Raw genomic sequence first — 144,179 nt, forward strand, 5'->3', positions numbered from 1 at the left:
TAACTTCACTCTTCATGTTTTATTGACAAAATAACTCGTCTTTCCTCAGCCTCAATACCTGCATTCAGTCTTGTTGTTTAACTTCACTCTTCATGTTTTATGGAGAAAATAATTCCTCTTTCCTCCACCCCAATACCTGCATTCAGTATTGTTGTTTAACTCCACTTTTAATGTGTTAAGGACAAAATAATTCCTACTACCTCCTCACCAATTCCTCCATTCAGTCTTGTTGTTTAACTTCACTCTTCATGTTTTATGGACAAAATAATTCCTCTTTCCTCCTCCCCAATACCTGCATTCAGTCTTGTTGTTTAACTTCACTCGTCATGTTTTATTGACAAAATAATTCCTCTTTCCTCCGCCCCAATACCTTCATCCAGTGTAATTGTTTACATTTACTCTTCATGTTTTATGGACAAAATAATTCCTCATACCCCTACCCCAAAACCTCCGTTGAGTCTTTTTGTTTAACTTCACTCTTCATGTTTTATGGACAAAATAATTCCTCCTACCTCCACCCCAATACCTGCATTCAGTCTTGTTGTTCAACTTCATTCTTCATGTTTTATGGACAAAATAATTCCTCCTACCTCCACCCCAATACCTCCATTCAGTCTTGTTGTTTACCTTCACTCTTCATGTTTTATTGACAAAATAATTCCTCCTACCTCCACCCCAATACCTGCATTCAGTCTTGTTGTTTAACTTCAGTCTTCATGTTTGAGGGACAAAATAATTCCTCCTACCTCCACCCCAATACCTCCATTCAGTCTTGTTATTTAACTTCACTCTTCATGTTTTATGTACTAAATTCATTCCTCCTACCCCCACCGCAATACCTCCATCCAGTATTGTTGTTTAACTTCACTCTCCATGTGTTATGGACAAAATAATTCCTCCTACCCCCACCCCAATACCTCCTTCCAGTGTTGTTGTTTAACTTCACTCTTCATGTTTTATTGACAAAATAATTCCTCCTACTTCCACCCCAATACCTCCATCCAGTCTTATTGTTTAACTTCACTCTTCATGTTTTATGGACAAACACTTAATGCCATTTGTCTCTTGGTGAAACAAAATATTTACAATATGAGCTGAAAAGGGAGAATACCAAATTTTAAAAGCATCCAAACAGAAATATTAAGTTACTACCAAGGAGGTAAATTCATTGCCTTTACAAACAACAATCAGTCCAATTTTTTGTACATTTTGGTCCTCTTTCCACACGTTATTTTTAGCCTTATAGCTTAATATTTAATTGCAAACCTTAAAGAGTACACTTTATTGTTACAATGATTTGCCTTGCAGGTGATTAGAAACAGTCAAACATGCAGTAGACGTTTTCATACACTGTACTTTGTACACTTATGTATAGGTAAACATATGTTGAGAAATAATGGGTATTGTTAAACGACTTATACCTTGCATGTTACCAGAGGTAGTCAAACATACACAAGTTGTAATTCATATACAATATGAAACAACATTATGTACCGATGCCTACTTATGTATTATGTAGTTATGCCCACTTATCTATATGAAATATCTGCAAAGAAAGAATGGTCAATATAACACCGACTAAAGCCCTATGCCAAACCTGAAAATATTACCTATTTATATATGTCTTTTATACTAGGCACATAAAGAAACTGTGCATACAAAAATTTTAAATCTAAATTTATCAAACCTGTGTAGACACATACGGATTTAAACTTAGAGATTAGTGACATGTATCCAACATGCATGCACGTGCCACGTTTCGTGACGTCAGTGGGTTCGTCCTTGAGACGTGCAATACGTTGTTGCAAGTGCATTCCGGGAAAGAGAAACAGAGCAAATGACTGCCACACAATACTGTCACTTTGGAAAGCTCAACCCCTGCCCTTGCGATTGTTCAAAAATTAAACGGCTATTGAAACGCATAGCATGAGGCCATTGAGATGGTCCGTGGGGGAATGTCTCAACGACAAGTGGCTGCACATTTCCACTGCCACCGGAACACCATTTCTGCACTGGCGAGACGCTACCAGAACACAAATGACGTCATCGATCGGCCACGTTCTGGACGTCCACATGTTACAACGCCAAGACAGGACAGATGGATAAGGGTGACCCATCTTTGCCACAGGTTTCAGACTGCAGTGATGACTGCCCGAACCATCCCAGGACTTCGCCGTATCCACCCCAACACAGTTCGACAACGTTTACGTCATCACGGGATCAGACCACGACGTCCCGCCATACGGCCTATCCTGACACAACGTCATCGACAAGCTCGCCGAATGTAGTGCCGAAATCATGTCCGCAGACCCTTGTTTTGGTGGAGAAATGTTGTTTTTACAGATGAGTCCAGGTTTAAAATTTCCCATAGTGATGGACGTCAACGTGCCTATAGACGCGTGGGAGAACGTTATGCACAGGCCTGTGTCTTGGAGAGGAATCGCTTTAGTGGTGGTTCCGTGATGCTTTGGGGTGGAATAACAGCACGCCAAAGAACTCCTTTTGTGATTGTTCAGGGCAACTTAACTTGTGTGGGCTACAGGGATCAGATTCTTCGACCTGTGGCAATTCCTTTCCTGCAACGTCATGGCCCTGGGTGAACATTCCAACAGGACAATGCCCGCCCTCATACGGCAAGGGTTGCTATGGATTTCTTGCAACACCACAACGTTGACTTACTGCCTTGGCCTGCCAATTCGCCGGATCTCTCCCCGATAGAGCAAGTTTGGGACGAGATGGATCGACGTCTACGCCGTCTTCCTCATCCACCAGATAACGTCCTTGACCTTGCAACAGAACTTGAGAGAATCTGGCGTGACATCCCACAAGCCTTCCTTGCACGTTTGATAGGCTCTATGCGTCGTCGATGCACTGCTGTTCTCACTGCCGATGGTGGACATTCCCATTATTGAGCTTGTGACATGATCGTTTGACCCCTGTCCCGCGTGTGGACTCGTGACGTCATTGTGATTGACTTTTCAATTGAAATTCTCTCGACTTGTTATGGTCTCATGATCCCTCCATTAAAGTTTATATGTACCTTTGACATTGTTATCGTACTTATCAACTGGGATAATATTTTGACAATGCACAGTTTCTTTATGTGGCTAGTATATATGTGAATATCTACTCATAATTATAATGTCATGTAAACATGTTTTGGGAAATACAAATGTGAAAATAAAACAACAACAAAAAACCTCACTGTTTGACTGATTTTAAATTAACAATAATGATTAGCGCAATATAGTTGTCAAATAGTAACGATGTAAAGAGTCCGCGGAAAGGTGAGCAGATCCTCCTCCACCCGTAGCAAATATACTGAGAGAAACAAATAAAGGAACAGAGGAAAATTCAAGCGTTCCTTTAATATTTTCCCGTTTTCATCACTAACTTTGAATAGCGCTGTGGGAGGAAATCTGAGAATAAATGAAGAAACGCTGCCATGAACTGGTGTTCCCTTATTTGTTTCCCTCAGTATAAGTATCAAACGTCATTGCAATACACAGAAAGGTCTTGATCAACCCACCACTTAGATCCCATTTGTTGTAACGAGGGTTGCAGCCCACCAGCAGAAACATCGACACAGTTTAAGTAAATATATAACGTCGGGGTAAAAGAGTGCCCTGTATGGACTATTCTCAGAAATAGATTTCATTTGGTGTAGACGGCATGTGAATGGACCATTAAGTGTTAGTGATGACACCAGGTGTTTGTGGAAAGAGTCAGCATGTCCTGTTCTAGCAGTACCACCAACAGGTTGTCCAAAAGTGTGCATTGCCTGAAACATCTGAACGCTGTCCTCCCATTACGTAGACAGGCAGTTCGCAGACGCCTTAAAACAACAACATTTACGGTTCAATGAACAGATTAGCTACTACCTGTTACCTACACATTACAATGGAATAGTCCAAATAAATACACAAGAAAAAACTGGAGCTATATTATTTACTTTGACAGATAGCCGAAAAGACATTGATTTGAATTTTGATTGTTGCAATATGAAAACGGTTGATTTTCATATACTGTATGTGGGTTTAACCTTCTAGTCTAGTGGGAGTTGGCGGCATCATATTGTAAACATTGTCAAAAAGACATAAAACATGATTAGAGCATTTCGGAAATTAAAGTTTCTACTAAAAAGAACAACAGCAGTTTTTCTTCAGGATTTACTCCCACCTGTAGTAGGCAAATAAATTTAATCTTATATCCACGTGAAAGAAAAATGTCCACATTAAAATTATTCATATTGAATAAGGTAGTTACATGTTTTGTACACACGATTCAGATGTATGATGAGTACACTTAATTATGATTTATTTAGAAATCATATATTTGGTAAAGCTGTTATTTGTCTACACAAACGACGGTGGTTTATAGGCATAACACTTGTCTAGGTTTGTGCCTGAGTGAGTGAATTACAATGAGTATGGATTTACGCTGCTTTTAGCAATATTCTAGCAATGACACGGCGCGGACACCATGGGCTCTACACACTGTTACAGTGTACCCATGTAAGAAATCAAACCGTATAAGCTGACGAGAGAGTAATTTAACCACCAGACAAACTCCACTGCCCCCTTATCGCTACAGCTACAGTGGTTCACATAGGCTGGGAATACGACAGCTTACATGAGCGTATTAAGTCGGTCAGCCCCATACATTGTGATGTCATCGCCTCACGTCTTAAACGACCCAGCGTTTACTATGTAAACAGTATAAACAGAACGCATGCTGCACTACACACGTTCGTATCCCCCACGTATCTGATAAAGAAGATACTATTATATTTTCGGGTTTGGGGGATGGATATGGATGGATGGGATTGGGTCTGTGTGGGGTTTGTTTAGTGAGGGTTTTCTGTAACATAGTAATCAAGCCTCTGTATCTATTTTACTGACAAATAATTACATGTGCCTCGCATTATATCAAACATATTGTGTCCTTATCTGAGCCTATGTAAAGCGTCCAAGGACTGCAGTATTTTTAATTTATTTGTTTAAAGTATAAATATTTGACGATCTGTTTGTGCTGTTAAACTGAGTTCCTAAGCGTTAAAAACATACGCTTAACCCAAATCTGAAATCAGATGGAAGCTCCCTAAAATGTAAGTTTTCAGCCACAAGTTTTGTCCAAACCTATGGATATAGCTCGCTGAACATGCTGAAAATACATGTGTTGCTGCTCCCAAAACAACTGAATGGAGTCTTTCAGAAAATTGTATTTTGACCAAATCAAATATTGTTCCATGTAGAATAATCCTGGACAAGTTAGCACAAATACAATGTAGTGAAGTTGGCAATACCAATGTTCCCAATCAAGTAACAAGACATGGTGTCTGAAACTAACACACGCCTTGACTATGTCCCAAAATATGTCAGAATCACACCAATGGTGATATTTGTCAATGACCTCAATTACAACGAGACCCAAGTGGATATAAGCCCAAATATGTCACAAATGATGCCTTTACTCACTTACCGTGATTCAACTGGAACTCTTTCCAAAGCGGCGTTAAGTCCAATTAAAGAGAACAATGTACGTGAATAACTCCAAGAGGCGTCCTTGGTATGTGAACAAGGATGTTCAAGGTCTTTAGATACAAGTGTCACCTGCTTTCACTGCAGAGATGGTTTCGTCGCTTTAGAAATACCGACCAATACATATGCTTTATAGTACATTCCCCTTCAGGACTCAATGAGTGTGACAAACACCCATCCATTATACATATGTTCTTGAGGAGTTGTATGTGTGGCCCGTTGCTCTTCGTTGCATTTTGGCCTTCCCAGTGACAAGACACGACAGAAGAAAAGCATCTTTAATTATCAAACACAGCTACGACATGAATGACATCTACTCTATTCATCAACTTTGAAAGTGCGTCATAATATTTGATAAGAGAAGCTGGTGCATTGAACTTTTCCTTTGCACTGGAAAGACATCAAATTATGATGTTGGTGATGAGCATCTAATAGTTTGCTAAGTGATAGGTGAATGCTTCTGAACGTTCGTCGTATTATGTGTGTGTGTATCCCTTTCCTTTGTTTGATCTTAACCTGCCACTGTACCTATTTATTATGTATCTCACTGTTATTAACTCCTGTCAAACAGAAGTTTTTACTTCCATGACTCAGAGACAGTGAGATGATAGATGAAACCTACGTTTATCAAGAAAAATATGAGCTTGTAAAACATTATTGCTATCACATGTCATTCACCATTTGGAAGGTCTAATCCTACTGCTAATACATTTTAAAGCTATATTTAACATATTATTTAAATAATACAACTTGAATATGTTTATTGTTAATGAAAATGCAATCTTACACATTCATAATGTTCAGACAAACCATAGAGAAAGCTAAAACTGAGGCGATGTTTGCCAATTGTAGGATTCGTAATATCCCCTTACCCCTTTCTTTAATATTTTCACGTTTACTTAATCGGATGGTCACTTAATTTTTTCAGAAATATTTTTTAATGATATGTATGGTAGCCTATTTTCCGATAACAGTGGCTTTGCCGCTCGATATCATGAGACAACACCGGGAAATACCCCCGCTTTTGAAGTGTTGTGTGAAGATTCGTTTGGATTCGGGTATCTTTCGAAAACTCTGAACATCAACAATATTACCGCAACGTTGCCAGGAGTATTTGTGCAGTCGTCGCGAGCAATTGTATTGGATAAGACCTGGGCCTAGATTTTCGAAGCTCTCTTAGCGCTAAGACAGTCGTAAGTTGATGTCAATGTATGGCACTTACGACTATCTTAGCGCTAAGACAGCTTCGAAAATCTAGGCCCTGAGGTTTGGTTTCTAATGCCGCAATCTGCGATATGATCGTGATTTGTCCAAATAAAGCACTTTTTGGTTTTGTTGTTGTTTTAACGCCGCACTCAGCAATATTCCAGATATATGGCGGCGGTCTGGACCAGACAATCCAGTTATCAACAGCATGAGCATTGATCTTCGCAACTGGAATACGATGAGCCTTTGAGCCTAACCACCCGATCCCGTAAGTCGCCTCTTTCGACAAGCATGGGTTAGGTTGTAGAAGATCAATTCTAAGCCTAATTCTGATATAAGGGAGACAATCACGTTACAGTACCACATACCGTCCTCGTGTGCGATCACTTTCAGATTGAGATTAAATTTCTGTTGTAAAACCGTGTTATTCTGAACGTTTTAGATAGGAAGTGCGATATCATGGACGTATTGTACCAGGCTGCCGAGATGTCATTTGACCCATATTACACGATGAAAATAGGAACTGATTAAAAAAAAAAAAAAATAGATTTATTCGAAACATCTGTATTTTGCTGTTTCACAATTCCGATATGAACAAGTTGCCGAAACGTGTGTACGGGACCTTTTTCAGTTACATTAAGGATAATCCTTGATAATTAAATTTGGAATTGAAATGTAATACACGTTTTCTGACATTGTGAAGAGTGATAGATTTAATAAATGAGTCTTATGACAGGTAGGTTTCTAAAAATATATATTATCATTTTGATGTGTCAACGGCCTGGGCGGTTATCCGGCCTCAGGTGTCTGGGGACTTATGACGTCTAGGCCGGTTTTAATGCCTGCGGTGTTGAAAGGGTTAAATTACAAACACGTCTTCACCCGAGCATGGGGAAAGTGGGCCATTGTCTGTGCTGGTTGCAAGTATAGGTTCCTGAAAAAAGTTCTTACCCGGATCTTCAGGGGTTTAGTTTGGTTCTCTGCTTTCTTCCTTCGACTAGAGGGCGGTGGGGCAGCCTAGTGGATGAAGCGTTCGCTCGTCACGCCGAAGGCTAGCGTTCGATTCCTCACATGGGTACAATTTGTGAAGCCTATTTCTGGTGTCGCCTGCCCTGATATTGCTGGGATAGTGCTAAAGGCTGCGTAAAACCATACTCACTCACTCACTCCTTCGACTAGCTTTGTATGAAATATAGTTAATAGTGCTATTGAGCGCAAATTAAAAGATATCTATTTATTTACTGATCTATCCATCCATCCATCGATCCATCCATCGTTCGTTCGTTCGTTCGTTTATGTCTGGTCCCTTGCAACCCACAGGCTTGTCTTACGAAGCAGTTTCACGGACAGAGTGCTCGGCTCAGTGACTCGGTTGACAGGATGTCAACATGTTCTGTTGGTGTGAATCGTTGCTCGTCATATCAACCCCTGGATTTTCGGACAAGATTTACTTACATACCGCCGTCATAAAGCAACATATTGCCGAATGTGGCATCGCCTCTAACGTCAGTCAGCGAGCAAAAAATAAAAGCACAACAGGATAGTACATCAGTACATGTGTGAGTGTGTGGTCCTGTTCATAGAACTCAAATCACAAATCAGTTGAAGTTAAACAGCGCTGGTCGCGGAGAGTCCTTGGATGGGTGACAGTGTTTGGCAGCTGGATTCCTGAGATTTTCTAGGACTTCAGTCCTGCCCCACAACGAAGCACATGTGATACATGTGGCCACACCTTAGGCAGGTGAGTTTGTTCAAAATTGCCTCTATTCACGCAGTAGTAAATGGGTACCCGGTGGGATAAGTCATTTGACTATTAACCTTCTAGCGCCTCACAGGCAGCATGGGTTTAAGAATATGTCTGCGCTATGAGCATGCTGTCGGTGTGAGTTTAGCGCAATATAAATGGTCTAAGTAATTACATACGTACAACATGCACTATTGTAGTCGCTGATATTTGTTGTATATATAAAATCAGAGTGACCTTAGAAACGCGTCACTCTTATCTCCACGTTCCAACGACATAAATACAGATCGCTAATCTGGACAGAAATATTCCAGTTGTTATGAAAAGGTCATCCTGCATACGTAGACCCACGATTCACATACATGTCTGCCCTGGGGATCCTCCGAGCCCTTGCTGTACTGGGCGTGTTCACGTCCCTACACGCTTCTCAGCGCCCAAACATCGTGTTCATTCTAACCGATGACCAGGATGTTGAACTCAATGGACAGGTACAGTGAGTGAGTGAGTGAGTTTTGTTTAACGCCGCTTTTAGCAATATTCCAGCAATATCACGGCGAGGGACACTAGAAATGGGCTTCAACAGGTACAGTGAACTATGGTTGTTACGAACTCAAAGAGCCCATGAAATCTAAATCGTTTAGACCGAACGTAGTTTGTCTAAAGTACACAAGTGTCCATGACAATCCCCTACAATTCAGTTCGTAATACCCGTCAGCTCGGTATAAGCGTGTTTGTTTTAAACGCAGTTTACTGTGATGTTGTAGTTAATGACCCTGACAGTGTCTGATCTTTGTTTGCTATTTTTTCATCTTGATTTAATTATTATAATAAACCCTGTAAAGATCCGGGTTAGAATTGATCTTCAGTAAACCATGCTTGTCGTAAGAGGCGACTGACGGGATCGGGTGGTCAGGCTCACTGACACATGCCAGCATATCCCAATTGCGTTGATCGATGTTCATGCTGTTGATCACTGAATTGTCTGGTCCAGACTCGATCATATACAGACCGCCGCCATATGGCTGGAATATTGCTGAGTGCGGCGTTAAACAACAAACAAAAGAAACATATAATAATAGATAAATAAAAATATATCTAAATTATAAAGGTTCATGAATAGAACTGACACCTCCTGAAGAAGTTAATTATTAGAATTAATTTTCCGCAACTTAGTTTATGTAAGTTCATATAACATCGCATATTTACCATTCTGTCTGCTGGACACGAGGTCTACAGCAACCCATGCTTGTCGTAAGCGGCGACTAACGAGATCGGGTGTTCAGGCGTGCTGACTTGGTTGACACATGTCATCGTATCCCAACTGCGTAGAAGGATGCTCATGCTGTTAATCACTGGATCGTCTGGCCCAGACTCGATAATTTAATATCTAAATTGCAAATACCGATGCTCATGATGTCAGAAACTGAATTACCTGGTCCAAACTCGATCACTTACAGAACTTTGTGAACAACAAAGAAAGGACCGAAGAGGGAGTGTCACCTTGAGGAATGCCCAACATGAAGCAGACAGTAGTCAAAACCAAGAACTCGGTTATCTCACTAGACAGACCTTAGACGAATTGCGGCATAAAAATCGTGAATATTTTTTTCAGGATCCTATCCTCAAAACACGGGAACTGATCGGTGCCAGTGGTATGACATTCACAAACATGGTAAGAAACCTTGCTAACATATTGGCAATTGTGAAACCTCTTTATTCTGGAATATTATTCATTATGGACACCTTCACCAACGGGGTAGCCTAGTAGCTAAAGGGTTCGCTCGTCATGCCGAAGACCCGGGTTCGATTCCCCACATGGGTACAATGTGTGAAGCCCATTTCTGGTGTCCCCCGTCGTGATGTTACTGGAATGTTGCTAAAAGCGGCGTAAAACAAACCTCACTCACTAAAACGGACACTGTCATTAGCGTATTGTATTGTCACTGTTGCCTCGATTCATTACTTGACTTAACTACTGATTAAAATGCCGTCAACCTCACACATTTATAAGAGAAGCCTCACAACACCGCTCGCATGTTTTTATGTTGTGATTACTTCGTTTAATTCTTTTCTGGCGGATCATATTTATGTGTATCGAAAGCATAAAGTTATGCAAGTGTTGCACGTTTAGCTAAACCCATAATGAAGGGTATGATCCAGAAAAATAATCAGGTCGAACGGGGATTCGGACCGACAGCCAAAGGGTCCCGGCATGTCTCTGGTACCCAACTTTAGGGAGGGTATTCCAGAATCTCCTGGACAACTGTGTCACTCGTATCAGCGTTCTAGGTGAATTTGCATCACAGTGAAGACACAATGTTATTATTTTATGTAAAGTTTATCGCCTGGAATTGAACATCAGGCTTCTGACATTACGACTGAGGCACTCCGGTTAACTATACTGGACAAAATAAGTTAGGATATTGGTATTTTTATTATTGACATTTTATCAGTGTGTCAATGAATAAATAGATCGGTATTCATAATTTCAAAAATAACATACATCCCTAACTATTTTTGTCGAGTATATTTAGAAATTGAGTATTGTGTTCACCAAAGGGGACCAAAACGACTGTAAACTCATAATTTGGGGCTGTTGTCGTTGGATGAAGCTCGACTGAAAATTCTGAAACTGGTTAATTGAAGCGCGACTAGAAAAGTCGAAGAATGTAAGGAGTGAGTGTTGTCGAGGGTGTGAAGGTGCAACTAGATGCAGCTAGATGGTGTTTGTCGTCAAGCGGACGCTGGTTTAAACTTGACCAAACTTTGTCGTCTAAGATCTGCCTCGCCTGTCATTACGATCTTAAATGTTTTATATATATTTAAATTGTGACTTAAAGTATTACACAAACATTGATTTTTTTTACATGTTGGGCTATTTGGATATCAAGATTGTACACTCTTCATATTATATATAATTCATACAACGATGAAATTTTGCATGATCATATTCACATGTTTTGTATATATTGTGATATAAGACATTAGTCACTATACAGTTCCGTCTACAAGTGGTATGGATCAGTACCCGGTGTGCTGTTATCATTGCTCTAATCAGTCTACGGTTTCTGTCCTGTGAAAGTGTCCACATAATCTTATTTACAACGAATTGGCCATTGAAGCAAGTATACAAGTCTCTTGAGTACGGATGCGCTGTTATAACAGCTCTGATCATCCTTGGCACAGACTGAAAAAGGTCTTCGGTTTCTGTCCTGTGAAAGGGTCCAGCCAATCTTATCTATATCGAATTGGCCAGAGATGCAAGTATAGCTTATGAGTGTTTTTGCGAGATACAAATTGTTCAACGAACACCGTATCACGGAAACACTGTAAACATTCTTGCCGTTGGTTTTACAAAGGTATATTGTTGATGTTTATCATTGAATTACATCCTGTTTCAAAGACCACACACAGGTGCTTTTATATCAAACTCAACATAGAACATTTTTACTAACTTTTTTTCGGGTGTGGTTCAAGGCTTCCTGAGCACCTGGCTGTGAGTCACGCAATGAACTCTGCTTTTAGCTGGTGTATCTCTTGACTGTGAATAGCTATAGGTTGTCTGCAGAGTGAAGTAGTGCTGTAACAATGCATCGAACTATCGATGCATTGCAATTGTTGAGTCTCCGATAGCAATTAATCGATGGTAGAAACGAAAAACTATCCATGCATCGATAGTATGTGTGGCTATCGATAGTTTAGTGATTGACTTTAGTTGATCAATGCGCAGCGCAAAAACAGGATGTTTGGGTGCAGACTTGCAGCATCATTGAGTTTATGTTTTAACTGTTTACTTCATCTGGGTTTCAAGTTTCTTGTGACTCATTAAAAGAGTCTGAAACTATTTCAACTTGTTTTTATTTCATATAAACTATACATTCATTTGGGAAATGACTTCAAAGGCCACAATTCAGGAGAAAAAAACCTTTTGCAATAGTATTGCAATAGTGGGTCGCAATAGACTATCGCTATCGCAATAGTTGTTTCCCCCTCAATAGTCACCCCAAGAGTGAAATGACCAATACAAAGATTGATAAATCTGGTTAGAGCATGCCCTTACTTGCTCTAACAGGTGTCCTGTATACAACCTCAATGCCATAAACTCTGCTTTCAGAGGATTTCTATGGGGGTTTGTTCCCTTTGTTGTCCAGGAATAAGACATAAGCTATCTGCATAGTGAAATGAACAATACGAAGATTGATAAATGCGGTTAGCGCATGCCGTTACATGCTCTAACGTGTTGGCATTCTGTTTAAAACTTCACAATGAGTTAATAGAAAAATGCCATAATTGTCGTCGACAAGGAAGTAAGTCATGTTTGTGACATAAGGGACCGTTCATAATTTATGGCAAGGGGGGTTGAAGATGATTTTTATTCAGAAGCAAGTACAATGTCCCTAAGCAAATATATACTCTCCCAAAAAAGAAACGCATCATGAAACTAGCAATTTCATGTAGCAATGAATTAAAACGTGATTCATTTTACAAAAGGTTTTGCTCTGTTTATGAGTCCTTTGATGTTTATGTTTTGAAACATCACAAAAAAACGCACCATCCGTAAAATACCCTTATTTAACAGCATGATTTTCAATTTCGGCGTGTAGTGTCACAGAATACACAATTCACATGCAATGCACGTGAAAGTTGGGGATCAGATAGTCTCAATGATGGGCATAAAAGGTTGATCGCTGTCTGTCGATTCTTCACTGTATTTGGAATATTGTTTACGAACGCAAAATGCCACGTCTAAGTGAAGCCAAACGTAATATCGCCATTGGTTTGCTCGAAGCTGGCCAGTCTCAACGTGCAGTTGCCCGACGCATGAATGTTCACTAAAGCACCATTTCATGAATCTGGAAGAGATATCGCCGGCAGAATGCGGTAGCAGATGCCCATCGTAGTGGGCGACCTCGAGCGACCACTACGGCGCAGGATCGCTACATCCGGGTACATCACCTGCGTCATCGAACAGCTACGGCGACCAGTACCGCTCGACAAATACCCGGATTGAGGAGGCTTTCTGCACAGACCGTCAGAAACAGGTTGAGAGAGGCTGGTTTACGTGCCAGAAGACCTTATTTTGGCCCTGTGTTTTGACAACAACATCGTTGACATCGAGTTCAATGGTGCACCAACGTTCAGGCCTGGAACCTACCGAATTGGCGTAGAATCTGGTTCAGTGATGAATCACGATTTCTATTGGAACGACGCGATGGAAGAATGCGGGTGTACAGACGTCGACGTGAACGTGTCGCCTACACGCTTGCGTTCCCCAGGTGGACAGATTCGGTCGGGGAGTGTTATGATGTGGGGAGAGATCACCTGCCGTAGGAGAAGTGATTTGGTGATGATCCAGGGCAATCTGACAGCTCAACGGTACTGTGACGAAATCCTACGCCCACACCTCCTTCCAAACATTGATCGCCAGAGGGAGTTGTTTCAACAGGACAATGCCAGGCCCCACACAGCACGTCACACTAGAGACTTCCTCCAGAACCACAACATCAATGTGCTCCCCTGGCCCTCAAGATCACCGGACTTAAACCCGATCGAACATCTGTGGGATGCCCTGGACAGACGGGTGCGACGCCGTAACCCTCAGCCCCAGACACTTCAGCAACTCGCACAGGAACTACAGGCAGAGTGGGCTGCGATTGGGCAACATGGGATTCTGAGACTTATTCGTACGATGCCGAGGCGATGCCGTGCAGTTCTGGATGCCCACGATGGTCACACGAGGTATTGACTTCAGCGCCACCACACGTCTCCATGTGCCACTCAAACTGACTTTCCTCGAGTTGGTGCCAAAGACGGATGAGTCTGCATTCCCAGTGTGCAATTTCGCTATATTTCATTGACTCATAAAAGCCTACAAGATGTTTCAAAATAAACATAAAAATACAGTTGAAATTCCAAAATGCGTTTCTTTTTGGGAGAGTATATATAGTTCTTGTAACAGCATAGTACACGTACTTCAACTAGACATATCAAAGGACATGGTTCCAACAGCTCCAGCCTTTGGTGTTTACTTTCACAACTTTTACAGTATAATCTAGCGTGCTCAGGATTTTAAAGAGTGTCATACCGCTCTTGCTCAGAAGTTGTTTAATCAAGGTTACAACATCCAAGTCCTCAGTAAAGCTTCCAAGAAGTTTTATGGTAGACATGTCGAGGACATATTTGCATCAGTGACAAGCATGTTGTCCGATGCAGTTCTCTATTTTGACTTATACCAAACGTTCCCGAATTATTTCAGGCGCACAGTTGTCTAAACACATGCTGTGTAATCGCATGACGCGATTTGTTTACAAACAACATCATACAATTGTAATACTGATGAAACAAATATATACTCATGATATAATCACGCTTGTACAATCGACTCTGCATTAAGCAGAAATTTCTTATGGATGTGGAAAAGGTTTTGTCGCTTCCATTACGAAATTAGCAAAACGTTTTAGAAAGTATCCAAATTGTCTGATTTCGTAATATGAATTAAAACTTTATTAATTTGAACCCATACATTAATTGACTTAATACAAGTGTGAGTTTTGGTATCGCCCTTAAAATCTTTCGAAACCGTTTCTCAGGATTCTGTTTTCATACTTTCAAGTCAAGTGCCAAGTGTGTTTATTCGTAAGACGGCCATAGGTCTATACGGCATTGATTTACACTGATTTCTGTGGATTGCCATTCCAAGTTAAAACCTTTGATGCACAAAACAAGTATTGGCATAAAATATATTTTGAAATCTTAAGCGTTATAAATTTGTACATATTTTGGTTGTTACAGTAGACACGGGGAAATATAACATGACCTGATATCACGATATGAAGAGCAAAATGGCACTCGTCTTCTATACACCAATTCTCCTACATAACACTGTTACACTCAGTAACAACAAAACACATTCATGATCAACATTGGGACACGCTGCTAGGTGTGCACGGCCGAATTTATTTCCATGTCACATTCAAATTCAGTTTACACTGACAAATATTTCACCCAGACTAGGTACAATACATGTTAAACTTAGCAGTCCGTTGCTGAAGCCCGACACGTAAAACCAGAGATAAACCTTCATGAAGAAAAACTCTGGAACCGTGTTCCCTCAACGTATGCAACAGCAACCTGTACTGGAGGGTCTACAGCAGACTATGTTCACCTTAGATATAAGGTACCTTACATGTGTTGGAATAAACCTTAGAAAACATTCATATTTTGATAATGTAAATAAACAGGACAATGTGATAACATCACCATTACTTATATATAGAGTCCGTGTTTAATAAATACTTCACTCTGTTACAGCAGTTTAATGACTCTTCAACCAACAGTAAAACACCAATCCTTAAAGTAACTGTATTATAATGGCTCTTCAGCCTCAAAGGGATATACAAATAGAGATGAATATATCGGTCATTATATCTGACGTCAGTTATTATAAAGGCTCTTCAGCCAGCAACATATACAAAACACCATACGCTTAGATGCATGAATAGAAGTATTATAACGGCTCTTCAGCCTAACAGTATATACAAACATTGTATTTGCTTCATCTCAATATATGAATAGAAGTATTATAACGGCTCTTCAGCCTAACATATATACAAATATATTGTAACTCCGTCATTTCAAATTATGAATAGATGTATTATAACGGCTCTTCAGCCCAACAATTCTACACTACATCAATGTACAAATCAGTTCATTCCAGTATACAAACTTGGAGTATTATCATGGCTCTCCAGCCGGGATGCAGCCATATAACCTGCACACCTAATATGTCTCCTGACAGTAACCAACACCTGCAACATATGAACATAGTTTCATTATGAATACATAACTATTGGGAATTAAAGAAAATCTATATATATATATATATATCTTTACAGTAAAGCAATACGTTAGAGTCCATCATAAAGCGGCCGTGGTGTACTTTCAGCGAGAATGACCAATTCAAATTAAGTAACCCTTATATATCCTTAACAGCGCCACCCCACGGGCAAGTAACTCTCGTTACACACCGCTAGGAGAAAACAATTTCCTACTAATTCATCCTTCAAACGTAGGAAATATAATTGTATTTGAGTATCGCAGATTATAAAGAAACAGAAATGTCTATCAAATCAATCTTAGTTAGACTTGTGAATATTTCCATGACTGCCCTTTTACCTTTGAGTTGTTAATCACTGATGCATTTGGCGAGTTAACCTTATTGCCAAAAAAATATCCCAAATATGTATATGAGCTAACCGTCGTAAACTGATAATATGTCACAACAACACTCTCCATCATGATAATAACTGACGACAATACATCCATCATGATAATATCTGACGACAACACTATCCATTATGAAAATATCTGACAACAAAAAATCACATCATGATATTATCTGATGACAAAAATTTCCGTCATGATATCTCACGACAAAACTTTCCATCATGATAATACTTCACGACAACACTTTCCATCATGATAATATCTCACGATAAAAGATTCCATCATGATGATATCTCACGACAAAAGATTCATCATGATAATACCTCACGTCAATACTTTCCATCGTGATAATATCTCACTTCAACTCTTTCCATCATGATAATATCTCACGTCAATACTTTCCACCATGGACCGCCGCCATATAGCTGGAATATTGCTGAGTGCGGCGTAAAACTAAACTCACTCACTCACTCACTCACTTTCCACCATGATAATATCTCACCTCACGACTTTCCATCATGATAAAATCCTACGGCAATACTTTCCATCATGATAATATCTCACGGCAATACTTTCCTTCATGATAATATCTCACGGCAATACTTTCCAGCATGATAATATCTCACGGCAATACTTTCCATCATGATAATATCTCACGGCAATACTTTCCATCATGATAATATCTCACGGCAATACTTTCCAGCATGATAATATCTCACTTCACGACTTTCCAGCATGATAATATCTCACGGCAATACTTTCCATCATGATAATATCTCACTTCACGACTTTCCAGCATGATAATATCTCACGGCAATACTTTCCAGCATGATAATATCTCACGGCAATACTTTCCATCATGATAATATCTCACGGCAATACTTTCCATCATGATAATATCTCACGGCAATACTTTCCTTCATGATAATATCTCACGGCAATACTTTCCCATCATGATATGATAATATCTCACGGCAATACTTTCCAGCATGATAATATCTCACGGCAATACTTTCCAGCATGATAATATCTCACGGCAATACTTTCCAGCATGATAATATCTCACGGCAATACTTTCCAGCATGATAATATCTCACGGCAATACTTTCCATCATGATAATATCTCACGGCAATACTTTCCATCATGATAATATCTCACGGCAATACTTTCCATCATGATAATATCTCACGGCAATACTTTCCATCATGATAATATCTCACTTCACGACTTTCCATCATGATAATATCTCACTTCACGACTTTCCATCATGATAATATCTCACGGCAATACTTTCCAGCATGATAATATCTCACGGCAATACTTTCCATCATGATAATATCTCACGGCAATACTTTCCATCATGATAATATCTCACGGCAATACTTTCCATCATGATAATATCTCACGGCAATACTTTCCAGCATGATAATATCTCACGGCAATACTTTCCAGCATGATAATATCTCACGGCAATACTTTCCATCATGATAATATCTCACGGCAATACTTTCCAGCATGATAATATCTCACTTCACGACTTTCCATCATGATAATATCTCACGACAATACTTTCCATCATGATAATATCTCACGGCAATACTTTCCATCATGATAATATCTCACGGCAATACTTTCCTTCATGATAATATCTCACGGCAATACTTTCCAGCATGATAATATCTCACGGCAATACTTTCCATCATGATAATATCTCACGGCAATACTTTCCAGCATGATAATATCTCACGGCACGACTTTCCATCATGATAATATCTCACGGCAATACTTTCCAGCATGATAATATCTCACGGCAATACTTTCCTTCATGATAATATCTCACGGCAATACTTTCCATCATGATAATATCTCACGGCAATACTTTCCAGCATGATAATATAATATCTCCACCGCAATACTTTCCAGCATGATAATATCTCACGGCAATACTTTCCATCATGATAATATCTCACTTCACGACTTTCCAGCATGATAATATCTCACGGCAATACTTTCCATCGTTGTAATTTTTCAAGACACCTGGTGAATAAATAGCTGCACAACCAAAGAAATCAGTGCGGGAACTATTACATTTCACGCAAGCCTTTACAGATGCATAAATATTCTTTGGGGCTCTTAACATTTTACCATGAAAACCTACTGATATCAAGCATTTCCACCCATAGAAGCGCATAGACCAAACATAGGAAAATGTATTAAACGTACTTATAAGTGTACAATAAACAACAACCTTGACATAATTAACGGGATTCAATCATAGGAATTGTCTAAATGACGATTGCTGTCAAAATATTTCGAAATGAACTGATGTAAACGCCTATGCGTTTTTTGAAGACTGTATTGTTCGTAGTTCTTGCTCTTGATGAATTATCAACTTCTGTTTAAGGGTTTTGCAGTTTTTGCTTGCATGTATATTTAAATTTTGATTATGTAAACAGTGCTATAAATACTTCTCATTTTACGGTACATGAGTGTCCTGGATTGACCTGTTCCGCCTAACCTGCTTTAAATGACGTCGAGCAGCGTCGTGCCAGGTACGGTCATTGTTATAAAAAACCTAATGGGGTCTTATTAAGGTGTCGTCTCAGGACGCCAGCCTGCGGTTTCCTTTGGAGGTTAGGTTCTGATTAGGCGTAATTAGGGTTGCGGATAATCTACTCTAGATGTTTTGATAAGGTGGACTCGTCGCACTAGGTGAACATATCACAGCTCACATGTCCCTTACAATTGATTGAAAAGTTTACAATAACAATTACATGTAGTAGGATGCTAATATTGGACACTGTTCATATCTTTGGTATAAATATGGCCAACGGATTCACATTCGATTTCGAAATGGCAAATGCACAGTTAGATCAGAGATTCATCCCTACAGCTCACGGCATCGTTACTTGGTTGTTGGCAGGTTCATGTACAGAGTCAACAAGAGAAAACAAGACTGGATATCTTGGATATGTACTGTTAAATATTGCAAATCCACTGCATCAACAACGAATGACAACGAATGTGTGCTATATGTATCATGAATAGGCATCGGGTATGCGATGTATGTATTGAAAATGTCATATATTTACTTATGTGAATCATTAAAATCTGTCTAACTGAGTTTCTTGATGGGTGCTTCAAGTAAACTGATAAGCGGATAAAATATGAACTGTTGTCGTCTTCTCATTAGGTGTGCTCTCATCCGCATAATTCGGATTATTCTCTTCTAACAACTCGTTGATCCTTCATGTAACCGGGTTTTCTTGGCTTTATCTATTATTTTATACAGATGACACCAAGACAGCTACGGGGTGTGAGGCTTACGTTTATTATATACGATAGTCACCCTGTAATAAGAAACAACAGATAATATAGTATATGCATATTAAACATAATATAATATTATATATCATATCATCATCAAAGCAATACAATCATTTCTGTTACATTACTTACAACTATGTATTATTAGATGATACGATAGAAATGCTTACAGTACATATTAAGTAAAATGGTTACACATACCCCATGTGTGGCACAAGGGTGAAAAACGTGATACCCTTGAAATGTCACCATTCATGATATGTCCTGCAGAAGAAAGAGCAGGAATAAATACTTAGAGTGACTAAATACACCGAATAACAAAATGCACAGCTTATGCAATTCCATTAATGTAGATATACTAGTAACTTAGCATGTATACAAGATAATATTAAAATACAGTATTGCTTTTAGGTTTAAAGTTCAGCCTCTAAACCACATTCATTTCAAAACATTAATAGAAATATATAATTCAATGTAAATATAATTACTTCTTAGATGCTTATTTATAATGCATAATCTTTGATTACTATTTAATCCTATTTAGAAATAAAGATGAATTATAAACTAACCTTTTGTGGTGATCTGTGAATACTCCCAGTGCAGTGCATAGTGAAATGGCAATATGGAGTTAGTCAGAGCAAGAAGGTAAAGTTTAAATTTGGCCAATCACAGGATCGCTTGGGGTGTGATTGATCAGCAGAGGGCTGGACAAAGAATGTAGTGGAGCTTGGGTTGTGATTGATCACTGAGGCCTGGGCTTAGAATGACAAAAACACACACCTCTGTTGAATAAAGTTCAACAGAAACAAAACTTGAAATATATTTATTTACAAAAATAAGACTAAAATACAAATATATACACCTGCTACACACTTCCCCCCGGGATGAAAATGATGTCCTCATCATTTGCCTAAAACAAGGGAGAGAAATGCATTCTGTACATCAGTACTGTCGTTGGCGAGCATTCCAGCGTTGATAAGAGAACTGAGATACTCAGCTCTGATCTTCCAGTCGGGATGTGGAACTGCAGACATTACATACTCACCGCTAGACATCCACCGTGGCTGTGTCCGAGTCCTCCCTGATCTTCTGGGTTGCTGTGCGGCACATCTTCAACTGACTCAGGATCATCTTCCACATTGGCAGGTTCTTCTGGGGCTGCACCAGGATCTGCGTCAGTGGTCTCCACATCTGATGTCTCTCTGCAGCAGGATCAGCCTCAGCTGAAATATCTTCAGGCTGATCTGGCTGGCTCCCCAACTGCGTCTCCAACTAAATCGTCTTCGTCCAATGCAAAGTCTTCAACTTCTGCTCTAGCCTCAGTTGGCCTATCAGCTATATCCGCAGCTGACACTGACGGCTCAGACGATGGGAAATATATGTCTGACTCGTCATCCTCTGGTTCCTCGACTGGAACAGCAAGTCTCTTTGATCTTCTTGGTTTCGGGATAGGTCTCGGTGGCTCTGGTGCTAGTGAATCCGGTACAGGGGAGTGCACCAATGGGAAGTAGAAGATTCCGGTGTAAAACCCTCTTCCTACCTTCACCATTCTCCTTTCCGACCACATAGACAGGGATGGAGGGGTTCGGTTGACGAAGAACTGTATAAATGTCACCTTCCCATCTGTCTGCTAGTTTGTGTCTTCCCTCAAAGGCGACGGTTTTAACCAGAACTCGGTCACCAGTCTCTATAATTGCTGCTCTTGCCTTCTTATCAAAGTAGGTCTTCTGATCCTGCTGTGCCTCCTTGCTGTTCTGTGAAGCTAGATGATATGCCTCTTGGAGTCGATCTCTTAATGACTTTGTGTACTGCTGCAGTGACTTGGGCTTGCTTGGCTGGATGTCAAGTCCAAATGCTAGATCCACTGGAAGTCTTGGGTGACGCCCAAACATAAGGAAGAAGGGGGAATGTCCGGTAGACTCATGCCGAATGCAATTGTATGCATGGACTAAGGGTCCAACATGAGCCTTCCAGTCCCTCTTGGCGTCTGGTTCCAGAGTCCCCAACATATCACATAGGGTCCGGTTGAAGCGTTCACACATCCCATTACCCATGGGATGGTAGGGTGTTGTGGACGACCTATTGATCCCAAGAAGCAGGCACAGCTCTGACATCAGCTTACCAACAAAATTGGCTCCTTTGTCGGAATGAATCCTCTTGGGCAGACCGTAATGGATGATAAAGTTGTTGAAAAAACAAGTCTGCTGTCGTCTTGGCTGATGTATTCCGACAAGGATAGGCTTGAGCGTACCGGGTGAAATGGTCAGTAATGACCAACACATACTGTTGACCACCCTTGGACGGCTCCAGAGTCAAGAAGTCCATGCAGACCAGTTCCATAGGCTGCAACGTCTGGATGCTCACCAAAGGGGCTCTGATGGATGTGTTTCCCTTCCTTTTCAGACACCTCTCACATATCTTCAGGTAGTCATCTACATCCTTGGTCATACCAGGCCAGTAGAAACGTTCCTTGAGTAGGGATAAGGTCCGATCTCTGCCCCTGATGTCCTACACGATCATGCAAGCTTCTGAGTGCTGAAATCCTACATCTGGAAGGTAGCACTAGCTGTTCTTGATCACATCCATCCATGCTGGTGACTCTATATAACACACCTTCCCTCAAAGTCAAATGTGCAAATGTCTTCAATAAAGTAGTCATCTCTGGGTCTCCTTGGAACTGAGTTCTGTCAGGTCTCGTGGCATTCTCCAGATGCTCCATGATAACAGCAAGGGATGTGTCCTTCAGCTGAGCACGGCGCCAATCCTTTGCGTTGGCAGCACACACATGGTCACTTACATCTGCTTCAATTCCTGGAACCACTTCTGTAGACAAGCACAAACTCTCAACAAGATTAGGTGCACAAATTTTGTTACAAATAGCACTCACCACATCACGAGACAGGTCTTCCATCTGGACTGGGTCTTTGCTGGGCAAACGAGACAACACATCAGCATCAACGTTGTTCTTCCCTGGTCGGTACTTGATGGTAAAGTTGTAACTTGCTAGAGCAGCTAACCACCGATGTCCTGTAGCGTCCAGACGTGCTGTAGTAAGTACATACGTCAGGGGATTATTGTCGGTCATTACTACGAAATCATTGCCATACAAATAGTCGTGAAATTTCTCTCTGAAACGGCCCATTTCAGACACAAAAACTCGAGTTTATGCGCTGAATAGTTCCGTTCAGATCGATTCAAACCCCTACTTGCATAGGCAATAACTCGTAGGTGACCATCATACTCCTGGTATAAGACTGCTCCTAGGCCATGGGTACTAGCATCAGTGTGCAGCTCGAAAGGTCTTGAAAAGTCAGCAAACCCAAGGACTGGAGGTGATGAAAGTCTGTTCTTCAACTCCTGGAAAGCTTCTTCTTGAGCAGGACCCCAGTTCCAAGCAGTTTGGGATGTCTTAGACCTCGACTTCTTGGTGGCACACTTCGGCATAAGTTCTGAAAGGGGTCTGGCGATCTTAGAGAAGTCCTGGACGAATTTCCGATAGTATCCAGCAAATCCCAAGAATTTCCGGATGTCTTCTGGAGTAGATGGTGTTGGCCAGTGCTGAATCTTGTCTATCTTCTCTGGATCAGCTTCAACCCTCAGCAGACACAATATATCCAACATTACCTCACCTTTCTCTTAAAGAACTTGCATTTCTGTGGGGCGAGCTTCAATCCACATTCTTGTAATCTTCTAAAGACGAGCTCCAGCCTCTCCACATGCTCCTCGTATGTCCGGGAAAATATGATGAGGTCATCTATGTATATAAGGCAGATCTTCAAGTTGAGTCCCTCTAGGCACTTCTCCATAAGGCGCTGATAGGTCGCTGGGGCGTTTGACAAGCCGAACGGCATCCTGTTGTACTCGAAAAATCCGGAGTGGACCTACAGTAAAGCCGTTCCTCTCCTTGTGGTCATCATCTATCTCAACTTGGTAATAGCCGCTCTTCATATCCAGCACTGAGTAGAACTTGTTCCCTCCGAGACAATCTAAAAGTTCTTCAATTCCGGGAGAGCATAACTGTCCTTAATTGTCCGGTTGTTCAGCTGGCGAAAATCTATACATAGACGTTAACGGCCATCTTTGCGCTTGGCTAACACAACGTTGGAAGCCCATGGACTATGAGAGAGTGTCTAATCACACCAGAGGACAACAGTTCTTGAAGATGACTCGAACCTGATCATAAATTGCTGGTGGTATACGCCGATGTCTCTGCTTGAAGGGCACGTCATCATAGAGTTCTATCCGATGCTTGACCATGTTGGAATGTCCAAGATCTTTATCATGTTTAGAGAAGATGTCACCATATCTCCTAATAACCTCCAGTCCCTGTGCAGCTTCATCATGTGTAAGTCCATCTTCCTCCAACTCAATGTCGTCAATCCACTTCTCAGAGTCTGAACATCTCATGTCTGGTAGGTCTTCTATTGTCACAGGTTGAAGTTCACACAGCAGAGCCTTAGTTGGAACAATCATGGTCTGGGTAGTAACATTAGACACATGAACTTGTATCTCATCTGGTCTGTCATGGCAGTATCTCACAACGACTGGTATGATGTCTAAGTCCTTAGAAATAGTAGAGTCTACAGTTGGCTGTATAAGGGCACACACTTGTGGATATGGAATCCCTTTGCACAGTTGTCCACGGATGATGGCAAAACCATTAGCAGGTATGATTACAGGCTTATATTCAATGGATCTAACAAAGCCCAACTTCCCACCATTCTTCTCTAACTCCTTCTCTCGAAGCATCATACATCTAAAGGCCAGGTACCAAGGTGTGTAGAGGTTGGCCGTCTGAAGGAATCGGATTCCATTAACCTTTCTGCAGGCATCCAAAAGCACTCCAAGAACATTAGTCCCAAGAAGAGCAGGAACTTTGGCATTATAGCTGGTGTCAGGCACAACAAGTAACAAACAAGTGATGTCATCTTGGTCATCACAACCATCACCAATACCCTTGACCTTAACCTCAATGTAACCAGAGTAAGGTAATGAGTTTCCGCCTGCACATTCAATATTAAGAAGGCTATCTACTGAATGTATGGGAATATGAGTGAGATACCTATCATAAAAAGAGCTAGACACAATAGACACTGTGGCACCTGTGTCCACTAACGCCCTAACCGGAATATTCTCAATAAGTATATCTACCTCATTTGAATTCCCAACTAAGTCAGTGTGTGCGAATACACGAGGGCTAGATGTAGCACCTACGGGCGCCCCCGGGCCATAGGCGTGGCCGAGTTTAAAGGCCTCTTAAGATGGTCAAGACGTACACGACAACCATAATACAAATGTCCGGGATAGCCACACCTGAAACACACAGGCTCATGATCCGATGCTTGTCCTGGTGTGAGAGATCTGTTGTCGTTAGCTCCAGCCCCAGGTTGATAGAAATAGGAAGGGGGCAGCGGCATTCCTTCCCTCGGGAGATGGAGCAGGATACTTGCTGGATCGAGGATCATACATAGCTGGCTGATATCCTCGTCCTCCCCGTCCGCGACCTCTTGTTCTCGATGGCTCTCTCCCATACTGCTGTCCGTGGGTGGTAGAACCAAAGGGAGATTGTTGCTGGTACACTTGGGCTGACAGCTGCTGATGTTGGTCACGTAGGTCGCATACACTCGTGGTCAGATCCTTGATCATCCCCTTCAGCTCAGCGATGTCATCAGGCTTAGAGACGGGCTGGTTACTGGCCATGTTGACGGATGCGGGCTTCGACTTAGACTTCTGGATATCTGATCTGGCTCGGTTCTGTTCAAATTCTACCTCACGGAGGCACAGTCTAAGCTCATCAAAGTTGGAGATACTCTCATATTTATGAGCAGCAAGACTCTTCAGTGAAGTCTTCAATCCATCCCAAAGTCTGGACCTCAACATCTCATCCTGCTCTGCTAAAGAAATCTGCTTCTGTTCCGCTAACTGGTATAACAGTCTCTCAAGTCGACAGCTCCAGGCAGTTACGTCTTCGTCATTTTGCTGGTAGGAGCTGTAGAACTCCGAAAATAAGGAAGAACTTCGGCGGAGAGTACCAAAAGCACTCTTCAACTTCAACAGAACATCCACAATGGAAGCATGATGACCAAGTTTCATCACAATAAGAGCCGCCTCACCCTTCAGTGACTGACGAATAGCCTGAAGGATAACAGAGTTGTCATGGGCCTTGGACTCCATCAGACAATTCACCTCATACCGCCAAACATCATAGTCAGCATCCTTGCCGGCCGTTCCACTAAACAAAGGAAGTTTAGGGAAGTGACGATAAGCAACCTTAGAACTAAGTGGCACCTGTTCTGGCTGAGAACCATCTAAAGTGGAGGCTTCTTCCTTCTTCACAACTGGACCACCCTGCGTGGCATACTGCTTCAACCAAGACTTAAAGTCATCGGGGTTATCGGCCTTAGGATGCAACCCCATCTTAGCAAAACTATCAACAAGACTAGCATATTCTTCTTCAGAGAAATTCATCTTCAAAGGCACAAGACTCCAAGTAAAGAATAAACAAAATCAGACATGGATCCAAGGCATGGATACAATGACTTGATGCAGTAGATGGTGGTTTGTGAATGTGTCAATAGCTACAAAGACGATGTGTTAATCCCATACAAAAGTAGCACATACAGTGAGGGTACAATAATTGTATTTTCAGCGGCAAACAAACAAATTAAAGGACATCAGTTGGGTTTATGTGGCAAATGCAAGTATTACCCACATGGGTAATTAACAAGATTTGACCCTAAGATTAGATTATGCCATGGTTGGCAGATGCAGAATAATGAAATATGTGGACTACAATAACTATGAAGACCACAGTGTGTCGGAACGCGTGACAATATGTACAAAACGGGTCGCGACTCAAGGCAACGCCATCATGATGTAGACATTTCACGACAAACGCAAACGGAGCAAAATCATCGCAAACGCAAAATAATCACGAACGGCAAACGGATACTAAAGCAAAGGATGATAATTACAAATGGACCCTACATAATGAATGAATATAGACCACAGGCAAAGAGGGAGACAAAGAAAGCGAATGAGCTGGTTAGATATTTGAACTAAGTGTAGTGCAGTGCAGTTAACTATGACATTTATATTCTAAGATAAAACTGAAGTTTAATGCTAAGTTTATTTAAAACTAAAGTTTATTTGGATAAGTTTATTGATTTAAGTATATTCACACAATCATACTCACACGTCACACCTAAAACAATGTAAATGATTAAAGAGACTACAATATGGAAATAAGCGAGAACACAAGTGAAGCTTGTACAAGCACAACAAAATGCTAACTAACTAAGCTGCAGCTAAGTATAAAGAAACGCAAATTGATATGGATATGTGTACACCAAATGAAAATAAATGCAGTTGACACTACATCTTATTGAGGGTAAATAACCTGCAGGTAATATGTAAACAAAAGCAATGCTACAAACCGTAAAGGTATTTAAGAAACAACAAGGAGTTATGCCAGGCAAATATTTACAAGTTCATAATGGACAGAAAATTCGAAGATGAATGTTTACAGACATGTCAAATGTAAACAAAGTCAAAGCAATATTGCAAAAAAAATGTAGAAACAGTACTTACAGTTCAAGATGAACAATATAAATATATCCAATTAAAGACGAGAAACAAAATAGTCCGGAAAATGAGTCACAATTCACAATCACCAAACCAAGTACAGCAAATTGTCAACTTGACCTGCCTTGGAGTCTCTGGGTCAAGGTCGCTGTCAAAGTTCAGTAAGTCCTAGGGTCACAAGACCCAACAACATGGACCTGACAGTCACTCGTGTGATGGCCAAATCGACCATAATTACAGTTCTTTCACAAACTTGCATTCCATGCGGGTATCCAGGCATCACATAAGTTCCTCACTGGGGGCTCCAAACATGTAACCGGGTTTTCTTGGCTTTATCTATTATTTTATACAGATGACACCAAGACAGCTACGGGGTGTGAGGCTTACGTTTATTATATACGATAGTCACCCTGTAATAAGAAACAACAGATAATATAGTATATGCATATTAAACATAATATAATATTATATATCATATCATCATCAAAGCAATACAATCATTTCTGTTACATTACTTACAACTATGTATTATTAGATGATACGATAGAAAATGCTTACAGTACATATTAAGTAAAATGGTTACACATACCCCATGTGTGGCACAAGGGTGAAAAACGTGATACCCTTGAAATGTCACCATTCATGATATGTCCTGCAGAAGAAAGAGCAGGAATAAATACTTAGAGTGACTAAATACACCGAATAACAAAATGCACAGCTTATGCAATTCCATTAATGTAGATATACTAGTAACTTAGCATGTATACAAGATAATATTAAAATACAGTATTGCTTAGGTTTAAAGTTCAGCCTCTAAACCACATTCATTCAAAACATTAATAGAAATATATAATTCAATGTAAATATAATTACTTCTTAGATGCTTATTTATAATGCATAATCTTTAATTACTATTTAATCCTATTTAGAAATAAAGATGAATTATAAACTACCTTTTGTGGTGATCTGTGAATACTCCCAGTGCAGTGCATAGTGAAATGGCAATATGGAGTTAGTCAGAGCAAGAAGATAAAGTTTAAATTTGGCCAATCACAGGATCGCTTGGGGTGTGATTGATCAGCAGAGGGCTGGACAAAGAATGTAGTGGAGCTTGGGTTGTGATTGATCACTGAGGCCTGGGCTTAGAATGACAAACACACACCTCTGTTGAATAAAGTTCAACAGAAACAAAACTTGAAATATATTTATTTACAAAAATAAGACTAAAATACAAATATATACACCTGCTACATTCATTGTCCTCGTAATCCTTTATTAATTGGCAAAATGAAACTAGTCTCAGGACGCCGATATTTTTTTTTACACACAACCGTAAAATTTGGTCGAAAGGTCGGCGTTATGAGCCTGAACCCTTATTTTCACACATCTAATGCGTTTAACACAGTTTGAACACGTCTGTCTAATGCAGTGTTGAGGTCTACATGTATCATGTCTGATACTTCATCTATGTTTGGACCCGTGAAGATCATGGTTAGAATTGATCTTCAGCAACCCATGCTTGTCGCAAGAGGCGACTAACGGGAATCGGGTTGTCAGACTCGCTGACTTGGTTGACAGATGTCATCGTATCTCCATTGTTCATGCTGTTGATCACTAGATTGTGTGGTCCAGACTCGATTATTTACAGACCGCCGCCATATAGCTGGAATGTTGCTGAGTGCATCGTAAAACTAAATTCACTCACTCATCTGTGTTGGAGCGTTATTCAATATTTCTTAGAAACCATTCCGCAGAAAATGGGCATAGATTTTAGAAAGAGCAAGTTTTTGATCGAAACTGATTTTCTTGAATATATTTAAAGACAGTGAAACACATGGTAATCATCAAGGATATTACACTTACCCTTAGATACTGCAGCTGGAAGTATGAAAACTGAACCCCTTTCGCTCATTTTGTTATTATTGTGTACTTCAGCATGAATATACACACAGATACAAGTGTAACATTGGAGAAAGGTTACTCGTCAATCCTTGGAACGTATCTGATGCAGTAATTACAAAGCTTTCTGATTCTTAAAAACGTGACCTGAATATACAGCCTTCGTCCAACCTCATCTACTAAACAAACCATTTTAACGGAAGGAACTGCTGCAATATCAGAAAAGAAATCAAAACTAAACTCTTTTCGCTCATTTTGATATTGTGTACTTCAGCATGAAAATTCATACAAACGCAAGGGTAAGATTGAAACAAGGTTGAAACAAGGGTACTCGTCAATCATTGGAACATGTCTAATGATAAGTTTGATGCCGTAATTACAAACCATTCTAACGGTAAGAAAAGTAAGACCAGAAAAGAAACAGCAGAACACATTTCAGTTTGATGTTCAACTTTCATCAAACACATTAAAATGACAGAAACAGCAACTCAGACTTTATGAAAATCAATTATCATTTTTTTAAAAACACGGACTAGAACAAAGGGGTAATTCATCTTGCAATTTTTATACCAGTGAAATGTAGTGATTTGTGGTGACTGTAGGAAGCTAAAATATTGAAGATTGTTTGAAATGATCGATCATGTGTGCCATATATGGAACAAATTTAGATAATGCTTTGTGTGAATTGGTTATTTCATTGTACCATAAGAAAAAAATTGCATCCATTTATGTATCCTTGAATTCAATGCTAAAACATTGTTCCTGTAACATAAAGTTTAAAATTTTATAATACTTATTATACTAAAATCCATAGGAGTGGTAGGTTTTGTTTTTTAACTGACAAGAGAAGTCCTATTCATTTCATGTTTGATGCTTAAGACGGTGGCTTCAGACAATTCAGCGAGGATAAGTGAGTGAGTTTGCTTTTATGTACTAAGAATGCCCGCTTTAACCACTAGGCCATCCCACCGCTGATAAGAAAATCCATTTACTTTTGCAATGGTATAAAAAGTGTCTGGTATTCAGTGCTTTATATAATCTGGCACTCTCCACACTTTTCAAAGTCATACCCTACAGTGACTTGAATTTGTAAGGTTGTGCACTCAGTCTGTTTGATCATCGGTGAGTGTACATGGAATGACAAACCTCTACCGCATCCTGGTCTGACTCATGGATCAAATATATGCAACGTTTTTCATTGACGACATCAACAAATAGTCACGTTTGAACAGTTAGGAATAATGTATTAATGCTGATATCATACATAAAGATACACCGTCATTGTAAAACAGATTTATACACGGAACAATTTGATGGATTGACGTCACCGGAGGGGAAAGCAGGGCGGAGTCTCATTGAAATATGATCTTTATGTAGATGTTATTACATACACAGGTAATTGTAATGTCCTGAGAACTATGCACATTTATGAGACACAGGAATGTAATGCGCAATAATTTCAGAGGCGGAAGAGCGAAATTTCTCAGATTAATCCGTCCATGCGCGAATTTAACAAATCTATTTTTATAGATTTGAACACCTGATAAACTTTCATCTGGCATTAGTAATGGTGTGATCAGGGTGTAGAAATTCACTTAAAGCAGTAAAAAGGCAAACATGTGTTCTGATTCAACGTACATGTATGTCTCTTTCAAGACATTCAGGATTCTCACCATTTTACAGTGATTCGTGCTACATTCTGAGAATGATTAATTCCAGTGAATATCTGTTCTGGAAACACCTTAACAGAGATTCATTCTTCATAAATACTTTTAAAAATCATTCCAACAAAAAGCATTCTTCATAAATGCTTGAAAGAGTCTTGCTAACAAAGTTAATTCTTCATGCACACTTATCATTCGAAAAAGGTTAATTCTTATGTAACACATGTTATATTTGGGATTTCACTCACAGTTCAGATTCGAGTACTTTTGTTGGGTTGAGTCCCATCCGGGATTAAAACAAGACCCTCAGAATCAGGCATCTAATCGCCAGCACACAAAGTCATGACTCTAAATGGCACTGTGTATTCAAAGATTCATTCTCCATAAATACTTAAAAGGAGCCACTTTAACAAAGATTCATTCTTCATACCTACTTTAAAGGAACCACTCTTAATGATGGACTTGTGTATGTGTGTAAATCAGCGACAATATGCATGTGATTGTAGCAAAATTTTGGGGCAAATATAAATATGTATATTCAATACTATTTATGTGTTCGGTAATCGATATTGAGATGGAAAATAATTTCCTCCTGATACAGAATGCCCTGAGGAACTTTCACATTGACGTGTGTACAACAACGCGACCTGCTATTTCCTTGTGATACAAAATTACCGATAATTTCGAGATCGTTGGCAGACGGGTTTTGTTTTAAACATATTCTATTCATTCAAGAAAAGGATTGGGCACACGTTATCCAACTTAGAAAAGCCCTCTCCGGATAAATACATAATTCATCTTACAACAAAGTACACAAGTGACAGACATAGGCTTGGGTATGTACACCAGATGTTAACTGAGAAAGCGTTTTGTTTGAGAGATATAAAACATTCTGGTTTTCAGAGATCTGCATTGACAAGTAAGTTAAGATTAATATCAATTAATGTTCTATTTTTGACAATATGTTCGGAAGATTTTAACAGTTTATGTCTTTGAATAGTATACAATGGACATTCAAGGAAGTAATGAAAAACATTCTCACATCTATGGCCACATTGACATGATGCGTCATTTTTCACATTTATTCTGTATAAATTATAATTAAGTGTACTCGTCATATATCTTAATCTAGTGTGCCTAACATTGAACTTCCTTATTCCATATGAATAATATATATGAGCGCATTTTTCCTTCACGTGGATATAATATTTAAACGATGCAACAGGGTCGCAATTTCTAGTAGCTAAGGGAATATTATTCCACACTTTAACTGTTGATGGAATAAAAGATGACGTTGAGTACCTCAGACATATAAGTGCCGCAGACGGGTTTTAACATCAGTTCGGGGTATAACTCATGAAAATGTAAATTGGCAATATATTGCAGTTAAACTACGCGTTAAAGTGTGGCAATATCTTGCAACACTACATCCAGGTTACTTAAGTGGTTGGCATTTCAAGGTGATATCATTCACGTCATGTCAACCTGATATGTACGACTTTGTCAGGTTTAGTAAGAGAGAGCAGTCCAAGAGAGATGGACATCAACGTGAGCCTGTACGGCCCGAAAGTATGTCACCGCACTTTGCGAGACCTTAGTACTTCCGGTGACAAACAACGTTTCATACCTTTTCGAATGGTCAGTTGGCAGTACGGAACCGATAATCCTTGAAGGAATAACAAATTTCCGATCTAACCATCGCCAAATTAGCCAACTTTTACGATTGTCAACGGCTGTGACAGATAAGCATGGCTGTACACTTGGTCCGGTCTTGTATAGTCATATTTGGCGGTCGCGCAATTTGGAACCAAAACTGCTTCTTGAATATTCGCTTGTCACCGGAAATGTGGTACCGGAAGTAAGTTGGGCTCTGTATCGCATATCGCAAGTTGGCCCGCGCAAAGGGAGCCGGGAACAAGCTTAGGACCGGAAGTAGCGGATCGCGAGATTTACAGGCCCTATGCAACTGAAGACATCAGACTGACACGAGCGGAACTTCGTCCCTGACAGTCATGGAATGATGGACTATACTGGCCTTATGTCTCATCAGCCTGGTAATTGAGAAGACACTGATTCATGACGACCGAAACTCAAGTTATGAATGGAAATCACACATGGATGTGCCAACTACGGAAAAGAGTGGTCTGCGAGATATAAAACACAGAAAAACCTAAAACGTATTCGTGATAAATTGATAAACGTTATGATAAATGATGTATCCAGGGGATGAGAAATATATCAGCTATATTTCATGCGTCCATTTCATACAATAAACGTTAAAAGAACGTATATAATATTACCCAGCATGGCACTCGGCACTGTGAGTGAGTGAGTTTGGTTTTACCCCACTTTTCAGCAATATCACGGCGGTGGACACCAGAAATGGGCTTCACACATTGTATCCATGTGGGGGATCGAGCCCGGTTCTTCGGCGTGACGAGCCAACGCTTTAACCACTAGCCTACCCTACCGCCCCTTAATCAAAAGAGGGGCGGTGGGTTAGCCTAATGGTCCCTCGTCGCGCCGAAGACCCGGGTTCGATTCCCCACATGGGTACAATGTGTGAAGCCCATTTCTGGTGTTCCCCGCCGTGATATTGCTGGAATATTGCTAGAAGCGGCGTAAAACTAAACTCACTCACTCACTTAATCAAAAGAACACTAAAACTAAAAACAGTGAGATGTTTCTTTCTCGTGACCTTGACATTTTATCAAGTTCAGAAGCATTTCCAAGTTCATTTGAAAACATATACATTGAAGAAAAGTATTTGATGCCAATTGTGTTTTTGTAGGGGCGTTCCAACGAAGGCGAAACCAGTCCAGTGTTACGAAGTTGCTTATTATATGGAAAACGATACCACGTGCCATGATATAGTCCTTGCTGTACTACTAGATCATCCACACACTTAAATATATCGCTGTGTCTAGACTGTTGTGAACTCACGGTGTTTTTTGCAATAGATCCAAAAAGCGCCAAACAATAATCTCGCTGCGCCCTCTAGACTGCGAAAGCCTATGCGAATAGTGACACAACATATTAATTTCTTGACTAATTAGTCTGATGGACGATGGCACCCACATGATGATTGCCCGTTTGTTTCTTATATATAGTGACATATTATGTTTGGACATCAAGTTTTCTTTCATATGGGTCAAGCAGATTAATTAGTCTGATGGACTATGACACGCATATGCTGATTGTCTGCTTGTTCTTTATCCCCAATAACGTATCATATGTTTGGACATCAGGTTTTCTTTTACATGGGTCAAGCAGATTAATTAGTCTAATGGACTATGACACTCATATGCTGATTGCATGTTTGTTCTTTATCCCCAATAACGTATCATATGTTTGGACATCAGGTTTTCTTTTACATGGGTCAAGCAGATTAATTAGTCTAATGGACTATGACACGCATATGCTGATTGTCTGCTTGTTCTTTATCCCCAATAACGTATCATATGTTTAGACATCAAGTTTTCTTTCATATGGGTCAAGCAGACTAATTTGTATAAAGGACTATGACACGCATATGCTGACGTCAATATCAAATTTCCGCTGACTGTTAGATGTCAAACTTATCAGATACTTACTAAGATGTTATTTGATAAAGATGCTAGAAAAATAGCAAATAAGTAAACAAAGTAAATCTTACCTCGTAAACAAAGATGCGTGTTGTGAAGATGAGGATAGATCTTGCAGAATTTACGTAGGTGGGTATTTATTCTTTAGTAGTTGCGTTCTTCTAATGTTGTTGGATAATCACCCCTCACTTCGAAGACTCGTGTTTTTATACGACCTATTTTGGTTCCCAGCTAAATGATTATCATTAGTCGACACTGTTATGATATATCCACTAGAAACACATTCACTGAACGGTTTAGATTCGCTTCAGTTTTCCCCTTCAGGACATAAGTGAAATCCGTATTTCTTTCAAAATATCAATTAACGTTTACAAAATGTATTCACGGGCGATCGACAAGATGCCGATCAAATTCAGTGAACGTTTCAGGTTGGGATTCGCTCTGACTGTTCCTTTTAGACCGTAACTAAAAGCCGTCATACGTTCTGTCATCGATGTGCTTTCAAGCAAATGCATTTTCGTTTTTATTGGGAAGCCGATTCCGGATTCGCTCTGACTGTTCCTTTTAGACCCTAACTAAAATCCGCAATACGTTCTGTCATCGATGTGCTTTCAAGCAAATGCATTTTCATTTTTATTGGGAAGCCGATTCCGAATTCCTCTCTTCGTTTCCTTCGGTGTGTGGAAAGATGCAACATATTTGTATCCTGTCATAATAAACTTGAATTATAATTAACATGCTCTGTTCTCCACTGGTTGTATAAATAGAGATTACTGTACTCGTGTCTGTCAGATACCATTTATCTTACAACGAGTTGTTTCAAAACGTATTTAACGAGCGAAAGCGAGTTAAATACGTTTTGAAACAACGAGTTGTAAGATAAATGGTATCTGACAGACACGAGTACAGTAATCTGTTTCTTACACACCATAAAATCGTATTATTTTATGGTCGAATAGATTCAAATTTCATGTTTTCTAATCGTAGGTGCGCAATAATACACAACACAACGTTTATGAATGAGTGACGTCACTTGGCTTCCTAATCACTACTCATCCCCATTGTGTCCCTCCACAAAAAGGTTTCTGCCACCTCTTCGCATCATCAAGGCAATGGTGATAATGATAACTAGATAAGATCACTGAAAATTTATTAAACCCTCTAAAAAGATGATGTTACCATGCAAATGTGGATGATTTTAATTCTTGCAAGCGTAAAATATTTGAGCGTGTGACGTCATCGTTATCGCTTGGTGGTTGTCATCATCGGAAGATTGTTTTGGATATCTCTGCACATTGGGGATCTGTACTTGTGTACCAGTTTACGTTCAATGTTCTACCATCGACCGGAGCCAAAAGTTTTGAGTGTGTGTAATTAGGTGCACCCAGTGTGCTTGAATGTGACATTGCTGAGGTTACGTTCACTGTCAATGGGGGACTACTCTTCTTCGCCACATCCTTCTCGTTTTCCCGAGCCAGAAACTGCCACTTGGAATGTAATGGAATTTACGGAGTTTTCAGTATGAAATGTGAGTTGATTACATCCTGTAAGTTATCAAGACATAAACTTTTCATTATCATGCGTCGGAGGAATATCTTTAGCAATGCCTTATGTGTAGATCAACCGTTCCTGTACATGTTCGATTGAACAGAAAGGACGTGTGCCGCCATTTGCACTCATGAAGCCTTGCAAAACGTACCATGTTGTACATTGTTTCAACGAGTGTGTTTTCGTTCAGATTGTCATGAGTGAATTTGATAACATTGGAATCACATAGTATCTTGGAATTGGAAGTGGGTCTCCATCATGTGTATCAGTGAAAAATGTCATCTTCATCAATGCATCAAAGAAACAACAAAGCAAATTGATCTCTCGACAGGCACTGACGTTATCGTGTCAGGTATTTTTGCAAGACGACACATGACACTTGTCGCATCTCTCCAGTAGAAGTACCAGTGTTGTACATTTTGAATGTTCGAAGGGAATCAAGGGCTTTATCTCTAACGGTGATTTTCACATAATTGTTTACACAGGTATCACAGATTGTTGGAGCCATTTTGAATTCATGACTAGAAATCAAAAGTTTTAATAAAAGGAATTAGAAAATAAATAGATTTGTGTTATATTTATTCTACTTGTTACTCATTGTATAAATACCTGTTTATGTTGCAATCGCGAAAATAACAGGTAGGTGTAAAGGGGTATTTTTTGCACGAGTAACAGGTTTCTGTTCGATTGAAGCACGAGTAACTTATCAATGAATTTTAATCAGGAAAGTAGTCCGTCATAACCTGACCCTAGGTCATCACCATGGAGTAGCCAATCACGGGATTAGAAATCGATCTCACACATATGTGTGATACCAGTTTTCTCACATGGGTTTCTCACCCACGGGTGTGTAAGAAACATTCAGCCTATTCTGGCGTTGTTCAAATTATGTGCAGATCCCGGTTAAAACTGACCGTCAGCAACACATGATGCTTAAATCGTAAAAGGCGGCTAACGAGATCGGGTGGTCAGAATCGTTGACTTGGTTTAAGCATGTTGTCGTATCCCAAATACATGACAATACTCCTGCTGTCAATAACAAGATTGTCTTGTCCAGACGTGATAATTTAGAGTCCGCCGTCATACAGCTGGAATATTGTTGAGAACGGCCATTAACAACAAAGAACCATAATCTAACTTTAGCTCGATGGATTTCTGTTAAAGATTAAAAATATTATTTTAAAAGATCTCACAAAGCTATCATGCAGGGGTTGTTTCTTGACAGTTTCGCGACACTTCCTTATGTCTTGTGGGTTAGGAACTATGTAATGACCACTCGTTATTGACCTGTCAATATTTTGATCATAAAACAAAATCTTTCTGGATGAGCGATATTATGGGAACCTGTAATTGGTTATTCCATGACAAATGGGCTTAAATAAATGAAAAATACGTACTAGGTGCTGTTTCGGGTATGTTAGGTGGGCTTTTTCAATACTGGTAACCCATTACTGAATCAGAACATTATTTCTGTATGGAATGCACTCTGTACAAAGATCTCAGGAAAACCCTGTTACCAAAATATTTCTATCATTATCCAACGTTTCACAAGTTCCATGCTCTACTCTCCACGGACAATATAGCACTATTGACTGTAGTCGGGAAATATATATTCCGCGCGTTAAAGAAAAAACAAAAAAATTCTTGCACTGAAAAGCACGTCCTGAAGACTGTCACTTATATTCATTTTAATGTTGAGTGTTTGACTGGCGCTCCCGTCAGAAAAGCTGTTCTATATATAGAGCCTTATTGTATAATTTGCCGGTGACCCTATTAACGACTACAGTCATTCATTCCCAGGTATCCCAATACGATAGTCAGGGGCGGCGGGGTAGCCTAGTGGTTAAAGCATTCGCTGGTCACGCCGAAGGCCCGAGTTCGATTCCCTATGTGGGTACAGTCTGTGAAGCCCATTTCTGGTGTTCCCCGTCGTGATAATGCTGGAATATTTCTAAAAGCCGTGTAAAACCATACTCACTCAATACGATAGTCACTATGTTTTAATTCTGTTTCTTCTATGTGAAGCATTGTGAGTAACACTGGTCCTGAATGATTGAAATGCGATTATAATAATAGTATAATAATTATAACAATTTATGAATACTTGCTACGCATGGGAAATAGAACCACTTGTGCAAGAGTTACCAAACTAAAGTAGCCATCCCACCTTGACCTGATTTGGTCTAATCATGACTACTGTTTTTATAAGGCAAGGTCCCTTGCAAGAGATGATAAATTATCATGTTTTATTAGAACGTCATTAACACCCTTCGTGATAGTTTAACCACGAACGTAAGGATGAGATTTTCCTATATCCTGACCTTGACCTTTTACCTATTCGTGCCATGTGCCATTAGAAATCCCCAAGGTAATTTGGAAGTAATGGAAGATTAGTGTCCGATGTTAATAATGTCTGTTTGGTGGTCATAGGAAAAGGTCTATGGCTAAGGCTGTAAAATTCCATCAAAGTAAAAAAACAGTCCTGTTTTACGAGGTTGCAATTTATATCGACGTGAAAACAGCACTGTGGACTATGGTACCGTCATTGCTGTACTACCGTCACCCTCTAAAGATATCACTTTTTGTAGACTATAACACACTGTCGATGTTTCGGCAACAGACTACACATTCTTAAGTGACCATCAAGATGACCTCACTGTGGCCTTGTTTCAGTTTCCTTTTCGTCTACATAGTATTAATTCAAAGTTTACTCAAACGGAGATGGGAATTTTCGAATTTGCGAGAAGTTTATAAGTCCATATGCGTAACCCATTTGGATGAGACTGCGAAAGCTTTTGCAATTACTGTGACCGAACATGGCCCATTTGAAAACAAAAAGAGAAATGGGTCTCACACATTCTACCCATGTGGAGAATCCAACCAGGGTCTTCGGCGTGACGAGCGAACGCTTTAACCACTAGGCTAATTGCCCCCAGATTGCATGGAAAATATCATCGCCGTCTATGTAGCTCATCAACAAAAATACTTCCAGTCTCATACCTAGTTTCTTTGATTGTGATACATGACCGAAGCCCTGGGAATCTAACACGGTCACCCATATTCTTGGTGACCAAGAGCTGCCGAACTGTTTTTCCTAAGCGTTGGACATAGGACCACATGTCTACATGTCCCTACTTCTGTGAAGTAACAAACTCTACCTTTCGAAGTCCAGCCATATTGCCATACTGACCTAATCTGGGGCAGGGCTTTTTACATCTGACATTAATGTAATGAGATTTACACATACTTTACAGTTTCAATTGTTCTTAAGGTATCAGAACAGTTGACCCCTTTCATCTTGTGAGGAGATATTCAAATGAAAACATAGCATGGATCTTTAAACTTAATCCCGCTTGTACAGTTCATATCACTTACTTCTGAATACAAGCTATGTCTACTCAGCAGGGAACACTAATTAGGACTGTTCCATTTCAGCCATGGGTGTTGTCTTAGTTAATCCCCTTCATTATATATAATTAGTGTCTAAGTTATGGCTGTCTAAGATATGGGGGGCGGTAGGGTATAGTAGCCTAATGGTTAAAGCGTTGGCTCGTCACGCCGAAGACCCGGGTTCGATTCCCCACATGGGTACAATGTGTGAAGCCCATTTCTGGTGTCCCCTGCCGTGATGTTGCTGAAATATTGCTAAAAGCGGCGTAAAACCAAACTCAGTCAGTCAGTCAGTCTAAGATATGGCGGTCTAAGTTTTGGGAGATAACCTGTGTATTCAGCATATTAAACCGAGGAAATGGAAATAAGTGTTTGCTCGCTCTAAGTAGGTGTTATTGGCCTGTTATTCCCCATACGTTCCTTGTGTTGGGCCAACATTCCTCCATTTCTGAGGTAGCTGGAGTATTCATGGATATACATTCATCGCCAGCACGTTTCAACTATTATCATTCAACTGGAAAATGAAACTTAACCGTGGAGTGACTCGCGTTATGAACTGAGGTCGTTTTAGGACATGCACAGCTGCCTGATACTGACTACTGTCAATGGAACATTTTGCACAGATGGTGTGCCATAATGTCTGAATCTTTCGGTTGGATCACTCACTGGTATTCACCTCTTTTAACCAAATGGCTTGGTTCGTTTGTTAATAATAGCCGCTTCAGGGCTCGCGAGTATTCACGGGTGACGGAGGACCATAGTGTTAACTTAACCTTCAAGTACCGAAAATGAAAACGTCCTAATACATAGGTGTGACTAACGTATACCCTGTGACTGCCCCCCAACACTACAACCACTAAAACATCGTTGTTTCTTATACGACCATTTAGCTAAAAGTCACTCGAAAATTCACATAATTCCCAGTTAAAAAATGCTGCTCATTGTTGATACGCCATTACCAAATTGAATGTTCAATTACATAGAAATTCATAACATTTTTCAGAATACATATAAAATGTGAAGTTAATTCTCAGTTAAAGTGCTGCTTATTGTTAAAACGCTTTGATACGCCATTACAGAATTAAATGTTCAACCACATCAACATTCATAACAATTTTCAGAATATATAAAAAGCTGAAGTTAAGGCTGAGGTAAAGTGGTGAGGATTGTTATAACGCTTTGATACGCCATAACAGAATTAAATGTTCAACCACATCAACATTCAAAAGAATTTTCAGAATACATATAAAAACTGAAGTTAAGGCTGAGTTAAACTGGTAAGGATTGTTATAACGCTTTGATACGCCTTAACAGAATTGAATGTTCAATCACATGATCATTCATAAACAAGTTTAGAATGCAAATAAAAACTGAAGACAAACCTCAGTTGTAATGCTGCTTATTATTATAACGGTTTGCTACTCCTTTACAGAACTGAATGTTCAATCACATCTCCAACATACAATATAGCCCCTGTTAAGTTTTCATACGGGAGAAACCTAGCCCAAAAATTATGCTCTGTCTGAATGGGCTAATCAGTTTTGCAAACATCAGGTATGTCGCACCCATTTGCGATGTTGCAATTGCCTGCGCGTCACGCACCTCGCCCAACGTAGACGATTCAGCCTGGGTTAACGACGTCCGCTGAAAGGGCTGCAGACAGCAGCAGTAATCTGTTCATAGTACACACGTCATGGAGAGTTCAACTAAGAACGTGTTTCTTTTCACCGTTCAGGTGCAAAAGAAGAAAAACACTAACGCAGGGAAAGTAGCCGTGTCTACCCCCACTCCAACTGCCCGGGGTTGGAAAAAGAACGAGTCGCTAATTCAGGCTCCTGACGCCACATAGGTTTTGCTGCCCTCTAGTCAGGATTCGGTCACCAGTGGCCGAGGTCGAGAGGCAGCCAAACTCTCGGGCCTGAAGACAGTAGCATATGTTATATTTGGATTACACTTTCTCAGTAAATTACAGATTCTAATACTTTTGTTGGGTTGAGTCCGGGATTCGAATCCACATCCTCAGAGTCAGGCACCTAATCGCCAGCACACAAAGTCAGCCGCCTAACCCGCTCAGCCACCGCGACTTCAGGTAGATGTCTCTAAAAGGACAACAACTAAGGAAACTGAGTATGGTTTTGCGCCGTTTTAGCAATATTCCAGCAATATCACGGAGGGGGACACCAGAAATGGGCTTCACAAGTTGTACCCATGTGGGGAATCGAACCCGGGCCTTAGGCGTGACGAGCGAACGCTTTAACCACTAGGCTACCCCACCGCCCCACTACTAAGGAAAGCTCATCACAGCAAAAGGAAGTCAGCTGCCTGTGCAGCACAGGCAGCTGAAGTAGACATGGACTTCGAGTGCATAGAGGGAATACCCAGCCCTCAGATCAGTAACAGCTCCTTAGATCATTTGCCCAACTCTAACAGAGAATTGTACACCCTCCGGTCCGGGAAGACCAAACAGGCTTTTAGTCTGAGCCCAGAAATCCCCAAAATGGAAAATAGCTGTGGCCAAGAGAAAATCCTGCCCCTATGCGGCAGCAGCCATGCCTCTACCACAAGAGGATGGGAGGTTTCAGTTTACTCGAAACAGTCAGCCCGAGGCATGATATATGAGCTGTGGACTAAGAAGTCCACTGACAAGGAGGTAAAGACCAAGATCGATGACAAGGAGTTGGAAACCCGGCAATCATCAACTCTTACCGTATAAAGAGTCAGAGCAAAAACACGAGAGTAATCATACTCGCAGTGTTAGGGAAAACTGTTCCCAAGACAGTCAAGGTAGGAGAAAAGGGAGCAGCTACACTTCCATATTTTAAACGCCCGAAGCGGTGTGTGCAGTGTCACAGCTATGGGAACGTCAAAGAAAATTGCCTCGGCGAGGTAAGATGCCAAACATGTTCTAAGCCATTAGCAAATTGCACAGATGACTGCTCACCATTCTGCAAAAACTGCAGGGTACTGGGACATTCGTCCTTATCCAGCTTTTGCAGGAGCAGGCAGAACAGAAAAAAGAGTATAAACATGGAGACTCTAGGCATCATATACACAGCGCACTCTACCAAGGGCAAAAACAAGGCAGTGATCAAGGGCAAGGTCAATGCCAAACAGGGCAAGTCCGCAACAGCAGACAAACCCGCAGTCATCAGTGCTAAGCGACCAGCTCTGGCAAGGGTGACAAAGGTAGCAACACTGTTGTTGCCATGTTTAGTAATACTAATGCGACAAGCATTGGCAAACCCAAGGGCAAGGGCGCCAAATACGTGGAAAACCACACTGACAATGTTGCTACCACAAACAAATTGGGAAATGGCAAACGGCATGCAGGGATATCTTTGTCAGATCATGACAGTGAGAATAATGCCAACAACCAGAGATTCCCGGAAAAGCTAACTGAATTTCTTAGTGCCTCCCTAATCAAACTAGGCATAGAGAAAGGCAACAATACCGGGTCCAACCTCATTGAATTATGGGAATTGGCATCCGATATGTTGTCACTTTAAAAACCAGGTTCTCAAGCTTGAATAAAACTATTTAGCTGTCAACAGTAGGCTAATATCTGTCATCATGAACCTACAAATTCTGCAATGGAATGGCACATGGCCAAGAACTTCCAGCCCTAGTCAGACAACAGGTACTGAAACCCCACATTATCCTCATTCGGGGAAGTTTCAGCTACAAGGTTACACACAATACCGCAAAGACAGACAGGATTAGGTAGAGTCACAAGGACTCGTAATTCTGAATGACGGCTCTCCCACTAGACATTGTCCGGTGGGTGGATTGGTCTGGACCTTGCTCTTGCCACACAAAAAAACAACAACAAAACTAGCAGGTTCACGATGATAGCTGAGCGAGTGATCACAGTCCGTGTTTCACTCTACTTGGTACCCCACCATTTTAAGATGAGGAAGAAACCCACAAAGAGCTTTGAACTTCTCCAAAGCAGACTGGTCAAAATTCAGAATGGAATGCAATAAAATCCTTTTTCTCTCTAACCTAACGTCAGCAATATATCAAGCAGCACAGACTTCAATTCCTCTCAAACGGACAGAGTGCGGCAAGCGAGCCGTCCCATGGTGGAATGGGGAAATAACCAAAGTCTTAGGAAGAAAGCATTAGATAGACTGAAACGTGACAAGTCTGCTGTAGATGAAGTTCGTCTTGCTACGCAGAATCAAAGATCTAATAGATTAGTCTAGATCTGACTCTTGGCAGAAGTTCTGTGGCTCTCTCAACGATAAAACACATTCGAGAGGTGCCTGGCAAAAGATACACTCTATTCGTGGGGTAGACAGACAGACAGTTTATATTCAGCATACAAGACCATGACCCACATTACAGAATATTTTTACATTCTATTTGATGCTGGTAAACCAGTAAGAGTCATACATTATTGCCTTTGAAAACTATGAAAACATTGTTGCACAATGTACAGGCATAATACACCCTTCTAAAAATAACATGTGAATCTTACGTAAGCCTTTATCAGAAAACTTACCAACACTTATCAAAATATCATCCTTACATGACACAAGTCTAACAAAACTATCCGTGGGTAGACCGCTTGTATAAGCCAGTATCTGGTAGTAGCAACAACATTTTTTCTGAAGAGTTCAAGAAGTCAGATAAATTGTCATCGCCACCAAAACAGCCCCCGGAGAAAAACCTCACGTACAACCACTGCTTCAGTATAGAGCAATTCAGAACACAACAGAAGGTTCTTTACCAGTGTGCACACTTATCTCATGACCAGCGAGGGTACAGGCGAAATAGCCCATGTCTAGACCACATTTTTCGGCTATAAAATGACATAAGCTTAACTCCCCCACCCCCCCACATACACACTTTATAATATGCAAAGGTTCATCATACAAATGCGGCGACATGATCGAAAACCAGACGATGCGCACACATCAAGGAACATACCGATGTATGTAGGAAGCATATACACATGCTTTCCGCATTTGTTGTTTTTTAAATCGTCAAAGACTGAGTTGCTGTGTCGGAAGTGTACTAAACTATGTGTAAAACCTACTGAAAACAAAAAATCAGACTTACTAAATTCTTATTTAACAATGACATAACAATGAAATTAACAAATAACTTTAAAAATTACACGTCGTATGTTTAAACATCAGGTGTTCTTGTACATGGGCCAAGCAGACTATTGAGTCTAATGGACTATGACACTCATATGCTGATTTCCTGTTTTTATCCTCAATGACGTATCAAATGTTTCGAGATCAGGTTTTCTTGTACATGGACTATGGCACTCATATGCTGATTTCCTGTTTCTTATCCTCAATGACGTATCAAATGTTTAAACATCAGGTTTTCTTGTTCATGCATCAAGCAGACTATTTAGTCTAATGGACTATGACACTCATATGCTGATTTCCTGTTTCTTTCCTATCCTCAATAAGATATCATATGTTCAGACGTCAAGTAAACATTTCCTGCTGACCATTAGATGTCAAACTGTAGATACTTACAAGGATATCATAAACTTGCTATGATAATAACAAATAAGTAACAAAAACAAGTAAATCTTACCTCGTAATCGAAGGAGAATGTTAAGAAGGCGAGGATATTGGCGTGGGTGGTTTGCTATCGACTGGTAACAGACGAACCCCCAACGTGCGCGTTCACGTTCCTGTCCCTTTTAAAGCTTTTTTGATTACCCTCTTACTTTGGAGATTTGTAAGAGTATTTTGTAAACTGCAACCAATGATAATTACGTATACGTGTAGGATGCATTCCTGGGTTCATTCAAACCTGGATTTTATAACCTCACACAACACTTAAAAAATGTATTCTCCAGAAACACATTCACTGTACTTTTAGATTTTGGATCCGCTTCAGTCTTTCCTTTCAGGTCATAACTGAAAGCTGTTATTCCCTCCGCCATGAATATGTTTTCCTGCAGTGCATTTTAATTTCAATGGGACGTCATTTCCAATTTCCTTTCTTCGTTCCCTCCGGTTTCTGCAAAAAACGAAAACCTCAAATTATCCAGTCTCAATACCCTTGAACTAGAATTACCATGATCACACATTCGGGTCGTGAGAACTTGTCTATGTGATCCACGAGTTGTATAACAGTGTGGTGGTTTTTTACGACAGCAGTAGAGACTCACCCATATCTTTGACACATGTCAAATCTCTACATGACAGAACTATGCGATTAGACAGCTAGCAAATAAAATTTACACGCCACCAATTCTCCAGGAATGAATGTCCAAATACTCGAAATAGCACACTGAAGGACGCGGCAATTCAAATGGCATAGTTTGGGAAGCTTTGTTATTTTGTATGGTGATCCTTTATAAGAATAACGTCTCGTACACGTTTCGGCAGTGTCCAATACAAGTCTCTACAATATCATATTCCCCAGGGTGTTTTCCCCATATACGTTAATTCCATGTAAGGTTCCTTAGTTGCAACGTAGGTTATATTTGGGATTACGGTTTCTCAGTCCAGGGTGTCGTTGTACAAAGCGATCTTAGCGCTAAGGTGATCGTAACTCCCATACCATAACATAGACTTACGACTGGCGTAGCGCTAAAGTTGTTTTGTACAACCTCACCCAGATTGGATTACCTTTGTCATGTTGAATCCAGTCCGGTAGTCGAACCCTCACTCTCACGGTCAGACACCTAATCGCCAGCAAAGTCAGCGATCTAACCTGCTTAGCCGCCGTGGCTTTCGTAGGTGTGTTGATGCAATGAGCCAGGGCTTGAAACTATCTCGTAATATTTAACGTGAGATTTCCTATGATATTGAGACAAGGAGACTGGGGCCCATTCTGCGCCAATAAGTGCATTTTCCTTCTATTTAGCAATTTTGGCCCAATGTAAGGGAGTATTTGTGAAATGACGACCCCAGACATACTAAATGGGATCGGTTTCCTCCATCGCCATTTCTCCACGCATACACACGTTTGTCACCTCCAGTAATAGCCTGGTTCTACTGATTATCAACTGTGAAACCCCTCCGTTCTCGACACAACATTCTGAGTTTTGTAAGTCTTTGAAATTTAATTTTCTTCTGACAGTTCTCTCACTGAATTTTCGGATTATATTTCATTGAATTTGTTTGTAATATGCAATGTTGCTCGACGACTGAGCTGTGAACAAGGTTTCTCGTCCACTTCGCTGTTTGTTTTCTGATGATCCAACCGCTTGATCTTGTAACTACACATGTTGCAGTAGACCAAGATTTGTCCAACAGCTGAGCAATTTCTGACTGTTGCTATCTTCTTTATAATCAGCTCTTTTGTGTCATTTGTCAATTCACTCTATTTACGAAATGTCGGCGAAGAGAACTCCTACGGCTGAAGTAGTCAGTGAGTGAGTTTAGTTTTACGCCGCTTTAGCAATGTTCCTGCAATATCACGGCGGAGGACACCAGAAATGGGCTTCACACATTGTACCCATGTGGGAAATCGAACCCGGGTCTTGAGCGTGACGAGCGAACACTTTGACCACTAGGCTACCCCACCGCCCCTACGGCTGAGTAATAAAACAGACGATATGTTTTATACATGTCACCTGACAGGCATACGACAGGGAATCTATAAAAAATATATGCGGTGGTTAAACCCTGGTTTGTCTCGCAGCGCGAATCTAATGGTGCACATGTTTCAACGATGATAACGATTATGAATACCAAAAAAAACAAACAACCTGAGCACATATGTAGGGCTGCGCAATATAACCGGTTTACCGGTATTTACCGGTTTAGACAAGAAAACGATACGTATTGCGATACGCTGATCGAAAACCGGTATTTTGGCTTGCATTCAGAAAACTTCGCAACGCTCGGAAATCTTGTTTCATTTGTGCCAAATATTATTTACATTTATATTTGGCCATGATTAAAAGTTTCTAATAAAGTTTAATCAAGCATTGTGATTTGTTGTGTTCATGCTATATAAATCAAGCATTAACACGACTATACGATGTTTTAAAATACTTCTTGCAATATATTGCAATACATATTGAAATATATGCTTTCGCATCGCAATATATCGCAATATGAAAATTCTCTGCAATACCCATCCCTACACATATGGCCAGGCTCATAGATCTACATTAATATAAGACACGTCAGAAGATCAGGTACCTCTATAGGTCTTACTTGCGAAGAACATCAGTGACACATGCCCACAACGAGAATAATTTTGTTTTGAAAATACAAAAACCAAACTGTGAGTACTTATGGCCAGGCTCATAGATTTACATTATTATAAGGCAGGTCAGAAGATCAGGTGCTTCTCGAGGTCTTACTTGCGGAGTACCTCAGTGAAGCATGTTCACAGATCTACATTATTATGAAGCAGGTCACAAGATCAGGTGCTTCTCGAGGTCTTACTTGCGGAGCACCTCAGTGAAGCATGTTCACAGATCTACGTTATTATGAAGCAGGTCACAAGATCAGGTGCTTCTCGATCGCGAGGTCTTTTCAGCGAAGTACCTGTGAAACATAATGACAGTTCTACATAATTATGACGTACTTTTCAAGGTCTTACTTGTGTAGAACATTAGACAAGCAAGCTCACATCTATAATACAATGTAGCACGTCAGAAGATCAGATACTTCTCGAGGTCTTACTTGCGAAGAACATTAGTGAAGCATGTTAATACCTCTACATTATTATGAAGCACGTCAGAAGATCAGGTAACTTTCAACGTCTTACTTCCGAAGTGCATTAGTGACGCATGTTCACAGATCTAACTTATTATGAAGCACGTCAGAGGTCTTACTTCTCGAGGTCTTACGTGCAAAGTACCTCAGTGAAGCATGTTCATAGCTCTACATTATCATGAAGCAGGTCAGAAGATCAGGTACCTCTCGATGTCTTCCTCGCGAATTACATCAGTGATACATGACAACAACTCTATATTACCATGAAGTACGTCAGATGATCGGATACTTCTCGAAGTCTTCCTTGCGAAGTACCTCAGTGAAGCATGTTCACATATCTACATTACCATGAAGCACGTCAGAAGATCGGATACTTCTCGAGGCCTTACGTGCGATGTACCTCAGCTAAGCATGATCGCAGTTCTATCATGAAACACATCAGAAGATCAGATTCTTTTCAACGTCTTACATTAGTGACGCATGTTCACAGATTTACATTATTATTTCCTGGGTCAGAAGATCATTCATCTTCGCCGGTCTTATTTTATGAAGTTTCTCGGAGCCTCATGCTCAAGCGCCACATTATTTTTTCCTGATCACTGATGCATGCGCACCGGGTTAGTGAATCAAGCATCTGTCGGAGGAATTACATCACAAAGTACCTCAGTGATGGATGATCACAGTTCTACATTATTATTAACCGGGTCAGCATGTCCGACATCTTCTCGAGGTCACACCTGACGATGTACATACACATCTGACGCTAAGCGTGTCAGCGATCTCTTTGTCTACTTCTTCGCGTGCATCACCTGACTTGTTCACCTTGATAATAGTTACGAAAATACTAGGAAAATCTGCCCACGGCAACTGCAAATCATGTCATCGATCTAGACTTATCCAGCAGTCGGCACTTTGTGTATGATTCAGGTGTTCGTGATTTGGACAGGAATATGCAAAGAGTCTTTACTCCAGCCATAATATATATCCACAACTCCAGCCTTGATCCGTCTTGATATTGATAAGTTAACTTCGGTTATAACGAGCTCACTCTGGTGTTATCCGTCTTGCTATTGATAAGTAAACTACAGTTATAACGAGTTCACTCAAGTGTTATCCGTCTTCTATTGGTAAGTAAACTACGGTTATAACGAGCTCACTCTGGTGTTATCCGTCTTGATATTGATACGTAAACTACGTTATAACTCACTCACTCTGGTGTTATCCTTCTTGGTTATAACGAACTCAAAGGGACCATACGTCATAACGATTGTTCATTAAATGCACTTCGAATAAACCATTCATGAAATGGCTTGGACAAATCTAGTTGGTTACATGCGTGTTGCTTATAAATGTACTTTACTGTATTGCTAAAAGCGGTGTAAACATATACCCATTTCAGTACGTGTCGAGTCCGCTGTGTTGTCCCAGTCGCTCCAGCATCCTGACCGGCAAGTACGTCCACAACCACCACGGCATCAACAACTCCGTCACCGGCGGCTGCAGCAGCCCTGAATGGCAGCTGGAGAATGAGGGGTCGGCGTTCCCGGTGTATCTAAAGAAGCAGGGTTACAACACCTTCTTTGCAGGCAAATACCTTAATCAGGTAATTGAACGGAATTGTTGTAACTTCACTGCACACAGAGTTCATTCAAAGTTAATTTGAGGGTAAAAGTCAATATTTACTAAACGAATTTGTAAATACGTCAGTTTAAAATCTGATTTCAAAAGCGCACTTACAGGTTTTGAATTAAGTGTTTGCAGAGTCCAAACACAAAAACGGCAAGTTGTAAGCAAATGGGAATGAAAGGCTTGAAAGAACTTGCTTCAGGGATGTGCTTTGGATGGATGAGCTCGTCAGTTCTACTCTCTGACAGAGCGTGTGATGTGAGACCCATTATATAACCGAGTAGTCTAATGCATTTCATCATATGACCGAGTTGTCTGTTTTTCTTTGTAATGGTGGAATGCGTCTGTGTTTCATTATATCACGATGTGTCTATGTGTTTCATTTTATGATGGAGTACATCAGCGTTAAAATTGTATATCGGAGTACGACTTTGTTTCATTGCATGACTGAGTATGTATTTTTTCAGTATACGATGCACTACGTCTTTGTTTCATTGTATGAATGAGTACGTATGTTTTTTCAGTATACGATGCAGTACGTCTTTGTTTCATTGTATGAATGAGTACGTATGTGTTTTCAGTATACGACGCAGTACGTCTTTGTTTCATTGTATGACTGAGTACGTATGTTTTCGGTATAAGGTGCAGTACGTCATTGTTTTATTGCATGGCTGACTACGTATGTTTTTCAGCATACGATGCAGTACGTCATTGTTTTATTTTACGAATGAGTACTTATGTTTTTCAGTATACGATGCACTACGTCTTTGATTTATTGTATGACTGAGTACGTATGTTTTTCAGTGTACGGTGCACTACGTCTTTGTTTCATTGTATGACTGACTACGTATGTTTTTCAGTATACGACGCAGTACGTCTTTGTTTCATTGTATGAATGAGTACTTATGTTTTTCAGCATACGATGCAGTACGTCTTTGTTTTATTGTAAGAATGAGTATGTATGTTTTTCAGCATAAGGTGGAGTACGTCTTTGTTTCATGGTATGACTGAGTACGTATGTTTTTCAGTATAAGGTGCAGTACGTCTTTGTTTCATTGTATGTCTGAGTACGTATGTTTTTCAGTATAAGGTGCAGAACGTCTTTGTTTGATTGTATGAATGAGTACGTATGTTTTTCAGCATACGATGCAGAACGTCTTTGTTTTATTGTGTGACTGAGTACGTATGTTTTTCAGTGTACGGTGCAATCCGTCTTTGTTTCATTGTATGACTGAGTACGTATGTTTTTCAGTACAGTACGTCTTTGTTTTGTTTTATGACTGAGTACATATGTTGTTTAGCATACGATGCAGTACGTCTTTGTTCTATTGTGACTGACTGAGTGCAGTACGTCTATGTTTCATTGTAATAATGAATACGTATTTCAGTATACCATGCAGTATGTCTGTGTTTCATCTTATGACGAAGTACATTCATTTGAAGAAGTACTTCTCCGTTTCATTAGATGGCGTACTAATAAATACAATGTGTTTCAGTACGGCTTCCCGCAGACTGGCGGGGTGGAGCACATACCCCCGGGCTGGGACTGGTGGATAGGCCTGGTAGGTGCATGACCCTTACCGTAGGGGAGGGGTTGCGAGGAGGTGATGCCCAAGTGAGAGACACAATTTATTTTGGGCAATGCTTCGCAACGTACTACTGAAAGTGAAGCAAACCCTCCCTACCAACAAGATTGTATCAGATTATCGAATGAAAATATCCTCCAACAGAACCAGAAATCTACCCCAGAATATCGATGGCTGATCCAAAAATGATTTCTACGGACACGGGAGGATATTAGGTATATGCAGGGCTGCTCACTACCGGTAGTTATGAGTTCGAATTCCACGACTCTAAACCAATCCCAATAATGCTCTTGTGATTTTACGACAAACCTTTCGCTTCTATACACCACGCTTTAGTGTCAACATCCTTCTTGTCACCAGGTTGGCAATTCCGTCTACTACAACTACACCCTCTCCATCAACGGCACCGCCGAGGACCACGGCGATGACTACGGGAGAGACTACTTGACAGATGTCATTGTGAGTAACATATATGCTTGGCTATGCTCTAAGGACGCGACACTGAGTAAAACGTATGCTGAGCTATGCTCACCTGGACGTCACCGAGATGCATGTAGGTTGGGTTATGCTCTACAGACCTCACAACGAGTAACACGTGTGCTTACTTGCTTTGAACGGACGTCACAACCAGCGTTCCACGAACGTCACTGAGAAACACGTGTGCTTTGAACGGACGTCACAACCAGCGTTCCAATAACGTCACTGAGAAACACGTGTGCTTTGAACGGACGTCACAACCAGCGTTTGAAGAACGTCATTGAGTAACACGTGTGCTTTGAACGGACGTCACAACCAGCGTTCCAATAACGTCATTGAGTAAAATGTACTCGTGGCTAAGCTCCACATGTGCTTACCTGCGTTTCACGGACGTCACAAGGTAACACATAAGCGTAGAACTTTGTCAAAGTGAAAAATACATATCGTTACCACTGTACACGGTTTTGAATGCTGCTAGATGGCGTGCAGGCGTTGCAACGGGGCGTATTGAAAAGCCTACAGTCACGTTTTGATTGCTGCTACATTTACACACATCGCCCGATATTGACAGACATATTCCTCCTACCTGTAAAAAGCAGCTACGTACGCTGAGTGAAAACAACTTCCCTTTGAGACCCGCTTCTTTTCAATTTCATTGCAGCTTCTCTTTAAACATACCTGCTCCGTCCAATATTTATACTTTCTTGTGAACATATGTGACAAAAGAATGTTTCCACACATGTTGAATGATGGCTAAAATGGAACACACAAAGAACGGTTACACGAAGGTGAGGTCTTTGATCCAGGTAACACAGCTTTGTTTTGGACCTTAACATTTCAGCTTAAAGGGTTAGACCGTTTTGATAGCGTTTGAAATTTATGGGTTAAATTCAGTTTTCACGTTTGTAATTTTTCACGTCAGTTAAACTATCAGCTGTGTTCCCTAAACAAAGAAAATAGCAATGCAGTTTATTATTATTATGATTCTATTTATTACTTCAAGGACTAGAATAATTACTTGGACTCTCAGCTGACTCTATTGGAAGGACAACAACAATTTACATGTATCACAGGCATATTGTTCGTGGTAGATAATTTTAGGGACAAAATACTTGCTGATTATTCAATATTCATGTTATTTTACATGAGTGAGTATGGTTTTACGCAATATTCTCAGCAATATTCCAGCAATATCACGGCGGGGACACCAGAAATGTTCTTCACACATTGTACCCATGTGGGAATCGAACCCGGGTGTTCAGCGTGACGAGCGAACGCTTTGGCCACTAGGCTACCGCACCGCCCTAGTTATCTTACGACAACGACATGACCTAAGACATGACGTCATATGATAAAGACTTAATACTAATCTGTACCATTAAGGAAAGATACGTACTGGTACAAAACAAAACGTATCGTGTATCGCATAGTTTCATATAACGATTAAATGGTGAATCTAGTTTAGTGTTGACCAATTTTTCTCAACCCTGAATTCCAAATTGATAAATGTCCGGCTGTCCTCTTTTTTTCACATGATATATTTTTCGTTTATTATATTTGATGGTCAGTGTGAATACACCGAATTAATTGATGTCCATTGTTTGTCAAAATATGCAAGTAAGTACTTATATGTACAGATATATTGTGGAGCTAAGTCGTACAAATATGCCTGGGTGTGTTTCGTGTTATGGAGTACATGGATAATATTTGAGGTAACATGCAATTCTGTCCCCTTCTCTCTGTACTATAGGGTGGTATACTGAATACAAATATTGGATCCTTGATACTCTTGTTTTGTGGACACCGGTTACAGCTGTATAAATGTCCGCTGTCGAGATACGGAACACCTCCCCCACGCCAATCGCACTTGAACATAGACGTCATAAGGGAGCGTCTCCAACGACTGATGTAGGATAACAAACCTTTTACCTCAGATTCAGAATATGACAACGGAACAAGACTAACACCAACGCCAACACCAACAACACCAAACCCATAATTTTCATCACCTAAACCAACATCGACAACATCGCCATCATTTTCATCACTCATTATCACCATCACTATTAATATCACCGACAGTAACGCCAGGATCATCAACATCCTCAACACCAGAACGGACACCATCATGAACATCACTCTCATCATTACCAACACCATCATCATCAACACCTCACCTCATCATCATCATCATCATCATCATCATCAATATCACCAACAGTAACGCCAGGATCATCAACATCCTCAACACCAGTACCAACACCAATAACATCATCACCAACACCAACAATACGACCATTGCCACACCGTTATCATCCCCAACACCACAACCAACACCATCATCAACATCACTCTCACCACCACCAACACCATCATCAACATCACTCTCACCACCACCAACACCATCATCAACATCACTTTCACCACCACCAACACCATCATCAACATCAATCTCACCACCACCAACACCATCATCAACATCACTCTCACCACCACCAACACCATCATCAACATCACTCTCACCACCACCAACACCATCATCAACATCACTCTCACCACCACCAACACCATCATCAACATCACTCTCACCACCACCAACCATCATCACACCATCATCAACATCACTCTCACCACCACCAACACCATCATCAACATCAACATCACTCTCACCACCACCAACACAAATAACCGACATCATCACCAACACCATCATCAACATCAACACCAACACCTACACCTACGCTATCGCCATCACCAACACCATTGCCTACACTATTACCACCACCAACACAGTTTACTTTACCTAAAACATGCTGACAGCCAAACTCCCGATGAAAGATTTCTATCCGACGTGGGGTAAACATATGCACTGTACATGCGCTGTGTAAATACTCGAGACTAGGCAAATTAATCCAGTATATTAATTGATATACCGAGAGACCCGTGAAGGTCTGGGTTAGAATTGGTCTTCAGCAGGTTCACTCTCACTTAGCCATAGTATGACCAAAAAGGTCTTGTTAAGACAGCATTGCATTATGGCTAGGCGAGAGATGTGAGCCAGGTAATTAGCATTAGCCACTGAAGCGTGAGCCTTTGTTCAAGAGCTATAGTCTATTTCTACAATGCGACACAATTTAAGGTGAGGTGAGGTGAAATTGGGTTTAACGTCGTGCTTGAGAATATTTCACTCATATGACGACGTGCATGCGTGTGTATGTGTATGTGCGGCTGCTTGTACTAGTCCAGACTGAAGCTGGTTTTATAGTGCTATAGAGATACCATACCGCAGTGAAGCATGAATACCCCACTCAGACACATTATACTGACTCCGAGCCGACCAGTCCTTGTTGTACCCATTAATGCCGAGCGCCAGGCAGGGACCAACAAGTACCATATTTTAACGTATTTTGGTATGGCGCGGTCGGGGATCGAACCCGCGACCTTCCGCTCTCCGTGCGGACGCTCTAACCACTACACCACGGAAGCGGTCCACAATTTAAGATGTATGCAAGTGTGTGTGTGCGTTTGTTTGTAATATGATTATTCGGTTTAAACATATTTATTTCTGATATATTTTTCAGAAACTGGATCGGCAAACAAGCAAAAAGCTTATGTTAATGCCTGTCCAGACAATATAACATTTATGCAACTTTTATTTCATAACATTATTACAAAAGGACATGATATCATAAACAACATTAAGCATACAATATACATGAATATAAACATCCATACAGCAAAAATGAAGTATTACAATATGATGTAATCTAATTCTTGAATTCACTTGGTGACTGTATAAGTCTTTCTTCTTCAAGCAAAGAATCCCAAAGTTCAATAGTACTGGGTAAAAAATGAATTAGCAGTTTAGTGATAGTTAATTTCTTATTTATTATGACTTGTTCCCCTTGTAGCCCCACATTTTGTTCTAAGTGCATCAAGCTGTATTTTTTCAAGCATTGATGCCGGGCTAACTGTACAGTTATCCCACATACATCAAATAATGGCAAAATATAGGATTTATACATAACGAATAGTGTTTTCATGATAATCGGTATTGGTAACTCCTTAAACAATGTATCATTAGTGAAACTTTGTGAAGTACAGAATTTATCTGTGCAGTCCAATTTGCGTCTTTTTGCACCCAGATTTGAGGAAATGCTCAGTTAGTGACATCAGCTTGAAACCGTCCCTCCTTGTCCCTGACTTGTCTTTCCGCTGGTCTGTCCGCGCTCTTCCCGCTGTCTGCCGGCTCTCCCTTTGCTTGCCTATGCTGCCGGCTTTTTAAAGGCAGATGGACGACTAACAATCTGATTAGCTCGGCAGTTCTCACGGACATAATCTGCTTAGCTGGTCATTTTATGACGCGCAAGACACATCTCTGACAAGTATACACGACAAATAGTGTTCCACACGAAGTTATCCTTATTTTCAGCATAGAAGAGGCCAGGAGTTTCTGGGCATACAATCACAAGACAGACCCACCCCCTTCTTCATGATGCTCTCCACCCCAGCCTGCCACGACCCCTTCACCCCTGCCCCACAGTACAACAGCACCTTCAGTGACGCCAGGGCACCGAGAGGCGGCTCATTCAACCTTCACGCGAAGGTGATGACTTATCCTTTTTAATCATTTCACCCGCGCGACGAGGCGATGTTAGCCCTGTGCTTATCTTTACTCCAGTTCTTTAATACAGGCTTACTGCTGAGATCGCTTTGTGAAACTGGATCCAAATGTGCTTTGGTTAAATGATACAAAAAGGCTTCTAATTGGAATAGAATATGTTATGCAACGTTTGATAAAGATACTGACACGTGGAGACTGTTTGGACAATATACTGACAACTTTCATCGCTTAAGAATATTCTTAAGGGAATAGATAAACATGTGAAAAATTCCATTTATGAAATATAAACAATTAATGTCATGCACACCTCTGTTTAAATAGATCATTAATCTTTCACGAAAGTGTTGGAAATGAGGCTAATCCAGTTTTTACGTTGTCAAAGAGTTCAAACCGAAACATGAGTCTCATTAACCAATTCAGACAATGACCTACTTTTCAGCCGATCCAAATTTTCTCGTGTGAAAGTGAAAAGAGACACTACAAACAACTGTGGTTACACTGAATTCCAATTTTCTTGTTTCATAAGAAAATGGTATTTAAACTTAATTTTAATTTCAACTTTTAATAACATCGTATTTCTATATTTTATGGCGAGGTGTAATCAGCATGACCTTAACTAAGACGTCACAGACTGCCCCTGTTTGACGAGGTCGTAAAAGGATTCACAATTCATCTGGATCTCTGGTTACACCTGTTATGTGTTCTTTGCGCTTATTCAGTGTATTTTTGTAACGCACAATGTGATTGATATAATATCAAGTTCGAGATTTCCACGACTTCCGTTTGTCAGAGCAGCTGTACGCGAAGCACGCTGCACAACGTGTTTGCAAGGATTAGAAGGAATGAAGTGTTGCAATATACAAGTGCTTAGATGTATCAAATAATACTGATTAATATTTATGCATCCAGTTGAATGAATTGGTCTCAAAATTCTAGACTGGTTATTGTACTAAGTTCCGCAATAGGGCGGAACCCAGTCAGCAGGAAACGAGACTGTTGTGTAATCAATGTTTGGACTTGTATAATTTGTTTGGTCAAGGGTTTACGTTATTTTGGAATAATTAGAATATCACTGCGAATATATCCGTATCGTAATGAGGATTAGTACATGTCGTTTCAGGACAAACACTGGTTGATTCGACAAGCTATCACCCCGATGCCAAATGACACGATTGAGTACATCGACACAACATTCAGAAACAGGTGGGTACAGGATCTACAGTAAACTAGAACACGTTTAGAACCAATATAACAAATATAAACTACGGATATAACGAACTAACCTTTGGTCTCGACCACTTGATGTGTATTTTGTCCTTATGCGTATAACGAACTGCGGTTATAACGAAGTAAAATTAGTGGCCCCTTTGAGTACGTTATAACCGTAGTCTACCAAATTTGCGATGCCCGCATCAATATTCATGTGTATTGCTTAAATATTTGCGCGGGACATAGGTTCTCAGTCACCAAAGGTACCGGAGTTCCAATACATAAACTGACGTACAAAAGAAAGTACACACCTGGTTTACTTTCCTAAAAGCAACGTAAATATTTTGAAAAAAGGTTTTACAGTGATATATAAGTCACAGACTTTCCTAATATGTTGCCAAAACACCACAGATATCATGCTCAATTGCGACGTTGCCAGTCAAACTCACAACACTTTTCAAATGATCCCAAAACACCAGGTGTGTACTCTCTTTTGTACATCAGTTTTAGTTGCGCCCCTTACGCGCGCCAGAATCTTATACTCTTCAAAATCGAAGGTTCGTCATTTTATTCCCACCCGTGAAGTATATGGAATTGTAAGGATCCGGGTCACACCTAGTTTACAGTAACCCATGTCTGTCGTAAGAGGCGACTAACGGGATCTGGTGGTTAGGCTCGCTGACTTGGTTGAGACACGTCATGATATCTCAATTGCAAAGGTCGGTGCAGATGACTGTCTGGTCCACTCTCGATTATTTACAGACCACCACAATATATTTGGAATGTTGCTGAGTGCGGCGTTACAAACAAAAACAACAATCCCCGAAAATCAAAATGAATTTGTAGATAATTGGCCTCTGGTGATCCCGAGATGTTAGCCAGAGCAATTTGTTGAGCTCCGTTCTTTGGCCACTGGTGTGAGCGGCCTGGTCACTGTCTACCTTCTAAAACACATACCAGTATTAGTATTGATTATTATTTTAAATGGCGTGAAGAACAAAACGTATTTTCGTGTATTTTTATTAGATCTGATTATCAATCTATATACTTTAAGACACATTCAGCCCCTAATATGTTGACTTTACTTTCTTATGTCAAACAAAAAAAATTTAATATCAAACAAAATTCTACAATATTTGTAAATCAGAGATCATGACAGCAGCATTGAATACAAGATATTCTAGTTGTTAAGAGGACTGAACTAGTTTAATTCCCTTTCGTGCAAATCGAAACGATACTATTTTTTATTGATTAATATAAAGAAATTTCTTCCGTTGAACTTATTCTAGACACATCTCGTTCATATCTGTTATGGGGTCATGGTGGGCGAGCTGGCTCAGGCGACAGGCTAGTGATCCAGCGAGCATGAGGTGCCGGGATCAAACCCACCTGTGACCGGGTGTAAAAACCCTGGAGTCAACTTTGTGTGCAGACTCTTTCAGTGTTGTCTCAACCCCAAGCGTACAGTACACAGCCCTGTGCACTTAAAAGAACCCACGAATCCGTTGGTATATGACCAGATGGTGGCCACACGAATATGTGCAAACACACAGTTGCGGGTACAGCAACGTGCAGTAAACTTGGACAAAATACTGTGACTGTGTGTCCCAGTCCACCAGCTGTGAATGGGTACCTCGTAAGGATAGGAAAGCCACATTAACTCGGTGAGCCTAGTGGCTGCAAGAGCTGTATGATCCCCAGGGAGTTGAGATTGACAATAAGATGTGCCGTGGAGATTGACATCCAATGATCGAGGGCATATGTGCTATATAAATATTGCAATAATAATAGATAATAATAATTATGGAAGGCCTCACACTTAACATCTACAAATGTTTCCAAGCAATGGTAATGTTGCAGATGGCGCACTCTGCAGTCAGTGGACGATATGGTGGAGGACGTGGTGAAGACGTTGGACGCCAAGGGGATGCTGGACAACACCTACATCTTCTACTCCTCCGACAACGGCTTCCATCTAGGTAACCATGACAATATATATATATATATATGTGTGTGTGTGTGTGTGTGTGTGTGTGTGTGTGTATATATATATATATATATATATATATATACAACATATTGAAGTAAGTCAGATGTTGATCTCGAGAGGCGTTATGTGTGATATACCGCGTGTGTGACACTCTGTACCGCGTGTGTACAACGTGAAGTCTTTACGTCTCAAAATGATTTTCAAACCTTGCTTAAATACTACAACACAAAAGCATTTGTTACATGGATATATATATAACATAATATATATAACTACTACTATATACTACAATGGCTACAACAACATACCACGACAACAACAACAACAACAACAAACAAATTCATCACCGATCACACCAACAACTACCACCACAAACACTGCCTGTAGTTAATGTCCAGAACTACGACTTCCTCAGCCACAGCTACTCCATCTACAAATATTAGGTCTCGAAACAGAGAGTCACGTTTTCCTTATATAAAGGCAGGTTTCAAGGTTGTCCTTCATTTTAAGAGTTCAAATGCACAAGAACTCTCGTATGCTCTCCTTTGTCAACACAAATAATGCTAGTGTCATCGTCGGGCGTGAGACACGACTTTTGTTGGAAATCCAGCTCAGAATATCTTGTGCGTATCAGAAGCAGGTGTAAAGTACGATTAATATTAAACAATCCATTACAATAAAAAGCGTTCATTCGATGTCAATAGTGCCGTAGTTACACTGCATGTCCACGAAAACCATTCACATCGACATACTTGAGCACCATAGAGAGGCAACACTATTTATACCTTGCCACTTGTTCAAGATATTTGTGTGGGGGTCTTGTGATTGATAAAGGAGACTGCGATGTATATCACGGTATGCAACCATGCAGGCTATAGAATGATACAGCAAATTTGGTAAACCCTGGGCTACATTGCTTTAGAGACGACCCTCGTATTCCTATTCAAGACACGGCATGATTTATTTCGAGGAAAATTCGAACGACGCCCTATCAGAGGAAGGATGAACAGGCGTTTTTTCACAGTCCTCCGGATTGACCGTTTATAACCATCTTGATAATTTGTGAGATATAGGTGCCAGCATCGGCAGCGAAACGCATTGCAAGAATGAAGAATTCGAAATCCAAACGTCAACATTTATGTCAACATATAAATGCGTATCCATGGTGATGTGTACATATATAATTATCAATGAAAACATCATATATTATGTATGTATAGTATGACCAGAAATTATTGAGAATTTTAGGAATATGTTTAATTGGATTTCTAATATAAACAACGTTGACCAGCTATCAAGTGCTTGGTTTCATTCAAGAGAGACAGCTCCGTTAATCCTTTTTCATTAGTTTGTGAAGAGTTATCAGCCTTTGTTTACTTGCTAGCAGACGACAATTTCAGTGATCCTCAGTAGGGATGATTTAGAGAAGAGGAAGTTGATTTTAGAGTATTATAACAAGGACTTCAGATCAGCTAAAGTGATTTCAAGTAGAACAGGCATCCCTTTGTCCACTGTTTATCGTGTTTTGAAAAATATTGCAAATGGATATGGCATTGAGCACCAGGGAGGCGCAGGTAGCCCCAGAAAATTGACTGTCGGTGACAGGAGGCGGCTTGGTATTTTTGTTTCTAAAAACAAACGAAGGAGTTTAGAAAACTTAAGGCTGGATATGATTGATAGAGGAACTGTGGCTGTCTGTAAGGAGACAATTAGAACTGAGCTGCATACAATGGGTTGGCAGAAAAGTCGAGGAATTCCATCACCGATCATGAAACCTGAACAAATGGAGCGAAGGTTGAACTGGTGCTTACAGCATAGAAATTTTAACTGGGACAATGTGATTTTCTCAGATGAAAGCGTGTGTGGCTGTTTCCTAATACACTGAAATTCTGGACCAAACTAACTGAAAAACCTTTGTATCAGCGCCCAAAGTACAGTCCGAAATTTAACGTGTGGGGTGACATATCTGTGTTAGGGCAACGCCCCTCTGTGTATTTGAAGGGAATAGGACCAGTGAGCGGTACACATATATTCTCGAGGGACATTTACTTCCATCTGCTCACGTGTTCTATGGAAATTTTTGGATTTTCCAGCAGGACAACGACCCAAAACATCGTTCAAAGCATTCACAGGCCTGGTTTCGGACCCAAAATATGACATTATTAGATTGGCCAAGCTATAGCCAAGACCTAAATCCAAAAGAAAATGTTTGGGGACTTATGAAGGAAAGTGTCAATAAGAAAAATCTGACAATATTGCTGAAATGAAAGAAGAGAGGGTCCGATATTGGGACAGCATTGACCAAGACTTTCTAACTTCTTTGATCAGTAGTATGCCCCGCCTCATAGAAGCCTGCATTGCTGCCCATGGTGACTTAATTGATTTCTGCCCTGTCTTTGAATCTGGAGTTATGTTCTGCTAATATTTACATTTAATACGTGAGTAATGAGTGAAAAAAATAAAATAATTTACAATCTTTAAATTCTCAATAATTTCTGGTTGTACTGTACATCCATGAGAATATATAGGTGAGTGGAGTCAAGGGCGTGTATAACTTTCCGTGACTACCTATTGCTATCCGGCAAATGATGAAAGGGCATATGCGACATGCCGGCTTATTACATTTGCGAAGAGGGTAGGGTGAATAGGTAAACGTGCTCGTTCGTGACGCTGCCGTCCAGGGTTCAATACCCACAGGGTTAGATTGATGGTGTCCCTCATCTGCTGTTGCTTATCGCTAAAGCGGTGTTAAGTCCCAACCGTTACTTTTTATAAGGTTTGCGTTATTTCATAATGGCTCAAGGGTCGTGGGGTAGCCTAGTAGTTAAAGCGTTCGCTCGTCGCGCCAAAGACCCGGGTTCGATTCTCCACATGGGTACGATGTGTAAAGTCCATTTCTGGTGTACAGTCATTGGACATAAGTATTCGTCACTGTGCATTATGTCCACAGACTTACATGTTAATTTGGTGCAGCTAGAAAAAAAATTCTAGAATTTATTTTTCGGTTGTTCTTGTTCATCTACTCATGCCAATAATGGTTGTCACCCCCAAACAAACAAACAGACACGAAGCACCCTACTGGGGTCATGGTGCACACACGGACACCCTCAACAACAACCAAACAGACACGAAGCACCCTACTGGGGTCATGGAGTACACACGGACACCCTCAACAACAACCAAACAGACACGAAGCACCCTACTGGGGTCATGGTGCACACACGGACACCCTCAACAACAAACAAACAGACACGAAGCACCCTACTGGGGTCATGGAGTACACACGGACACCCTCAACAACAAACAAACAGACACGAAGCACCCTACTGGGGTCATGGAGTACACACGGACACCCTCAACAACAACCAAACAGACACGAAGCACCCTACTGGAGTCATGGAGTACACACGGACACCCTCAACAACAACCAAACAGACACGAAGCACCCTACTGGGGTCATGGAGTACACACGGACACCCTCAACAACAACCAAACAGACACGAAGCACCCTACTGGGGTCATGGAGTACACACGGACACCCTCAACAACAACCAAACAGACACGAAGCACCCTACTGGGGTCATGGAGTACACACGGACACCTTCAACAACAAACAAACAGACACGAAGCACCCTACTGGGGTCATGGAGTACACACGGACACTTCAACAACAACCAAACAGACACGAAGCACCCTACTGGGGTCATGGTGCACACACGGACACCCTCAACAACAAACAAACAGACACAAAGCACCCTACTGGGGTCATGGAGTACACACGGACACCCTCAACAACAACCAAACAGACACGAAGCACCCTACTGGGGTCATGGAGTACACACACGGACACCCTCAACAACAACCAAACAGACACGAAGCACCCTACTGGAGTCATGGAGTACACACGGACACCCTCAACAACAACCAAACAGACACGAAACACCCTACTGGGGTCATGGAGTACACACGGACACCTTCAACAACAAACAAACAGACACGAAGCACCCTACTGGGGTCATGGTGCACACACGGACACCCTCAACAACAAACAAACAGACACGAAGCACCCTACTGGGGTCATGGTGCACACACGGACACCCTCAACAAACAAACAGACACGAAGCACCCTACTGGGGTCATGGAGTACACACGGACACCCTCAACAACAACCAAACAGACACGAAGCACCCTACTGGTGTCATGGTGCACACACGGACACCCTCAACAACAACCAAACAGACAGGAAGCACCCTACTGGGGTCATGGAGTACACACTGTCACCTTCAACAACAAACAAACAGACACGAAGCACCCTACTGGGGTCAGATATGGATAGTCAGACATACAGACAAATATGGACATTTTGCCACAACAACCTGTTACCATGACACAGGTCATCTCTGTCTTTTATCATAGATTTACATAGAGTTACATCAGTGAAGATGGGACCCGATATCTAAGTATAAGTATTCGTCACTGTGCATAATGTCCATAGACTTACATGTTAATTTGGTGCAGCTAGAAAAAAAATTCTAGAATTTATTTTTCAGTTGTTCTTGTTCATCTACTCATGCCAATAATGGTTGTTACCCCTCTCCCCACCCCACCCCCATCCCATACCCCGCTCCAATTAAAAAAATTGAAGGGGGTGACAACCATGATTGGCATGAGTATATTTTGCACATGTGTAATTAATCGTCTCAGCTGCCAAGCCATAATTTCCGTATTATTTTCCATTCAGTATTTCAAGAATGACCACACTTTGATTGATGCGTGTCATGACTATGACAATTTTTAACATGGCGGTCTATGGAGAAAGAATACACAATGTTGTATATATGTTGCTCATGTAACTACAATGCGGAAATACTTGAAGGAAAATTACATGGAAATTATGTATCTGTGACCAAGATTAATAAAAAGTATGACAGTTGCACTAAAATACTATCCAAGTCTATGAGAATTTTGCCGACTGACGAATACTTATGTCCCATGACTGTATATTGCAAAAAGTGGGGTAAAACTAAACTTACTTATTCGTAATGCCCAATACACTTTTCATACTTGAGTTTCTTCAACAGGACAGTTCTCTATGCCGTACGACAAACGCCAGGCTTACGAGTTCGACGTCAAAGTCCCACTGATGGTCCGAGGACCTGGAATCGCCAAGGACGTCATAATTTCCGTGGGTCTTCTTTCGTTCCACACACATTTCAATTTTTATGTGTTCCCTTTATCTTCCATTTAATTCGTACAAACGTAGTTTGGTAATACAGTTTCATACAGTATTTTTGTATTGAGAAAATATTGCAGGTTTTATATCCCTACCCTCTCACAATCACTTGGATCCCCTAACGGGATCAGGTGGTCAGACTCGCTGACTTGGTTGACACATGTTATCGTATTCCAGTTGTGTAGATCGACATTCATGCTGTTAGTAACCGGATTGTCAGGTTCAGATTCGATTATTTACAGACCGCTGCCATATACATGTAGCTGGAAAAAAGCTGAGTACGGCGTTAAACACTAGGTCATCAGACCTCCCAGTCTTGAATAATCATACGAATATTGATGAATTAATTCATTTTCCTTCACATAGGATTCAGTTCTAAACATCGACCTAGGCCCAACATTTATCGAGCTGGCCGGTGCCACGCCCCCGAATTCTACAGATGGTATGTCCCTGCTGCCAATCCTCCACGGCACCAAGGACCCCAGCGTCCCATTTCGAGTCCAGTTCCTGACAGAGCATTCCGGGGTGGGGGCGGACTCTGTACCCGGGTGTCCTCAGTACCAAGGCCAGGGACTGATGGTTTGTGGATAGACACCATTTATTAGCTGATGTAGAAAAAGCGAAATTCTACTATGATGTACACGAATCCTTCGTTCGTTTCAGCCCGTGAACATTCCCCGTGAAGGTCCGGGTTAGAATTGTTCTTCAGCAATCCATGCATGTCGTAAGAGGCGACTAACGGGATCGGGTGGTCAGGTTGACTTGGTTGACACATGTTATCGTATCCCTATTGCGTTGATCGATGCTCATAATATTGATCACTGGTCCGCCACCATATAGTGCTGAGGGCGGCGTTAAACAACAACAAACCAAACCAAGCAAACCGTGAACATCCGAGTTTGAATTGGTCTTCAGGAATCCATGCTGGTCGTAGGATACGACTATCAGGATAAGGTGGTCAGGCTCGCCGACTTGGTTGACACATGTTATCATGTTTACAGACAATATTATACACTTGGAACATTTGTTACACACTGAATGGCATTGCCACATAACATCACATTCATCGCGTGTCACAGTAGTGGAGGCTAAGCAGATAAAATGTGCATTTAATGATAAAATCATGAAACTGTGTATATTTATAGACCGATGCATAGTGAACATTTTAGGATATGGAGGCACTCAAAATAATTTAATAATTTTGCGCATGCGCAGTAGATAAATGATATTTTGCCTTTTCTGGCTACTGTTATAGCTTTGGGCCTGCCATCAATACACTACTGGAACGGCGTTTTTAAAAACACTGACCTAAAATACTTGTTAAACGTTTTGAAAACATAACTGAGTCAATGTTATGAACACTGGCTCTTGCACCAGAACATGTAAGTGAGGACTGTTTGCTCTTACATCGGTTGTTACACCCCTTTGTACAGACCAGATACCAACTCCTGACAAGGTTTTGATGCTTGGTGTAGTGTCGTCCAGTAGGGAACATACTGTCCACTTTCCTTCTGTATCCAGCACCACTCAGTTGGAGATGGGAGTTCAGGCTGTGGAAGAAGTGACTGACCCTATATATGACATGCCTGGTGAACTGCCCTTTTGACATGCTGTACTACAGCTGCATGAATTGAGTTTTTCTTCGCAAATAATCTCAAATAAACATTATTGAACATAAAAAGAAAAAATATGACCAAAGCATCCCTTCATGATGGTAGGGATGGAGCAATTGCCATGTAGTCATCTTACTTCGTGTGGGCTGGAAGCTGAGGGAGGTTCTAAGCCTTCATCTCTGTATGCTCAAACTATCACCGATCTCATCCAGAAGGATATATTTGTTTTGGATACTTCTGCTGTGACATCTCTCATGAGCGGGATGAAGAGTCGTCTTAACTTCTGACGTCTGGCACTCGTTCTATGTATATAGATGAGTAAGGCTCTGACCAGACGCAGTGATAAGTCAACCTTATCTTCTTTGCCAAGTATTGAAGATAATGGTGGGATGTGAAAATGTCGGTCTGGCTGATTTTTGGCAATAAAATCCAAACGGGGACCAAGATGCACTGATGCATTGGGACCTTTATCAAATCTGGCGAGGCTGTAAGAGTTTGACCGTTTGAGTCTTGTCTTTTGGCGTAATGTATAAGAACATAGGTTTTTACTTTTTGATGACCCTTTAGAGTTCAGAATAATCAGAAGTATTTAACAGTCCGCCGAAGTGTCAAATGTCACACAATAATGTAACGAATATTAAAAGTTCCTTCCTTTACGTATCATTACTCCATTTCTTTCATTAGTAATCAAACAGTTACAACATTCCAATGAATATATTATCAACCAGTTGTTGTTTGAATATGTTGTATTCATACATTCTTCAAGGAAATTTCTAAGATGCTTCGCTAAAAGATCAAAGGCGCCGACAGTACTTTATCAGGTAACACTTTATTGACGTCACTACGCCATTCTCGTCTTTCCCCTCGTAATCAAACGTACCTTTGGTAACCGACGTCACGATGCATGTCAGTTGTCACCGCCTCATAAAGTCTCCTACAGTAAACTACTCCGTACCACCCCGTTTCCTGCTTTGCAGTGTGCTTCACTCGATTAGCATCACTGGTGGAAACATTACGTTACGCAAGCGTCCTCGTACTTTAACTATACTGAAAGGCAAAAGAGACGTCACTGGAGATTGTGATTTGAAGTACCGACTTTCATCAGAGAAGAACGTTGACAAAACAGGTTCCTGGCTTGGAGACGTCGCCAAATGGTTCGGGCACTGACTGGTCTCTGGTGGTTTCCTATGGTACCCGAGCTGTTGCTGTGGCCCTTGCGAATCGGTCTTGCAGGTGTTGATGGACGATATGACGGTCCTGGCGATGTGTTGTTACGCGGGGTCGACCACTACATGGACGGTCATCAGTGCTGTTGGTGGCGTTGTATCGTTCGTACGCTGCAATTGAAGTCATTAGCAATGGTTCGAGCACGTTGGCCAGAGAGTAGACGTCCAATGGCTTGTTGTCGTTGATCTTTCGTTCACCTAGCCATAGCTGCTGTGTTCAGAACGATTGCCATTCAAACCGGCAATTTATGCCTGAATGCATGCATGATGCATGTGCATCTTGATTTCAATGTTGTGATTGTGTGAACACTTCCCTTTCCACAAACAACAACATTTCTAACCTCAATCTCAAATAATACCTTTTTGGGCAAAACGGAATATACGACCACGATTCATGTTTTCCTCAAACTTGACTTCCGGTGTATATATTTAAAAAAATGGGTTCAAATACTCCATTGATACTTAAATGTCATTTCCAATATTACGATGTTTCTTTTGCCTTTAAGTATATAATAGTTTAGGACAAAAGTGTACTTTATTACACTGTACATGGGGATAGAGCGAACTGTATTTCTTAAATAATATTCAATATATTGTCCAGTGATGATAATTTGTAACACGATGATGCAAGGAAACGAATATTAATCAGATGGAATGATAATCATTATGAGGAATATACCATGTGTGTTTCGCAGGTCTGTAAGATGCACTGCGTCTGTCAGGACTCCCGTAACAACACCCACGCCTGCCTCCGGTACAAGAGCAACAGCGTCGACTACAAGTACTGCGAGTTTGAGGACGATGATGTAAGTGGTGTGGCCTCCCCTACCAAAATAGCCATTAGAACAAAGGTCAAACGTTTTAATCTATATTCATATTGATATTTACTTGTTGCTAACAGTCAGTGTGCATCTTTTGTGCTGTCATTTTATGTTGTGAAGATGTTTATATTAGTTCTAAATCCTGTTTGTCGTTTAACGCCACACTCAGGGATTGTCTAGCTATATAACGGCGGTCAAGTGATTGAGTGAATGAGTTTTGTTTTGCGCCGCACTAAGCGGCGGTCTGTAAGTAATCGAGTCTGGGCCAGACAATCCAGTGATCAACACTGATCAACGATCTACATCAAGTGATTGATATCATAACCATCGATCTACATATTTTGGCTATGATGACATGTGTCAAGCATGTCAGCGAGACTTACGGCACGCATGGGCTTCATGGAGCAAAAACAATACTGGTTCTGTTACCTACACTGCTCATTCCGATATGTGATTGCTAAAAGCGGTGTCAAAATAAACTCACTCACTCATTCCGAAGTTGTCATTTGGAGGAGAGGTCCAGTTTTCTTCGCAACACGTTTTCGTCTCTTCGAGTAAACCACCTTATTATTGTGTAAAAATTGTTGATGCTTATTATCATACAATATTTACTTCGACGTTTCAGAATTTCCGGGAGCTCTACGAACTGAAGCAAGACCCGTATGAGCTGACGAACGTAGTGGACCAAATAAACCCCGAGATCCTAGCTGTCCTGAAAACTAACCTGTACGACATGAAGATATGTACTGGAGACGCATGTCATGGTTCAAATTCACACCAGATTATATGACTCAGAGTCATTAGCCCATAAGTTGAGTTTGAGATACCATTAAGTTTCTTTTGACAAAAATGTACCGGTACAATTTGTAAGAATTGTAAATTTATTATATTAATAAAATGAGTTTCAGTAAGCTGTAATACCACTTATAGCAATATTGCAGCAATATCACGGCAGGGGAAATTAGATTTTGTACCCATGTTGGGAATCGAACCCGGGTTTTCGCCTGACGTCTCCAACGATTGTACCCTTACTAGACGACCACACGGGCGTTTAATGGCGTCTGAATAAATTTCCAGGGACGTTATATCGCAACATGTTGGTATGATATCAGTTGGGGAGGAAAGACTGCACGACGCAGGTATGAAACGTGAAACCCACGTCGAGTATGGTGCTGACAAACCCAAATCATAATAAACTTCAACTGAGATTCGAACCCATGATGACAGATTTCTATTATGCTTTCGTAAGGCGACTATATATGAACATCGAATAACGCCTCCTTACACTACCAGTACAGCTAGCTGCCTGGCGTTCGGCTTTAATGGGTACAAGAAGGACTGGTCGGCTCGGAGTCAGTATAATGTGTCTGAGTGGGGTATTCGTACTTCACTGCGGCATGGTATCTCAGTGGGCTAGCACTATAAAACCAGCTTCAGTCTGGGCTAGTACAAGCAGCCGCACATACACATACACACGCATGCACATCGTCATATGAGCGAAATATTCTCAAGCACGACGTTAAAACCAATTTCATCTCACCTCACCTCACCTCACCTCACCTCACCAGTACAGCATCATAGATAACTAGTCTGTCATCAAAAAATCAAAGGAGTCGTGGTTTTGAGTCTTACTTTGTGACCTTGGTCAGTTTTATGAGTTGAAACTAATATTTCTTCCCGTCTTCCCGTTTCCGTTGGGTGCTTTTTTTAGTCTTCGACCCTATCATATTTCGCTTGTTGTCCCACACCGTCTCTCAGACGTGCGTGCGTGCGTGCGTTAGTCCATTGTAAAACATTCCACAGTTAAGTAGTTTAACATCAATATCCTACTATCACAACACAGCAACTTCGACCTGACAGTCCTTCCTGGAATCTCCTATTGTCGAACACTGTGGAGGGTAAAAACAGTTGGATCGAACCACCGACCTTCCATTCCCGGCTAACACTTCTATTCTGCACCGCGTTGAAATAGAAAAGGCATATATTCCCTCGAGTCGAATCCCATCAGTATAACCATCTGTTCGTCATCAAATGATTTCATATACGTATGCCCTTATGTTCGGGGTATGTCCAATCAAATCTAGTTCACAATCTTTCGACCGCCTCCGTGGTGTAGTGGTTAGAGCGTCCGCCCGGAGAGCGGAAGGTCGCGGGTTCGATCCCCGACCGCGTCATACCAAAAGACGTTAAAATATGGTACGTGTTGGTCCCTGCCTGGCGCTCGGCTTTAATGGGTACAACAAGGACTGGTCGGCTCGGAGTCAGTATAATGTGTCTGAGTGGGGTATTCATGCTTCACTGCGGCATGTCATCTCAGTGGGCTAGCACTATAAAACCAGTTTCAGTCTGGGCTAGTACAAGCAGCCGCACATACACATACACACGCATGCACGTCGTCATATGAGTGAAATATTCTTGAGCACGACGTTAAACCCAATTTCACCTCACCTCACAATTACTTTTCATTCCTCCGCCTCTAACACGTCTAGTTATATTTGTCATCTCTATAGGCATCCGGATAGACACAGGCTTCACCTAAACAGTTGTCATGGTTCCCGAAGGAATGCTTATGGCATCAGTCATTAGTTTGCCGTTTCAGATTCGATTAGGTGATATAGATTGAATAGCGCTGCTAATGGGATTAAACAACATTTACTCAAGAAATGACCCGACGCAAATGGATTTAGGACGTGAAATAACAGAAAACACATATCAAAGTTGTTGAAGAAGACAGATGGGGGCTCATCCGTTGACATCTGTGATGGATGAGGCCTTCAGAATCCCATGCTTGTCGTGAGAGGCGACTAACGGGCTAGGAAGGTTCGCTGACTTGACTGAAACATGTCATCGTATCCTTTCGTAGCTCGATGCTGATGGTCCAGACTCGATTATTTACAGGCCGAGGCAATATAGCTGGAATAATGCTGCGTGTAGCGTTAACCCACAAACAGATCAACGCGCGGCAACTACTCTCATTTGCAAGACGTTTGCTGTTACCCATGCCATGGACAAATGCAAGTGGTGGAAATGTCAGTGAGTGAATGAGTGAGTATGGGTTTACGCCGCTTTATTTTGCCAATATTGCAGCAATATCACGGCGGGGGGCACCAGAAATTGGTTTCACACATTGTACCCATGTGGGAATAGAACCCGGGCATTCGGCGTGACGAGAGAACTCTTTAACCACTGGGCTACCCTACTGCCCCTTTGAAGTGTGATTGATATACTGAAAGTAATGTTATCCTAATGCACTTTCATGCCACTTCAAATGTTCACATAAAGACAACGCAAGGCGTAAATAATCAAACAACACTTCCCGAAGCTCTTGGTAGTTTATTCCAATAAGAAGTCGGCAAGGTCGTTGAGGTATACCTTGATTCGTTATGGCCGTATTAGATACTATTTGTGCTACAGAATAACGTATAGACTCGTTATTATAATATTTCTAATATTTATTTTTTACTTCGGACTTTTGAAATAGTCTACTATACAGACAGGCGGCCATATGGTTAATTCGTACCCATTTAGAATCGTAGGTTCTTAATATCTCATTCTACGTGATGATCCCATATCAAATATGACATAATACGCTCAAGCAAAAGTGTGTTACCCATTGTACCCTTAAAAAGAAATGTCTGAGCCTGAATTGGCGTGCTTAGTCATAATCATTACCATGACCGAATATAACACCTAAAAACATAATTTGACAAAAATAAATAAATAAATAAGGCCACATAATTAAATAATATTATGGACATATTTTTTTAGATTCTTGAACAAACTCAGTTTCCTGTCGCCATTAGTTCACGTTTTCAAACATGGGATTCATAATCAGTATCATGTTCGACTATTATTTATTGTATCCCCATTACATATCATTTCATCTTTGATAAATATGGATGCGTTTAATCGACAATGCATCATTTCCTACAGATGGAAACAAAACTGGTCCACGAAAGACGCTATGGTGCCATGCCCTTTCTTCGAGTTGCATGACATGCTGATGGTATAGCAGACCCTTGTACCCTGGATAAATGGTGACAGGGATGACAAGCTCTGCTGACGTAGATATATACTGAAACTGGTTATAATAGTGTTCGAGCAGTTAGGTTGGTCACAACATGCACGTGTATATATCCAAAAGAAGGTGATAGCATCCCGCCAGCCATATACATATTGTGGACCAGGAGGTCCAGAGATGTTGATAGCTACACCGTTCGTTAGGAGCATTCGAGAGATTAACCCTGGTTGGTTATAACTTTCGGTTGACGAAAGGCTTCACGAACAGATTCTGTTCCGGAACTTCCGGTTTCGGCCAGACATCTTCTTCCGGTTCTAGACGAATGGAAACACGAATAGGCACTTCAGGTATAGACACACGAAAGAACCAGAAATAATATCCTCATTTTCATTCTTTCGGCATTCGCTTAAAGATATATATTTCCGAAAATACTTGTAAAGGCTAATGTTAGCAAAGATAAGCTTGTTGGACAAATATAAATTTACTCGTAAAGCAGTGTTCGAACTCGCGAAAAATCCCAGAATCAGAAATTTATTTTAAGCCTTAAATTGTCTAGGATATTTTTCCATTATCTTAACGAGGATACTTTCCAAATGGAAGACAAAGTTGTTAAAGTTGTTGCTTAGATTTGTGATTGTGTCCTATGTCTCAGCATAGAATCTACGATCACTAATGACCTAATATCAAATCCTTGTCCATTAGTCATTTATTTATTGTTCGACACGAGAAGATCCAGGTTAGAATTGATCTTCAGTAACCCATGCTTGTCATAAGAGGCGACTAACGGGGTCGGGTTGTCAGGCTCGCTGACTCGTTTGACACATGTCATCGGTTCCCAATTGCCCAGATCGATGCTTATGCTGTTGATCACTGGATTGTCTGGTCCAGACTTGATTATTTACAGACATATATACAGCTGGAATATTGCTGAGTGCGGCGTAAAATTAACACTCTCACTATCTATTGTTTCATAATGTTGAAATGCGGTTATTCCCAAAACGAGGCTTATCTTGCTAATTTTAGCGTTTCTGTTTTTACACGCATGCATCTTAACTGTTAGTTGTAAAAAAAGAAATGATATTGTGGTGTATTAAGGTGACGTGTTGTAATCTGATTTAAAAAGGAGTTCAGAAAACTTTGAAATAACAAACCGGTCTTTGGAAAGGGGTAGCTTTTCCATTTCCTCCAAACGACTTGCTCTGTTTCAGGGTCGCTGATTCCTCTTTTCCAACCGGCTTGGCCTGGTCACGTGTGCTTTCTTTCACTTCTGCTTTCTTCTGGCTCACACCGAAAATGTCCTCGTGGTATCGGTTTTCATTCTGTAACAAGGAAAATATCTGAAAGTATGCTTTCATATTCATACAGCATCATACATCATTTGTCTGTGTTCGGACTTCACGGACTGCATCCGTGGTATAGTGGATAGGGCATCGTTCAGCAGAAGGCTAGTTTCGAGGTTCGAGTCTCGGTGTCGCTTCACAAAAGGACGTTGATGGTAGTTGCTGTTACCCTCTCTGACGGCAAAGGGAATAGAAGAATTACTTGTTGGCTTAAAGTCAAAATACCGTGTCTAAGTTGGGTATCACTGAAGCATGATATCTTTGGGGACTAGAAGGATAACGTGGGCACGTACGCACCGGAACATCGTTTTGAAGTTTTATTCGGTGCGTGTCAAATAGGTTAAGAGCAAATGGATGGTTCCAGGCTTATGCCCATTCTCAGTTGACGAACTCGCTACTGCCGCTAGGTATGCGAACATATTATTGGCTGCTTCCAGAGGTATACATACCTTCTGTTGACGAACATATTCTTTGGCTGTTTCCAGGCATATACATAACCTCAGTTTCCAGGCATATACATAACCTCAGTTGACGAACATAGTCTCTGGCTGCTTCCAGAGTTATACATATCACCAGTTGACGAACATAGTCTCTGGCTGCTTCCAGAGTTATACATATCACCAGTTGACGAACATAGTCTCTGGCTGCTTCCAGAGTTATACATACCCTTAGTAGACGAACATATTCACTGACTGCTTCCAGAGTTATACATACCCTCAGTTGACGAACATAGTCTCTGGCTGCTTCCAGAGTTATACATATCCACAGTTGACGAACATAGTCTCTGGCTGCTTCCAGAGTTATACATATCCACAGTTGACGAACATAGTCTCTTGCTGCTTCCAGAGTTATACATACCCTCAGTTGACGAACATAGTCTCTGACTGCTTCCAGAGTTATACATACCCTCGGTTGACGAACATAGTCTCTGACTGCTTCCAGAGTTATACATATCACCAGTTGACGAATACATAGTCTCTGGCTGCTTCCAGAGTTATACATACCCTCAGTTGACGAACATAGTCTCTGGCTCAGAGTTATACATACCCTCGGTTGACGAACATAGTCTCTGGCTGCTTCCAGAGTTATACATACCCTCAGTTGACGAACATAGTCTCTGGCTCAGAGTTATTCATACCCTCTGACTGCTTCCAGAGGTATACATACCCTCAGTTGACGAACATATTCTCTGGCTGCTTCCAGCGTCAGCTTTCCGTGTTCACTCAGAATCCGCTCCAGTGTCTGCTTGACGTTGTCGGCCATTTCCACGTCGCCGCAGATGTAGATGTGTCCGCCAGCTTTAACCATGGTGTTGTAGACGCCCTTGGCGTGCTGCTGCAGCATATCCTGGACGTACATCTGTGGAGGAGATAGAACAAGTGACTAGCCAAAAGAGAAGAGATGGAATTTTATTTTCTAAGCGTCAAGGTTTAACGTACAAATCAGAATGCAAGATGCAAACCAACAACACGACTGCCAGTCCCTCTCATATGTGAGTGAGCGAGAAATTCAGTACTGAAAAACTGGCTGATGTCATCATTTTAATTGAAAGGACGTCTTTAAACTGGCGGTGTCTTTGCATTGTAGGTAATACGAGTTATCTCCCTTAGACTTTGCTTTCTATCGACTGACTGACTGAGTTTGGTTTTACGCTGCTTTTAGCAATATTACAGCAACATCACGGCGGGGGACACCAGAAATGGGCTTCACACATTGTACCCATGTGGGGATTCGAACCCGGGACTTCGGCGTGACGAGCCAACGCTTTAACCATTAGGCTACCCCACCGCCCCTGCTTTATATCGACGATCCTATGGTGGATAATGACAAGTGCAATATTTAGGGACGAGCAGACTCAACTTTGGTCCCGACGGCATACATGCAACATATGTTGACTTGAGGTAAAATGTCAAAGGGCGTTTTCATTTCATCACATGTTTACTAAACACCATAGTGTCTTTACTGGGTTTGAAAGAACACCAACATGGGCGCCATATGGTCAGCTACTGATGATGCATACGTTGTTCACTCTTAAGACACCATCCCTCCTTACAAAACCCCGAAATAACATATGTTTAAATAGAGTATCTCGCCCAAGTGTCTTCTGATATCAAATATATCAACACAAGTTGATTAAAGTTTGCCGATGATATTTTTACTTTAATCAACGAGTGTTGATATATTTGATATCAGAAGACACGAGGGTGAGATTGTATTTATCGTACAAAATCATTCTTCATCAGTTGTCAGTAAAAGAATGTCTATCTGAACAAACAACTTCCATTAGGCTTCTTGTGACATAATCAACTTTGTGACGTCATAGCCTTGTCAGCTGTGTTTTTAGTGATGTCAAAGCATTGTGAGGTCATTAACTGACGATGTAATAGCATTGTGACAATTCAATTGTTATATCGCTTGATCTGCTGTGGGAGTAAGTTTTGGATGATACATAACAGAAATAGTGCGAAGTTAACTGCAAGCGTGGTAGCAACGAAACCGGTAACACCAGGATTTAGATTGACACAGCATGGATTAGCGTTCTTCACTGCCTACCTTGGGTCTGCCCGGTTCTCGTGACAAGGCCACGTAGTAGTCGTTAAGCACCCTCTGTTTCTTCATGGCCGTCAGCTCCGAGTGATAGATATGATCCTGGCTGGACGCCCGGCATCCAAAATACAACCTCATGTCGCCCCAGCCTTGCCGATTGGCGTCTGAAGAACATACAGAAGTTCAGTCTTAGAACATCAAGGGAATACAACCTCATATCACCCAAGCCTCGCCGATTGGCGTCTGAAGAACACATTATTTAATCTACAGTCGCAGAACATACAAGGCGTGCAACCTCATGTCAGCTCAACTTGAAGAACATCGCATATGAGGAGTGTAAATACGGTGTTCCTATTTGTTGATTGGCCTGCCAAATCTCTGCGAAAAGACTTGGAAAGCTCTGTCTCTGCCAATGGACATTGTGAGCAAAATCTCTGTCACTGGGCTTAAAAAGCCAAATCTCTGCCTATGGGCTGTGCAAGCCAAGTCTCTGTCAGTGGGCTTTGTAAGCCAAATCTACGAGAATGAAATGGATTCGACTAGATTCTAGACCTTGTTTTCAAAGACCTGGCCATTCACTTAAAGTGTGAGCTTTCCTTGTGTATGCCTCCTTTTCAACACCAATAAGACGGCCAGCACATACAGTACAGTGGCTGACTCACTGCTAGGTATATGCCCTCTGGCCATGTCCACCTGCCGCTGTTGCCAGAAGCTCCTGAAGGGGGCGATACCTGTCCCCGGCCCCACCATCATCACCGGCAGCGTCTTGTCTTCTGGGAGACGGAAGTTGGGGGCGCTGTGGCAGACACAGATGGATACAATAAAGTCATACATGCGTGCTTTGTCTTCATTGGATCAAATATTGCTAACATGTGACATATCCATGACATGTTGGAAGGGATATAATTCAGTTAGCGGAGGGATGGATATGAGATCATTGAACATCAACTGAGACTGGTAAGTTGTGGCTTAGTTAGCCCAAATGATGCACCGCGTAAACATTAACCAATGCAAACACACGAACTCGGTTGTAATGGATCATAACCATAACACCCAACCCCTGAATTCTACCCAATGATCATAAACTCCTTGTACCTTAGGGGCATATCAAGGCCAGATGTGACACCTTTAACCCATGTCATCATTAAATCGATGCATACAATGATCAACTCCACAAGTTTGAGTGCCCACTTGTTACGCATAACGATCGAATCCCAAAAGTACCCATCCCGAGATATGATGTATAATAAATGCAAAATAACCATGACAATTATAGGTGCGGATCACTGAAAACCAGTGAAGACAACGGTCATTCTCGGAAAAGCCTTGGCTTACCAATAGTACCAGACACTTACATAATTTGCGTTAAAATGTTTCTTGATAGATTTTTTGAAGGTTTTGACATACACACTTTGTTTTGTTTTGAATCCAAATCTCTGCCAATGGACTTGGCATAGATTCTAGACCAAGACTTAAAGACTGGACCATTCAACTTAAGTGTGACATTTCCAAGTATATGCTTCCTGTTGAACATGAATGAGATTATTATAATGGGATAGAAATTGTCAACATTACCTCGCTGTTTCCAAAGTATACTTGCGAATTAAAAGTTCATGAATATGAAGCAGGACTGGTGCCTAACTTTGGTCAAGGGATACATTAACACTCACGCTCTGATGGCGCATGGAATGACATCTCCGATCTTGAGTCTGTTCAACCACCCGGAACAGACACCCTCATGATTTACACCACCTGCAGATAAAAGAATAATTTGTAATAGAAAATAAACCTCTTTCTTTATCGAACACTATTTCACTATTTCGAAGGAAGAATCTATTTTTCTATTTCTCAAGTTAGTTTAGTACCTATTCTATGAAATAGTTCGGTCAAATAGTCAGTACGGTAGATCGTTTTTGAAAGTGATCATGACATTTGGTTTATATAACAGGACAGTTCATGTATATTCATCAGATCCCAGAGTAGAGTAAGAGTTTGGATGCAACATGAAATAAAGAGTAAATGCTGTATTCAGCATAAAATTCAAGATGGATTCCAAACTTTGATAACAGGTATGACGTATTAATTCATATAATTTACTGATAGATATATAGTTATTATAGAAAATAATGAATATTTATAGTTTTATCATTTGAATTCCGATTAGAACCTGGCAATTGCACGGACACCTTGGAGTTTGACAGGGTACATCTGTATGAGTGATTATTACTTTAAGCCGCATCAGGAGTATTGCAGCCGTTCGTGGCTGCTGGCATTAAAAGAGTTAATCATATATAACTGTTATAGAGCTTAGGACCGGACTGACCTTGAGTCGTGTACTTGAGCACTGCTACAGTGGCATGGACCTCTCCGGCGTTGGCATCGTTAGAGGAGCTGATACTGTAGTAGCGCTGTTTCAAGAGGGGCAGCTGCGTGAGTAGCAGTGTGGCGGGTACCCGGAGGGAGGGGAATTCCTTCAACACCTCAAGGAGAGTCGGCGCGTTCGTATCTCTCCATTCCTCGTAAACGTGAGTGTCCTTCAAGCAGATATTATTCTTCACCATAACAGTGATTTACCACATATGGTCATTAAAACGTCACCTTTCTTAATCCGAAAACAACATAACCAGAACATTCGCTGCGCATGAGACCATTTCTTGAATCTGGTTGTATCAAATTTAATGTAAATCTGTTGGTTTGAGTTTCTGTTACTGATCCCAGAGCATCCTCATTCAACAGAGCAGCATATTCCTATAATAGACTTGCTTGTTCCTTTAATAGCAGTGGGGTCTCTTGTAAAACTAATTTATTTAACCTTATCCATCCCTATATTTCGGAAATATGTGTCTATCATTTATCCACAAAGAGACACATTGTGTACGACTACAACATCATTCAAGCGCTACATCACCATGAGAAAGCTTTGAGACTCACAGTGGTCAGCAGCTCAAGCCTGTCCTTGTCCCGGTTCCGGTCGGTCAAGGTGGACAACACCTTCAAGAAGTCCTGAGTCGGGGGCGTGGTCACATCCAGGTACCGGGTGAAGGCGGTCCTCAGAGAACTCGATGGTAGCTTATCCCAGACCACGCTCTTCCCTACAGTCAATGAGTATGATTTTACGCCGCTTTTAGCAATATTCCAGCAATATCACAGAGGGGGACACCAGAAATGGGCTTCACACATTGTACCCATGTGGGGTATCGAACCTGGATGGCACGTCTTAACGGACGTCTTTCTGTGCGAATTAAAGACTACTATGCATAGTTATAACAATATCGTTCGACACCCGCACATCAGCGATATAATATACCACAAACACATCCCACTCAGCACTGGTTATATTTTGAAAAAAATAAGTTAAAATTTAAAAAAAATACAAAACAATACATTTCTCTGAAAATGAAGAGATTTGTTTAATCGGCATTAATTCTTTCTTTTGCATACTTTCTTCGCAGTAATGGTATTTCTAGGGGTGACTATTGAGGGGGAAACAACTATTGCGATAGCGATAGTCTATTGCGACCCACTATTGCAATACTATTGCAATAGTCTTTTTCTCCTTGAATTGTGGCCTTTGAAGTCATTTCCCAAATGAATGTACCGTTTATATGAAATGAAAACAAGTTGAAATAGTTTCAGTCTCTTTTAATGAGTCACAAGAAACTTGAAACCCAGATGAAGTAGTTTTTCGTTTCTACCATCGATTAATTGCTATCGGAGACTCAACAATTGCAATGCATCGATAGTTCGATGCATTGTTACATCCCTAGGTATTTCTAGCCCAATAGGACCGCGATGACTGCACGTGGAACCTTAGAACCATTGTTTATAAAGAATAAATATAATGGAAACAGTGATTCCGTTTTGTAATATTTACTCAATGAAAATTAACCATTTCATTATATGAGTGTACTTGACCAATGGATAATTAACATCAAATTTGTCGAATAGACTGTGTTAGATGTGACGAATCAATCTCTAACGTAGCTATTCGGTTACTTCGCTGATCACTTGGAACTATGGGTAGGACAGTGGTAGGAAGTAGGATTGTGTTGGATTAGTTTCGTTGATTTTCGTTGATCAACTAACATAATAGAAACATGCAATAATATAAACCTGATTATAAGTCTCGATTATAAGTTACAATCTCAGATGCAAATGCATTTTTGTTGCGACGTACCTTCCATAGTTGTCTCCTCTTTCATCTTTATCCGCATAATCTGTCCGACAGGAGGCGCGTCATGTAGGCGAGACAAGATGGCTTCCACCAGTTCCGGTGAATTTGAAGGAAATATAGCGACGTGATCACCGGGCTTGTACTTCATGGAAGTGGCTGAATTTGTTTCGATCCGGACCAAGATAGTTTGCCGCCTGGATGAAAGAACATGAGGTTACCCTCTTTCCCTCATCTGCCATTGTCATCTTAATTTTTAACGTTGAATATAGAGTGGGGTTAGAGACGGTATATGGTTTCTGTTGGGGTGTACGGATAGACTTAATTTCTTACAGTCAAAAGACCTTCTCTTTATTATATACTTTGAATAAGAAAACAAAACGCGGTGGTGTTTCTTTTTGAAAACGGGATTGGACGTTGCCAAAAGAACGTATTCATGTTCAAAGATGTGCAGATGTAAAATATGTGTCATCTTCATGATTTCAGCAGGGGCGGTGAGGTAGCCTAGTGGTTAAAGCGTTCACTCGTCACGCCAAAGACCCGGGTTCGATTCCCCACATGGGTACAATGTGTGAAGCACATTTCTGGTGTCCCCCCCTGTGATATTGCTGGAATATTGCTTAAAGCGGCGTAAAACCATACTCACTCACTCATGATTTCAGTCACCGGTTTTCCTAGTCGAGGGTATTTACAGCGTGTGTGATACAGCTGTTGCGTTAATCAGCACTCACTCACTCAGAGTGCAAAGTATTTATAAGTTGATAACTATACACGAAAACGTGTTTACAAAAACCGTCAACGCCAGAGTGAGTGAGTTTCAGATTTAAACATCAGGAAGGCTAAAGGCGTCGATAACATTACTTATATTTTTAACATCTGGTAACTCGGTCGAAAGAAATATATTTTCTTCTCAGCATTCACATTTGAACAATCAAATACAATGACACCTCATCAATCTGGACAGTGGTATTCCCATGGTAATAGCTGATTACCGAATCGTGGGTGTAGGCATGTTTATATAGACGTTCTCAGATCGTACGGAATGCGTAGAGTCCGCACTAACGAGGTGTCACTGTGAACCAAGCTAAAGTAACAGCTGGAATGTTTGAAGTTTTGTATTTCTACATACGGCGACGTCGTGGACTGCAACTGCCTCCTCTCCAGCACCCTACACGACACGACTGTCTTCTGGTGAAGGCGGCCTAAAACTGGAACCAAATGAAAAACGATGATGACGATGATGATGATTGGCTAACAGGGTTTGACTGTTTTGCATAAATATATACAAGCAGGGTTTATAGTTAATCAGTGTGAGTGAGTTAAAGGTTTACATCGCATATTGCAGCTATATCGCGATCAGGGTTTATCGACTAATGAGATTTACCCGTGAAGATCCGGGTTAGAATTTATCTTCAGTAACCCATGCTTGTCGTAAGAGGCGACAAACGGGATCGGGTGGTCAGGCTCGCTGACTTCGTTGACATATGTCATCGTATCCCAATTGCGTCGATCGATGCTCATGCTGTTGATCACTGGATTGTCTGGTCCAGTCTCGAGTATATACAGACCGCCCCCATATAGCTGGAATATTGCTGAATGCGGTGTAAAACTTAACTCACTCACTAATGAGATTTAACCGTTCTTGAAAACAAGTGAAGTCTCCGGATTGGCAAGGTTTACCTGTACACAGGTCCTCCTCCTCCCAGTCAGGCAGTTCCTCTATACTGAATTTGTCGGGCGTCCACGTGTCGTCGCTACTGGACAGGTCCCCCGCGAGGTTTGTCACGTCCATGTCGCTGTCCACATTGAACACCGCCAGGGACGCCTGCACATGTGGAAACAAACCATAGTATGATTGTGTTCAACAGACGGACTTTGGTAGTGCTGCTGTGTGACTGGTAGACATGTTCCACCAGGGAGCACAGACCTATATAAAGCATTTACTCTGACACGATGCCTATGGAAGCGTATGAGTGCCAGATTCTGACACAAATCATGATGTACCTTGACTTTCACCTGCGTAGATGATACAGATACACTTCCATAGGATGGCTCTCCCTGAGTCGTGAATTCTGACACTCCATGCTGATCGCGTTAGGTGAACTTTCTTATTTGCCAGTCTGAATAGTGGCTTCACAATTCCGACCAACATTATCTTAAGTTTGTATGCCGAAAACATACTTAAACCAGAAGTTTCGAATGTAAAAGACTTCGTAAAATTGGAAGTTGGCATTTCTGAGCACCATTGCCCCTAATGAAGGGTAACACTAAAAACAAATATGTCACTTGTTAGTTTTCTTTCAGTTGAAATTGGCCACACGACGTGGTACCGAACTTTGAGCCATTTGTGTGAGTCAGAAAACACTATCTTTTCTTCAAAAGGATCTACTAAATACAAACACCTTTTCGTCCAGTAATATGTTTTGTTGTGTAAAACCCGAGGATAGTACTTTTTCTAAGACATGTCATGTGTTTAATTATCAGTAATATGTATTCTTTAAATCCAAATGAAGTATATCAAGTGTTCGGTTCGGGTTAGTTCCACGTATTTTCAAGACATGTTCTCACCTTAAAAGCGTGATGGGCCCAGGTCTTGAAGGATTGGTCCTGTCCACTCAGTTCATCCCCCTCTCCTGTCTCCAGGATCTTCTGACCTCCCAGGTCACCCAGCAGCGAGTCCAGGAAGTGACCGAAGGCGCAGAAATGGGGGTAGGCCCTCGACCCCAGTCCAAACACTCCGTATCTTAAGAAAAATGTATGTTTAATTACTTTACTTTTAACGTGTACACATGCAAAAAAGATGCGAATCTGGTGACGTCAGATGACTGTACACGGACTGTATAGTTACTCATTAGAGCATTATTTCAAATATCATTGTAAGATAAATGACAAACAAATTTAAAGCTTGATAAAGAAGATTGTTCAGAGAGTACCTTATGTTCTGTAGCGGTTTTGAAGACGTCTTTGAAGCGTTGTTGGTGCTTGAGTTCCCCGTGCCTGTGTTGCTGCGGGTAGAGTGGGTGAGTGAGCTGGGTTTGAGTCGACTTGAACAGTATTTGAACTGTATTATTTAGAGTCAGCTTGTTTGGAAGAAAGCGAGAAATGGTGTAGGTCTTTTCCCCCCGAATATGATAATAGGTGTGTCTGCTACATATTGTAAACTTTGTGTGAAATCCACACATAGGAGAATGGGATACTGATAATTTGGAAACATTGCCTTACCTTCACATGTGTTTGTGCTGATATATGGTGCTGACAAACCAATTATCATAATCGGGGAGAATCGATGATTCGAACTAAGGATACCGATCACTGCTTGCATGTGTGATTCAACTCTTGACAAAGAATTGGGGCTCTTTAGATAATTCAGCGATCCACACCTCCTTGGTCAAGGTCAGGTCAAGTTAATGACTAGTTGAAAGTATCCCTTATGTGTCGGTTCGAGCATCAAAACGTTAAAATCGTTATTTATGATCATAGATATGAACCAGCAAAATCTTTCCCATACCCAAAAGAAATCTCTGCTGAAAACAGTGTTGATTTACGATTTACACTGTATTATGAATATGTTGCTTATATGAATCACTATCTAATTGTGCTTATACCAGCGTATATCACCCACCATAGACAACCGGTCACAAATACATGTAAAGGCAAATCAATGTATTCAAAATGCCTGTGACTTCTGTTAAATCACCATATAAATCTATTTCCTTTTGCAATTTACATTACAGTGGGCCTCAACCATTCTGTGATAAAATGGTAAATTCATCTAATCTGTTACACTTTAAAAATGCTATTACACTCCTGTTTCCCGTGCACATTTACGTTGGGCTTGAAGTGGAATACTTACGTGTTCCCCTTTTCGGAGTACCTCAGCTTGTCAAGGCTCTTTGCGAGAACCTAAAACAACAAATATATATCGAGTAAAATGAATTCTCTTATGAATTCTATCTTCTAACTAACCCGTGAAGATCCAGGTCATAATTGATCTTCAGTAACCCACGCTTGTCGTAAGAGGTGACTAACGCGATCGGGTGGTCAGACTTGCTGACTTTGTTGACACATCATCGTATCCCAACTGCGTAGATCGACGCTTATGCTGTGGATCACTGGATTGTCTGGTCCAAACTCGATTATTTGTAAAATTATTAGATAGTGATTCCCTGACCGCCTCGATTAGCTGGAATGTTGCTGAGTGTGGCGTAAAACGTCACTCACTCACTCACCCTTCTTACTATGTAGTAAATGTCAAATTTTGAAAACAATTATTTTTCTCCTGATCGTGTATGTAAATATATTTAATGAAAATATATTTATCAATATGTCACTATAGGAAGGGGGGAGATCATACATAAATATCAACTTCTTTTATATCAACCTCTTGAGAGATCATATATATGCAATAGAATCTTTCCGAGGACGAATAAGGGAAAAATGATTAGAAATGGAGGCTTAGCCCAAGCCAACCTCGCCATTCTCCGGGCCGTCGCCGTTGCCGAAGGTGCTGGTGACGACGAGGATGAGGTCCTGCTGCTGCAACTCAGTCAAGTCGATGTCCTCCATGCACACGACCTGTTGGGAAGATGGCGGAGATGAGACTATAGTCTTCTTTTGGTTGTAAACGTATGTTTGAATGTCTGACTCGCCCTAACACCACAATCTTACCCTGGTAGTAAACGTTCTCTTGAATGTCTGACACAACCGTCTTACGTCCTGACACTTCAATCTTAGCCTGGTAGTAAACGTTCTCTTGAATGTCTGTCACACCGTCTGACGTCCTGACACTTCAATCTTAGACTGGTAGTAAAGACTCGCTTGAGTGTCTGACACACCGTCTGGCGCCCTGACACAAAATCTTACCCTGGTAGTAAACGCTCGCTTGAGTGTCTGACACACCGTCTGGCGCCCTGACACAAAATCTTACCCTGGTAGTAAACGCTCGCTTGAATGTCTGACACACCGTCTGGCGCCCTGACACAAAATCTTACCCTGGTAGTACACGCTCGCTTGAATGTCTGACACAATCATCTGGCGCCCTGACACAAAATCTTACCCTGGTAGTAAACGCTCGCTTGAATGTCTGACACAACCGTCTGGCGCCCAAACACTACAATCTTACCCTGATAGTAAACGCCCGCTTGAAAGTCTGACACAACCGTCTGGCGCCCAAACACTACAATCTTACCCTGATAGTAAACGCCCGCTTGAATGTCTGACACAATCATCTGGCGCCCAAACACTACAATCTTACCCTGATAGTAAACGCCCGCTTGAATGTCTGACACAACCGTCTGGCGCCCAAACACTACAATCTTACCCTGAGAGTAAACGCCCGCTTGAATGTCTGACACACCGTCTGGCGCCCAAACACTACAATCTTACCCTGATAGTAAACAGCCGCTTGAATGTCTGACACACCGTCTGGCGCCCTGACACAAAATCTTACCCTGGTAGTAAATGCTCGCTTGAATGTCTGACACAACCGTCTGGCGAAACGCTCTGATCGACCGGTCTCCGTGGCGTACAAGATGACACAGTTGACGTGGCTGGCCACTGCCTTAGTCTGAGCTTTGGTCAGACTGTGGACAAAGTGGTCAACTGTCAAACACAATATACTAGTACATCATGCCTTTCTTTGTTTAGTTTGATAAAAACCTGCTCCCAGGTTAGTATTAAAAGAACGTAGAATAATATGTTCAAGCACCATAATAGAAACGTGGCACATCTCTAAGTCTCTAACATCTCTTCGGTCTTTCCGCCTGCGTTACGAAATACTCTCGAAATCGACGTTAAACTCTCTGGGTTAGAACTTTTTTAAGCACTCATGCTTGTCGTACGAAGCGACTAAAGGGATGTGTGGTCAGACTCGATGACTTCCTTGATACAGGTCATCGTATCCCAGTTGCGTGGATCGATGTTAATGATGTCATTCAATGATCGATGTTAATGATGTCATTCAATGATCGATGTTCACGATGCCATTCAATGATCGATGTTCATAATGTCATTCAATGATCGATGTTCATGATGCCATTCAATGATCGATGTTAATGATGTCATTTAATGATGTTCATGATCTCTGGTCCAGATTCGATTATTTAGAGCCCACTGTCATATAGCTGGATTATTACTGACTGCAGAGTTAAACAAACCGTCAGACAGACAGACAAACAAACAAAAACCGTTAAGCCCAACTCCCTTCCTCGTGTGTTTGGTTTGGCATTTATAACTGGTTCCTTCGAGGTACATGACTTGTAAAGGTGACATTTGAAATAGTGAATTTTCGCGTGTTGTTCGTGTTCAGATGCTTTGTGATCTGCAACAGATGATGTATGTGGTGTGACCTTTGTTGTTGAGTTGGTATAGGTAGGGTGTAAGTGACATATAAGAGGCAGTCTGGGACACACTCACCTCTTCCTGGAAGTCTGCAAGTACCTTTGTTCCATCTCCTTGTTCTTCCAGACATGAACCTTCCATGCATCCTCCTGGAATACCCATGTATAGCGTCATGCATCGGAGAGGTGGATAGAATTAAAGAAACATACATACGCACGCACGCAGTCGCACACGCACACACATACGCACACACACGGAATAAGGCAACGTACACATAGAGGTTCATTCACTGGAAAACAAGTTAAACTGGCAGACATACCCACACACGTAATATGCCAACACACACATTGATGTTCATACACTGGTAATCCGTGAAGATCCCAATTAAAACTGATCTTCAGTAACCCTTGCTTCTCGAAGAGGCGACTAACGGGATCGAGTGGTCAGGCTCGCTGACTTGGTTGACACATGTCATCATATCCCAATTGCGTAGATCGATGCTCATGCTGTTGATCACTGGATTGTCTGGTCCTGACTGGATTATTTACAGACCGTCGCCATATAGCTAAAATATTGCTGGGCGTGGCGTAAAACTAAACTCAAATACACATACTCTGGTGACAGGTAAAACTGGGACATACACACGCGTAGACAATCCCACAGTGGACAGAGTCTAACAGGACCACACAAACAGAAAATAGAAAATGATCAAACATTTTGAAAAAGGGATCTCCCTATTCTTCGAAAACATCAGATGCTGATGGTTTAACAACAAATGGCACAGTCTTTACAACAAAATGCATGGATCTCGCTGTGACATGAATCGCTACCTGGTACTCATAGGAAGGCTTGAGCTTGTAGACCATCATCTCTTGGTGAAACACCTCCGTCTGACTACCGCTCATCGGGGGCACCACCCACACCCAGTCAGCGGGGCACCCCCCTCGCAGGCGCTGTTCGTTCTGCATGTGTTGGATGAAGGATTCGGACGCAGTGTGGTGGTCAACAATCGTCGCACCTGCTAACTGTCAACAAGAGTAGACGTCAAAGATGGTACAATTTGACCTACAGATCCATAACTCCTTGCAAGGTGGGCTAGATTTTATGTTTTACATATTGTGGCTGCTATGGGCTGAAGAAAGACTACATTTAGGTATGCCTCTACGAACGTAACGTGTATTTATTCATTTATAGCTATGCATACATTTTAATAATGATTAATTTATATATAGAACATTTATGTAAAAAATAGATAATACGTAGCAGTCAAGAATTATGAGTGAGTGCGTGTCTTTTTACGCCGCTTTTAGCTATATTCCAACAATATGACGGCGGGGGACACCGGAAATGGATTTCACACACTGTACCCGTATGGGTATCGAACCCGGGTCTTCGGCGTGACGAACAAACGCTTCAACCACTAGGCTATACCACTATCCGAAGAATTAGGAAAAGATATAGTGTATATGAAAACATTGAGAAGAAATAATATGTCACATAGCGTTGATGTTATTGGTTTGATTATTTGAATTCATATTGGTTACAATAAGTGTGTTAATGGAGAACATAAAGAAGCAGGTATGATTTACTCAAAGATCTTGTCGAATTGTAAAGTCACAGAAAACGTTGAATATAGGTAGGAAGTTTTCCAAAATGGAAACTAAACTCTTTAAAAAGTAGGGGAACCTGAACTTTCAATTCAGATAGGAAGTATAAACGTAAAACAACAAACGTTTCAAAGACAGACATCGTATGAACGCTCCACCATTTCTGTTTATCACCATCCCTAAACGCAACGCAGGGGATGCACGTGCACAACCCAGTAGCCCCATACACGTGCATGGGGTGTCATTCTTGATTTGGACGGTTTTCTAGAAGGTCGATAAATCACTGTAGACCATCAATTTTGACAATCATCTTGTATCACACAGTTGTTAGTGTTTGTTTCTAGCCGGGGTTTTTTTGTTTGAAAATGACAATCGTACACATGGAAATTTCACGTCATACACCAATCATCTTTCAAGAGCGATTACTGTACAAACAACTATGGTCATAAGGAAGTGCAAGTGGTGATGCACTCTCAAAACATTCATTATTATCATATCAATATTGATCGACTCAGATATATCTCCCAATGTTTTCAATCGTAAACTTAACATAAAGTTCCTAACTTATTTTACGAATATATATGGATAAAAACTTTAAAAAACACATGGCATGGTACACATGAAACACAAAGTCTGAACATGACATGTACCTGGAAGCTGTGTAGTACAGCAACGTTGACCTCCACAAGGGCTCGGTCACGCCACAGGGAGGAGTTCGCCCCAGTGTTCAGTCCCATCTTGAGGGCAACTCGCTGATATTTGAAAAACAGGAGAAAATACATCGTTATCTTGCAGTTGGTATGCAAACAATGTAAATACAACTCAACCTATACCAATGCAAGATTCTCGTAATCAGAACATCGGAGGCAATGATATTTTATATCCATACCGAAGTTTATTTGTGTTTGTAATTGAATCTGGACCAGACAATCCTGTGATCAATATCATGAGCGCTGGTGGTAATACGATGACGTGTGATCCAAGTCAGCGAGCCTGATCGCCAGCGATCATACGTCGTCTCTTACGACAAGTATGGGTTGCTGATTAAAAATTCTAACGGGATGACACATGTCATCGTATCCCAGATGCGTAGATCGATACTCATGCAATTGATCACTGGACTGTCTGGTCCAGACCGCCGTCACACAGCTGCAATAGTGCTGAGTGTGGCGTAAAACAACAAGGAATCAATCAAGCAGGTCTCTTTGATGAGCCTTTATGCCTTTGAATCGACCAGCATCAGAAAGTCCATGCAAAAAGTAGGGTTTGATAGTGTACCGTAAAGGTCAGTGAAATAATACCAGGACCTACAGATATCGTTTCCATCAGTTCAAGAGAAATAATTTCTGGGTGGACTGTAATGACTTTGTATTACACGGCGTTTGTATTGTGTGCTATTGTATTGAACACGGTCCGAAAAGTACCTCCAGGGCGCATTTTATCTAACGCCGTCAGAAAAATAACTGCAGCGCATATTTTATGTTATCGCATTACAAGGCGTCAGAGCACCGCCAGAAATATACCCGCAGAGCGTACATGTATGATATTATATTGAAAAATAACTTTGTAGCGAGTGGGTGAATTTCGTTTTACGCCGCACCCAGCAATATTCTAGCTAAATATTAGAGTCTGGACCAGACAATCCAGTGATCAGCAGCATGAACATCGACCTACGCAATTGGGATACGATGACATGTGTCAACCAAGTCAGTGAGCCTGACCACCCCGTCCCGTTAGTCGGCTCTTACGACAAGCATGGGTTACTGAAGACCAGTTCTAACACGGATCTTCACGGGTAAGTAGACATGGGAATGGTGTATAATGATGTAGTACATGTAGAAAGCAGTACGTCGTTTTGCTGCAAAGATGTCCCCGTTACAATATAGCTGAAATAACGCCGATGTGACGTTAAGTTTTTGCTCACTCGCTCTAGTGCATACCTCAATGACGTTGTACCTAGCTGCATCACAGAAGTCCCTGGCCCCTATCTCCGTCCCCATGTACCAGCCGTTGAAGGGGGCTGCCGTGAACTCCAAGCCCCCACAGTCGAACAGCATCGCCGAGACGGCCGGCACAGCGAACCACTTCAGTCCAAGCCCCTCAAACCACGGGTATCTGGTTTTAATCAAAACGGTCATTATACCTGTGTCAGTGTTTTACTACGTCTTTTTTGTTGTCTCACTCTTTTATCCCAAACCAATGGTAGAACCTATTTAGGAACAAACTGACTTAGAGCTGAAAAGTATTAATAAATCTATTGTTATTTCAAAATCCCAACAAAATTTAAAGTGTGAGTAAATATGGTTTTACGCCGATTTTAGCAATATTCCAGCAACATGGCGGCAGCAGAAATGGGCTTTACACATGGTACCCATGTGGGGAATCGAACCCGGGTCTTCGGTGTGACGAGTGAACGCATTAACCACTAGGCTACCCCATCTCCCCGAAATAATGAAGTACAATGTCAATAAATGCATCGGAAGTGGTTGTAGATTTTATCACAAACGCAAAACAACAACTCAAAGGCGTAGAAAGATAATACCATATAAGTATTTGATTTTATGAAGAATTTTAGTTTTAGATAATGATAACTACTTATTGATGTCATTTACGACACATCATTGTTCTATGTTCTATGCTGTCATGGGAGGTCTACACACTGTGGGTGGTTGATCTCCACCTCCAGCACCAGGTCCTCTGGAAGCTCGTACAGGTCAGGGTCGCCGTCTCCCGCAGACAGAACCAGGGGAAGCACATCAAACATCCCGCCCCTGCCATTCCATCCAAGCGCCTCGCATACCTGGCAACACAGGGTAAGGCAGCACTGGGTGAGGAAACAAGGCTGGTGTGTGGCAAGACAAGGTAAGGCCATATGGCAAGAGTGAGGCAACATGCGGTAAGGCAACATGGCTAGGGTAAGGCAACATGGCAAGGGTAAGGCAACATGGCAAGGGTAAGGCAATATGGCAAGGGTAAGGCAACATGGCTAGGGTAAGGCAACATGGCTAGGGTAAGGCAGCATGGCAAGGGTAAGGCAACATGGCTAGGGTAAGGCAACATGGCAAGGGTAAGGCAACATGGCAAGGGTAAGGCAACATGGCTAGGGGGTAGGCAAGGCAACATGGCTAGGGTGGGCAAAGCCAGGGGTAAGGCAACATGGCTAGGGTAAGGCAACATGGCAAGGGGTAAGGCAACATGGCAAGGGTAAAGGCAACATGGCTAGGGTAAGGCAACATGGCAAGGGTAAGGCAACATGGCTAGGGTGGCAACATGGCTGGGGGCAACAGTGCAAGGTAAGGCAACATGGCTGGGGTAAAGGCAACATGGCAAGGTAACATTATAGCTAGGCAACATGGCTAAGTGAGGCAACATGGCAAGGGGCAGGGTAAGGCAACATGGCAGGTAAGACAACATGGCTAGGGTAAGGACATGGCTGGGGTAAGGCAACATGGCTGGGATTAAAGGCAACATGGCTAGGAGTAAAGACAACATGGCTAGGGTAAAGGCAACATGGTAGAGGTTAAAGGCAACATGGCAGGGGTAAGGCAACATGGCTAGGAATTAAGGCAACATGGCTAGGAGTAAATTAGAACAACATGGCTAGGGTAAAGACAACATGGCTAGATAAAGGCAACATGGCTAAGGGTAAAGACAGGGCAACATGTGGGAAAGACAACATGGCTAGGGTAAAGGCAACATGGCTATGAGGGCAACATAGAGGGTAAAGGCAACATGGGAGTAGGGCAATGGGGGTAGAGGCATGGCTGAGGAGGCAACATGGCAAGGGGGAAGGCAACATGGCTGGGAGTAAGGCAACATGGCTAAGGGGTAAGGCAACATGGCTAGAGGGTGAGGCAACATGGCTGGGGTAAGGCAACATGGCTGGGGTGAGGCAACATGTGGCTAGGCAACATGGCTAGGGATAAGGCAAACACACATGGCAAGGTAAGGCAACATGGCTAGGGTAAAGCAACATGGCTGGGCAATATGGGTAAGGCAACATGGCTAGGGTAAAGACAACATGGCTAGGGTAAGGCAACATGGCTAAGGGTAAGGCAACATGGCTGGGGATGGGCAACATGGCTAGGGTGAGCAGGCAACATGGCTGGGGTAAAGGCAACATGGCTAGGGTAAAGGCAACATGGCTAGGATGGTGGGCAAGGCAACATGGCAAAGGGTAAAGACAACATGGCATGGGTAGGGAAGGCAACATGGCTGGGGTAAAGGCAACATGGCTAGGGGTAAGGCAACATGGCTAGGAGTAAAGGGCAACATGGCAGGGTGAGGCAACATGGCTGGGAGTAGAGGCAACATGGCTAGGGGTGGGCAACATGGCTAAGAATTACAAGGCAAGGGCAACATGGCAAGGGAAGGCAACATGGCTAGGAGTAAAGGCAACATGGCTAGGGTACAAGACAACATGGCTAGGGTAAAGGCAATGGGGCAACATGGCTGGGGTAAAAGACATGGCTGGCTAGTGGGTAAAGGACAACATGCAAGGGTAGAATTAAGGCAACATGGCTGGGAGAGGCAACATGGCTAGGATTAAGGCAACATGGCTAGGGTGTAAGGCAACATGGCTGGGGTAAAGACAAGGCAACATGGCTAAGGGAAGGCAACATGGCTAGGGTAAAAGGCAACATGGCTAGGGTAGGAGGCAACATGGCAGGGTAAGGCAACATGGCTAAAGGCAACATGGCTAGGGTTAAGGCAACATGGCTAGGGTAAAGGCAACATGACAACATGGCTAGGGTAAGTAAAGGAGGCAACATAGCTAGGGTAAAGGCAACATGGCTAGGGTAAAGGCAACATGGCTGGGGTAAAGGCAACATGGCAAGGGTAAAGAACAACAACATGGCAAAGGAGGTAAGGCAACATGGCTAGAGGTAAAGAGCAACATGGCAGGGTAAAGGCAACATGGCAGGATAAGGCAACATGGCTGGGAGTGGGGCAACATGGCTAAGTGCAAAGGGAAAAGGCAACATGTGGCTAAGATAAAGCAACATGGCTAGAAGTAAAGGCAACATGGCAAGGAGTAAGGCAACATGGCTAGGATAAGGCAACATGGCTAAGTAAGGCAAGACAAGGCAACATGGCAAGTAAGAGCAACATGTGCGGCAAAGGGTAAGGCAACATGGCTAGGGTAAGGCAACATGGCAAGGGTAAGGCAACATGGCTAGGGTAAGGCAGTATACAGCACAACGTAAGGCCTGGTTTTAATGGAGAGGATGGGGAAACATGGCCGGCGTGTTGCTAGACACGGTTAGGTATGGTGACCAGAGTAAGAAAACATATTGTAAACCATAATGCCAAGTTTGAGGCAACAGATAGTAAGGCATTTTGGCTATGGTGGTGCAACACTTGATTAAAGATAATGACGAGGGTGATTCACGATCAAATGGCCAGGGTGAGGCAAGACATGGTGAGACGAAATGGATAGGGTGAGGCACGACATAGTAAGACAAAATGACCAGGGTAAGGCAACATGGCAAGGGTAAGGCAACATGGCTAGGGTAAGGCAACACATGGTAAGACAAAATGGCTAAGGAAGGCAACACGTGGTAGGACAAAATGGCTAAGGGAGGCTACACGTGGTAAGACAAAATGGCTAGGGGGAGGCAACACATGGTAAGACAAAATGGCTAGGGGGAGGCAACACGTGGTAGGACAAAATGGCTAAGGGAGGCAACACATGGTAAGACAAAATGGCTAGGGGGAGGCAACACATGGTAAGACAAAATGGCTAAGGGAGGCAACACATGGTAAGACAAAATGGCTAAGGGAGGCAACACATGGTAAGACAAAATGGCTAAGGGAGGCAACACATGGTAAGACAAAATGGCCAGAGTGAGGCCACACATGGTAAGACAAAATGGCTAAGGAAGGCAACACGTGGTAGGACAAAATGGCTAAGGGAGGCTACACGTGGTAAGACAAAATGGCTAGGGGGAGGCAACACATGGTAAGACAAAATGGCTAGGGGGAGGCAACACGTGGTAGGACAAAATGGCTAAGGGAGGCAACACATGGTAAGACAAAATGGCTAGGGGAGGCAACACATGGTAAGACAAAATGGCTAAGGGAGGCAACACATGGTAAGACAAAATGGCTAAGGGAGGCAACACATGGTAAGACAAAATGGCTAGGGGGAGGCAACACATGGTAAGACAAAATGGCTAAGGGAGGCAACACATGGTAAGACAAAATGGCTAAGGGAGGCAACACATGGTAAGACAAAATGGCTAAGGGAGGCAACACATGGTAAGACAAAATGGCTAGGGGGAGGTAACACATGGTAAGACAAAATGGCCAGAGTGAGGCCACACATGGTAAGACAAAATGGCTAAGGGGAGGTAACACATGGTAAGACAAAATGGCTAGGGTGAGGCAACACATGGTAAGACAAAATGGCTAGGGTGAGACAACACATGGTAAGACAAAATGGCTAGGGTGAGGCAACACATGGTAAGACAAAATGGCTAGGGTGAGGCAACACATGGTAAGACAAAAGGGACAGGGTAAGGCAACACATGGTAAGTCACAATGGCCGAGTTAAAGCAATAGGACAAAGGTGAAATAACAGAAGGAAAACATAGTGCCACAACAAAACAAAATATCAACCAACCTCCGTAAACTCCACGTTGGCGGGGTCGCCGACAACGTCACCGTCAGACTGACGGTAACCGGCGTACCGGATCAGCTGAGTGTTCCATACCCGGAAGTCCTGTCTCCCGGAAGTGCGCGGTGGAAACACGGTGATAGCAGACCTGAAAGTGGTGATACTGGTGTCTGAAGTGGGTCCTTTATTCTGACCATCATATATAAGAACTACACTGCGATGGTAAGTAATTCTGGAGGCCATGTACGTATTTACCTGATGTTGCCATTGTTTGTGCTGTATTCAAGGTGTCTACAAATGGCTTCGAACATCTCCTTGGTCGTTTTAACGTGACGAGCATCAAACACCTATAAACAAGCAAATCAATAGACATAAACGATAAATAAAGATGTGAATGAGTGACTTGATGAGTGAATGAGTGGATGAGTGAGTGAATGGATGAGTGAGTGAGTGAATGGATGAGTGAGTGAGTGAGTGGATGAGTGAGTGAGTGAATGAGTGAGTGGGTGGGTGGGTGGATGAGTTAGTGAGTGAGTGAGCGAGTGAGTGGGCGGGTGAGTGAGTGCCTGTTAAGTCACGATCTGTAACATAACCCATCCCTCGTGATTTGTATGCATTCTACCTGGATTAAAAAGGACGTTAAGCGCAATTGTAACCCGTGAAGTGTGTTTTGGGGTTTGAAACGTAAATGCTTTACACATTGGTCATTATATATATATAATTGAACCCATTTAAAAACATTAACTTCAATGTGGTCTTTTGAAGGGGGGAGGGGGTGGTTCCCCCTGAACACCCCCCTCTGGATCCGCCAATGCCATCGGTTCCCAATTGCACAGATCGATGCTCATGTTGTTGATCACTGGATTGTCTGGTCCAGACTTGAGTATTTACAAACCGCCGCCTTATAGCTGGAATATTACTGAGTGCGGCGTAAAACTAAACTCACTCACTTACTCATCATTGGTAACGTGTTTCCAGTTCTTGTTAATCACGGCCGTTACCAAGTTACTGGTTACAAGAACATCTCACTCACTCACTCACACAATATTGGTAAACATCCCATAGAGCTTCCTGGTTAGAATCGCTATCTACAACCTTGAATTGGCAAGTGTAATTGATCGGCGGTTTGGGTTTTCATTTACATCTCGTGTCTCAGACATTTCACCTTCAGTTTTGACCACTGGATTCGTCCAATACACCGCGGCGCGTTCCTCCATGCTGTCTTCACACCGAAGGTCAGCTCATCCAAGGTCAGGTCATAGGTCCCGGATGTAGTAATGGCGTCTACAACTTCTGTCCATCGGTTTTTGTGATCCTCAGTGTCAGAGCTGATGAATGCAGAAAACAAAGAAATAAACTCTGCTGCTCGCATTTCGTTAAAATCTACCAGGTCATCAGAATCCCGCTAGAATTGACGGGGAATCAGAAAATAATGTCAAGTAGACACTGTTCCATGTTTTGGATACCTCTTATGCAGGATTTCAAATGAATATCTTCAAATAAATTTGTCGTTAAATTTGAATTGATATAGAAACCCTTTAAGCCAGACTTATGAGCAGTTTAGCCGAACGATGGTTCCCAGTTCAACGAGGTTTCAACCCGTGAAGGTTACTGAAGCATTGATCTTCATGCTTGGCGATTTTTTTACACATGTATCCAAACCCTTGAAGAAATAGTTCTCAAAGTATTCCTTAAAATATTACAACAAATTCGTCAATAGGTTTGAAACTGCTCAGAAGACCACACCCGTGAAGATCCGGCTTATCTTTATCTACTCGTTCTTGTCGTTAGAGGCGACTAACGGGATCGGGTGGTCAGGCTCGCTGACTGTGTTGACACATGTCATCGTATCCCAATTGCGTAGATCGATGTTCATGTTGTTGATCCCTGGATTGTCTTGTCCAGACTCGATTAGACAGACCGCCGCCGAGTATAATTTTTTTTGTAGCTGGAATATTGCTGTGTGTGGCGTAATACTAAACTCACTCACTCAACGAGGTTTCGCTTCAGGACAGGCGTACGTCTGTATATGAAAGCGGAATGATTTCCTCGACTCTCATTTTAGCAACTACCAGTTTAATATCAGCCTGGTACCATCCTGATTAACTGCACATTACTACATCAAACAAGAACCTGAAACGAGCAGCTCAGTTTTGTTGCTAGTTGCTAAAGAACATTATGGCAGTTATTTATTATAGGTATTATGCATTTGCGTTAATCCGGTTGCGTAGATTGATGCTCATGCTGTTGATCACTGGAATGTCTGGTCCAGACTCGGTTATTTACAGACCGTCGCCATGTAGCTGGAATATTGCTGAGTGCGGCGTAAAACTAAACTCACTCACTCACTGACTCATTTAGGTCAATGTAGGCAAACGCTGAACGACGCTTGCGGACTGTAAGACAGCGAAGAGCTATCGCCTCTGATAACGTACCTTTTTATTGAGGCATAGTACTGGTCAATGAAGTCCTTGGCGTTGGCCAAGAGATCCTCCCTTGATCTGAGAGTCAGGGGGTGCTTCATGCCGTCGTTCATCATCACTGATCCCAAACATCGCTTCTTTGAGCAGTCCAAAGTCTGGGAACAAGTTACATACATAAGTAAAACCGTCATTATAATAGGTGGAGTTGGATCAGTCCGAGTCGAAGTCTGAGGAGGATGCATAGATCATGATCATGGGTGCGAAGCTGAGATTAATATTCTTTTGGTTAGTCAGCACTATACCCTTTGCTCGTGGTTTCAGCATAGTGGAAACATTTTAATATGCATCACCTCGGGGTTTTTTCCCATGTGAATCGCATTCGCTCTGATCTAACTGACATACTCAATACAGAATTTATCCAGACTCGTCGATACATTTGTGGATATGTTCACACTCTTGTGTACCCAAAGAATTTATCTTTAAGATCAACAAATATTTCATGCATGATTTTAAACGTTATAACTCTTTAAACACTAAATTGCTGCAGCTGTTGCTAATTCTCTTACTCCAATTCCTACTCCTCCTCCTACTGCTGCTACTACTACTACTACTACTACTACTATTACTACTACTACTACTGATGCTACTACCCCTACTACTACCACTGCTACTCATGCTGCTTCTGCTACTACTACTACTCCTAGTCCTAGTCCTACTGCTGCGGTTCATGCTGCTGCTTCTACTGTTTAGTACTAGTACTTAGTACCTGAAATGTAACTTCGTAGTATAGTACTGGTAGTATTACATCAGATCCGTGAAGATACGGATTAGAAATAGTCATCGGCAACCCACCATACTCTTTGTAAACGCCGTCTTACGGAATTGGTTGATCAAACTCGTTAATTTGGATTATGCTTGACATCCAATTGAATAGACCGATACTCGATTATGTACAGACCGCGATCATGTAACTAGATCATTAAAGGCGTTAAACAGCAAACAACGACGACCAAAACAACAACAACAACAACGATAATTTCTACCTGGATCTGCTTCTTGTGGAGCGAGTCAGTTGTAGTCGATCCATCCATCCAGTTCCTCAAAGAGGTCACCGGACACGATCGAGGCGTCCCAGCTGCAACAGCGCCAGACACGATGTCGTTCACGATGCCGCGCTTCTTATTGTTCTCCGCCTTCAGTCCATTGTTCTTGATCACCTGCTTCTCGAGAAAGACCTTCAGCGTTCCACTTTGGGGGGTCTTATTTTCGTTCTGGACACCATCAGATCCAAAGTCCGGGTTCGATTCTCCGTTACCCTGACGGAACCTCCGATTCCTGTTTTGTCTCCTTCTATTCCGCCGTCTACCGCCTGAGGTACGTCTTTCTCCTTCTGGCTCCATGTCGACACGGACGTGGTGGACGTCAACGTTGTGGATTTGACGTTGTAGGATTGTTTCAGTTCTCAACCGTCGTTGTACAGGACGCTGGGCTGCAAAATCGCCCACAGCAGACTGTTGGTCAGATTCTGGTGTTCAGACGAGGGAGCACCGTCAGCAGGTGGCAGCACTGAGGGATGTTGGACGGTGCTAGCCGTACGTGTGAAGGTACAGCTAATATAGTTGCCCGCAGCATGACGTTACAAACAGCCCGTGGCCATTTATTCATTCATTCATTCATATGTATAAGGGCGGTATTTAGATGCGTTAAGTGAACATATTGCATCTTCATTTAGCGATGTAGAATCAATCTTAAGTTACACATCGTAATCTTGGAAAAGGTTATTAAGTTACACATCGTGACCTTGGTCTGATTGTCGGGCCACTATTGCGTTAATTTCCAGCAACCGACTAGAAATCGAATTATCTTGATCTTGCTGATTGATTCATGGAATTTATATTCATTTGAGTTAATGCGACTAAACGGTTTCCTGTAGTAGTAGTAGTAGTAGTAGTAGTAGTAGTGGTGGTGGTGGTGGTAGTAGTAGTAGTGTCAGTAGTAGTAGTAGTAGTGGTAGTAGTAGTAGTAGTGGTAGTAGAGGTGGTGGTGGTAGTAGTAGTAGTGGCGGAGACAGTAGTAGTAGTAGTAGTGGTAGTAGTAGTAGTAGTAGTGATAGTGGTGGTGGTAGTAGTAGTAGTAGTAGTGGTGGTGGTGGTGGTAGTAGTAGTAGTGGTGGTGGTGGCTGTGGTGGTGGTAGTAGTAGTAGTGGTGGTGGTGGTGGTAGTAGTAGTGGTAGTGGCGGAGACAGTAGTAGTAGTAGTGGTAGTGGTAGTAGTAGTGGTGGTGGTGGTAGTAGTAGTAGTAGTGGCGGAGACAGTAGTAGTAGTAGTAGTGGCGGAAACAGTAGTAGTAGTGGTAGTGATAGTAGTGGTGGTGGTAGTAGTAGTAGTGGTGGTGGTGGTGGTGGTAGTAGTAGTGGTGGTGGTGGTGGTGGTGGTGGTGGTCGTAGTGATGGTGGTAGTAGTAGTGGTGGTTGTGGTGGTAGTAGTAGTAGTAGTGATGGTGGTAGTAGTAGTGGTGGTTGTGGTGGTAGTAGTAGTAGTAGTGGTGGTGGTAGTAGTGTCAGAAGGAGTAGTGGAGGAGACAGTAGTAGTAGTAGTAGTAGTAGTAGTAGTGGTAGTGGTAGTAGTGGTGGTGGTGGTAGGCGGAGACAGTAGTAGTAGTAGTAACGGTAGTGGTGGGTAGTAGTAGTAGTAGTGGTGGTGGTGGTGGTGGTGGTAGTAGTAGTAGTAGTGGTGGTAGTAGTAGTAGTTGTGGTAGTAGTGGTGGTGGTGGTAGGCGGAGACAGTAGTAGTAGTAGTAACGGTAGTGGTGGTAGTAGTAGTAGTAGTGGTGGTGGTGGTGGTGGTGGTAGTAGTAGTAGTAGTAGTAGTAGTAGTAGTGGTAGTAGTGGTGGTGGTAGGCGGAGACAGTAGTAGTAGTAGTAGTGGTAGTAGTGGTAGTAGTAGTTGTAGTAGTAGTAGTAGTGGTAGTAGTAGTAGTAGTGCTGGTGGTAGTAGTAGAAGTGGCGGAGACACAGTAGTAGTAGTAGTAGTAGTAGTAGTAGTAGTAGTGGTAGTAGTAGTGCTGGTGGTAGTAGTAGTAGTGGCGGAGACAGTAGTAACAGTAGTAGTAGTAGTGGCGGAGACAGTAGTAGTAGTAGTAGTGGTAGTAGTAGTGTTGGTGGTAGTAGTAGTAGTGGCGGAGACAGTAGTAGTAGTAATGGTTGTAGTAGTAGTGGCTGAGACAGCAGTAGTAGTGCTGGTTGTAGTAGTAGTAGTAGTAGTAGTAGTAGTAGTAGTAGTAGTAGTAGTAGTGGTTGTAGTAGTAGTGGTAGTAGTAGTAGTGGCCGAGACAGTAGTAGTAGTGGTGGTGGCGGTGGTGGTAGTAGTAGGAGTGGTGGTTGTAGTAGTAGTGGTAGTAGTAGTGATGGTGGTGGTGGTAGTAGTAGTGGTGGTGGTGGTAGTAGTAGTAGTAGTAGTAGTGAGTGAGTGTGTTTAGTTTTACGTCGCTTTTAACAATATTCCAGCTATATCACGTTGCAGGAGTGAGTGAGTGCACATCATAACGAAGGAAAGCCCGTTTTGCACCAAAAAGTAACAAACGTACAGCACCAAGCTCTTCAACGCAATGTCATGAAGATCCGGGTTAGAATTGGTCTTCAGCAACACATGCTTGTCGTTAGAGGCGACTAACGGGGTCGGATGGTCAGACTCACTGATCTGGTTGACACATGTCATCCTCTCCCAAGGGCGTAGATCACCGGATTGTCTGGTCCAGACTCGATTATTTGCAGACGGCCGCTGAAATGTTGCTGAGAGCGGCGTTAAACGACAACCAACCAACCAACTTGTCAAGCATGCCGTTTTATTGACAACAGTTCATGCTTAATTCGTACGACATTGGATATTGAAAACAAAATCAAAGGACTAAATATCAGTAATTGAAGTGACTAGCTAAGTGACTGCACAAAGCCATCCTATATAAACACATCCAGAATTAACCACCCTTGATCTGTTCAATCGAGCCCGTGAGGGCTCTGCCCCTAAAAGCCTTCGCCCCAAAGCCTCAAACACACACTCTAACAACTTACGACAATTATCAGGGGTAACGTCCTGGGAGGTAATCAATATTGGAGTAGCCTGTTACGTGCCCCGAGTGAGTGAGTGTAAGTTTACACCTTATTTCAATTCACGATTGATATTCGCGCCCCGTAAGTTTGAGTGAGTATGGTTTTACGCCGCTTTTAGCAATATTCCAGCAATATCACGGCGGGGGACACCAGAAAAGGGCTTCACACATTGTACCTATGTGGGGAAACGAACCCGGGTGTTCAGCGTGACGCTTTAACCATTAGGCTACCCCGCCTGTATGCTTGACGTGAGTGGGAGGAGAAAGAAAACACCATTTCGTCATGGACAAGTAAACCAATTGATTTTGTGTGTGTTGAAATTTGGGTTTGGCTAAGAATGTAGCATACATTTGTCATAAAACTTGATAATGATATACCGGGTCATATGTTTGTCTGTACACTATGAGAACGTTTTTATCCCAAATATAAAAACTCTCGTTATTCCGTCGTCAGCAAAATTGAGTGCAGAATATTTTAGCAATCATCAACAACCAAAAAAGCATTATAAGCTGACAACAGATGTTAAGAATCCTATATTTACAAACATGTTTTAACAATTAATGACGGAAACAGCTGTTCGTGTTTCATGTTTATTCTTCAATCAATAGAAATTAACAAACAATGAACAACGTGGACGTATGTCTGTCTATACCACAGTTATATAACCAGTATACCACTGTCAAAACCTCATATCTGTATTTAATCACTTGAAGGTGTCCTTAATGAATCCTCCCGCCATCATATTGGACCAATTGGCTCCTACAGACACATAACACGTGGGGCGGTGGAGTAGCCTGCTGGTTATAGCGTTCGCTCGTCACACCGAAGACCTGGGTTCGATTCTCCACATGGGTACAAAATGTGCAGCTCTTTTGGGGGGTCCCTGCCGTGATGTTGCTGGAATATTGCTAAATGTGGCCTAAAACTAAACACATCCAGAAGCTCAGAAAGATATGTTTGGTAACACACTAGAGTGCCGACAAATTAGGTGCTGATATCCTCAACTACAGTCCCAATTGCGCAGATCGATACTCATGCTGTTGATCACTGGATTGTCTGGTCCAGACTCGATTATTTACAGACCGCCGCCATATAGCTGGAATATTGCTGAGTGCGGCGTAAAACTAAACTCACTCACTCACTCACTCAACTACAGTTTCATGTAACGCTGATATACTACTACTACTACTACTGCTACTACTACTACTACTACTACTACTACTTTTACTACTCTTGCTATTGCTAATACTTCTGCAGCTACTACTGCCGCAACTGCTTCTACAATTGCTACTGGTGCTGTTGTTACTGTTATCGTGCTAAAATTAAGCAAATATATATAAAATATAATTGATTAATTTAGCTTTATTGTAAATATTTGGTTTGCGATCGTATAGATATAATATTAAATTCTTTTGGGTACAAACATTGGTTTATTATACGCAGTGATCGCTTTAGGCAAACATGTCACTGCACAGAAAATCTATGCCTGCGGTGCAATAAAATGTGAAAAGTCAGCGGGGCTATTGTGCACAGGTAACTCTTCCCTCCGGTCATAGCTGTCAATACGATGGGCATAGCCCAGCGGGCACACAACGTTGAATCAACGTTGAATCAACGTTGAATTTTGGTTGTTTGGTTGATCAACCTTTCATAAACGTTGATTCAACGTTTATCATGCGACCAAAGAAAGTTAGTCGAGATTCGTTTAGTTGTCAACGTTGTTTCAACGTAAGGAACCAACAAAATGTCAACTAATTGTTTCCTTGGCAAATTTGATACATAATTCATATTGGTAATAGGTATCCAACTTAGCAACTATCATTTCGGAACATTATTTTCATAAAAGATCAAGATCGAGCTAGTGACAGATATAATCTTATATATTATTTGATTGTGCATCGATCAACGGACGGAAATATTACGTAAATCGCAGTTTTAGGTATAAAGTCATCAGTTATCCAAATTGCATTACATTTGATATTTTCCCACAAAACTGTGAAAATTGTATAATTCCCGACAATTTGCTTTCAAACACAAGCCAGATGTTGACCTTTCGATCGCCCCGTTTGGCCATATCCGGACATGCGCACAATTATCGCGCGCGCAAAGGCAGCTGATCGTTGTCAGTTCACTTTGGCGAAGTTCAACGCAATATCGTTCTATTTTCACCATCTTCACGGCATGCTGGTGTTTATTTGGTAAGTATGTCCTTCATGTATAATGAAAACGTAGGAATGCCGTTAAACCTAGCAGTAGCAAGAAACTCCGAATTAGGGCTCATGTTTTATCTCACAAGGTTACCGGTATGTCACAGTACATGTTTCTCAAAATTTTGTTTTGTTATTTTTCAATATATTTGCATGCATATATTTGGCATTTTATTATATAATCGAATAACATTTCCTTTCTTACCCATCACCTGATTTGAATTTTGCAAATATACATTTTCAAATAATCAATGAAGTACATCAATATAAGGAACCGTTCATAATTAAATATATGGCTGCGGGTGGGGGGTGTTGATTGTAAGGGTTGGAGGGTGGGGTGGGGTGTCACCCATTTTGTTCAGGGGAGCTAAGGGGTCAGCATTTTTGTACACACGCACTATGTTTAGAAATTATGGGAAGGGGAATGGGCGTCATAGACTATGTACATGACATGCAGGGTGGGCCGTCTCTTATTCTGTACATACTCATACACTTTAGGGGGGGGGTGGTGGTGTAATTCACATTGTACATAAAAATCAACATCACCCCAAAGCCATACATTATGAACGGTCCCTAAGGGCAGCTATACAAAATCGGATAGATTAATCAACATTTTATATTGCATCCCATTATTATGTACATTTGTTCGTTATAGATCTATCAGTAAATGATGCATTGAGCACGCCCTGAACCCTATCAACATATGTATATTATTGGGGGGGAAGGGGTGGTGGAGAATGGCGTAAGGAAATGCAACGAAAATTTTCACTTTAAAATGTCTAGTGAAAGTCTTTGTTAAGGATGAAATTGTATATAATTTATTTGAACTTTTATTTATTTACAAAAAGTGTAACTTCACTAATGATTCTTTGATGGGACAATTAACAAAACTGCACCCACAGACTTTCATTCTTACACTTGTTTGGAAGGGATATGATAATTCATGTCTCTTAAAGGTTAAAATCTTACATACAAAAGAAGTAATTTTAATGTAAGGAACATTTAATTATGAAATAAGATTATTTTAATGGAATTTGCAGAAATCTCATCTTCGAAGACTGGGTGGCAGCAATTTTGTGGATCACATAAAAGGAGCAAGGCTAAGGTAATACGTCTTTAACATTTCACTTGTTTCCAGTATAGACCATTCTTAGCCAATATGCATGACCTCGAGGTCAAATCGAAAGCGAGGCTTAAATAGGTTGACCCAACCTTGAAAATGGCGACCTCGAAAAGGAAAGATTACTGCTGTGTGCCTTTGCGTTGGAGTGATGCCCGTAAGGATTTTACAGTATCTTTTCACCATATTCCCAAGAATAAGATCATAAGAAGGCAGTGGTTGACGATAATACGGAGAGATCCTGGAAAATGATTCATAGTAAGTACAAAATAATTACGGCACATGGCATAGTCTAGATCTGCCGTGAAATGTACAAACTGTTCACTATGCAAGGTTTTAATATTTAGGACACATGTACAATGTGAATGTCACACACACAGACACATTCAAACCTCAAACACACACACACACACATTGTCATGTTCAAAATCAGTGACCACCCCCAGTTCATATGTACACAATTGACCCCTTCCCCTGCCTCCCAAAACAAACTGGGAGACACCCCAACCCCCACAAACACCGCACCTAAAATCATCATCACACCACCTAGTCATAAATTATGAACGGTCCATTATATTATTTGTTTTAAAGCATATGGACATATGGAGACACTCTTGTCACGATGGCAAGGGAATTTTATTTGCAAATATTCTGTATCAGTGAAATTTGATTGGCTGCAAATCAAAGTAACATTTCAAGTACATGAATATGCAGGACACACACATGCTGTTAAAAAAATCTTAAATATGTACTTTCAAAATTACTGTATACTGACCAGTACTTCAGGGATACAGGACATATTACTGGACAATCTTATTACAACAACTGACACATATTTAGTGTATAAATATCCATTTCAGATGCTGCTAATTAAGAGTCAGAGAGCATGTCACCAGCTCAGGAACCTCCCATAAGCAATCTACCACAGTCACCATCTCAGATACAGTAAGAATGTCAGATCGTATTAAGTTAATTTTGCCAACTGACATGGTTTTAAAGAATTTAATACAACTGAACTTTATTATGCTATGTTATTTACATATAAAAATATTGATTGCCCATACTGTCTAAAATATGAAATGATGTTAGCCTCTACTCCTTGATGTATATTTGTAATTCCAGAGATATATTTATTATTTGTGTGGTGGAAGAGATAATAGTGATGCTTTACAATGCTTATATTACAGTGAAGCAGAGAGTGATACAGCAGCCACTGACCCCAGTCCTACATAGAACAACTCCATCAAAAATTACATGAACAGGAGAGGCAACTCAAGGAAAAGGTTGACAAAATAGAAACATTGAACAGAAAACTTGAACTTGAAAAGTTTGGACTTTGTAAATTCATGTATGATGATAAAAAATGATTGAACAATTTACAGTATTCCATCATTTCAAACATTTGCACTGATTAGCTGGAACTTTTTCATTTGTTGAATATCATCCCAGGTTTTGTGAAGTACCTTGCCCAAACAGCACAAGAATTGACAGACATGAATGTAAATGAAATTGTTTCATGCTTTTGTGTTGTGTAAATGATGGATGAAAAAAGAGACAGCTGTAATACATACACATTGATGGATTTAACTGAATAATAGAAAGGTATTTCATAATGGCATAGTTGTAGATGTAACTCATTTGCTGCTGTTTAATTAATAATTGATGAAAAAGAATGTACTTCATCCTGTTTGAAAAGAGTTAGTTGGGAACCAGAAAAACCAGGTAAGAGATAATGATACTGTGTAAGGGGAGAAAACTATGATAAATTATGAATTGATCCAGCTGTAATTGTTGCCATTCATGTCAGACTAATCTAAAAAAGATATTTCTATCAACATAAATATTGCACCCAATATATTTTCAATTTGCATCCTCTGAAAATTTTATTGTTTTTCATCAGTGTTACAGTTGAAAGCTATTGTGAATGTGTCTATTGTTATTGGACTTTTAAGACACCATTTCAAAATAAAATTTTATTAACTGCACTCCAGGTGTTCGTTATTTATTTAGGTTAATTGTTTGCTGTAGTGTGAATCCTGTTATGCTAACCTGATAATATGTTCTCCTTAAAAAGGTCTTCAGTTACAGTGGTACAGAATAAATGCACAAGGTCTACAATAAATCAATGTCATGGTATAGTAACACAGTATTGAAAAGTGTTTCAAATATTCCATATGCAGGTAACATAAGTCCATTTCGGTAAAATACCTCCAAATCAGTCACGAAAGAAAAAAAATCATCCAGTTTTGTCTTGCACATTGTGTCCCACTCATGCTGATTGAATGAAATAGTTTCTACATGATGATGTGGCGATTCGTTTTTCCTCTGCGATTGTAACATGCAGCTACGCGCACATCGCCATCACCAGTAGTCCTGTACAACTGAAAATAAATGCGTGAATAGATACCCTATATCTATAAAACAGAGTCGATAGGACAAAACATTTCAATAGAAACAATACCAAACAAATAATTTCATCACATGAATAATACAATTTTGTTTGGTCCAGATCCACTCGAGGAGAGCTATCTTGATCTACATATTACTTATAATCTCGATTATACAGCTCAAGAATTAACAACACTACTCCCATGTGGAAGCGGATGATTTGAATCCATGTCAGGAAATACGTTTAGTCTTTTGCTTTGTTCATATGTTGATAAAGTAAACGTGATTGGCTTCCCTTGGTAATATTTCCACTATTGTGACTTTAGAGTAGCTTCCCTTCATAAATGCTGCGCAACATGGTAAACGTAACCTAGATATCTAGGTCATATATGACTTATCGTGATGTGTCGTGAAGTACAGTAATTATTCACCCTTCAATCCGTGGATACGCTACAGAAACATTTGTGTAGCCCTTTCCCATTTCTCTGCGATTTCCCTGAACTACATGACAGTTTCGTAATGTACCGTTCAAGGGAAATTTGAAACCAGGAAGTAAACATTGAGATTGGTCGCCATTACACGATTGTGTCCTTGCCACGTTTAGCCTCGTTTTGGTACAGATATGAATATTCATGAGGCCTCATTAAGAATGGTCTATATCCACCACAAAGTTTAAGAGAAAGATGATAATGCTCTTTCATTACCACCTGTTTTGAATATTTGTGATAATGTTTGGTCTTTTTTGGTGATAATAGTTGGTCTTTATTTTCATTTATATATTAAGGTTGATCATTTAAGAGAAAAAATTGACAATGATTTCTCCCGGAGATGTTTAGTTTAATGAGCACTCCCTAGCTTGGCGCCATATTGTTTTTCGCCGTAAACAGCTGGATGCAAGATAGCACGCGAGAGGACAGAAGTCATACATTTATAGATATATAGAGATGTTTATTGCTGGGAAACACACTCTTCAGGTATTTGGTCAGCTGTAGAATTTGAATAAGATGTTTTTTTATTATTGTCAAAGGGTAGGTTTTTCATTATTTGCAATCTAATATGTGTGCAGTGAAACATACTGAGATTTGGAAGAGTCCATTATTTAAAGTACAGGTGTTGTTAGATATCAGCATTTTATGTACATGTTCCCTTGTTAAGATCATCTATCGAGTATATTAGAGAGAAGGTGTATATTTGTAGTGTTTTAAATCAGAGTTATTTTCAGTGTATGACCTACATTTCAATATGTTTTGGCCACCTGTCACCCCTTTGGTCAAATAGAGTAGGACTTCCATTTCTTGGAATTGAGAGTCAGAGATGCACTGTTTCCAAGAATTTGCGTTAGCCAGCGATGTTTGTTTACGAGTACATTTAAGTCTTTTTGAGTGTAGATTGGAGTTGTAAGAGATGTTATTCAATGTCTTATTATTCATGGTATGATAGATTATTTCTGGCAATGTAGAGTTTAATCTCATTATTTTATTGTTCATGATTCAGAGAAGCATAGTTATGACGTCGCAGATAATACGCACACATAATTCATTATATGAGAGATTTTCTAAGCGTTCCTATAAGAGATTAAGTGTAAACATTTATGAATTATAAAACAGTTATTTATCTGAGTTTTATGAGTGTACAAATGACAAAGAGAGAGAGAGAGTAGATAATAGAGAATATATTGTATACTTATGAGAGCTCATTATTGTTTTCAGAACTCCATGATCCATACTTCCTTGTGTTTGGGAACAAATGGTGTTGGGAGACCTCCCACAATAGACTTGTTCTTTGACCTGTGAACCACCACCCATTTTGTTTTCTTATCATTTAATGTAAAATGGCTTTTGTTACAATTTATGACTCCTGGTAGCAAAATTGCTACATCAGTTCAACTCCTATTAATTTGAAATAATCATTTCCGAGAATCTCTAAAGAAAACTAAATCTGACAGAATAACAACAATCTTCCATTGTTTTGCAGGACAATGTCAAACAATTTGATATCAAGAATGAATGTTGATGGGCAAAACGGCAAGTTTTCTTTTAAGAATACAAGGTTGTATTCAATCATCTCTGGTAAGTTAATTACCAAGTGCAGCATTTTCATCATGACCATAGCAAATAATATATGACAGTAAAGCATCGTCTAATTCATCCTAATTCATCCTAATTCATAGTCTAATTAAATAATCAACTTGCAATTGAGGATTTTCTTTGAAAATGTTTAAGAAAACTTCCATTCCTTCGGTTGAAAATATAAATTGTTTACACTTTTCGTCATATTTTGTATTGATGCTGTTCATATGTTCACATGCCAAGTTACAGCAGTGAAATGAACCTTTCAAGTGATTGATTAAACAAATACTTGAATCATTTAAGACAATATATCTTCCATATAAATTATTCATGTATTTAAATATAAAATTTCAGAATGTGTCCTATCTCAAGGGAATGAGATGGGAATGCATCCGAAGCAAATTTCAAGAAAGAGTTAGGAACGTTTCTGAAGTATCCACCTGACCGCCAGGCAGGGAGTGGCAGAAAGAAGAGGAGCTGATAATTGTGTTTTTGAAGTTGTAATTGTGTTGAAAAATCTGAACTGTGGTATTGAAATTGGTGGCGTAAATGTCACTTTGATGCTATATGCAGATGATATTGTGTTATTAGCACAACAGAGATCACCTACAGACTATGTCATGTGTGATGTTTTACATTATGCATTAAACCACGTTTTCTGTGTGCGTGTGTGTTCATAAAGATTTCATGAAAAGTGACTTGTTTTATGTGCTGTCTTCAGGTATAGTTCCTGGTCATCTTGGATCCCTTTCATGGTGAAAGTAATTGCATTGTGTTTATTCAGGGGTCTGTCTAAGAGCTGAAATTCAGACAAAATGTCTTCTCGGGACAATTTTCACCTTTTCAAGGTAACAATACAACAGTAAACAGTTTTTCTTAATTTGGAATACTCTTTTCTTCTTACTGGAATTATACGTCCAACTGACATAAAACTTAAATGAACATTATATTGAATGTGGAATTTTAACCAAGTATTTTATCAGGTAAATATTTTTACTGCAATTTTCTGTTTGAACACTGTTTATTGCAGGTAGCTTTTTGGGTATTTTAGCTGGATGCAGGAGTTTGGTGCTACTTTATTGTAGTTTAAAGATGAAATGCGAGTCTATTTACAGGAAAGCGTAATACCTCCCAGTCACAACCACGGAACAACCCATTTTCAACGTTAATAATATGTCAGACTTCAACATTGATTCCACGTCGGATATCTACGTCAAAAAAACTTTCATATACAACCTATTTTCAATCTATTTTCAACGTTGAGGATCAACCTATTCTCAACGTTGATAATCGGTCAAACTTGAACGTTGATTCCACGTCGGATATCTACGTCAAAAAATTTTTGATATACAACCTATTTTCAACGTTGAGGACCAACCTATTCTCAACGTTGAAACAACATTGATGTGCCTGCTGGGAGGCAGTTAAAACAAAGATGGTTTGACATGCGAGCTGGTCATCTTGAATGGAAACTGTGTGCGTGGCACGAGATGACAAATCACTGTGTTCCGGGTTAAGGGGTATATATGGAGGGCAGGTGTAGGTCCTAACCATCACTTGCACTCCAGAAATAAACGGATCACGTCACAATTCTGTGCTCACGGTTTCCTTCTCTATTCAAGGTTCCCCAACAACAAAATTCACCATCTTGAAGTGAGGTCTCTACTTCTCAACAAGGAGAAGGCCTCACAAAATTATCAACTAGACAAAGTCGTGTATTAAGACCAGTAACCACACGATTTCATTACTACCACGACGTCACCTCATCCGAATGTTGCTGCTATTACTACTGCTATTGCCACAGCTGCTGATGTTACTACTAGTACTGCAGCTGCTACAGCTGCTCTTACTGATACTATTGCTGCTGTTACTGCTTCTACTGCTGCTGATACTATCACTCATGTTGTTGCTACTTCAACTTTTACTGGACCCGTCAAGATCCGGATTAGAATTGGTCTTCAGTAACCCATGCTTGTCGTATGAGGCGACTAACGGGATCGGGTGGCCAGGCTCGCTGTTTTGGTTGTCACATGTCATCGTATCCCAGTTGCACAGATCGATGTTCATGCTGTTGATCATTAGACTGTCTGGTCCAGGCTTGATTATTTACAGACCATCGCCAAATAGCTGGAATATTGCTGTGTGCGGCGTTAAACAACAAACCAACTTCGCCTACTGCCTTTCCTGCTACTACTACGTCTGCTCGGGGTCGCTGACTTGGGTAACACATGCCGTCTTGTATCCCACACAATGCATATATCAGTCACGGGGTTATCTGGTGATTGCTTTAAACACCAAATCAACAAGCAAACAAATAAACAAAACTACTATTGAGGTAGCCGAGTGGTTTAAGCGGTCGCTTGTCAGCCGAAGACTCGGGTTCAATTCCTCACACGTGTACATTGTGTGAAGCCCATTTCTAGTGTCCCCCGCTGTGATATTGCTGGAATATTGCTAAATGCGGAGTTAAACCATACTCACTCACTCACTTACTCACTTTCACTCACTCACTTACTCACTCACTCACTCTAGTACTACTTTTACTGGGAACACTCTTTGTTATCATAACAGCACAGCAGAATTTCTCGCGCTAGTGGTTTTTAATATGGTAATCAGCGTTTGCAAAAAAAACCTAAAACATTAATAACGCATGCTATTCCGTTTTCCTTCACACAAATGTATTCAGTTAACCATGTCATTGAAAGTCCATACTTATGGGTTCAACTGTCAATGCAAAAGGATTGGTTTATTCGTGGTTTAGAATAACGAGATCACATACAATTTGTCACTTTTTACTGAAGGCATATTTTAGTGATTTGCTGACATTAACATTTTTGTGGCTGGTATGTCGACGAATGCGCAGACTGTGTTGGCTTATTTGAAAGAGTAAGAGAATTAGTTTATTTTTATGCCACTTTTTTAATATTCCGACCTCATACCTCATAGCGTGGGTTGCTGACGTGCAATTCTGATCGATCGCGATCATCATAGGGATCGTCCAAGGTTGCTCGGCTTAGGCGTTCAGAGTAGGTGTTTCTTTACCGTTTCTCTGCCATTTCTCATTTTAAATTCAATCTAACGATAGTAGTCACAAACTCGGCCTATTATTTAAGACCACTTGACGGTTTATTCCCAGGAAGGCCACTCGTAAAAACACAGCAAGTGTACTTGTTTCACTTGTACTTTCAATCACAAGTAATCAATGTCAAATCAATTCCTTAGATATTATATATTAATTAATGAAAAATATTGATAGCAGAAAAAATTCTGAGTGACATGACATTTTACAAGGCCAAATAAAGAGAATGTCCAAATTTCAAGTGAATATGAAATTTTGGACTTATCCACTTCTGCATGATTCTTAGGTGGAATGCTACTTAACAACTCGCTGGTACTTCCAATAAGGCTGAAGGGATGATGTAAGTCCCCATGGTCCCTAGTATGGTGATCTGCCTTCAGTTGCTGGTGATCTATAGCCCGTTTTTTGTATAGTTTTCTTTAATTAAAATATTTTATTTAGTTTTTCATGCTAGTGTTATATTCATATCTGTGATACTCAAGTATTTTTACTGTTCATCGTCGACTGGTTTTACTCTTCAGAATGTTTTCATCTTCATTGTATAAATTGTTTTCGTCACGATATGGCTGAGATATTGCCGATGTGACGTTACATATTACTAAGTAACTCAGTCACTCCAATCCAAATAATCAATAAAGTAATCAATGTCACTGGTACTACCAATTTTTCTTACTTTTGAGTTCTTTCCGCAGTCGAGTTCGACATTTTAACCTAACCACCAATTTATTCCCTTATTACAACTTGCGTAGCATTTCAAAGAAATATTTATTGAAATCACAAAGGTCATCTTCCTGGGAAGACACCCACTTGACCAAGCGGTTCACTCTCAAGAAGGCGACTTTTTCGGGCGTGTATAAACATGGGACGTTTTTCGTTTTCGCCTTCGTGCGAAAAGGGTGGTCATTTGCAACAATGGGTTCGGGTGTTTATATAAGAACCGTAATCCCAGAGGAAGGCGACAACCACAATACGTTCATGTTCATTTAATTCATACATATGTATTCATTAAATCATTATTTGAAATATGTACAAAGTATCATCTAACATGCTAATCATCGTATCATTTTATACTATATTTCACTTAAAATGTGTGCGATGAGTCGGCAAGGGTGGAAGTACTGTAGCTGTGCGTTCGCCATGTCTCAGAAATTGAGTACTGATGACTCTTGGCATATTTATATAAAACTGTTGACATTGTTGTTTTATGCGATTGAAACGAACTCACAATTCTTATGATAACCAATCAATTATAAATAACAGTTCGACAAAAACTGTTCAGTGTCAGAAATCAGTGTCAGCATGAACGACCCATGAACTGTGTTCACGTCGACGTACAAATTTAGTCGCCACCCTTACCCTAATCCCCCGTTAATCCCTTACATAAACATTACTGTAACAACACTAAACATCAAAGTGTACCGTGTTTCGCCTTCGTGCGAAAAGCTAAAACTAAAAAGTCACCTTCCTGCGACGACACCGACCAAGCAGAGACCCGCCAGCAGGCCAGCAATTATGTTTTTACACCAATCCAATGGTCAACCACCCGAGCCCGTCATTCGCCTGTTAGGACAAGCATTGGTTAATGAAGACCACTTCTAACCCGGATCTTCACGTGTCATTTCGGGCATAGTAGTAGTGGTAGTAGTAGTAGTAGTGATTATTCTAGTAGAAGTAGAAGCAACTAGTGTTGAGACTGGTTAAATCTAATAATTGATGATTGGTCCGTTACAACCGATCAATCATCGAAAATAATTGGTTAGCGTCATTTATCAAATGTTCCTGTTGTTTTTGTTAATGCACAATAAACTAAAGAAAAACATGTAGTAATTTGGTTCTTTATGCAAATTGCATAAAGTCCATTTGCAAATTTTGCATATTTAAATGATGATTAGTATGTCAGGAACACATATTTCCTGGATTCTTTAAGATAGATTCAATCATGACTTGGAACGACCTTGTACATGTAGTCCTTATGAAATGTAAATTTAATGACAGACGAAACCAGTCTTGTGAAAAATATTGTTAATGCAAACAAGTGTTCCAAGATTGGTCGATTACGAGAAAACATGTTCGATTGCTTGGTCGTTTAGTCACTGCGACCAATCTTCGATGATTTCAATTAATCGGACCACCACAAGTAGCAACAACAACAGCAGCATGTGTGTGGGGTGCAGCTGTTAAAGTATATGCAAGATGTTGCCACGAAATGATTAGGAAAATAACAATTTCATTGCGTCTGTGGTACAATGAAATGGGGTAAACTCAGATTGCGTGCGTGTGTGTGTATGTGTGCTTGCGTGTGTGTTTACGTTTGTGAATGTAGATGGTCAACGGTTCATGTAAAAGACGAATCGTAACGCGAACGTACCAAAGCTACGTCTATCCCACCTTCGGCCGATCGTGCAAGCTTTCATCAGTTGTATCTCACTTCACACAAAGATAACAAGCAATTATGCGAGACATCGAGTAATTGCAGGCAGTTAATGGAAGCCACATTCCGTGTAATACCATCAGCAGTACTCTCATAGCCTCCAAGGGCCACTGCCCAAGGCGTGCTTGGGGGCCATTTCAACCACCATTGTGATCAAACACTGAATATGTACCAGAGTAGAGTATTGGGTACTATATATTTATTACTCACCTGTTGAAGATATCACTGTTTAATAAATCTACAATATTTTTACACATTGTGTAATAAAATAGGGTGCTGCCGGTGCTAACACGTCTCGAATTCGCGACATTCCACTGTTCTTTGCTCGGTTGCGTGTAATAGATTGAAACCGCCTCCGTGGTGTAGTGGTTAGAGCGTCCGCCCGGAGAGTGGAAGGTCGCGGGTTCGATCCCCGACCGCGTCATACCAAAAGACGTTAAAATATGGTACTTGTTGGTCCCTGCCTGGCGCTCGGTATTAATGGGTACAACAAGGACTGGTCGGCTCGGAGTCAGTATAATGTGTCTGAGTGGGGTATTCATGCTTCACTGCGGCATGGTATCTCAGTGGGCTAGCGCTATAAAACCAGCTTCAGTCTGGGCTAGTACAAGCAGCCGCACATACGCATACACACGCACGCACGTCGTCATATGAGCGAAATATTCTCAAGCGCGACAATAAACCCAATTTCACGTCACATGTAATAGAATGTATATCAGAAAATAATATGTTGGTTGAAGTCATTTGGTCCCTTTTTCATATTTTAAAAAATACAATTAAAAAGACTAATGTTGACAATCGTAAATGAAATGATATGACCCCAGTTATGACAACGTAATGCACTCGTTCTGTAAGCTAAAGTCCGAGGTGAGTAATAAATAAAATACTTTCGCTCGTTAGATACCAAACCATTCACTCGTCTCATAAATATGATACTAGTATTACACGGCACATCATTTAGTATTCTATATATACCCTCTTAAAAAATTGGCCAGAATTGCCTCGGCGGAAAAATGTCGAAACGTTATAGAGATCTTTCATGCTGTACCTATATGTTACAATCAATGTGTCAAATGACTGAGATTAACTGTATAGAATGTCATTACACCAGTCTCAACTCGTTTTCAGCACTCATTACGTATGTCTGTTAAAATAACCTTGTTTCCTTCTCGTCCTCAAGACCAAGATCCGGGTTAGAATTGATCTTCAGTAACCCTTGCTTGTCGTGAGAGGCAACTAACGGGATCGGGTGGTCAGTCTCGCTGACTTGGTTGACACATGTCATCGTATCCCCAGTTGCGTAGATCGATGCTCATGCTGTTGATCACTGGACTGCCTGGTCCAGACTTACTTATTTACAGACCGCCAACATACACCTGGAATATTGCGGCGTAAAACTGAACTCACTCACTCTTGTTCTCAAGCAGCAGTGGTAGGCATTTGCACGGTTGACTAAAGAAAATACATGAAAAGATTTGGAAAATATCTGTCGACTACGAGAAGGAATAGTACAATTTAGTTATCATTAAAAATTACTATTCATCTCTCATGGAACCTTCTCATAATTTACAAACAATAACCATTTATTCACAATGCTGGTAGTAAGTTTTATTACACAGCCTTTATCAAAGGTTCGTTTCTCGGTGATTTTGTTATCCCCGTAAATAACAAATGACATAATAAACACAGGTAAAAGGTAATATTTACACTACGAAAAGGTAATACACTAAACACATGTTGTTTTGCACAGGCAAAATTAACAAACTTTCCTTCCTCACAGAGTACATGCTATGAAGTTAATCGTTCTCCGTTATGAAAGAATAACATTAACAAAGTCACGCTATATACAAGTACCTAAAACTCTTCTTATTGTCTCAAAATGGCGAGCTTCACACTGTCCTCGGCGGAAGTGAGCAGTGTCACGTGGTTTGACACCGCCGCCATGTGCAATCTGCCTGATAGTGAGTGAGTGTAGTTTTACGCCGCACTCAGCAATATTCCAACTATATGACGGCGGTCTAGGGCTGGATATTGCCCTGATTCTCACATTGCGATATATTGCAATAATTTAAGAGATATTGCAATACATATTGTGATATATTGACTGGAATGTTTCTGTCCAAGTGCTTACATCATAAATTCATAATAGTTCTCTGTGTGCGACATCATCTTCTTAGTTGCTGTTACACCATAATTTCAGGCTCCCCGTCCCCATTGTGTATGACTGTGTGCCAATGGTTTACAGACAAATAACATGATATATAGCCTTAAAGCAGAATGTTTAATTGAAGCACTGTATTGCAACCATGTTTTGCGAACATAATGATAAAGGTAATAGTTTAATATTATTTTCATGATCAGCGTTGTTTGCTTCAACAGAATGTGCTTCAATGCAGTATGTAATTATTGTTACTGTATGTCAGTGATTTACTCAGATTTAACTCCCAATATAAACATGTGTTGACATGAACTATTGCAAAATGAAACAAAACATGATTTAGGTGAACTACTTGAGCTTAAAATCTCATGTGACCTCCAATAACTAAGATCCTTGACTAGTACGGCATTATACAGTCCTAAATTTACAAGACTTTGGCCTTTATGATAAATTGATAACATATGTCCCATTATAAAACAAACAAAATGGTCACCCAGAGCCAGAGGCTCTACTGATAGGTCCAAATAAAAGATTGGTCAAATCTTTGAAGGGCATTTAGAAGTGGAATGCAAAAGAAAAGCCAGATTTATGCATGTCAACGTCTTTATTGCGAATAGCACGACGTTTCGGAGTGTATGCTTGCTCCTTCATGGCCTGATATGAAGGAGCAAGCATTCACTCCGAAACGTTGTGCCATTCACATCAAACAGTTAACATCCATAAATCTTGCTTTTCATAACAGATTGGTCCATTTGAGGCCACTTAATTCCTCCAAAACGTCACATATGAAACAATTCAAACCTACAAACTTAAAGCATTTGGTAGCATATTTGGCACTTTTAGAGCCACTTATAAAGACACTTCATTTGTAAAATGTTACATGAAACCAACCGAATTAAAAGTATACTTGGCACCTATAGAGCACATTTTGTTCCTATAGAAATCAAGGGCAGATAATTCAAAGGGAGCTAAATCTGAATGACTCAATATATTGCAGAATCTGAACCATATCGCGATTATCGTATCACGAGATACTGTACCGGTATATACCGGTAAACCGGTAATATTGCACAGCTCTACGGCGGTCTGTAAATAATCGAGTCTGGACCAGACAATCCAGTGATCAAGAGCTTGAACATCGATCTGCGCAATTGGGAACAGACAACCCAGTGATCAACAGCATGAACATCGATCTGCGTAATTGGGAACCGATGGCATGTGTCAACACAGTCAGCAAGCCTGACCACCTGATTCCGTTAGTCGCCTCTTACGACAAGCATGGGTTACTGAAGATCAATATTCTAACCCGGACCTTCACGGGTATCTGCCTACGGTGTGTTCTCTATTCGCCTACATCCCAATTCGCCCACAGTCTTAAAACAACAGTTCAATGGTCTGTTGACTGTTGATTACGCAATGATAGGCTAGTGTCATCCCTGTGAGCTAAAAGTGAACTCTTCTAGTTGAGTGAGTGAGTGAGTTTAGTTTTACGCCGCACTAAGCAATATTCCAGCTATATGGCGGCGGTCTGTAAATAACCGAGTCTGGACCAGACAATCCAGTGATCAACAGCATGAACATCGATCTGCGCAATTGGGATACGATGACATGTGGCGACCACGTCAACGAGCCTGACCACCCGATCCGTTAGTCGCCTTACGACAATCACGGGTTGCTGAAGATCAATTCTAACCCGGATCTTTACGTGTCTTATTGGAAACTGTTCTGACTAGAAACGGGGCGGTGGGGTAGCCTAGTGGTAAAAGCGTTGGCTCGTCCCCACATGGGTACAATGTGTGAAGCCCATTTCTGGTGTCCCCCGCCGTGATGTTGCTGGAATATTGCTAAAAGCGACGTAAAACCAAACTCACTCACTCTGACTAGACTGACTGACTGAGTTGAGTTTTACGCCGCTTTTAGCAATATTCCAGCAATATCACGGCGGGGGACACCAGAAATGGGCTTAACACATTGTGCCCATGTGGGGAATTTAACCGGGGTCTTCGGCGAGACGAGCCAACGCTTTAACCACTAGGCTACCCCACCGTCCCCACTCTGACTAGAAGCTAAATACCTTTCAACGTTACAAACACCTTTTGATATATTTGCTATGGGGACTTGTAAGTGTACTTCCTTTCATGTTTCAATGAGAAATGAAACCACTGCTCGGTACCAGTGCAGTGTCGAAATGTCAAGGATAGTAGTATCACTTACAATATGGACATGACGGACTCAGAAACTGCGCTACAGTCCAGGGGGGATAACTCGTCCTTCAGTGTGGTCACAGGAGGCCAAATGATCCGAGGCGCCTGAAAGAGTAGATTTAAGTCCTGTCGCACAAGGATCCTTGGTCCCAAAAGCTGACTTGAGCTGGCTCTCATCTATGCTTCTGCAGCACCATATCCCACACTTTGGGCTTGTGATCAGCATCAAGGTGACAGAGTTGAAAACTAATCCAGAGGTTTTAGAAGGACGCATCGGGTGATGAAAGTTTCAGTTGTGATTTTAATACAGTTGTAAATGACAAGTTGTTAGTCGTCGTTCTAATACATTTCTTTAGAAAGATTTATAGTTGTGGTTTTAATACGGGTGTAAATCAGAAATTGTTTAGTCGAGTTTCTGAATATACATTTGTATTGAAAGAGTTATAGTTGTGGTTTTAATACGGGTGTAAATAAGAAATGGTTTAGTCGAGTTTCTGAATATACATTTGTATTGAAAGAGTTATAGTTGTGGTTTTAATACGGGTGTAAATAAGAAATGGTTTAGTCGAGTTTCTGAATATACATTTATATTGAAAGATTTATAGTTGCGGTTTTAATACGGGTGTAAATCAGAAATGGTTTAGTCGAGTTTCTGAATATACATTTGTATTGAAAGATTTATAGTTGTGGATTTAATATAGTTGTAAACCAGAAATTGTGAAAATTTAACACACACACACACACACACACACACACACACACACACACACACACACACACACACACACACACACACACACACACACACATAATACAGTGAAAAAGATACATTATATTTTAATGCTTATATTCATTGTTTGTCTTGATGCTTTCACAGAAAACCTAATCTTTCTACCAGAGAGATACCAAAGCACAATATCCTTCCATGTGCAGGTTATGCAGCTCGTGTTTACACTATACATCGAACATGTGTTTACACCATGCAAAGTGCGATTATCATTCTTAAGCGTGCCTTGAACCAAGCCTTGACCAATCGGAGCCTGTCTTTGAAACTTCGGGCGGTGGGGGAGCCTAGTGGTTAAAGCGTTCGTTCGTCACGCCGAAGACCCAGGATAGATTCCCCACATAGGTAAAATGTGTGAAGCACATTTCTGGTGTCCCCCGCCGTGATGTTGCTGGAATATTGGAAACAAAAGAAACCAAAACTCTTTGAAACTTCACTTCACTTTATTCTCAATAGACCACCAATGGTGGTATAAGAGTACATATTACACACATCAGTTATTACATACAGTCAAAATGGCGGCGGAGTATAACAATATGTTATAGAAAATCAGTTGTTGGTATAACATGTCTATTATCTAACTTTTGTTACAGTAGAAAATATAACATTTACGAACTTTGCTAGGTTCTTTAAAACAGTATGATCTAAAGTAGTAAACAGGGTTCTATAAGATACAATGTTTGAGTGTTTGAGCAATTTTGGTTGGTATAAATTTTCTTCTAGATTCATGAAAAGCAAGACAGCGAAGTATATAATGGAACTCGTCTGTAATTCTGGCGAGTCACATAATTTAAAAGTTCTATTTATTCTTGGGATATTATTCCAACGCCCCGTCTAAATTGGTAACCAATGATTAGACGTTCTGAATTTTAATAGTGGATAATAAATATATTTGGGCAATAAGAGAAAGGCATCAAGTGATGGTAGGGTCTTATTGTATTATTAGTATTGCACCTTGGGGCTTACTTCTATGGTATTCCTCCATTCTTCATCGTTTAACCTACTTTCTACCATATACAGAAGCCATAGCAACAATGACAATATCCTATTCACATATTCAGTTTTTGTATTCCTCGGAAATATTAAGAATTGTATCATTGTTAAACTACAATTTACAATAACGGAAACAATGCCGGCGTCAACGGTCAACGATGGGCAGACAGTCGCAGTTTCAGTGATTCCTTAGTGTAGTTTCGATAACGCCTCTCATTGACAATATTAATTCTGTATATGGGAATTTTCACCGTTAAGTGCCTCACTTCAAGTGGGAGTGAGTGAATATGGTTTTACGCCGCTTTTAGCAATATTCCAGCAATATCAGGACGGGGGACACCAGAAATGGGCATCATACATTGTACCCATGTGGGGAATTGAACCCGGGTCTTCGGTGTGACGAGCGGACGCTTAAACCACTAGGCTACCTCGGCCGATTTTTAATTGTAATGTAACTGTATAGTTCATTGACCTTGGTTTGAAATCTTTGAAATAGGATACTTATAGAAATATATTAATATATATGAAACATATACTCACGCCAATAATTGGCATGAGCATATTTAGCTATTCCCGAAGATTAGGAAACCTTTCAAATGATCAATTTCCGTTTCCTCAAAAATGAATTACTGTAATTTGAACCAAAATTGTTTCCCTTTTTTCCTTTGTTAAAGGTGATCCGGAATATGAAGTGGTTTGTTCCGATATAATTAGTACACACGAAGCATACAAGTTGATATTTCCATAAGGAATTCCTCTATTATAGTGACCGACATCAACAAAAACGTTCTTCCGTGCAGATTGGTCTGCACATTCATGCAACTACGGACACTTTTTCGACTTAATTGATTTCGACCAGAAATGAAATTAGTTAATATTTTGAAATTCGTGAATAACATTTTATTTTTTTTAAATTTTAATAAATAATTGTAATTAGATTTTGAAACGATAAATACAACACAGCTGATAGGAAATTGAGAAATAAGTAAGATTTGGCTCTTTTAAAGAATGTAAGTCGATAGTACAAGTGAGGGAGCAGCAATCAGAAATTGTTTAAAGCTGACACGATGCATTAATAGAATTGAAACGTCACATTGCAGGAAGAAAATTATGTGCTATTTTCTTGATTAGTGTCCAAAACCAACATTTTTTCTATTTCTTTGTGAAATACAATATGCGAGTACCAAATCATACATAGAAATATTTGCTGAAAAACCACCCATCTCTGAGCATTAATGTGTCCTCGTCCACAGCCAAGCTACACGTGAAGATCCGGGTTATAATTGATCTTCAGTAACCCATGCTTGTCGTAAGAGGAAAAAAAAGCGTTGCCCCCAAAGAACTGTTGGGAGGATGAGAAGGGTCCCCGAGAACCTTGCAGCCTTACAACATGATGGAATACCATTGTATTATGACATCATACCGCACAATTGTAGTACAACTTGGTCATATACCATTGTAGTACAACATGAAGGAATACCATTGTATTATGACATCATACCGCACCATTGTAGTACAACTTGGTCTTATACCATTGGAGTACAACATGAAGGAATACCATTGTATTATGACATCATACCGCACCATTGTAGTACAACTTGGTCATATACCATTGTAGTACAACATGATGGAATACCAATTTATTCTGACATCATACCGCACCAGTGTAGGGCAACTTGGTCATATACCATTGTAGTACAACATGAAGGAATACCATTGTATTATGACATCATACATCACCATTGTAGTACAACTTGGTCATATACCATTGCAGTACAACATGAAGGAATACCATTGTATTATGACATCATACCGCACAATTGTAGTATAACTTGGTCATATACCATTGTAGTACAACATGAAGGAATACCATTGTATTATGACATCATACCGCACCATTGTAGTACAACTTGGTCATATACCATTGTAGTACAACATGAAGGAATACCATTGTATTATGACATCATACCGCACCATTGTAGGACAACTTGGTCATCTACCATTGTAGTATAACATGAAGGAATATCATTGTATTATGACATCATACTGCACCATTGTAGTACAACTTAGTCATATACCATTGTAGTACAACATGGTGGAACATCATTGTATTATGACATCATACCGACCATTGTAGTACAACATGAAGGAATACCATTGTATTATGACATCATACTGCACCATTGTAGTACAACTTGGTCATATACCATGGTAGTACAACATGATGGAACATCATTGTATTATGACATGATACCGCACCATTGTAGTACAACTTGGTCATATACCATTGTAGTACAACATGAAGGAATACCATTGTATTATGAAATCATACCGCACCATTGAAGTACAACTTGGTCATATGCCATTGTAGTACAACATGAAGGAATGCCATTGTATTATGACATCATACCGCACCATTGTAGTACAACTTGGTCATATACCATTGTAGTACAACATGAAGGAATACCATTGTATTATGACATCATACCACACCATTGTAGTACAACTTGGTCATATACCATTGTAGTACAACATGAAGGTATACCACTGTATTATGACATGATACCGCACCATTGTAGTACAACTTGGTCATATACCATTGTAGTACAACATGAAGGAATGCCACTGCATTGCATCATGATGATACACCATTGTCTTACAACATCATGGTACACCATTGTATTACAATATTATGGTACACCATTGTATTGCAATATTATGCTACACCATTGTATTGCAACATTATGATATACCGTTGTATTACAATATTATGATACACAATTGTATTACAATATTATGATACACCACAGTCCCACATCAATAGTAAACACAATAGTTTAATGCCGTTATGATAAATTTGTACACTTTTGAAATACAACCTTACGATACGCCATGTTTAATATCTAAGCATATAATTTGTGATATATTGTTATAATGCAATTTTATCACACATTGTTATGATACAACAATATGATACTCCTTTAAGGTACAAGCCTTTTATGCACAATTATGAACACAATAAGAATACACCGTTATGATAAAAACAAAAATGAAAACTATAATTATTAAATACATATTTTTCAATTTTTAAGTTATAATATTTCATTGCAGGACAATGTATGAACTTTAACAAAATGTTGTGAATTGATGATAAACATTTAAAAAAAGAAGAATAGAATAATTAACGAAGACGGACTATGTCTTCAGTTCAACAAAAAAAAACAACCACAAAAACAATCCCAGCTACAAGTTAATAATGAAATGTTAACCCCAAAGCACTTGAGAGGAAATATTTACAATGCAAGGTGCTTCTTTATTTCCGTGGATTTGTTTTCAATATTTACCTTCAGAAAATCTTCCGGTCAACTTATGCATGCAAATATATTCAAAAACACACACCAACCTATCAGTAACGTATGTATTGCATACCACGTGGTTGATATTCAAAATACGAGTAAGGGTGACCAATCAGATGTGACATGACAGCTGACAAAGGTAAGGTTCAAATATCACGGTCTTGCTTTCGTTTACTGTTGATATCTTTTTGAGAAATTATCAATATTATTTGGACATAAATCACACGTACCAGGAAGATCGTCGGTTTATACGTCATTGTCGGCGATTTTAGACGGTTGTTCACAGAAGTATGTAATTTCTTTTGAAATTCCGTTGCGGCATTTCAAACTCTATGAGACCCCTACGATATAGAAAATTACAAACGGTTATCATAAATTAAGTGCAGTTGTGTAAAAGTCGTCGAAATTAATATTAATATATTAATACAAACAACATATTGGGTGGATGGAGGGAAGGAGGGGAGACTATGTTACTGCTCTGTTTTGTACAACCACTCTCTGGATGGAGGTTCGGGGATCTAAACTCGAGGTATATTCAAAGAAAGATTTTATGTAGATTTATTCTGCTTTTTACAGTACCAGTAAGAGAGAGTAGTGAGTGAGTGAGTATGGTTTTATGCCGCTTTTAGCAATATTCCAGCAATATCACGGCGGGGGACACCGGTATTGAGGTCCACTCAGTGTACCCATACGGGGAATTGAACCCGGGTTTTGGGCGTGATGAGCGAACGCTTTAACCACTAGGCTACCCCACCGCCCCAGTAAGAATCTCAGATGGTCAGTTACTTGCATCAGCCAACGTGTATGCAAAGATGAATGCATCTAAATTATAATCATTCACACACACACACACACACAACTTAAAATTAAAATTAAAATTAAAAATATTGTCCAACTGTGCATGTCTGACCTTGATCTTGTGAGGAAGTGAAATTCGACAAGGACTGCACGATTTTTTTCTCTTGAAGTGGGTCTGATTTAGCCGATCATAGAACTACGAAGTGGGACTGGCGATTTTAGGGGAAGTTCCTAAGCGTTCTTTTGAGAGTCGATGACCTTGAAATTGGAAATAAACACCAAAAGCACTTTCCTAATGCCATATATTTACACAATGCATACACTGACATCAATTATTTACATGTATTTTGATTTGATTTTTACATTAGCAAGTGCAGATCTCCATGAAGAAATAATAATAGAAAATATTGGAAAGATGTCGAAGAAGAAGAAAAAGCATACAGAGTAAACAAAATATACAGTTACTATAGGAAACTGTTACTGCTGCTGCTGATGATGATAATGACGACGATAGTGTTGATCATATACTGTGTATTCTGCACATATTCCGGCTATTAACAAAGGTGTAACTATAACATAAGTTTAAATTATCATCTTAAACAATGCGTTTGTTCTGTCATTAAATCGTCACGATATGGCTGAAATATTGCCGATGTGACGTTAAACATTAACTCACTCACTCTATCATTAAATAATTTGGTATAACTGTCCGTAGGAACATTACCGTTGGTTATAATTAATTATGTAAATCTTTGGCTATATGCACTGTGGTGATAGTGCATGCACATGCATTTCCCTGGGATTCGCTGCACCTTAAAATATCTACAGACAAGGATACCAAACTTTCTCGAGGAAAGTCAATTGTCCATAAAAATTAAACCTTGAATATGTTTTCCTTTCCCGAGAAAGCAGACTTCTCAACGTATAAACTGTATAAACTGCACGAATAATATCACTCGGCTGTGAACATATTTCAGATATTTTGTCTTTCTGACTAGAATATGGTTGAAATTGTTCGTATCCTGACTTTGGACCTCTCTGGACATTCAGGTACTTACATTGATTTAATATTAATTTCCACTGTACTATATTCATGAGAATTAGACGCTTCTTCATGTTATTTCTGAATTTCATATCTTTAAGACTTGATTCATTTTAGCTTTACCTTAATCTTGATCTTAATCGTTTAGTAACACTTTGAATAAAGTACGTTGATGAAGAAAGTCTGAGCTAATGTAATTTAATTTCGCACAAGTAAACAAAAACGTAACGCTTGGAAATATCTGCAAATGTTATGAAATATTTTTGTGGAAATTTGATCTAAATATCGTCAAAACATCACATAGAAAATTACAAACGGTTATCATAAATTTAGTGCAGTTGTGTAAAAGTCGTCGAAATTAATATTAATATATTCATACAAACAACATATTGGGTGGTTGGAGGGAAGGATGGGGGGGGGATATTTTACTGCTCTGTTTTGTACAACCACTCTCTGGATGGAGGTTCGGGGATCTAAACTCGAGGTATATTCAAAGAAAGATTTTATGTAGACTTATTCTTCTTTTTACAGTACCAGTAAGAGAGAGTAGTGAGTGAGTGAGTATGGTGTTATGCCGCTTTTAGCAATATTCCAGCAATATCACGGCGGGGGACACCGGAAATGGGCTTCACACAGTGTACCCATACGGGGAATTGAACCCGGGTTATGGGCGTGAAGAGCGAACGCTTTAACCACTAGGCTACCCCACCGCCCCAGTAAGAATCTCAGATGGTCAGTTACTTGCATCAGCCAACGTGTATACAAAGATTAATGCATCTAAATTATAATCATTCACACACACACACACACACACACACACACACACACACACACACACACACACACACACACACACACAACTTAAAATTAAAATTAAAAAATTAAAATTAAAATTAAAATTAAAAATATTGCCCAACTGTGCATGTCTGACCTTGATCTTGTGAGGAAGTGAAATTCGACAAGGACTGCACGATTTTGTCTCTTGAAGTGGGTCTGATTTAGCCGATCATAGAACTACGAAGTGGGACTGGCGATTTTAGGGGAAGTTCCTAAGCGTTCTTTTGAGAGTCGATGACCTTGAAATTGGAAATAAACACCAAAAGCACTTTCCTAATGCCATATATTTACACAATGCATACACTGACATCAATTATTTACATGTATTTTGATTTGATTTGTACATTAGCAATTGCAGATCTCCATGAAGAAATAATAATAGAAAATATTGGAAAGATGTCGAAGAAGAAGAAAAAGCATACAGAGTAAACAAAATATACAGTAACTATTGGAAACTGTTACTGCTGCTGCTGATGATGATAATGACGACGATAGTGTTGATCATATACTGTGTATTCTGCACATATTCCGGCTATTAACAAAGGTGTAACTATAACATAATTTTAAATTATTATCTTAAACAATGCGTTTGTTCTATCATTAAATAATTAGGTATAACCGTCCATACGAACATTACCGTTGGTTATAAATTAATTATGTAAATCTTTGGCTATATGCACTGCGGTGATAGTGCATACACATGCTTTTCCCTGGGATTCGCTGCACCTTAAAATATCTACAGACAAAGAAAACCAAACTTTCTCGAGGAAAGTCAACTGTCCATAAAAATTAAACCTTGAATATGTTTTCCTTTCCCGAGAAAGCAGAATTCTCAACGTATAAACTGCACGAATAATATCACTCGGCCGTGAACATATTTCAGATATTTTGTCTTTCTGACTAGAATATGGTTGAAATTGTTCGTATCCTGACTTTGGACCTCTCTGGACATTCAGGTACTTACATTGATTTAATATTAATTTCCACTGTACTATATTCATGAGAATTAGACGCTTCTTCATGTTATTTCTGAATTTCATATCTTTAAGACTTGATTCATTTTAGCTTTACCTTAATCTTGATCTTAATCTTTTAGTAACACTTTGAATAAAGTACGTTGATGAAGAAAGTCTGAGCTAGTGTAATTAAATTTCGCACAAGTAAACAAAAATGTAACGCTTGGAAATATCTGCAAATGTTATGAAATATTTTTGTGGAAATTTGGATCTAAATATCGTCAAAACATCAAGATATGTTATACATTAATTCATAATTACTCGGGGTTTTGTAACATGTATAATTTCGGTGGCGTAGTTATGAATTAGATTTAGTTAACAGAGATTTTTCAAGGTGTTTTTTTCAGGATGCATTAAATTGTTGTTTTTATGTACACGCATCCCGAATGTTAACGCTCGCTGGTGTAATTATATGTATTGATATAAACAATTAATAGTATTTATCATTCCTGGGACATACGTTTCTGTACCTTTCCTCTTTAACATCACTTGATGTGTACATAAGTATACTTTCTTTCCAGTTTACTTTGAATTTAGTTTTGTGTGAAGTCAATCGTAATTAGTACAACCGTCCTTTTTAGGTAGTTATTGTTGAAGTATAATCCGTAAAATAATAGGAATTATAGTAAGACATATCCCATCAGTCGTCCAGAGTTAACAAAAATATATATCCCGGACAATACGTACGTTGACGCTACTGTCTACATGAGTGAGTGAGTGAGTGAGTGAGTGAGTGAGTGAGTGAGTGAGTGAGTGAGTGAGTGAGTGAGTGAGTGAGTGAGTGAGTGAGTGAGTGAGTGAGTGAGTGAGTGAGTGAGTGAGTGAGTGAGTGAGTGAGTGAGTGAGTGAGTATGGTTTAACGGCGCTTTTAACAATATTACAGCAATATCACGGCGGTGAACACCAGAAATTGGCTTCACACATTGTACCCATGTGGGGAATCGAGCCCGGGTCTTTAGCGTGATGAGCGGACACTTTAACCACTGGGCTACCCCACTGTCTACATGTGTGAGTAAATAAACTAACGTCAACTGAAATGTTTAACGTACTGAATAACGTATATTCAAACCACGATTGCGGAATGGTTCCTATCTGTCACAAAGTAATTTACGTAAATGTATATGATATGTTTTACACATACTTGTAATGGTATGGACCTTCGAAATAGTTATTGACTGAATCAATTCAAAACTTTTTCTCACAACAATTATGACATGATTATGATTATTATTATGATGATTATGATTCCTAAGTACTAGAAGCGACCACACATCCAACAATATTCCCCCACCTACCCTACCTACGTGTTTTCGTACAAACATGCAAGAACTACATTTGCGAGTATTTGAAAGTGGAAATTATCCACTATCCACTATCCACTATAGACTATATTTCGATAGAGAGTTAAAATAGTTATTTGTGGAAGTAATGAAATTCAGTTTAAGGGAGCATGTATTATATATTCATAGGAATACCTCTTGCTTTCATGACGTGGACGTTTCATGTTTTAGCAATCTCTTAGTAAATAAATGCAAATTGTAGCCTTTGTTCTGAGAATATAATTCGATTGGTTTGATATATTTGAAATGGTTTTGTATGTTTGTTTTCTGTTTAACGCCGTACTCAGTGATTTTCCAGTTATGCTGGTGTGTAAATAATCGAGTCTAGACCAGCCCATCAAGTGATCAACATCATGAGCATCGATCTACGCAATTGGGATACGATGACAACCTAATAAGTAAGCCTGACCACCCGATCCCGTTAGTCTCTTACGACAAGCATATGTTGTTGTACTGGTCTTCAGCAACCCATGCTTACCGTGAGAGGCGACTAACGGGATCAGGTGTCACCGTATCCCAACTGTGTAGATCGATGCTCATGCTGTTGATCACTGTATTATCTAGTCCAGACTCGTTTATTAACAGACCACCGCCATTTTGCTGAGTGTGGCGTTAAATACCAACCAACCAACCAACCAACCAATCTTGAAGGCAAGATGACACAACACGTTCTACTGCAGTTGAAAAAGAAATGGAAGGTTTGACACCAAGTTTATCATAGCAGGGTCCAAGCTTGCGTTCTTTAGTGACTAGTGTTTACCGTGAGTCAATTGTATTATCTCGACCCGTTTTTCCTGTTAAACCTTTGTTCACTAACGATTTAATGATCGGAGAGTAATGTAACCCGGCAAAGAGTAACCCAATACAGATAACTCCCCATTTCTGCTAGAATTGTGGTATACGTGTTGTCAAGGGTGAGTGAGTCGGGTTTTACGCCGCACTCAGCAATTTTCCAGCTATATGGTGGCGGTCTGTAAATAATCGAGTAATCAACAGCAAGAGCATCGATCTGTGCAATTGGGAATCGATGACATGTGTCAACCAGGTCAGCGAGCCTGACCACCCGATCCCGTTAGTCGCCTTTTACGACAAGCATGAGTTGCTTAAAACCGAATCTAACCCAGATCTTTGCGGGAGCTAATGACATTTAATACTCCTGGGAATCTTTTCTGTTGAAAACTTTGAACCGCACAGTCACACAGAAGTGGAGAAATGTATCTTCCAGTTTGTTTTCATGACCAGTAGATTGATTCCCGAAGTGATATAATGAAACACAATTTGTACAGCTCCATCGTTTCATCGTTAATAAAGCGTTGACATGTGTCTAACGAGCATTTCCATTCTGGGTAACCATCGTTTATTGTTTCTTACACTTGCAAGATTTGGACACCTGACATGATGAAGTTTATGTGAAAAAACAAAGCGAGTGTAAAAGCACCTTTGTCAACAAAAAGTGAAACAAGAAGTGAAACATAATTTTCTTGAAATTTTCCCCTGTATGTTTAAAATGTATTTATTGACAACTGGTACAAATATCACCGTTGGTGAAAAGTTTCTTCGTGTTCACATGTCAAAAAGCTTCCTAAAAATAATCTTTAATGCGCGCGTTTCGGAAAAAATAAACCATTTGGTAACGTTTTGGCAGCTATAAACCAATAATATACAAATGCGAAGATTTGTTGAAATTAATATAAAAAAAAATTCTCTTTCATTCACGTGTGAAAAATTGCACAACGATTTTGCTGTATATATGCATGCATTATGTAGATCCTGTTAATCAAGTCACTTTCAATACCCCCTTCCTAAATGAAATATTCTGTCAGTCAAGTCGTTCAGGCTTACTTTGGATGGACATGTTATACGTGTTTTGCGACGTAGAAGCAGCATTTGTAGACGGAATGGGAAGGATGTACGTATTGCTCAGATACCTAGATACATATGACTTATTGCTTCCGGGTCGTTCGGGTCATTTCCTCTCTGGTCTTGAAATAGAATCAGGCCACCATCCATTCATTCATGACTCGTAGTAGACGCTCGCAAATATGGGACATCATTTCCTTTAGATGGCGTGGTGTGATTTCAACGAAAAGGCAGCGAAGCGATATGATAGTGTTTGTTGGTATCGTTTAAAGCGTCGCAATGGCGTACACTAACAGGACTACGTTTTACAAACTGCAGGCTCATATAGATGATACTTACGTCAATGCATAAAATAATATAAAAAAGACACATATAATTTGAACACACCATAACTAGCCTATCTTTGCTTTGCAACACAATGTACTCTTATATGAATGGAATTAATATTATTTCACACCATAGTGTGTGTTGGTATCGGTTAAAGTGTCGCAATGGCGTATCCAAACAAGGCTACGTTTTACAAGTCGGTCTATATTTTGTACCAATAAACAAGATGCTTACTTTGATATATAATAATAATATAATATAATATAATATAATATAATATAATATAATATAATATAATATAATATAATATAATATAATATAATATAATATAATATAATATAATATAATAATATAATATAAGATATAATATAATATAACAACAGATAAGAAAAGAAAGACAAGATAACGTAACGTAACACAACACAACACAAGACAGCACAGCACAGCACAGCACAGCACAGCACAGCACAGCACAGCACAGCACAACACAACACAACACAACACAACACAACATAACATAATATGATATAATATGGACACATACAATTTGAACACACCATAATTGTCCTGCCTTTGCTTTGCGACACAATTTACTCGCATTTCATTGTAGGTAATATTATGTTTTTACGATTTCCAGATGAAATTTGTAATTTAAAACAATTTTTTATTTTTTTTACTTTTTTGGTAATATATGCTCTGAGGACATGAGGCCATTAATCTTCATAACCAACTTAACAATATTGGCCGTATTTGAATGCCAAATAATGACAAAAATAAAGCGACAAAGTTAAAGTTCCATAACATTGCATTACTCAAAGTAAGCTGTAAATCTGTATGTACCTCTTACACATGTGACCCGTGAAGGTCCGGGTTAGAATGAACCTTCAGTAACCCATGCTTGTCGTAAGAGGCGACTAACGGGATCGGGTGGTCAGGCTCGCTGGCTTGGTTGACACATGTCATCGATTCCCAATTACGCAGATCGATGCTCATGCTGTTGATCACTGGATTGTGTGGTCCAGACTCGATTATTTACAGGCCGCCGCCTATAGCTGGAATATTGCTGAGTGTGGCGTAAAACTCAACTCACTCACTCACTCTTACGCATGTTTGACAAAGAAATACAAACTATAAAATGCTTGAAAACCAGCTGAAAATAAACAAGGATTTGTCCTGCTTGCCCAGTTATGTTGTGTTTTTTTAAATAAAGAAAGCAATTCAAACTTTCTCCTTCTGTTTAATTGCAATATCGCCAAGAGTACAAGAAACAGAAAACTCTGGGAGCGTATGTTTTATTATTTTTCGTTTTCATGGAGAGATGGTTCTATCAATTTTGAAAACGACACAAAAGACTCCATGCTGCCTAACTTCCAATGTAAATTGCAATGTACGGTCTTTTGGGCACAATGATTATGCATAAACGCTTGGAAAATATTGTTTGCATTGACAGATGTGAATATATGAATGAGAATTAGACTTGGTTCGTTTCAAATGCTTCCTTATTTTGAAAATCACTCAAAAGACATAGAAACATTAACATCTGTCAATTACCATGATTTGGGAGGTCTTCAGGAAGTTTGTATATTTGAACACAAGGAAGTCTTTAATCCAATCTATTGTTCTTATCCGAAACAAATAAAGACATTAAATAACATATATGGAAAAAACAAGTTTGGGACACGGACATGTTCACAAGTGAATTCTCTTTTTGAGTAAGACATTTGCGTTAATTTTAACCTTAGTCGTATTCTGATCTCGTAGATCATTGTTTCACACGAAAAAAGGGGTAATAATGTTATTGGTGTACCTAGAAACTTCAGGACGTGACACTCGGGTAGCACTTGGAGGTGAATAACTTTGGTTTACCGAAACGATCAGGATCGCCGACTCGTTTGGCAGATGTCATCGTATCCGAAAAGAGTAAATCGATGCCCATGCTGTTAAACGGTGTATTAGATTCACGAAGTTTGTATATTTGAACACGAGGAAGTCTTTACCCCAAGTGCTTCCCGAGTGCCACGTCCTGAAGTTTCTAGGCACACCAATAACATTATTACCCCTTTTTCGTATGAAACAATGATCTACGAGATGAGGATACAACTAAGGCCAAAATTAACGCAAATGTCTTACTTTAAAAGAAGATTCACTTGTGAACATGTCTGTGACGCAAATGTATTTTTGCATACGCGTTTAATGTTTTAATTTGTCTCTGATAAGAACAATACATTGGGTAAAATACTTCCTCGTGTTCAAATATACAAACTTACAGACCGCCGCCATATGGCTGGAATATTGCTGGGTGCAGCATTGAATAACAACAGAAAAAACCAACTGTTTTACCGCCGAATTAAACTGTTTATTTATTCGTGTCCATATGAAAGCCACATGTTTCACTGAGTGTTTCCATTCTTTATTTTTCTGAAATGTAAACCAGAGCCTCGTAGTACAAGTAAAACAGTTACAATGGGTCAGTGGTACAATGAAACAATGATCTACGAGATCAGAATACGACTAAGGTTAAAATTAACGCAAATGTCTTACTCAAAAAGAGGATTCACTTGTGAACATGTCCGTGTCCCAAACTTGTTTTTTCCATATATGTTATTTAATGTCTTTATTTGTTTCGGATAAGAACAATAGATTGGATTAAAGACTTCCATATGGCTGGAATATTGCTGGGTGCAGCATTGAATAACAACAGAAAAAACCAAACTGTTTTAGCGCCGAATTAAACTGTTTATTTATTCGTGTCCATATGACAGCCACATGTTTCACTGAGTGTTTCCATTCTTTATTTTTCTGAAATGTAGACAAGAGCCTCGTAGTACAAGTAAAACAGTTACAATGGGTCAGTGGTACAATGAAACAATGATCTACGAGATCAGAATACGACTAAGGTTAAAATTAACGCAAATGTCTTACTCAAAAAGAGGATTCACTTGTGAACATGTCCGTGTCCCAAACTTGTTTTTTCCATATATGTTATTTAATGTCTTTATTTGTTTCGGATAAGAACAATAGATTGGATTAAAGACTTCCATATGGCTGGAATATTGCTGGGTGCAGCATTGAATAACAACAGAAAAAACCCAACTGTTTTACCGCCGAATTAAACTGTTTATTTATTCGTGTCCATATGACAGCCACATGTTTCACTGAGTGTTTCCATTCTTTATTTTTCTGAAATGTAGACCAGAGCCTCGTAGTACAAGTAAAACAGTTATAATGGGTGAGTGGTACAATAACGTTTACCTGTATACAGTGCTCTGTTGAAGCTGGACATTAAGGCTGACATTAGTACACAGACAGATTTTATTCAGCAACATTGGCCTACTAACACATGTTACAAATGTTCTTACAACATATTTGTTGTCACGTGATAAGAAAAAAGAAGAAATAAATTTAAACACTGTTTCAAACATTCTTAGAAAATACACTTTAGAAATATGGCTATTGCTTTAACGATACATCTATTGAGTAAATTCAACAAACGTATCATTTGAGATTTACATAAATATTTGCCATTGAGAAATGGTAAATATTTCTTTCTCAAATCATTATATTCTGGACATTGGAGTAAAATATAAAATTCACCCTGAACTTGTCCGCTGTTACAATGGTTACAGAAAGTGTGCTGTGTTTCGTCATCCTTGTTTCGTCTGGTTGCATTCACATTAAAACAATTACGTAGAGAAATTCGGAATTTACAAAATATGTTCAGTAACTTCTTTTATGAAACAAGTATGCAATATACGCTTCAGCGTAAAACCCTAATTATACATAGAATTTGTAATTGTTGGACAGGACGTATGCTTAGATAGGCTATAATGGCTCCTTAGATCTTCATACTGTGGACGGATGAGAAGAACGTGATATTCATGTTCTATATTATCACTGTCACTGCAGGATTGGTTCTCAGTAGCATTACATATTTTTTTCATAATACATTAAATCATAATAACCACATCGAAACTGCGATAGCAATACTCTTGAGTTCCTTACATTTACAACTGTTAAATATTTTTCAAACGCAAAATGTAGTTTAAACACAGAATGCGAATATGAACATTTTCTAGTTTGAATATTCCTAGACCATTCTTGCTGAAAATCCTTACATTTTTGTTGAACAATGGATAAACATTGTAACATCCCCAACTCCCTGTCCAATCCATGCATATCCAAGACCCAGTTGAAACAGTGTATTTGTAACTGACATAGTTTTGTATATTTCTAGCATCACTTGCATTTTAAACCAAATACAGGGTGCCCTCCTATTACGCAGACAGGCAGTTCGCAGACGCTTTAAAACAACACTATTTACGGTTCAATGAACAGATTAGCTACTACCTGTTACCTATACATTATAATGGAATAGTCCAAATAAGAACACAAGAAAATACAACTGAAGCTATATTATTCACTTTGAAAAATGGCTGAAAAGACATTCATTTGAATTTTGATTGCTGCAATATAAAAACAGTTGATTTTCACAAACACTTTGGTTTAACCTTCTATGATTTGGAAACTCCACTAATTTTAACCAGCCATGTACAAGACTGAGGTATTCAACATCATCTTTTATTTCATCAGCAGTAAAATATAGAAAAATATTCACTTAGCTATTAGAGATTGTGACTCTGTTGCATCATTATATCTTCGATCCACGTGAAAGAAAAATGTGCACCCAAATATTATTCATATGGAATAAGGAAGTTCAATGTTTTGCACACAAGATTAAGATATATGATGAGTACACTTAATTTTGATTTATTTAGAATAAATGAAAAAATGACTTATCAAAGTAAACTGTTACAATATTTACAAAGTATTGTTAAAATTAGAGCATTGACTGGTATTAATCTTGTCTTACATGGCAATGTATGTCTCTCATTAATCTATGATTACACAATGCCATTTATCTATATCTCTCAAGCAAAACGTTTTCTTCGTTAACTTCTGTTTTACACATCCTATTATTGGGAGAGGGCTTTTCTAAGTTGGATAAGTTGTGTCCAATCCTTTTCTTGAATGCATTAAATGTTTCAATCAATAAACACAATCAAACCTCTCAGTGACAAACCTGTTTTTATATTCGATAGTAATTGATAGTTAAAGAATTTTGAGAAGAGAAGACAGATTATCATTTAATCACAACAAATTTTATTTAAACACAATCAAACTTCTCTGTAACCTGTTTCAGACTCACCCTGCTCTACTCACTAGACAGTGGACTGTTCCATTATACCCGTAGGTGTTACCCTAATTAACCTTCTAGTTCAGTGTCTGTCAATTGGGTGTCTGTAAAATGGGTGTCTGTCAATTGGTAGATAACCAAATACAATTATCGTGTACGCTTTGGGTGGATAGTGGTGAGGACGCATTGCGATGAGTTTCAACCAATATAAGATACCCAATATATTGCGATAACCAAAGTATCTTCCACATTCGCCTTGTCCAGTATCACTAGTAGTAGATCTGCGGATGCCCAGAAAACATGTACATGCTTACAACTGTAAACCTTTGAAAACCCCAGAAAACCTCAGAACCATACAATAGAATTGGCAGAATAATTGTAGTGTCAATGCTTTTAAAATACGTTAATTGATATGAGAGATTTTCAAACTTAAACAAACTCCCTGGACAGTTATCAGCCCCTTCTTAGTGCTAAGAGTCAGGACTTGAGAATATTTTTCAAACGTTAAATGTTGTTTAAACAGAGAATAAGAACAGAGAGACATACACAGAGAGACAGAGAGATTTTGCAATGAATGTTGTGAAAATACTAAAATTGTCAAATGAATATATACTGAATATGGTGCTGATATGATAAAATTCACCCGTGTATTCGCCCATGATCATAGGAGAGAGACTTGTATTTGTTGAATTGCGTATCCATCAAATGCTTAAGGGGCAGTGGGGTAGCCTAGCGGTTAAAGCCTTAGCTCGTCAGGCCGAAGACCCGGGTTCGATTCCCCACATGGGTAAAATGTGTGAAGCCCATTTCAGGTGTCCTCCGCCGTGATATTGCTGGAATATTGCTAAAAGCGGTGAAAAACTAAACTCACTCACTCATCAAATGCTTAAACTCAGACACAGGGACAGTTTAACATCACTGGAGTGTGGCTCTTTCCTTTCAACCATAAATAACGTTTGCCTATAATAGTCTGTACACAGACGCCCTCTGCTCGACCTACTTGCATCTGAGTCATTGGGATTCCCCGGAGCTAGTCAGGGTTATAAGCTGTTCTTACAATCACGTAATTGTGGGAAGATGAACCATGCGTAACACTACCAGGTAGCGCAACCTCTCGGGGAATTATATTTCATAGACCTATGTTCACTTGATAGTTACACGGGAAGAGACGCCAGAGAGGATATTATGTCATCTTGTAGAGACGATGCACTTAATCGACGTGAGACCTGACACACCCAAATCAGTTGTGCATGACGACTTTGTGGGAGACCGCCCGTTTTATACTCTGCGGCGGAGATGGGGAATCTGGGATGTGTATTACAAAGGATTTTTGAGGCAACTGCTTTTAAATATTTAGTGCTATTGTGGTTAGTTTTGTTTTACGCCGCTTTTAGTGTCGGTTTATCAACAGGGGTGAGTGAGTGAGTATGGTTTTACGCCGCCTTTAGCAATATTCCAGCTAAATCACGGCGGGGGGCACCAGAAATGGGCTTCACACATTGTACCTATGTGGGGAATCGAACCCGGGCCTTCGGTGTGATGAGCGAACGCTTTAACCATCAGGCTACCCCACCGCCTCCATTTGTACTTTGTTAACTGGAGCCAGACATGTTTGTCCACAACACGCTTTTTAAAGACATCCGTCATGTCCAGCGAACATTTATATTTTGTAATACCCGAATAAAAATATTCTAACGACGTTTCCCCAATGAGATTCAACTGATAAAATTCTTGCCCTCGATGTCAAATAATCCACCACAACGATGTTGCCGTTGTTTGGGGGGGAACGATGCATCACGTTGTACAAGTACTCTTTACTGTTTCTGTTGATCACTGGATTGTCTGGTCCAGACTCGATTATTTACAGACCGCCGCCATATAGCTGGACTATTGCTGAGTGCGGCGTAAAACTGAACTCACTCACTCACTCACTTTACTGTTTCTGGACAATGAAACCCGGTAGATCCAGAACCTGCTAATCTGAAAACTTTGTCTCCTTTGTTTGACGACCACGTCCACGTCTCCAATCTCGATGTTGCTGCCGTTTAGAGGAACCATACATCATGTTGTGCAACTACACTTTACTGTATGTGTACAATGAAACGCCGTATGTCCGGAACCTGCTAATCTGAAAACTTTGTCTCCTGAGTCTGCCGACCACGACCACGTCTCCAATCAGCTGGATGTTGCCGTCGTTTAAAGGGGCCTACATCATGTTGTACAAATACGCTTTCCTGTTTCTGTACAATGAAACCCCGTTAGTCCGGAACCTTCTAATCCGGAAACTTTGTCCCCCCCCTGTGTGAAATTGTTTGCTCTGAATATTCATGATGCTGATGATGATCGCAAAATGACAGAAGTGTTTCACTGCGCCAGTTCTGGGTCTCTGTGACAAACCTACGGAACATGCGGGGATCAGGACTTCAACTACAAACTCTCTCGAAGCAACGTCGCTCAATTAATTCGTAAGTCGTCACTGATGATACCCAAAGGAGTGTGCGAAATTGTATCCAAAATTTGTTAGACAGTCAGGCTAGCTATGCCTGAAAGTTACTAGCCTACAAAATAATTCACTAGCCCGAAATCTGAATGGAGAAACTGAGCAAAAGAGTAAAAAACTAGATGAGCATAACATATTGCCGGCATGGCCCGGGTTTCATCATTAAGCTGCTAATATGATGAACATGTTTATCAGGCCATAACCTTGCATGGTTTAGAAGTGTATTATAACTTAACAAGTCGGATACAGTGGTATATTTACAAAATGACCCCATGAAAGTTCACTATCCAGTCGGGCCAGTGGCTGTGGAGATTTACTAGCCCGACTGGATTTGTACTAGCCACGGGCTAGCGGGCCAGTGGCTATTTCGCACACTGACCCAAAGTAGTGTTTGTTGTTAATGTCAAAGATTTCATTGCAACGGTAGAGACTGATTCCTAATGTCTCGTGACACGGACCTATTGTTCTTGGGTGATATTTATAATATCTATTGCACAATTGCCATGGAAGGCCATAGAATTATATCATTGAGTGAGTTAGCTTGTTTTAACTATGGAATCCAAGAAGGGACATTGTCACGTTGTCGCATTGTCACGTTGTCGCCCTCTCAAAAACAAGCAAAATGAGGCAAAATTAACCAAAGCGCGACATTTCGCCATTTGTCGCATTGTCGCCATGTCGCATGTCACGTTTTGAATAATATTTTTCTATTCCTCCAAAGGGCGACAATGCGACATAGCGACAATTATCAAGGTCAAAATATATCGCGCTGTCGCATTGTCGCCCTATATAAGATGTGTAAAAAAAGCCTAAAAATTTACTAAAACGCGACACGCGATAATGCGACAACGCGACAATGTCCCTTCCAAGTTTCCATATTTAACACCTGTTTGTAAAGCATCTCAGTTATATAATGGGATGTCGGCTTAATGTAGGAGTGAAAGAGAGAGTGTGGTTTCGAGCCGCTTTCATCTTATTAATAAACCCACATTTCTGCCTATACGTAAGACTGAGCCCGTATTTCTGCGTATACGCATGTTTCAAAATGAGAGGTTGCCTTGGAGATCCAGATGTTGCATCAGATAGATATACTTGGAAACAGATGCTCTCCATTATCTCTTAAATTTTCAACATGTATCTAGCTTTCTAAGTCGCGCGCGCACGCACACGCACACACACACACACACACACACACACACACGCACGCACACAAACACACATATATTAATATCAGAACTGGAACACCAGAACTGGAATACAGGATCCTGGCACGCCAAAGGCACGCAACTTGGCCACCCATGCCTTCCTGTTATACATAGAGAAACAAATAAAGGAACACAGGAAAATGCAAGTGTTCCTTTAATATTTTATAGTTTTCATCACCAGCTTTGAATAGAGCTGTGGTGATGAAAACTGGAAAATAATACAGGAACGCTTGAATTATCCTGTGTTCCTTATTTTGTTTCTCTACGTATGTATACATCGTGTTTCGTGAACCGTCACTGAGTTGACAGTACACCTGTACAGACAACGGACGGTTTGTGGTTCCTGGGCGACTATATCATACCAACAATTATAAAGACGGTATTCATTGTTATTCTGTCTGACAGTTGGCATCAAAGAGATAAAATGTTTAAAAAGACTGATCTGTCTACTACAATGAGACACACACACGCGCGCACGCACATGCACACATTCATGAACATCACAATACATGTCATCTTGGCCTAGATTTTCGAAGCCCTCTTAGCGCTAAGATAGTCGTAAGTGCCATACATTAACATTAACTTACGACTATCTTAGCGCTGAGAGAGCTTCGAAAATATTGGCCCTGGAGTCAAACCTTCGTAGTTTAGGTTTGTAATCAGTACAAAACGAGTTCAAATAAGAGTCTAGTTCTCAGCCATGCGACCATATCTGATAAACATCTTGAAAACAGATCGCGTTATCAGGGATTCGAGACTCACAACAGAGTGATGTTTTGAAAGGGCGGGTATGTTAGGATCGTGTAGTGTCGGTTTATCAACAGGGGTGAGTGAGTGAGTATGGTTTTACGCCGCCTTTAGCAATATTCCAGCAATATCACGACGGGAGACACCAGAAATGGGCTTCACACATTGTACCCATGTGGGGAATCGAACCCTGGTCTGAGGCGTGACGAGCGAACGCTTTAATCACTAGGCAACCACACCGCTCCTTATTAACAAAGGGCTTAGGTGATATTGATAATAGCTGTGATCACTATGTTGCAAGTTATATATTCATATGCGGAATTGGATAATTATTTTAATAATAAGACAAAGTGAAAATGTACAACACAGTTTAACTTTAGGCGACTGCAGTTGAATTTTTAAAAAAAATTAATGAACTATTTCAAACCTTGGCCAAATATACCATAACAACTAAAGATCGTGAGAGAGTGTAGTTCGTTTTAAATTATGGTTTCGCAGGTCGGGAGGGCAGCTGGTAGTCAATGTTATCGGTACATGTACATTCAGGTTTGTAAATATATTCATTTGAAACACTGATACCTGTGGTGATTTACCGGAAAACATTCTACACTGGTGACATCATAATCTGTTGAAGAGGCATGAAGACATCATGTCACATATTTAGATCGCAGGCTATTTATATTGACCTACTTGTATTTTCGCTTTGCAGGTACGTAGTGACGTCAAGTAGGTCACAGATGTCAGGCTGCCCTGGGTGCGGTGAGGCGCTACCCGTCTTTTCGGTGACCCCCTTAAGCCTTTTGTTGATAAGTTGCCCGTTGTTAAAGGGGTCACCCACTAGGAACTGGACTTCAGCAACACATGCTCGACCATACTTCCTACTAAAGAAATGCTTCTGTGGGATTGAGTGCCCATTACGTATATGAATATTATGCTCGTGATTTCAGTAACTCGCTTGTTTTGAAGAATAATGACAATCATTATGGATATACAACTTCTTTAATTGTGGAGGTGGCGTTTCGACATAGATTTAATGTCGTTGTCAAGCTTAGAATTTGTGTCAAAACGTCACCTCCACAATAAAATAAGTTGTATATCGATAATAATTGTCATTATTCTTCATCAACTCAACTTCTAAAATACCCATCAAAGAACTCGCTTGTCTTGTTCAGTTTCTACAGGGCCCGTAAGTAGGTCACGGCACTTCGCGATACCTTAGTACTTCCGGTGACAAGCAACGTTTCATACCTTTTCGAATGATTGGCAGTTGACAGTACGGAACCGATAATTCTTGCAGGAATATCACGCACACACACACTTGTGAACATCCCATTATCTGGAGTCTATAACCTTCCTAGTTTAGCTTTGTAATCAGTACAGAACGTGTTCAAATAAGAGTCTAGTTTTCAGTCATACGAACATACCTGATAAACTTTCAGGTTTCTTAAATTAATCTAAATACAGGCTATCCTTGATTCATAGGGTCCGTAGAACTGGTTCTTGAAAATACGCCTCTCACTGGTACCGGAATTAAGCCGTCTCGCATATCGCAAGTTGGCGCCCGCAAAGTGAAACGGTAACAAGCTTAGTACCGGAAGTGACGCCTCGCGAGACTTACAGGCCCTCTTACATGCAGCCCACCATAGTAATGCTACATTTTTGTTCAATGAAGCGTCAAACAAACAAACAAATAAACAAACAAACAAACCTTTAAGAAAGAAAGGAATGACATACAGTTTAGTCAGTGAAATAATTTGTCAACGAACATTGTCACTGAATCTAAATCACAGTAAAGTGGGGTGTTTTCGGGCACGCTGAACCTAAAATCAATGCAAAAGCAGTCACGATACAGATATTTTTCACCCGTAGCTGTTTTCACTCACAGACAAATAAAAAAAAACCTTTAACGTAAATCGTTGAGATAGATGTGAACATTTTGTACCATTGCCCCCTGGACCAAGAACATTTGGCTTTGATGTAAATGGTAAACCTGGTTAAACCATAAACCTTTAAAGTATTAAACCTGTAAAACCGTTATGACTGCGGCATCGCAAAGATGAAGAGACCTAGGCAAATATATCGGGTTTTCGAGATCCGGGTTAGAATTGATTCTTCACTAACCCATGCTTGTCTTAAGAGGCGACTAACTGGATCGGGTGGTCAGGCTCGCTGACTTGGTTGACACATGTCAAGGTATCCCAGTTGCGTAGATCGACGCTCATGTTGTTGATCACTGGATTGTGTGGTCCAGACTCGATTATTTACAGACCGCCGCCATATAGCTGGAATATTGCTGAGTGCGGCGTAAAACTAAACTCACTCACTCACTCACTTCGAGTTATCGGAGGTTCTATTTAACCTCAAAATGATAACTAGGTACGTAATACGCAGTGGCCGAACTGTTACATCGGGACAACAGTGAGTTCGACACATCAAAATTCGACCCAACGGTGTTTGACTGTAATAAATACATGTAAAAATACATTCAGAGTGTGTAGGAACGAGTGAGAAAGTGAGTTGGGTTCAATGCAGCTTTGAAGAGTATTCCAGATACATCACGACAGGTCAACGTGATGCAGG

At 40.5% G+C, this 144,179-nt stretch overlaps 2 protein-coding genes and 1 long non-coding RNA gene across 3 annotated transcripts; 1 reads left to right on the forward strand and 2 right to left on the reverse strand.

Annotated features, from left to right (window-relative positions):
• The first annotated feature begins 8,801 nt into the window (after positions 1-8,801).
• Positions 8,802-69,613, forward strand: LOC124254029 (N-acetylglucosamine-6-sulfatase-like). The gene is made up of 12 exons (XM_046687895.1): positions 8,802-8,978; positions 10,103-10,162; positions 49,764-49,967; positions 51,487-51,552; positions 51,937-52,035; positions 56,486-56,659; positions 57,798-57,880; positions 59,747-59,865; positions 64,958-65,061; positions 65,476-65,688; positions 68,644-68,754; positions 69,395-69,613. The coding sequence occupies exons 1-12, from the start codon at positions 8,853-8,855 to the stop codon at positions 69,557-69,559; spliced, it is 1,524 nt and encodes a 507-aa protein (XP_046543851.1). The 5' UTR covers positions 8,802-8,852; the 3' UTR covers positions 69,560-69,613.
• On the reverse strand, positions 19,971-20,807 carry LOC124254030. The gene is made up of 3 exons (XR_006892367.1): positions 20,614-20,807; positions 20,246-20,308; positions 19,971-20,067 (listed from the first exon to the last, which is right to left on the reverse strand). It is a non-coding gene; the product is annotated as an uncharacterized LOC124254030 (long non-coding RNA).
• A 2,475-nt stretch (positions 69,614-72,088) lies between the features above and the next one.
• On the reverse strand, positions 72,089-99,405 carry LOC124254028 (nitric oxide synthase, inducible-like). Its single transcript, XM_046687894.1, has 26 exons — positions 98,880-99,405; positions 97,849-97,991; positions 96,579-96,741; positions 95,669-95,760; positions 95,420-95,561; positions 91,455-91,594; positions 90,735-90,909; positions 89,445-89,546; positions 88,018-88,212; positions 87,263-87,336; positions 86,298-86,430; positions 85,319-85,423; positions 84,702-84,751; positions 83,782-83,853; positions 83,417-83,591; positions 82,529-82,673; positions 81,978-82,056; positions 80,855-81,045; positions 79,609-79,769; positions 79,001-79,211; positions 78,348-78,429; positions 77,340-77,473; positions 76,684-76,841; positions 75,298-75,489; positions 73,942-74,109; positions 72,089-73,104 (listed from the first exon to the last, which is right to left on the reverse strand). Exons 1-26 carry the CDS (start codon positions 99,234-99,236, stop codon positions 73,048-73,050), a joined length of 3,696 nt encoding a protein of 1,231 aa, XP_046543850.1. The 5' UTR covers positions 99,237-99,405; the 3' UTR covers positions 72,089-73,047.
• Positions 99,406-144,179: the final 44,774 nt, after the last annotated feature.

The sequence above is a fragment of the Haliotis rubra genome, unplaced genomic scaffold (assembly GCF_003918875.1).
Source record: "Haliotis rubra isolate DU_JTF1 unplaced genomic scaffold, ASM391887v1 Scf560, whole genome shotgun sequence".
NCBI lineage: Eukaryota > Metazoa > Mollusca > Gastropoda > Lepetellida > Haliotidae > Haliotis > Haliotis rubra.

Bases quoted from the DNA above. Each gene is read 5' to 3' on its own strand.
- LOC124254029 (XM_046687895.1), top strand. From the start codon at position 8,853: ATGTCTGCCCTGGGGATCCTCCGAGCCCTTGCTGTACTGGGCGTGTTC. The intron at 65,062-65,475 runs GTGGGTCTTCTT...TCCTTCACATAG, and splicing joins CCAAGGACGTCATAATTTCC to GATTCAGTTCTAAACATCGA. The intron at 68,755-69,394 runs GTAAGTGGTGTG...TCGACGTTTCAG, and splicing joins GCGAGTTTGAGGACGATGAT to AATTTCCGGGAGCTCTACGA.
- LOC124254028 (XM_046687894.1), bottom strand. From the start codon at position 99,236: ATGGAGCCAGAAGGAGAAAGACGTACCTCAGGCGGTAGACGGCGGAAT. The intron at 91,595-95,419 runs GTTGGTTGATAT...CTGTGTTGCCAG, and splicing joins CCAACGTGGAGTTTACGGAG to GTATGCGAGGCGCTTGGATG. The intron at 79,770-80,854 runs GTACGTCGCAAC...CATTGACTGTAG, and splicing joins AGAGGAGACAACTATGGAAG to GGAAGAGCGTGGTCTGGGAT.